Raw genomic sequence first — 129444 nt, forward strand, 5'->3', positions numbered from 1 at the left:
GCCAATAAAATATACACTTTCTAACTCTAAACTGTTAGAGAGTTTTTGTCCATCTCAGTTGGATATGGATATTAGATCGATATTCATATCTCGGTAAATCACTGTCCCAACCTCTGAGTGTTATCCTCCGAGTGGGAAGTCCAAGGAGAAATTCTCCTGTGCCAGAAGGAATCTCAATACAGTAAAATATGTAAGCATACTACAGTGAAGTATGTGAGGATATGCTTAACTGTAAGAATCAGCATTTTGCACATTAGCTCAGCTCCATGTATTGGAGCTGGGCTGGGAAAGGCTCTAGTTGTCTTTCTGAGGTTTTCTGGTGGCTATTTCCCAGGTAACAAGATGCAGGGCAAGAGGAAATGGCCTCAATTTGTACCTGGGAAGGTTTAGACTGGATATCAGGAAAAAATTCTTCCCTGAAAGAGTTGTCAAGTGCTGGAGCAGGCTGCCCAGGGAAGTGGTGGAGTCACCATCCCTGGAAATGTTCAAATGCATGTAGTTGTGGCACTTGGGTACGTGGTGTGCTTGGCAGTGCCAGGTTAATGGTTGGACTTGATGCCCTTTGAGGGCTTTTATAACCTTAACAATTCTGTGATTCTATTCTAGTTTCTGAAAGCTCCTGGGCCATGAGATGCAGCAGAGATGGGTATGTGTGTACAGTATGAACAGAGCTCTTCACAGTACACCAAGGCAGGTCCAAAGAGGTGGGGAGTACTCCAGGAGGTGGGACAACTTGTTTCAGGCTATTGTAAGTCACAGGCCTTTTCTAAGTCCAGAGGCAAATTATTTCACCCACCCAGCAAAGACAAGCATGGCTGTCAGCCTTGAGCAAACCATCATGTATCAATTACCAGGCTCTTCCTCTCATTCATTGTCTGTGTTTCTTCTTCCTCCTTGTGTTCACCACATTCTCACGGCTAGGGGCAGAACACCCACCTGAAATTGACTGGTTCTGCTGCCATTCTCAGCTTCTGGCTGCTTTCCAAAGCCTCAACACAGAGGAAGTTAGAGCAAACCCAGCCCATCTGTGCCTTGTGGCGCGCTGTCCTACATGCTTCTGCAATTCACAGCCCTCAGCCAGGGGTATGTGACACGTTGGACCTTACCTTTCATCTCAGTTGGCCTCAAGCAGCACAGTGGGTGCCTAAAGTGGCTCTGGCTTTGAGGTGGGGGGGCTTATTTGTGTTCCCTCTTCCTTGGTTTTGCAATGAGAAGATCAAAACAACCTGACATCTGGTAACACTTAGCTGCTGTGCCGGTTTATGTCATGCCTTTCTTCCCCAGTCTTTATTTTCTTTATTAATCACCTCTGAGCCAACATAGCTTACACATGCTCTGCTTACACACTGCATAGCCCACAAGAGAGCGCTCCTTTGCTAGTAGACTGCACGCTTTTCCATCTGGTCATACTGGAAAGCAACTCAGCTGGGGTAGTTTGATCCCTGGGCTCCCCTCTAATCCCCTGTTCACGCTCAAATCCCACCAAAACCAGCTCCCTGGGAATCAGACATGATGCATCAGCATCTGGTCTGTCAGAGAGGGTTTTTTTTCCAGGAAAGAGATTTCTGCAGGGTACAAGCCCTTGCAAGCAAAACAGGAGAGGATGACAAGGAGGGGATTTCTGTTATCCCAGTCACACATTTTTCTGTGTGAAAGTGCGATTTGCCAGTTCATCATCCAGACTAAACTGTCACTAGCAGGATTTTGATCCTTAGAGCAAGCAGAAAGCAGTGCTGGTAAAATATATTTCACTGTCCTTGGCCTTCCTTTTCATATTCCTGTCCAAAAGAGCCGTGGTTTTTCCACTAAGTCACTGAACATAGTTTGTTTCTCCAATTAAGCAATGAGCTGCTCTGGAGAGAAGAGTGTCAAGTCTCTCTCAGTAGTTAATTAAGTTTCCCTTGTGGTGAATGTCTGAGTATGACAAACAATTCAGAGGACTCCCTAAATGCCAAGCTTATAACCACTCCTGATTTTATGTTATTCTGAGGATTTTTCCCCACTTAGATGATGGCTGGGTCTCATCGAGCTGTGTGCGCAACAGTCCTGGTGCTAATCAGCAAGTCAGAGCTGCAGCCCCCCATCACCGCACCCTGCAGCTGCAAAGTGCTGCTATAAAAACACTTAATGAAGCATGATGCCTGAAAAACACCCAGCTCATTCCTCCAGGGAGCAGGAATGCCCTCAGCCATGATTAAAGTGATGCTTGGACCTGCTGGCTGGGGGGAAGATGATTTAGTCTGCCTAGTGTGCTGTGTCTCTCACACATGGCTCTGTGTTGGACAACAGTGGAGCCTGTGGTTGATCCACCATCCTGCTGCACTGGGAAAGGGCAAGAAGGTCTGTCTTCTTCCGAGCAGTGCAGCCAGGACATTGTGGATGGCAAGGTAAGCCTCTGCTATAAAACTGGGGAAGATGAGTGGCCCAGCACCCAGCAGTGGGTCTTTGGATAAGACCACCCTGGGCGTGGTCTCTTTGGATAAACAGCAATGGCCATTGGTTGAGAAGCCAGGTCCTCCAAAAATGCCCGGACATTGAGTTTGTCCCTTTTTTCCCAACATCCATTGAAGTTTCTTTTCCTTCCAGCACAGCCCTTTAGCTGTAAGAAATCCCCTCCTTACTGTGCCTGGTGGCAGATGTGTCCCCTGCCACAGCACTGGTGGGATTTGAACCCTCCAGCTGATGCCAGGATGTGTTTCCATGTCCACAGGGTAACTGAACTCGCAGGTAAGCAAGGGTTTTTGGAGCCAGCAGGGAGCTGGAAAGTGGCTTAGCTCTCACTAAAACATTGGAGTAGCTGGGTAGCCCTGTTCAGCTCCACTCCCAGGTATATAGTGATATATATGATGTCCTCTGGGTCTCACATATGCATGTGGTGCCAGACAGGCTTCAGGTAGAAATTACATGCTCTGCTGAGCCTTCACTGCCCTAGACCATCTTCTGTTCCACACCTGAGTGGTCTCACAAATTAGCCCTCTTTTGTTCCCTAATGCCTTCTGACCTCCCCACGGTGTCCCATCTGGTCCACCACTGACATTTCAAAAAAGCCAGCAGTCTCTCAAAGGCTGTGTCACACCTATCATCAGCACCATGCCCAGAGAAGCTGCAGATGCCCCATCCCTGGAAGTGTTCAAGGCCAGGTTGGATGCGGCTCTGAGCAACCTGGTTTAGTGGAAGGTGTCATTGCCAATGGGCAGAGGGGTTGGAACTAAATGATCTTTTACGTCCCTTCCAACCCAAAACACTCTATGATTCTACAAAGCACAGCCTTAAATGGGAAAACCAGAGAGGGATTGCTCAGCTGTGGGTGAGAGCAGATGGGACATGGCAAAGCCTCTAGGTCCCTGTGCATTGCCTGTGCTCAGCCTGCCATCCTGTCAGGGAGAGTAACCAGTTACCGTGCTCATATACCAAGACAAACACTAAAATCACAGGACCAGGGGTATAAATAAGAAGTTCCTTCTGCAAATTACAGCTGCAAGCAGCCTGTCTGTGTTTCAGAAGGATCATCTTCATATTTTACCAAAACAACTGTGGGGGGAAAAAAAAGAGGGGGGAAATGCTAATTGCTGAGTTTTTATGTCATGGGGTTCAACACTGAGGGAATTACTCTAATTTCTTATTCATACAGTGCTTCAACTTGTCCTTTCAAAGCTGAGGGCCCAGTATGTGCATGATAATTGGTGTTTGGATACTGCCCTAAGGTGAGGGACTGACATTGCTTAGCTGCCCAGAAAGAGGGGGTTTAAAAGGAAACTCCTACTGCATACTACCTTGAGTGGATGGAGTTTATGGAGGGATGTCACCACAAGTTAATCTCCTCGAGACAGTGGCTCCAGGTCCAAGTCTACACAGGCTTGTGGGTCCTGCTGTATCTGAGCAATCAAGGTGTAGTAGGAGGGATTGTTTTGGGTCAGCATTCAACTTTGAAATCTTCCAGAGATGTCCAAACATCCTCTAGCCAAGATTTTCTGTCTCTCAGAACTCTGCTTAGACTCCCTTGAACTCATAAAACACTTTCCACTGGCAATTCCCTCCTCCTGAGCAGGGAGACATTGGGATGGGGTGCTGGTGTCTGGCTCCCTCCCTGCCACAACCCAAGGTGGGGAAATGAATGCACCCCTTCAACTGGGTGTTAAAAGAGGGGAATTAAAACACCTCCAACCACGTCTGTAACTTGTAGACAGTATCTCCTCAACTCACATGGTTGTTGTGAAAAAAAAGACATGAAAATGATGAGATACTCCATTGCTATGGCAACAGGGGCCATTGAATTATGGGTGGATGTATTCAAGTCAAAATGGTAATGGAAATGTATTTGTGTCTCCTGCTCGCTGTTTATGCAGGTCTTTTTCCACTGGTGTTCCTGTTCTGTGCTATTCCAGGAACAGAACACAAAATGTTGTCTCCACTCCCTGGCCAGAGGGCATGGTCTCCCACAGGGCTTTTATGTGTCTTTATCAACATTCTGCGTTTCTGAGGTCTTGTAAAATACACACATCTCCCCCATGGTTTGTTTAGTGCTAGCCCCTGTTATCTCACTGTCTGGCAGAAAAGCAGATAAATAAAAGAAAGGGAACTAATTCCCGAGTGGACATCTGTGCTGATGCTGAAGGAGCTCCCAGTAAGGCATACAGAAAGAGTTGCGCTCTGCTCTAACTTTTGTAGTAGAGGAAAGGACTGTGTTAAAGGATCTGTTTTGCACAAAACTTGTCCAAACCTCTCCCCTGGAGCTGAACCCTTCAGCTGGGTGGACATCTTTATTTACAGCATCCATCTCATCACAAGGAAGCTTTGTTCCAGGGAAGAAGACACATTGTTCCAGGGAAACAAACCCTTGGCACCAAGCAGTGACTAAGCAAAGATGAGGTGTAGTAATGAAGGAGGATAAAGTTTATTGCTAACCAGATTTCGGCTCACATGGTCACAGTGTCAAAACCTGTGTATTTATACTCAATTATCACTTAGTTTAGTTCAGGGGCAAATGAGGACAGAGAACTGACTACATGATGAAGAAAACTAAACAGCAGCAGCCTAGAGCTCAACACTGTTGGCTTAGACTTCCATGCTGCATGAATGTGATGCATGAGGGCAAACACATCAGGCTGAGGCTTTTGGGTCTTTTTGGAGGCAAAGATTGTGGCTCAGCCTTATTAGAAACGTTGAGGTTTCCTTGGGAGCTTGAAGATGGCCCACTCTGGATGTAGGAAATAAGGGAAGAAGGAAGGAGCAGAGCTGGAAGAGGGGGAGAGGTAACTGTCCTGGCATTGCTGCCTTGGACACAGTCTGAGCAGTACTGTTTGGCCCCAGAGGTGAAGAATATTCCTTAGCAGAACAGATGAAACAACATAGTCCAAAGAGGTTGATGGAAAACCAGCAAGAAGATGGCACATCTTCCCAGAGGATTATAAAAAATTGGAAATTCAAATTCAGCAGAAAAGCCCCAACCCCACAAGAACTGGAAACTCACATTGCAAGAAGGCAGAAAGAAACAATGACATGCACGTATGTAGGAACCAGGCACTGATTATGTTTTTCAATTCACCCGTTTTCCTGTATGAGTGGATGGATTTCCATTTAACATTGGTTAAAGTGGGTCACATCTCTAAAGAGCAAAGGATAAATGCCTATTCCTGGCTCTCATTGCCCTATGCTGAGAGTTGTTTTGCAGACTTTCTAAACCTCTGCAGCAATTTGTTATGAAGCAAACACTTATGCTTAACTTTTAAGCAGCATAGATCTCCATATAAGTCTATAATATATGCAGAAGATCATTAAATTTTTATTGTGCAATTCTGGTGGGGAAAAAAAAACAAACTGAAAACAAAAAAACAAGCTAGCAAGCGAAATTTTGAATATAAATGGGGTATGTTTACCTAGTGTGATATTTTTACTAGAGAGGAAACAGAGGTGTTTTGGAGCTGTTTGCCCAAAAGAAATTTAAAATGGGCTTGTGTAAGAGGAAGAAGGAGAAATCTCAGAAACCTTTGTTGACACCCTTGAAGCATAACTTTCCAGATGCTTCTAATAACCCTCAAGGTACGTAATGAATACAGTTCTGCAATAACACCATTGGCAGTGTTAGAAAGTCTCATCAGTTTTGGTCTGATGCATTTTCCTATGGATACAAGGAGGAGGAGGCACAGCATGACAGCAGCAATGAATAACAGAGTTGGAAACAGACGGCAGCAATTGGAGCTCACGTGAAATATTGAGCAATGTGAAGGTTCGGCAGGACTGGATTTGGCTTTGTGGCTTGGCCCAATTTAAAAAAAGGGATTGTTTGCAAAGATTCAGTGTGGGATTAGATTTCCAAACTCTTCAGAGTCTGAGGGATGCTTGGATAGAAAACAAAGCTCTGGGTTATTTGCTAAATAATAATAACAGCAGCTTCTGGTTGCTATGTTTGATCCAAATATTTCCTTGGAAACAAAGCACAGTAGCAGCTTTTGCCAAATCAGATGAAGCTGGTTTGAAACCAAAATCCGAATGTAAGTAACAATAATCATTTGGAGGAGAAGAAAGTTACCAAAATCCCAGTTAGGTAATCTGCAGGGCATTTTTATTTACCTGGGCTGCTCTTACCACCACAAGTGGCACAGAGAAGGGGAAGATTATTTGCTGGAGATGAACAGACTTCTGACAAAGTTCCTGGTGTCAGGTTTAAAACAAACAGGAACTCCATGCATCTTTATCACTTGGTGCACAGAAATCTGCTTCTAGATGGCATAAAAAACTCCATGTGTCTGTGGTAGCTGCACACAAAGTGTACCCCATATTCAAACTCTAGCTCAGGAGGTCTTTAAACCATTACAAAAGCTGAGAGGGTCTGTTAGGAAATGTTCCCTTTTTCTTCATCCATTACACCTTATCCTACAGCTTCTTGACCTGTCAGAGAGAGCACAATTTTACCCAGAAAAAAACTTCTTGCATTTTATTCCAAGTTTTCAAATTTCTCTCATTCCCTGATATTATCATCCAAATCACTACTATAATATGAAGAAACTAAACATGTTTAGCTGTGATAAAAACTTATGAATGATGAATGCAATGTCCTAAGAGCTGTCATTCCAGACAATATGTGTCATTCTGTGTCACAGCAGTGAATGTCTGAAAATTCTGCCAAAATGAAACACTGTGGGAAGATATGACCCTGATGGGCAACTGCCAAGACCTGGGAGGATGACTCTGTGGTTAATAGATGTAGCAATAATTTTGTTAATTATTGGCTTCCTTTATGAGTCTGGCTCCACAATGTAGTTCATACTTTTGAAAAACGGTATTGTTCAAATGTACGAAAGAAATAGTGAGCAAGCCTTTCTTCAGCTGCAATTAAAAATGACATCTTGGTGTGATTGGCAGATGACTAGTCAGGCTAGGCTCTGCTTCACTCTTCTAGACTCTCACATCCCCAAGCAAACCCACACAATTCTCACTTTTGTCTCCTTAGATAGCCTGCCAATATAGTTTTATCCTATTTTGCACACCAAGGTGTCTTGTGCTCAATTAGAAACTGGCACAATCACTGATTGTTATTAATGATGGCCATATGTTTCTATCAGGAAACAAATTATATTCTCTGCAGCAGAATGAAGCTGCTCCTTCAACATTTCTCACTCTTCCAGCTCAAGGGCTTCCACAGATGTGTTTGCAGCTGCACAATCACCGCTTCCAAGGTACATGATGGAAATCTTGTGCCCAGGTGCAGTGTCTTTCATCTAATCACAGGACTGATGTTTTGGTGTTTCATTGAGCATCTCCTGGGCTAGGGAGAGGTCTGAGTCAGGACAGAAATGGTGAGTCCAGCTGCAATAATAAGTGCAAGGGGAAAGAATTTGCTACCAAGAGAGAAGGATTTGAACAGTCTTCTCAAGAAGGCTCCTAATACACGGAAATACGTGCAATCAAATTTTCCCATTTCAGCACATCACAGCATCATAAAGGGTTTGACACCCATCCCTTCACCACTGCTAGAGGCAAGATCTGACATGAAGCAGCACATATACTGTATCACTTGTGCTTTTCAAGGGCTCCCCACTGGTTCTTCCAGTTAATGTGGCACTTAAACAAAATGTTCCTGCAATTCAGTAGTAAAGGAGACACTTATTTTCTGGATTTCGCTAAGGAAGACGTAGAAGTACTTGGGACACTAGATAGTTCATAGCACAAGTGATTGTAATATGTAAACTCACATGCAACAACACCAAAATACATCCCTCTGTAACATACCTGCTTTCCAAGGAACGACTGCTCATCACATCATCTGTGCTACCTTGACACCTCTGTAGCAGCTTCCCTCTACAGTGATGCTCAGCAGCTTGTGATCTGGCAAGTTGCACAGTGATTCCTGGAACTGATGTGAGGCTGTCTAGGGACAATGCTATGAAACATCACCATCTGCCCAGTCTTCATTTTTTGGCCATGAGCCTTTTTGTCCTACCCCATGAAGGTAGAGGTCTCAGTGCAAACATTGTCCTATGCATTCAGGCCATAATACAACCCTTATTGAAAGCTTAATTTGTTCTGTGCTGAAGTGAGAATAAAATTTCAGGATTTGATGGCAATTGTTAGAGTGGATTGGAAACAAATTTTTGGAAAATGTTTTCTCAGCTTCTCATTATGTTATGCATTTTATAAAACAATTTTCTAGTGTTATTGCTTGGGAAGTTTAGATAGAAATAGGTCCCCTGTTACTGAGGATTTCATCTCCTCCTGTTCAGCATCAGATGTTATGTGTGGTTACTACAGCAGCGGCTCTGATGTTTACAGATGGAAGATGGCAGTGCTCAGCAGGACATAATAAAAAGCAATGGAAATGTTGTTCGCCCTAGTTTCATAGGGAAAGGAGCACTGTGCAATCATGCTACCTTTGTGATTGCCTCCCTGTAAGTGTCTTTGCCTGCCTAACCTTCAGTCCTCTTCTTTTTTCCCCAAGTATCTTTGAACGTGCTGTAAAATTTCAGTCACTTTTGACAGAAAGTTGGATGCCTCAGTGGTACTCCAGAGCTAAAGGTTTTCTGCTCATAGTCGATGGAAGAAACCTTTACTGGTTGTCCAGAGAGAAATTCTGTAGCACAACCTGAACCCTTACTAGGCATTAGAGAATCAAGCACAAGACACAGATTCACAGGAAGGCAGATTTTGGTAACAACACATGTTGGAGTGAGCCATCACTGTAATGAATATGGCTGAAGGAAAGAAATACTATGAGTTCTTGTCTCCACTGGGAAAACGCTATGTTCAAGTGAAATCACCTCAGGCAACATTAGCAGTTTGAAGAGACAATTCCCTATTTTGTTTGGAGTTTTTGTTCTCTTGTGTGTAAGGCATTACAGAGGAGACAAGAGTGGATCTGGAGGAGTTTTAACCTTTTGATTGGTTTTTTATTGGTATTGCGGTAGTTGTAACAAAATGCTGCAATTCTAAAAGAAGGTACAAACAGAGAGCTGATAAAGTAGTCTTTGGGCAAAAAGCAAGAGATAAATATCACATGGAAGGAGGACATAAGCAGTATGCTCTCAGCCCGGAAAACCAGCTGTACCCTCGGCTGCATCAGGAGCAGTACAGCCACAGCAGGTCAAGGGAGAGGATTCTCCCCCTCTGCTCTGGTGTAAACCCACCTGCAGTATAGCTCTGGGACCCCCAACATAAGAAGGTTGGGGACATGATGGAACGAGTCCCGAGGAGGCCATGAAGATGATCAGGGGCTTTGCTGTGGAGACGGGCTGAGAGAAGTTCAGCCTGGTGAAGGTAAGGCTCCAGGGAGACCTTATTGTGGCTTTCCAATAGCTGAAGGGGGATACAAGAGAGCTGGAGAGGGACTTTGGGCAAGGGCATAGAGTGACAGAACAAATGGGAATGGCTTCAAACTGACAGAGGGCAAGTTTAGATTAGATGTTAGGAAGAAATTCTTTACGATGAAGGTGATAAGACACTGGCGCAGGTTGTCCAGCCCCATCCCTGGAAGTGTTCAAGGTCAGGCTGGATGGGGTTTGGAGCAACCCAGTGTAGTGGAAGATGTCCCTGTCCATCGCAGGGGGGTTTGGAACAAGGTGGTCTCTAAGGTCCCTTGCAGCCCAACCCAGCCTCCCCTTCTCTGGTTTCCCTGGAGCTGCCCTGGCAAGCAGTAAGTGGGAAGGTTATTACTCCTGTGAAGTGACACTTGCTGAGAATTTGGTTTGACTTTTATAGAGCTAGTCAATGTCTACCTCCAAGGCAGAAGTAATTTCTTGTCTGCCAGTCCCAGTACATGACACAGAGACTAACTCCAGCCTTCAGGGGTTGGGGTGAGTTTTACTTGTGATAAGGCACTTGCTGGGCATGTGAGCCTCTAAAGGTGGATATTCCTATTGCATCTCTCTCTCTCGTGTCGTGTTGCTGCTCTCCTTACTCCATGCCTCAGGTCATGGATAGAAGAAATGGAGGTCACGTGGCAGAGGGGTGTCCATAGGGAGCATGCTTTCTAATAGCAATCTCTGAGCACCCATCCTGCACAGATCACCCCCTTGTCATAGCTTGTGTTGCTCTGTGACCTCACAGTCCAGTTCAACTCATCAGATAGCCCTTTATTTGTGTCCACAGCGTCTCTCATTTCTTAGGAATGTCCAAGAGATTTTTGTCAAATCCGTCCAAGAAGCTGTGAGGTCATAAAGAGCTGTGAGACATCAGAAATGGGCCATTCTAGCACTTGCATCTGCAATGCCAGCCTGAATCTTCCTTTATTAAGCCTGGCATAGCTCTGGCCCCAAATTTGTATGCCCACACAAGACATCCATTATTTAGTGTGTTGATATAGCCCTTCCCAACACAACCTCACAAGGCCTTCTGGAGGCCTTCAACAGATTCCTCCTCCAGGATAACTCAGCAATGACAAGTCCCAGCCAGGAAATAGGACCACATGTTTGAAAAGGAGGAGCTGTTCAAAAGTGCTTGATGCAATTTTAATGGGTAGCACAGGGCAAAACAACTCAAAGAAAATTCTTTCCACCCAAGAAACCTCATTCAATGTGATAGCGAAAACACAACATCAGCCTTTTAAAATTTCCTTTTCTGAGAGTTTGGAAAAGCTTGGATAAAACTTCTCTCATCTCCCAGGCAGTCTTCTAAGAGATCCTTCGAGGAAAATGTGTGGTGCTTCTGTCCTCTGCCTTCTAGCCTGTACTAGCCCTGGGCTATGATGGGGGAACTGCAGGAGGGAAGCAAAGGGACCAGGCACAAAAGTTGAAGCTGTGATTCTTTTTCTGTAGCTAGTTACACTATTCTCAGGGTGTAACTAGCCCCAGGCCATCTCCCACTTGTCAAAGCAGAGGAGCAGAGGTGCACTGTACTTCTTTGCCCATCCTTCATGCAAAGCAGATGCGGTTTTTTCAAACTCACCTCTCAGTAGAAAAAAAGTGTGTGAATGCAGGTCTTTTGAATCCAAGTTTTTTGCCCATTCCACTAACACATCCTTGCTTTAAGAGGCTTCAGGGACTCTGATCAGCAGAGCTTCTAGTTTTCTGAGGTTGTGAACATCCTGGGTTTAAGGGCTCTTGACCATCTCCTGGGACACAGAAGAGATGGCACACATCAACCCACAGAGGGGATTCTCCTGCTCCCTGCAGCCTCCCACACTCAACCTCAGAGGATTCTCAGGCCCACAGTTCTCTGCAGTGGAATATGAGAGCTTCTGGGTTGAGTTTCTCTCCACCCTTATCTTGCAGCACGTCTGGTCCTAAGCAGTCATCTTCAACCTTTGTACACTGCAGAACTCCTGCAGGCCCACCAGGATTCAAGCTCATTGAAACCAGCTCCCAGGATTTTCCCAGGCTCTCATCCATGTGTCTGACAGGTTCCTTTGACAGCCAGGTATAGGGATTTGTCCCCAGGTAGACAGTTTTAGTAGAGTGCTTTGAGGAAACTGGTTTGCCATCTGTCTGTGTCTACCTGTGGCAGCTTAATGGAGAGTAATGATCCTGCATGAACCCTCTAAATGAAAGCCATTAACTGAACTGATGAGAGAAATTGAATTATTGTCTCACCCAATACTTCCAATTTACCTGTCAGCTCATCTTTTCCAAGATGTGCTGAACATGAACATAGTCTCTGTCAGTCACCAATCTGCAGGCAGAGAGAGAGATACCGCCTTGGCTCCCCAGGAAAGTAAAAGTGTGCTAGCAAAGTCCTTGGTCTATTACTGACTGACTTTTATAACTCACTTTCTGTCCTTCTAACCTGACCTAGTTTGAGGTTGATTTTTTTCCCTGGTGGTTTGCACTGACAGCAGGTGTGTCTCCCCCAAACCAAGTCTGCTCCTACTGAGGCTGAGACCACACAGTGGGTGCAATTCCAATGGTCACAGACCTGCTGGGTGAATTCATGCTGTTTTATCAGAGGCGGCCTGACACTTTCAGAGGGACCAAATTTAGTGGCTGCACAAACATTAAACATGAAAACATCAAGACAAACATGAATACATGACCTCCAGGATTCACATGTGCAGTGGATCCTAAGTTCTCCCAACATTCAACATCATCTCAGTCCACTGGCAGGCAGCACAGCAGACTGGAAAGTGTTTGCCTGCAGAGTTTGCCTGCAAGTTTCCCAGTTCAAGGCAATATCTAATAAATTAGCATCCCTAAAACTGGGGTACTTGCAAATGAATTTGACATCCAGGGTACAGATGTGCCTTGTGAGCCCTTACTGCAAAATGCAGAGGACTTAAAGCAACTCAGCAATGTGTTAGAAGTCGTATAATTTTTTCTTATGCATCATGCATCCAGCTATGGGCAAAGTGGACATTTTTGTCCTTGGTGATGTTTGATGAAGTAGATTTAATCAGACAGGACATTGGTAGTGTCGTGTTAGCCCATCTATTATTCAGGTTTTGTTTCTGCTGGTCCCTAGATGGATTGGTGTGTCTCCCAGATGTTCTTCCCTGTTCGTGCGATGTCTTTTTGTTTTTGTGGTTGATAACCTTGTGCCTGGTGTGTGCAAATCTAATTATATTTTGGTCTAACAGAAGATGTCAGCTTGCATATACTTCCAAGAATGATGGATATCCTATCCCTGGAAATAGCAGAGCCACAAATGGGAATTATCCACGGCTGTGAAGTTAACATAATATATTTGCAAAACAGAATAGAAATAAAGTAAAGTAAAATAGAATAAAATAAATTAAATACCCAAAGCACAACATAGTTTTGTTCTTTGCTTCTGTAAAACTGCAGCAATAAATAGAAAATGGCAGCAAAGAAGGGGATAATAGTGCATAGATGCGGTGTGCAAGGAACATAAAGATAAAATCTCTGGTTTGGCTCCTACTGTTTCTTGCTCTGTGATCTTCAGAGTTCACTTTAACCATCTCTCTTCTGTGCTGGCACTTTCCTGCCTCTTCTTCATCATTCATTCTGAATTCATGCTGACCATCTCCTGTTCCTCCTAAAAATATGCAGATCCTCATCAGAAGAGACCACCAACCTTGAAATACCATCTTTTGCACTACTGCCTGTCTCCATCAGTTGTCTGTTTTCTTAGCCCAACAAAGACCCTCTCTTGGGGCTGCCTGTGTGTTTAAAGCATATACAAAGGTTTTTGCAAAACTGGGGGCTGAGGACACCAGGAGATGCAAGGAAGACACCTCAACACTATGGACACAATGATGCCTTGAACAAGCTCTGCCTGCTTTCCCAAAAAGTGTGCAGAGCTCCCTGAATACACAATTTTGAGTAGGTTTTATTTAGAATAACTGTGATATTTTTCTATTGTGTTCTCTCTTTCTATAGATTTTCTGATACTGTGGTGGCTGGAAAGGGTCTTGGTGCTCATGTTGGAAAATGCACTATATATAAAATGGGATATTGTTGACAAAACTTACAGAAGACTGAAGCTCATCAACAGTAGCAAACAGCTGGTGTTAGTCAAGATGCAAATTAGTTTTCCATGTTGGGAAGGAAGGCACAAATAATCATCCCAAAACTCAGCAATAAAGACCTACTTCTGTCATTTAGGATCCCATACAGCTCCAGGACATAAAGCCTCCTGAACTTATGGGAATGCCTTGCTGGAAACAACAGCTCAGCTATGGTCTCTTTGGAGTCAGGATTCCTCGCATTGATTGCCACAATTAGGATGAAGCTAAATCAGTAAAACTGAATGACTGGGGTCTATGGAGCGTGATGCTTTCCTCTGGTGGCTCAAGAGATCCTGTTCAATTTCCACTGGCCCTTTTAGTTCAGATGCCATTGGAAGGCAGTGGCAGACCCTAATAATAGACATCTGTGAGTAATGCATTTCACAGCTGTTGTACTATAATGGGTGGGGAGAAGTTCAGGCGGCAGCCAACATTTTCACGGAGTGCCGGATGCCGACTGCCGGGTCTCCACTTGGTGCAGAGCCTGTGGGTTGCAGCTGCTCAGGCTGAGAGGCAGGCAGCTCCTGGGGAAGCACATCCCACAGGGGAGGCCAGTGCTTATAAAAAGGCCAGCTGTACCTGGAACGAGATAGTGGTCCTCATTCCCAAGGGAGGTTCATCCGACTGGGCCACAACAAACACTGTCTCCAGAAGTGGCAGGAATGTTGAGAGAAGAAATTAAGCCTGAAGTGACAAGCCAGGAGACAGAGAGAAGAATATTGCAAAAAGAAAAGACACTGGGAGTTATCCCAGGGTAGTTCTTCTGTCACCATGGTCAGACCGTGAACTCCATGAGGCAGGATTGACAGCTGGCATCATATAGAGGGAGATACTCCCTCAGTATGAGTTCAGTGATGGTCCTAAGACACCTTGTGCCCTGTCTGCCCTCTGCAGCTCTCTTTTGTGTCAGGCTTTCACTTCCTTTGTCCTCACAGATGTCACAATTCAAACATATCTGGCTCTCTAGGGACTCTGGAAGCGGCAAATAGGTCTGTGGGGTTAGAAATATGTGCCAGCTAAAAGTAGTGCAATAACAACCTGCAAATAAACTGAAGGGCTGGAGTATAATGGCAGAGGGGCTGTCACCGTATGTGGGAGATGTTGCTTTCCCTGCTACTGGCAGTCCAGGAATGGCGGCTGTGAACCATCCATGGAAAGCATCCAAGTTGCCATGTGTTCAGACAGGGAAGAATTCGAGCTCAGCCCCCATTCCTCACCGCCCCTGCTATTTCTAGCTCCCTTTCATGTGTGTGCGTGTGTCTTAAATAGATACAATCTTTAAATAGTCATGACTTCAGATGGTAGTTTTCAAATAAATTCAAGTGATGGACTGTGATCTGACTGAGTGTCCTGGGCCAAGTTCTGTCTTCTCATCGTAGCCTTCATCCTAGGATCCAGCTGGATCAAAACCAAGACCCTCGGGATACAGTACCTGAATTACTTGATGCTGGGCTTTGTTTTGCATTGAGTGGCTGGTTACAAAGCTCTTCCAAATTTCTGCCCAGGCAGACAGCGCATCACCTGGGTGAAGCACAGCCCTGTTCCTCAGGGCACCTGGAATGCACTCAGATACAAAGTTCTGGACAGCACAGTGACTGCCTGGAGGCAATGGGCAAGGAACTGGACATAAAGCAGTGCAGAACTTGCCTACTGGCTTCAAACACAAGTGATGGATTATAGTTCTTGGTGTGTTTTACAGTTTGGATGAGGAATGTCCAGTCATCCAGCAGCTTTCACCTGGTTTTAACTGCCAGATACCATAAACCAAAAGTTCCTCTGGAGACACTTCTGCCCGCAAAAACCAATCTGTTTATAAGAGATCTGATCACATGTGTACACTTGAATTTAAACTGGGCTTGTTAAACAGACCAGGTCTGAGTCTGTTCTCAGTCAGTTTCTGCAGTTATAAAACAGGGACAAGAGACAACAAGGACCAATAGCTCCTTGTAAGCAAAACTACTTTTCTGCAAGACTTGATCTGTGAGTCACGGGACCTGTCCACTTCCCCTTGTGACCATCTTCCAACATTTTGGTCAGCCACTGAAAATACATTTGAAGCAAAAAGTCAGCTCATCCTCTCTGTTAGCTTTGCAAACTGGGTCATTGAGTGATACAGAAGCTGAATTAAAAGATGGTTGTGAGCTTTAAAAGCTGCAAAATGTTGCAGCTGTTAAAAACATCTGCAAGCTGGAAGGAGGAGGATCCAGTTTTCCTGGCAAGAGCATGATGCTGACTGGTCTCAATGCAAATGTTATTACGTGGAACGCCATCCAACATGATGATGTGCTCAGCTCCCCACGCATGAAGTGCACTGTGCATTGGCTGGTGCATCACCCTCCAATACAATCAGTCTTGACTATTTCTAGAAGTAGGATTTGGGCTAGAACAGTATCCATAAATTTTGCAGGAGTAGCTGCTTGGCTTGGTTTGGCTGTACCCCTGCAGGGCTGATTCAACAGTCTGGTGGCTCCAGACTTGGTTCAGAGCTGGGAGCTCACCGTAAGGCAAATGTCCCTGCTAGGGTGGGACAGGCACATATTTTTTACATGACAGCTATGTAAACACAGTCCTCTGGTAATTCATAAAGCAGGGATAATGCAAGAAGCCATGAAATTCTTGCCTTCTGGCAGAGATACTGGATAGCATCGTGCTGTATAATTTTATACAGCAAGTCACGCCTTGGCCCAGATTCCCTGTGGGGATAGTATTTAAGGATGGTTAGCAGCCAGGGAAGGGCACTGGGGTTCAGCACCTTTTCAGCATGAGGTCCATAAGAACAGACACATACCTGTCTAGCTGTACATTTGTTCCCCTCCACAGGCAGAGACCTGATTCGCCAGCACACGGGGGCGATATGTGCCTGAGGCTACGATCAGGTCATTCCTGTTACACTGGCAATGAAAAGCAGGTGAAGGCAAGTTCCATCAGTTCCGCCTGTTCCTCACACAACCACCATCTAGAAAGAGTAGAAGTTTCCTTCACTTCTGGTGAAAGAATGTCCTGGGTTTAACCACTGCTTCCTGAAAATGAGCATGATTCACTTTCAGCACTTTTCGCCGATCACCTCAAACCTTCCACGACACCTAAGTGCTTCATAGAGACAGATTTCAGTGCAAATCCAAAGATGAGACTTTAACCCCCAACCTGCTGATCTCGGGAGAACTTCATAGCTCCTCAGAGCTCACTTGCTCAGGAACAGGCCCAGTGCACATCAGACCTTTCCTGCCTGACATTTGCTTCCAGCCACAACACTCTCCAATAAGGCCTGACTCATGAGGCTGAAGGGGTTTGCAGCTCAGGAGTAGGACTAGGTGCCCTAAACACATAAAGGTGATTATGGGCTGCCTCCCGAGTCACACCCTCAGGTGACCATGTTCTGCCCATGCATCTTTGTGCGTTCCCATCAGACAATCTTCTCAACACAGACTACAGTTCTGAAGTCACCACAGGTGCACCCTCCTCATCACTAGATTATCAATGCCTCAAGGAGCATGCAGATGTGGTGCTTACGGACATGGGATAGTGGTGGACATGGCAGTGTCTGGTTAGTGGTTGGACTCAATGGTCTTCTGTTTTTTCCAACCTTGATGGTACTGTGATTCATCAGCTCTTGGGCAGCCCTGACCCAAAACCCGCACATACAGTGCTGTGCCATAGCATGAGAGAAAAAGATCAGGGACATGATCCAGCTGTAGAGCCCAAGTCCTGCTCTGATCTGGTCCTTCTTGTGTGCACTCTGCATGGGCAGTGACTTCATCCCTGTTTCCACACACCACATAGATACACCCAGAGGCACTAATTAAGGTCTAAGTAAGGAGAGGAGGGTAAAAGTTTTCTTTCTGGTATGCTTTCATCTCTTCAGTCTCTGATTTCTTTTCAGTCAAATTGGGAATAAATCATCCTTCCATCTTCCATTGGAGGACTGCAAAGGATTCATAAGGCAGCATGTGTAGGACGTGTCAAAGCTTTCAGCAGGAAATCTTCTCTCACCGATCCCATAGAGCTGCACCCCTGCTCTGCAGACACATGATGGGGAGCTGCTTTACTCTGCAGAAATGGAGGCATCAGGCCCACAGAATGAGATAGTGTTGGAACTCCTTGTCCTGAGCTAACTCAGACAGCTTTTCCTGGAGGAGAATACCAACTCCTCTCAGTTAAATAACTCCTGTTACTTTATGCTTCAGAGATTTGAAAGCCCCCACCACCACACTTCCTCCTCCTCAGGTCCTGTGTTTCTGGGGACCCCTCGGGTGTTTCATTAGGTTTCCTTTATTAAGGAATGTGGGACTTTGTAGTGAAGTGACAGCGGGCAGCCAGTTCATGTGGGACCCTTTGTCTCAGGTTTTGTAAGAGCTGCTATTGTGCAAGCACTTGACAGGCCCACCAACACAAATATAAAGACAATTTAATGACTTATTACTTTTAATTGGGGGTGTGGAGAAAGAAAATAAAGAAGAAAGTGCCTGGCTGAATTGGTGCCAGAGGGCTCAGGTGGGAATTTATTGTAGCAGCTCCCAAGATTGCCAATTGCCTGTAGCAATGTATTGTGCAGGAACACAGCCTCTACCACAGAGGTGATTAAAGGTCCAGAGATGGAGGCAGAAGAGTGGTTGAATGAGTTAGAGTGCGAACAACAACTCCAGGTGGGCTCAAATCCACACAAGAAGCTTTTAGGGGAATTCTGTAGGAAATCAGGACAGGTTATGGAGGGGAAGAGATTTCCATGCTCCCTCAGTGAATGCTTGGTCTGCAAAAAGTATTAAGCAGCTGTCTTTAAAACACAGGTCTGTTCCAACTGTACAAAGCCCAGCACAAAGCCACCACTGATCTTATTTTGGCAACACACAAGGAGCCAAAAGCTGTGAATTCAGCTCTTGACTTTGGTTATGCTCTGGCTGTAGTGGAAGTTTAAGGCTCAGGATGGGGAACATGGGATATAATTTGGAAAATCCATTTTGATACTCAGAATCCCCTCTTCCAGCCCTAAAAACTGTGGTGCTGTGGGTCACTGAGCACCATGGTGGCCTCTCAGAGGCAGAGCAGCAGGCAGAGGAGAATTGTCTTGTAACATGCAAAAAAAGCACAGCCTTACTTCAAGGCAGCTCTTGCAATGATGATTTTTGAGGGATAGGAAGCGGTAGTGTATGGACATTTCCCGGAAAACAAGCGTGTCTCTCCCCAGTGATTCTTGAAACAGAGGTGGTTGATAGGTGTGAAATTATATTTACTTGCCTAAAAGCAAATATGAAGTGCATTGGATGAGGCAATGAAAAATAAAATTATTTAATGCCTGCTTCCCCTCCCTTCATCCAAAAAAAAAAAAAAAAAACAAAAAAACAAAAACCAAAAAAACCCAAACCAAAAAAAGAGATGTTTCCTGTGACTTCACTTCATGCCTGGGAAGAGAAAAAACTTTAAAACAATCTTCCTGGGAGGTCCTGATGAAACAGGGCTGTCAGAGACAGTAGTCGGTTGCCTTTCTGATTTGAAATCCAGCTAATTAGCTCTGAAGCATGGTTCCTCAGATCTGAGCGGGGCATGAAGCTGCTGAGTTTGATATTTCCAGCCTGTCAGCCCATGCATTAAAATAGAAATTAGCTCCATGGGGTGAGGGAGCAGCAGGCTTAATAAGGTACCCTGGGGCAATTTGGCAGAGCTGGAAAAGGGACTGACCGCTTTGATGGCAAAGCCCTCCTCACAGGGCCTTCTGATGGGAGCCTGGGGTGCAGAGTGGTGTTAGTTCCTCCTCCTGAGGCCCCTACAGGGACTCACAAAGGCTGGGACCAAAGGCAACACCAAAAAGGAGAGGGAGCTGTGCTCTGAAGGAGCACAGCTGCAAAGCCAGGGCACTGTCTTGTAGCAGCAGCCCCTTCCTGGCATCCCAGGGCTTTGAGGTGCAAGAGTATGAGATGCCATGGCCTTCTGGGAAGGCAAAGTCATGCACAGATATTGTTCCTGTCTCTTGTGCCAGGTTTGGGGTAGCATCAACTCCATTTTTAGACCTTTCTCTGAAGGCACCTGGATGTGGTTACAGCCCTGGGGCAAACCCCTGGATCGAGCCACAGATTGTGTTAAAAAGTGCCTGAAACCAGGACAAAACCTGCATTAAGAAGTGTCAATACACTTAGCAGACTGTCTCCTGTAAGGCTGGCAGAACACAGCTAATTTTGAGTGAACTCTAGCATGACAAAGGCTCATGGGGACACGCCACCTCCAGGGGTGGGGCATTTACCCACAGAGAGAAAAATGAGGGGGGAAGTTTTTATAAGATACAAATGAGAACCAGACTAGAAATCAGGAACCTACATCCTATTTGAAGTTCAAATTTCTCCAGCATAGAGTTTATCACATCTGGTATAAAGAATTGCTTTTCATAAGGACTATTGCTTTGGCATCATGGAACCTCAGAGGTTGCTATTCAAGCTCAGATGGTGGCTTAGCAGTTGTCAAACACACCTTGTTCAGGTGGGGTCCCAGGACTAATGCAGAGGTTCTCCAGATGTTTCACCAGTAAAAGTGGTGTCACTGCAGCAACACATACCAGTTTTCTAACAGGGTCAGGAAGCTATTGCTGTCTTTAAGCACTCAGGTTTTGAAGCTGCAGCATCATGCAGTTCACTGAGGCCTCCAACCCCATCCTGGAATGCAGGAAAGCCCAGGGGAGTTCTATGGTGCTGTGTAGACATGCTGCCCGTATCCAACACAGCCATAGGAAAGCATTCCTGAGTTTGTGCAAACTGCAGTGCATTTCAAACCCAGAGAGAATGGCAACCCTCCTTGATTTCTTATGTATGAGATTTTTTACATGCTTGTTTTCTAATTTCAAATGCTCCCTAAATTTGGGCAAGGGATCGTGCTGTCGGGCACAGGAGAAATGTTCCCTTTGGGACAATGTCTCACGCTTGCAAACCATGCACTGGGTTTTTTACCTCTTAGCCCTAGAGGAAGAGATAAAATAGGGAAAAGGGAGAGGGTATTGAAAGTCTGTACAGCAGGGTCCATCAAGGAGTGATTTTCACTTCAATGCCTCACTGGCGAAATCTGAGCTCGAAGAAAGGTCTTAGCCAAAAGAAGCCGGAAGACAATATTACTCAGGTAATCTAACGTTATGCTTCAGAGAGCATGAGATGTTTACATGGGAGGGTGAGAAAGCCACTTTTCACACGGTTGAGGATATTCCACAGCTCACCGGCTGCATCCTGGGAAGAGTCTCATCTTCCCAATGAGCAGTTGCTATTTGAGAAGACAGGATTAACTGGAACAATGGTCTGACTGGACCACTGGACTGTAAGAATTGGCTTTGTCTGAGTGCCCATTCTCTTCCTTTGCCTTCCCCTTGAAAACACGCATCAAGACAGATCACAGCTCTGTGTCCCACCAAACGGAGAGGTGTGCTGCTGCTTGCATTAAAAGATAGGGCTCACACAGGCAGATGTCAGAAGTGATGGACCTTGCTTCAGCTGGGCGTTCACACTGCTGTGAAAAATCATGAGATTAGCACAGCTACTGAGCTAGGTAAGTGACAGAATCATTGAATGGTTTGGGTTGGAAGGGGCCTTAAAGATCATCTAGTTCCAGCCCCACTGTCATGGGCAGGGCTGATCCCTATCTCTAAAAGCAGTGAAGGGCACCCCTATGTTAGTACTGCAGGATGAACTCACCCTGCCATGATGGGCTTTTTATTAACAACAAACCCTACACTTCAGATTTCACAGTGCTTCTGGTGCAGTCATATTCCCTTGGTGAGCAATGCTCTTCATTTTTCTGCTTTGGCTTTTGCTGCAGGGCAAATCCTAAAATTTTCCCAGGAAAATCCTTGGATCCCTTGATTTCAGTAATGTACAACGAATTTGCATTTTCCTTTAAGCTGTGTTTCTCTGCCATAAATTCGACCTTAAAACCAATTTTCGGGGAGTCTTGCCCACCCCCGTTATCTGTTGTTTAGGATGTCTTGTCCAGCCCCCACCTTGCTCCTTCTAGAAGTGATAATCTGTGTATGCAGCACTGGTGTGGGATAAATATTGCCTGAAAGATTTCAAGGTTAAGAAAAATCTGTAGGGAGGGAACCTAACTTTTATTAAGACAACTGCTTTAGCTTGAATAAAACAGAGGAATTCCCAGGCACATCAAACATTTGACCTGATGGTGGATGCAAACCCAGCCACCAGCACCACATGGTAGTGACAGAGTCAAACACTGACCTACCCCAGGGCAGGCAAACGAGAAAGATCTGGAACAACACATGAAATTGTCAAGGATTTTAAGAGCCAGGTAGGCCAGAGACAGACAATCTCCAGTTCCCAAGTACTTTCAGTGTGATTTGGATGTCACTGCCTCCCCAGTACTCTCTATTCCCAATGCCACCCTGGTATAAATGAAGCCACTCACACAGCATGGAAGAAGCCCTGACCTCAGTCTCTTGTCTAGGGAGGTTGTTTTATAGAGTGTGTGCTACGCTGACACTACACTGGGAATAGATAAGGAAGAAGATGAAGGGTGGAATTGTCTACATCTCCTGGTACAAATTGAGACTGTACGCCCAATGTGCAAAAGAACATCTGGATTGTTTTCACATTGTCCAGAAAATGAAGGAACATGTGGAAAGAGGAGAAGGAAGGAAGAAGGGCTGGCAGACTCAGGACATCCTCCATGTCCCTCGATGAGCAGAAACTTATGCCTGATATGGTGGTCTGGCTGAGAACACGGGAATGGGAAGAATTATGACCTAGAGTACCTTTATAGGCCCATTTTTAATGTTTATCCAAAGCTAAGCAATAGACTAAAATACTGAGTTTTTGTGTGGCAAGGCTGTTGCATGTTCCTGATCCAGAAATGACACATCTGATCTGTTCTCCCAGTAAAGACTTGTGGAGCGTCAGTGACTTCCTTGGCTCTGTTATTCTTTACCTGTAATGTCTTGGGCTGACTTCACATAGTCATTTGGCTTAAACAGCTGAAAACTCCTCCTTCTATCACTCTGGTTTTGGATAACATAAGAACATCCAAGGTAGCTCCTAAACCTGGCACCCCCACAACCACTGGTCCCCAAGTAACCCTATCCAAGCAGGTAGCCTCCCACAACAGCCAAGTCTTGGGGGAATCTCTGCCTGCTCTTGCTCTCTGGAACTGTTCTGCCACATGCTTTTGCATGATGGGCACATCTTGGACACCAGACTCCATCCAGTAATGGATTAGCGGCAATTAAGCAGTGCTCATTGACCTCGTCCTAACTGGACCTCCCCTGAACTGAACGGGAGCCACACTGGATCTTGCCTCTTTCCGTTTCTGGGGCTAATTATTACCAGCTAAACAGCACTAGGCTTTCCCTTTTTCTCATTGCCATGCTTGTTAGCATTGTTTCTTCCAGCAGCTTTTCATCTCAATGGAGGCAATTGTGCCTGGCTGACATTTTAATTCTTTCCAGCTGCATCTGAACAAAATGACACAAATTAAGTGGAAGGGCTTGGGGAAGAAGGGGAAGGAAGCTCCCAGCCCCCACAGTCTGCACTACAGCAAGGGTTTTGTGCTGAATGCAGCATATGCTCAGAAGGTGCCACGGGGAAAGGCTTTGATTCCACACTCACAGTGTGGGCCAGTCCCAGGGATGCTCTGTTGCACCAGAACCTCTCTGGAGCTGTTCCCCTGAAAGTCTGGGTTAGGAAACTTCGAGGTGAAGGATTTGCCAGGTCTCCCAGCAGAACAGTGGCACACATTTGCCTTTGCTTACGGAAAGATACCTTGGTTTACAGACCCCTGCATTCAAGTAAGTGAGACCGAGTGAGCTCCTGACCACTCTGTGAAGGGTCTGAAGATGAACTGTGCTGGTTAAAGACAGATTTAGAACAGACTGGCAAGCTGCAGATCTCTTTAGCAAGGCATGGAAATCCCAGCCATGAATAAAGACCTCTCTGGGTAAGATACAGCATTAATACAGAATACAAAGTCTGCTTATATCTTATAATTAAGGAGAACCATTAAAACAAGTGTACTTAAAAATTGCTCTTGCAGGTCTTAGGTTGCTTTAGAGATACCCACATAGCTTGTTTCAGAATCTAAGCCCTTTAGCCTAAGTTAGGACAAAAAGAGATATCAAAAGCAGAATTAAATGCAAAAAGTCTCTAGCAGTTAGTATGAACCTCAGGGAACAGGATCAGACTAGTTCAGTAAAGCACAGGGCAACACAATCAGGCTGATGCTGGATTAAGCCAGCCCTGAAAACAGAAGAAGAAACTGAAGATGTTTGCTTGCCACATTTCTGTTATTGCAGCCTCATATTAGTGAGCAGGAACAGAAAAGCATTTGATCTTTTAGTGATTCCTCATTCTAGCACCAAGCTCACAGCCACAACTCAGCTCCCAGTTTCCAGGCACACAACAAGAAGCAGGAGCTGGTGCAGGATGTGTAAGGAACTGGAGATCGGGGGCTGGTGCGCCCGGGGTCCAAAGGACCACAGGGAAATCAGATTAAGGAGGTGAAGAAAGTAGGTGGAAGAGAAGTGACAGACACAAACAGTCCCCAGTGAGCTGATACCTGAAATCCCTGTGATTTCTCTGCCCTGCCTTCCAAATGAGTAGAACCACTGGGTCTGGAGAGCATATCCCAACATTTGATACCAGACCTAAGTGCCTACATGGGGAACTGAGTAGCTCAAGGTCACGTTACAGCCTGGGTCATCTCAGAGACATTCCTGAAAGGTGATTTTGATCTTAGCAGTGTCAAATCAGTTTCTGGAGGCACCTATTGCTCTCCATTAATCACAAAATCATAGAATCAGAATAATTTACATTGGAAAAGACCTCTAAGATCATCAAGTGTAATCATGCCAAGCCCACCACTAAACCATGTCCCTAAGCACCACATCTACACAACTTTTAAATACTTCCAGAAAGAGTCAAGCACCTCTGAGATCCCAAACCACATGCCTCAGGAATTTGAGCTGCTTTTGGTTGCAGAACAAATAACCCAGGGAGGACCATGGCAGTGAAGGAGAAGTGAAGACGTTTTCCAGAAAGTCTCACTGCTAAATTTTTCAGCTGCCTCACAGACTAATGTGAACAGCAGATTCCCACTTACAAAAAAACCCCACCTCTGTGCCTTTCTTCCTCAAAAGCCCTGGAGTGCAAGACCTATTTTCCCAGGTGATAAGAGCTCCTTTCAGGTGGTGGAGTTGGTGCCTCTAACGCCAAGAACAAAATGTGATCCTGGCAGCTTTTCAAAGCACCGATCCTAACACCTGAGGAAATGTCATTGGGATGTGCTCAACTGAGAAACAAGGAGCAAAAGCAGAGAAAAGCTTTGCTTCAGCTTTTGTCATGGCTTGCTTTTTCTTCAAAGATGTATTTGAACAGCTCTCAGCAGGAGCTATGGATGCTGCCAAGCTTTCAATCCATGCAGATCTAAAATATTTGTAATCAAAATGGAGCTCCAGGGCACTTGTTTATTTATTGCAGTGGTCTACATCTCTGCATGTCCCCATGACTCCAATTTTAAAAGGAAGAGGCACAGAAAGGAACAGAGGGTGACAGAGGTAATAAGAATTGCCTAATTTATAAAGGGCTGTTTGTGCATTTTTTTTACTTGCAGAAAGGATCTCTGTCCAGTAAGTCAAATTCCTTGAAGGATTTAAAGGAACATGATACTATACATGTTTTTTTTTTTCATTTAGAGGCCTTAAATTTCGTTCTGTGTTTTCTTGATACATTTTCTTTTGTGGCAACACCAGTTTAAACAATTGCCTCCCAGTCCTTGTCCCTTACCCCCTCCCAAGTGTTTGTTCCTGAAATATCGTGGTGTAATGCCACAAAGCTATGGCTAAGTAGGGTAAGATAAAAAGAATTAGGGAAGCAAATTATTATCCCCCAAAAATCTGTTTTGTCTCTGTTGCTTTGTTGGATCCATTCCCCAAGCCAGTGCTCACCAGAGCAGCTGTGCTGGCAGGGAAGAAGGGATGGCATGCAGCAGCCTGGCTACAGGATTGACAGGCAGCAGAGGGAGGGAGAGCAGAAAAGCCATCAAAGACAACATACCTTGAAGCTAAAGACTCAATTAGTGGCTTTTCATGCAGCCGTTCCATGAGAAAAAGACGGTAATCACAGGTTCTGCATCCTCCCCATCACCCAGCAATGCCAGCAGCATTCACAGCACCGATGCAGAGCCCTCCCCTACCTTAGGGACTCAGCAGAAGAGGAGGGAGAACCAGCATGGCTTGAGTTCTACACAAGAAGAAAGTTTGGAAAGACTCATCTTGAGACCTGTGCACCTTTAAGCCACACCTGGGCACTTCTAAACTGAAGATTTAAGGAATATTTTGCAATAATGAATATGGAAAGGGAAACAGGGTGAGCACTGTGAGCCTCTGGAAATTTTTCAAAGCTCCTAAAATCAGTGTATAAATAGCCTTGACTATTTAAAACATTTGGTAATGTGGAGATAAATGAATGGTAGGAGCTGCAGGAGAGAAGGGTCTCAGGCTGGTATCAAGTCCTGTGAAGGGCACCAAAGAAGCAGGGTATGGAAAAGAATGAAAAATAACAGCACACAGCAGGCACATGGGCAGTTCTGATTTAGGTCCTAAGATGAGTGAGGCAGTGGTAGAGCTATCTGAGGAGAGGAAGGACTTTCTTTCTGTCTGTCTTTCGGTGAAGAGCGGGAAAAGGCTGGAGGGGGAAGGGAGCACGGCTTGGCAGAATGCTAATGAGGCAGAGGTGATACTGCTTGATATAGAACTGAATGTGCTTAGGGGACCCTCCAGGGATGATTACCCAAAATTACTTTAAGAAAATGCCACTGAGACACTTCTGGCTCTGCACAGAGTACATAGCACAATAGATCTTCATATACGGAGATTGACACATGGATGATGGATGTCAACAGTGAAGGAATTCCCTTTAAGGGAAGGATGGTAATGAACTTTGGAAACAAGGATTGGGGCTGCATGTACAAGGGAATGTTGTGTAAGGGCTGGATTCAAAAGGAGATGGGTGTGCAACACTCATGGTTTTGTCTCCCTGCTGAGTGTGAGCTGGGAGTGGCTGACTGTCCCAAAGCCTGCCATGTGATGCAGAGTTTACAGTCACATCTTAGGAAATCCATGAAGTTCCATTTCTTATCCCAGTAATGAATGTGGATGGTCAGGGGTCTTGGACCTTAGCTTCAAGTTCAAGCCCTAAAGTTGCAAATAACTCAAAGGGAAGGGAAGTTTAGCATAACAAGGGAGAAACTGCTGTGGATCTGTTAGAGGAATGGTGTCCATCCATTCTTGAGCATGTGTTTTACAGCTAATACCTGCATCATTAAAACAAACACAGAGGGAAGGAAAATACATGATGTCCTTCCACGTGGCCAAAAGCCCATGCAGACAAGCTGGTTGTCTAGTGAGTACCCTAAGCTCTCTCTTATATTAGTCGTAGCTAGAGGTGCCAGCAAAGGGTTTGTGTCTGTGTTAGGAGGGAAGAAACCTCCTCCACTTTTACAACACCTTATCCACAGCTGCAAGTTGTTTTTGAGACTTTACTTCAGCTGCAGCACCACCCTTATTTCAAACCCAAATCATTTTGCTTCCAAGTCCAATTTGTTAAACTAAGCAACAGCAGAATCCACACACTTACTGGGAGGTCCTTTACAAAACACAAGCATTCATCCAAATAAGTAAGAACAAGCTAATGTCTTGTCCTACCACCTCAGAAAAATAAACTCATTGTTCCCACTAAACTTCAAGGAGTGTGCTTTGCTGTGATGCAATATCATGGGGAGAGAGAAAACAAAGACATATTGGGCAAAACCATACCGTATTTCCCTTCAGGATTTATGTTTTAACATCTTGTAAATCAAAAATGCCTTCATTGTTTTTAGCACGTTTTGGAAACAGAATTTTCCTTTGCCTTCTGTTTTCAACCCAAATTGATTTTGAAGCCAGGACTACAAAGAAGTGCTAATGCTGGGCTTTGTTTCAGAAAGGTGATTACATCTTTGCTCACGGATGCCATTTCCTGTTCGAGATTCCTGGCTGATTTGGTGGCAGCCCTGACATTCGTGGTGGGCGGACGTAAGGAAGACGCTGTTCCCATCGTAACAAGCTGTGATTACTGCCTATCATGACAGCCCTATTCAGTACACCTATTGTCAAGCCAGCTCATGTTCCTGCTCTGAATTGCCCTCTGAAGAGGTCTCTTTTCTTTTTCTCTCCGCTTGCCATCCTTGTGACCTAAGCATACAAACTGAAGTCCTGGAGAAGACAGCAGAAATGTTCCTGGAAAAGGTTTTGTGTCTGCCTGCAGGTCTTGGAGGCATTTGCTTGGTTAGTGCACCTGGAGATTTCTCCTTGTTTTTTGCAATCTCTGTCAGTTATTTGAACAGCTGTCAGGCTATGATTCATTTCCCCCAAGTCTACACACTTACCAAAAGCTGAGCATTTAGTCTATGTACTCTACAGGTAAGGGAAAGAGATGTTCAAAGGTTCATACACTTAATCCACTTGGAACCCATACACCAGGGGAATTTGAGTCAATCTGCATAGCTGCCTTTCCACATACTAGAAAAGTAGCCTCGGACACTTTGACTAGGGACTTCCAAAGACAATTTTCTATTCTGGTATTGTACATTTGCACAGATCTCTAGAAAGCTACTACACTACCTTTCTGTCTAATTCTCCTTTCCAATTATTCTGTGTACTAATGTAGGTAGGCTTTATTTTTAATGGTGAGCAAAAAACCCGAAAGAATTTCAGGCAACAGCAGGACTATTGGTTTAGAAATATGAAAAAGATTGTAGATTTCCATGGTTTAGAACAATGCTGCAGCTAAGCTTACATTTTTGTCAGCTTTCTGTTTTGTAGTTCATCATTTGGAAATTATTTGCCTTTAGAGACAGGGTGACCAGACTACAGTAAAATCACAGGATTATAGTTCAAATCACTTTAATTAAATTCATTTTAATTCAGTTAACTCTGAAGGCTGAAGCAGTTTATGTCAGTTGGGAAAGGGTCCTGGCTCAGATACCTCCTTTAGAAATCCATGACTAAATTATCTCAAAAGGAGGCTCATCAGAAGAAGCTCCTAAGAAATACGGCTGAGTTTGAATGCCCTGGACCAGTCTGCAAAGTGATACCTCCCCTCACTAGAATCTAAAGAAATTAATAACGGGGGTGCCAGGGGGGGCAGTGCAGTCACAGTCTACAGAGCTGTCAGCAGAACCTCCTGGCAGTGACTGCAAAGCCAAATTCCATTCTGACATCTTGGCACTTCCGCATGGAGTTCATCTCGGATGAAGCTGGGATTTCAGACTTCAAAGCACAACCATCCTATGCTTGAAGAAACTGTGAGCAGTTTAATGTGACCTTATAATTCATAAGCCATTCATATAGGGTCATCCATCTCTGGATGCCCAGCCTCAAGGGGATGGAAGCAGAATTCTCCATTAGTTTGGATTATTCTGGGAACTTGGAGTGGCTCCAACATTACTGGTCTAAAAACAATGAGACTCTGGTCAGATTCTCATAGTTTCTCAAGAGGAATAATTTGCTTTACCAAAGTGGTGAGAAAATGAGACCCATCTCCTTAAGAGATTCCTGGTCCGGTGTGACCCCTAAGTTCAGCACCACGTTCAGTGCAAGCTCAGCGCTGGGATCACAGTCCTGTCACCCTCCTCTTCAAGCAGAGCCAAAGCCCACCACACGCTCTACACAATGCAACAGGGGCAGCTACACCCTTTTGCTCAGCCCTGGACTTCCTCTCTGGATCCTACACCATGAAGTTCTTTAGCTGTCCGCTTCCTATTCAGTTCAGACACTTGTGTCCAACAGGAGGAGGAAGGTGATTTTCCCCCTCTACCACACTCTCATTAAGCCCCCACCTGGAGTACTGTGTCCAGCTCTGAGGTCCTCAGCACGGGAAGGACGTGGACCTGTTGGAGCAAGTCCAAAGGAGGCCACAAAGATGCTCAGAGGGCTGGAGTTGAGCTGAGAGGTAGGGTTGCTCAGACTGGAGAAGAGAAATCTCTAGGGAGACTTTCTTGTGGCCTTTCAGCACTTGAAGGGGGCCATTAAGAAAGACAGGGACAGTCTTTTGGGAAGAGACTGCTGTGATAACACAAGAGGGAATGGTTTTAAACTGAAGGAGTGTCAATTTAGATTGGATATTAGAAAGAAGGTGGGTTTTTTTATGAGGGCGGTGAGGCACTGGCACAGGTTGCCCAGAGAAGCCGTGGATGCCCTATCCCTGAAAATGTTACAGGCCAGGTTGCATGGGAATTTGGGCAACTCGATCCAGTTAAAGGTGTTCCTGCTCCTTCTAGACTAGGTACTCTCTAAAGGTCCCTTTGAAGCCAAGCTATTGATTCCATGATTCTGGACTGGATATTTCTCTGTTCCAGGAAATTGTCTGAGACCTCCCACCTTCATGGTACCCAGGACCAAACCAACAGCCTACAAAGCTGCAAAAACCCCCAAATACTTTACTTTTGGCTAAATGGTAAGCTTTTCCAGGCAGCCCTCAGTACAACACTTACCCTCTGTGGATACGCAGGCATGCCACACTGAGTAAGGACTCCTCATGCCCTTGAAAAAAGAAAAAACAAGGACCACACACATCTTCCATTGAGCTCTACAGCACTCAGGTATGAAAGGGACAGAGCAGGGGGCACTGGACTCTCTACGTGGCCAGTGCTGAATGGATGGAGCTGGCAAAGCTGGATTTCACCAGGGCGGATACTTGCTAGCAGCAGCTACTTTTATTTATCTAGTTCCTTGTAACTGCATGAATTAGAGACTCATGAATTAGATCATTAGCTTCACAATGAACCAGAATGCTGATTTATTTAATGAATGTAAATGGTCTTTCGTTAGCTAATTAAATTAGGGAAATGAGAACTGTTGGTAATAAAATGGATAGAAAAGAGTGAAAAAGGTTCTGTACCCCGGTGACAGCTGTAATATAGGTCTTTCCATGGCCAAGCCCCTCTGCAAAAGCTTCATACCAAGTTTCTGTCCTTGAGGGCAGCCTTTTACTACATCATCTGTGGCCAGACAGGGTTTATTGGAGGTCTGTAAAGGTCCTGAGCCAAGAGAGTTGATGCGCTGTGCTTCACTTTGTAGTTACACCTGCACCCAGACTAAGCTGAGTGGTCTCCTTGAGTTTGTATCAGTGTAAATACAAGCATTTGCATAATAAGTGCAATGAGCTATTTACAATAATTTTCACTTTTATCTACCATTAGTCAGTTTCTCGGTGGTTTGGAAATTCCCTGGGTTGAAAACTCTGCTGTTCCAAGCCACCTGTTTATGAAAACACTCTATGGTCCTTCTTCAGTCAAGTCTAGCATCCAGTAAGTCCAGTCCTGACCTTATAATTCATAAGCCAGAGACAAAAGAAATTACCTTCACGCAAAGGCTCATGCTGGTGGTTCCCAGCCATGCATTTCAGAGCTGTAAAAGACTGTGTACCATAGCAAGAAGGTATTCTGTGTCTGTGGTAGCAGTCCTCATCTGTTAGGACAACACTGTGGAGGAATTTGAGGCATAAAAGATACCATAACTTCTCACATAAAGAATACCTGGGAAAATTTCACCTTTGATCTGCTGAATTCCCAGTTAACTCCTTACGCCATAGACATTGCTCGTGTCAGGGACCTCTTCCCCCACCTAACAGAACTGCAGCAATGGGAGAGTCCTTCAGTTTGGCTCCTTGGGGCCAAATGCTGGGCAATAAATCTTACCCATTCCTTCAGGTGAGGCATAGGTATGTCTAAAATAATAGAGCTCATAGAGGAATGGCATGAATTTCCTGCCAAAGAACATAACTAAAAGCCAAAGTGCTTTTTGACAGGTTTATAATCCACCCATGTATTGTTATCCATGTAGGTCACACATTAGTCTAGCCATATCTTGCTCAAAACTCCTCTTAGTATGCAATTTAGATAATTTTAACAGCCTTTTTGTAGACTATTAGAAAGTAAAGCAATAACAGAAATGGCACAAACCACTGTCCATCCAGAACACCTACAAATAGATTGTTATTCTACGGAAATAAATCAAATATAAGACTTCAAGCATCAGGGAAACAACTTCCATCAATTAAACCATGTGAATGACTGAAGTCTTAAAATCAAATGCAGCCAGCATAAATAAATCATCACAAAAGGCCACTCCTTGGCCAGAGACTATGAGGAAGTCACCACATCTGTAACTGTTATTAATAGGAATAAGTCTGTAAAGATGTAGATACAGGCTTGAATTTTCAGGCCTATATATCTACATGGGAGGCAATAATTGGAAAGCAGAGATGATTAATATGCCTGATTAACTGCACTACCAGAAGACAGGCAATGCAATTACAGAGTCTTTCAGACATGCATGATCCTACACTCCATCACCAACCAAATAAAACAAACACAAACAGAATTAATCAAAAGAAATACGAACACTGAATTTAAGTAAACACATGCAAAATGTCAAAGACACCTTCATTCTGGATTGTTCTCACTATCGGCAAGAGAAGGATAAAATTAAAAAGGTGAAAGAGATAAATGATGCATTCCTACCAAAATTAAGGGAATTTCCCAGCACAGGCTCTTGCAGCTCCATTTGGTCTGCAGCCTGGAAGTGTGTAGGGAATACAAAGTGAATAAAGCCACTTTCAGGACAGGATGCAAAGTGCTTGTGAGTGTTGCCACTGGCCATGACTAATCAGGACTTCATCTCTTCCCAAAGTCAGCCTCTCAAAGACCTTTGGGCTGTGGCTGACCTCATTCCATAAGCCAAGACTGTAAGTTATTCCTGTTGAAAAGGGGTTGCTTCTCTTCGTTCTCCCATACCCCTCATCTCCCTTGCTCCTCACCAAGAGGGGAGAAGGACTTCTCTCAGCAGCCACCACACTCCCTCAGCTTTGTTTTTGTTGGTGAAGCAGATGTAACTACTCTCTCTCCACCTCTTCCCCATCCAAATGGACTTTCCCCAGATGGCTGCATGGCACTGCTATGAGTCATTCCTGTGTGACAGGCTGGGGGTCTTACATTATACCTGTGAATTGATCCAATCCAAGTTAAAAATAACCTTGCAAAAAAAAAAAAAAAAAAGAAAAAAAAGAATGAATGAAAAGAAAAACACTTTTTAAAAAGCTGTAGGAGGGTGTGAGGCAGCCCACAGAAAGGAAGAGAATCCACGGGAAGGGTGAGAGCTGTTGAAGCTGGGTTTGGTTCCACAGTAAATGCCTTTGAATCTACAGTTCAGCCAAGTTAATGAGAGTGATGGGTTACATGTGGAGTAGGGGCTTCCCATGCCCTCTGTACACCCAGCTCCCAACCCTGCATGATCTCTGGGGAGGCCACAACAAAACAGAGATCAAAGCCAAACCTCTTAGCTATGAGAAGAACATCTTCACAAGAAGACTTCACACCAGGAAGCCCTTCTTGGTGAGAAAAAGTAGCACAACAGATCGGTGACTTGATGGGAACTGCTGCCTCCCTCTTTGACAGAAGCTTGTGGTACCTTTTTCTGTCCCAGTGCACAGCCTTTTGCTCCTTATTAATCCACGTTAGCTTTCCTTCTCCTCTCTTCACTGGACCCTGACCATGCAAATAATACCCTTTCCAAGAATATTACAACATCTTTAAAATTTTTTTTTGACCTCTAGGGTTTATTTAGTTGACTGATGTACACATTCCATCCTGTGATCACGAGCAGTAGCAGCAGCTCTCAGCTGAATTCTGGTACTTCTTTTTTGTGTGTTATTTTTTCACAGCAGGAGCTGAGTGTCAGCTCACAAACCTAGCTTAAGAAGGGAAAGAAGAAGCAAGAAAGAGCTCCTCAAATGCTCCACTTTCTCTGAGAGCCTATTTGCAAAGGAATATTTCCACTGTCAGGACAATCTGATGGCTTTCCCAGAGCATGGGAAGTTCATGGGAGCAAGCAAGTGCAACATGTTGAATTTTTCACTTGGAAACCAGTTCAGCCCTACTGTGAAGCCCAAAAGCCACAGAAACAGACCCAGGAGAACCAAAGTGACCATCACAGTGATTTGATACAGCAAGGACAGAGATGATAGAATCATAGAATGATATGGGCCGGAAATGACCTTAGAGATCCTTTAGTTTCAACTCTCCTGCCATGGGCAGGGACAACTTCTGTTAGACCAGATTGCTTAAAGCCCCATCCAACCTGGTCTTGGACACTTCCAGGGACAGGGTAGCCACAGAGTGGTGCAGCATGCTCAAAGTGTAGGGTATTAAGAGTGGGAGGAAATCACAACACCTCATTTCCTCTCTCTTTGAGAGGCACAAATCCCAAAAGGCACCCCAGGAGGGACTCAGCCTGAAAGCCCTTGGGGGTCACTTAAATTTGCTTCCACATTTTCCTGTTCTCTAAGTTCTGAAATGAATCCCAAAATGCAGGTCTGGATTACAGTGCAATATAGTTTTCAAGATAAAACCATGGAATTTGGGGATTTGGAGCAATCGATACCTGTGAAAACCAACAGTTACTGCTAAATGTTATGGGTGGGATTCAAGACAAGCCATGCTTTCCCTTAATGTTGATTGATCTGTGTGTGTTTATGCAAAATAAAGGATCAGCAGGAAGGACTGCATGAGTTGCTGGTTGGAGTCAGCCCGTGGTGCTTAAGGTGAAAGGGACATGATCAGATCTGCCATTCCAGCCACCCAGTGGGGCTTTCAGACACTCTGATGTCAAAGCCCAAAAGAACAAGGGCACACCTCCACGTGGCCAGTTCCTCCCCAGATACCTACGATGTCCCTCAAGCTACCTGATGGTATCTAGGCTGGATGCAGGACATGGTGCTCTAGAGGTCTCCGTGGATTTGGTGTAGTGTGGTAGGTACATCTCCTTGGGCAACAGTGGGCCCAGTGCACCCAAAAATCTTTGGTCCTGTTTCCAGCATATCTGCCAGGATCCTGGAAAGCCTGACATGTCACCACTAGCCAAGCATTTCCTTTATCATCAACAACGTTCTCAACGACCTTTCCTACTGAGAGAAGGCCAAGAATCATAGAATAATTTAGGGTGGAAAAGACCTCTAAGATCACTGAGTCCAACTATCAACCTAACACTGTCAATCCCACCACTAAGCCATGTCCCAAAGCACACCATCTACCATGATTTTGAACACCTCCAGGGATGGTGATTCCACCACTTCCCTCTGCAAGAGGCTACAGCAACTCTGAGAACTTCTGGGAGATTAGGACACAACAGCCTGATTCAGTCAGCCCAGACTCCTAAGACAATATACGTCCTACAGCAGTATCCTTGGACAACTACGCTGCATCACAGGAGAGGAAGCCTTTTGCCAGTGTAGTTGGCATTCATGAAATTCCTTAAATGCTTTGAAATGCCTTAGATACTTGTATATTGCTCCCTGGCCTTGTTCAGCCACGCAGTAAACAGGAAGATGGGCTCCTGTTGATATCTGGGCTTGATCTGGAAGGATATTGCAGTAATAGTCATCCAGGGCACTGGTCCAAAATATTATGCTAAGCGAAACAAATTGGGACATTTCCCATCCTGCGACCATTCAGGCTGCATCAGCCCATTTCCCAGACCATAGTGTTTTTATCACATGCTGTGCAGGGACAGTTGTGCCAGCGTTGCTGATTTGGATTAACCCTTCCCTTCATACCCCTGTCCCTTTCCACAGACTGGATATAAAAACAACCCAAGTCAAAAAGCTCTGGGCCCTTGGAAAGACTGGGAAATTTTCTGAATATGGGAAATAGAGGTACCAAAAGGAGGTTAGCTGGGTTAAATATTGTTCATGAAGTGGTGGTATGAGTGAGACTGAGGAAAAGGAAGGGAAATAAGAGCCATTCACATGAAAGGAAAGTGCTCACTCCCAGCAGGAATACGTCAGGGAGCTCTCTGTTTAAAGGCATGAAGAGGCTGTGTAATTATAAGACCCTTGTTACTAAAAAAGAGACTTTGTTTTATTCAGTTTTTATTTTGTTATCAGTGTTGGTTAAAACCAACGAGGAGAGGTTTAGCATGAAAAATAAGGTTTTCTGCTGTTTTTTTCAAGACATTTCTGGAGCTGGGCCATGCTTTGTTGGGCTCAGTTTTCCCCATGAGTGCAGGCTTCTCTTTACAGGAATATGGCACTTCCTGAGCTCCCACCATTCCCACAGTGTTCTCACAGTCACGTTCTTCTTTCCGTGTTTTTGAATCTCTCACTCGGAGGGTAGCAATCAATGGCAGGGAGGGTCACACGTTTATAGGCTTGAGTCCAAGTTTCCAGCTAATGACTTGAACAGAGGTAGAGCAGCTAGGAGAGGTCCCTCAGAGAGTGAGGCTGGAAAAACAACAGAGTTTTGCTGGGAAATCAAAGGTGTGAGACTCAAGTTGAAATATGGTCTAGAGAACCCCAGTGAGCAGGCACTTAGCTGTGAAGCAAGGGAGCCAAAGGTGCTATGTTGCCCATCCAGCATCTCCATATGTGCTTGGCTACCATTTTTCCTTAAGGACATACCCTTGCAAGTTGTATTTGAGAAAGACATATGAGTGCACAAGCAAGGTCTGCTGATCTAATAGGAATGGATGCACCAACCTGAAGGTAGAGACAGAAATAACAAAGAAGTAGTTAACTGTTGGAACAGATGAACTTTTTCTGTTGGAAAGTTAAAGTTGATATTTATTCTGAAAATGTGCTTAGGCCAATTACGATTTACTGGGCTCAGTTCATAAGTAAGACAGGATATACTATTGCCTAATGAATTCCTCTGAGGTGAACAGCACTGGAACAGGCAGCCCAGGACAGTGGTGGAGTCACTACCCCTGGAGGCATTTAAAAGGCATTTAGATGTGACACTGGGGGACATAGTTTAGTGGTGGCCTTAACAGGGTTTGGTTAACTGTTGGACTCCATGATCTCAGAAGTATTTTCCAACATTAATGGTTCTGTGTTTCTATGAACATGTAGGAAACCAGGGTTTGCTTTCATTTCCCTGGTGTTTCACAATAAAGAACTAGGAAAGTGTCCGATCTCACTCATCCAAAGGATGGGAATGGATCTAGATGATCATGAATGAAGGTGGTCATGAGGATAAAAGGAGCACCACTGTCATATCTTTCTTGCAGATTACACAGGATCCAGGCTGATTTATTTGTTTGATTTTTTTTTTTTTTAAGAAAAAAAGGCAGTTAAATTGTCAATCCTTTAACATAAATTTCATCTGAGCATGCCAAGCAGCCATCAGGGTTAAAACCTACTACAGCTCCACGTTCTTCCCACTGTATTTGCAACAAGTAAGTCTCTCACATCCCAGGGATGTGGCTACTCTGAGCCAGCACAATTCACAGTCAGTCAGGGTTTGATTTTGCAAATCCTTCTCTAACCAAAGCTTTCACACACAATGAATCCTTTGACCTCACTGGGCTTGATGACGTGTGTCCCAGCAATTTTTGATGCCTCAGCCCTTGACCTGCCAAAAGCATGGGAAGGCAAATGCTGCCCTCAAGGGCATTTCTACATAGGAAGAGCAAGGGACCTTGAATGCTACAAGAAGGCCACAATTTTAACTCTGTGAATGAAGTCTCTGTCAACCATCAGCAAAGAGCACTCTGACACTTCAGGGCTTTGCTGTCGTCAGTGTAAAATTAACAACTCCGTCAGACAGATAGTGTATATTTGTCCCTTTTCATTTCTTTTTTTGCCTCCTCTGAGTCCTCACTAAGATTTCATTAAAGCAATGTTAGAGCACGGGTGTTAGTTTGCAAGGCTGAAATAAGGTATTTGCTGTAACCTTTGCTGCTGGGCTGAAAGACGCTGTGAGCAAATTTTAAGAGAGATGCTGTAGAGACTGTGGACTTATTATTTTCCCTCTGGAAGCTGTTCTTTGTTTGCATGAGGACTTCTGGAAAGTATGCGTCTTTAATGAGCAGATCCCTGGTAATAAATCAGGTTGGGATCTCCACATTTCACAGCCCCATGGACAGCCTGTCTGCTGTATGACTGATGCTTAAGAAACAGGAAAGCTGGGGGCTGCCCGTGGGTGCATTCCCACTGACTCCTAACTGGAAGCTGAGGAGATTTAAGACCTGAGGCCATGAATGCCTTGAGGCCATATTCAGGGCACACATTTTGGAAACTGAATATTCTTGACAGCCAGCAATGATTCAGACCAGACGATCTCTGTCTGCCAGCTGGGGTGAAGCTAATGCCAGGCATGAACACCTGAAAAGGCATTCACAGTGTATTTCCACAGGCTTGTATCCATCCCTGCTTGGAGCATCATGTTGGACTGGTACTTCCTGAGGTTCTTTCCTGTCCAAATTCTCCTATAATACTGAGAAAGGTGGGACCCTCAAGCTGAATTTCTCCCCTTCACACAGTCAGATTTAGGCACGTCCTGAAGACACCAGAAAGGGTGTCATCCAGTGTCAGCCTTACACTGTGAGGCAGCAAGCCTGTACAGGAGCTGATTGCTGCTGGTGGCTACAGAAAGGCATGAGATAACAAATCTTCACGGCCTCCAAGGGAGGTTGGGTCCTGTACTGCATAGCTGCATTGTACAGACATGAAGGCAAATCCCTTCTGTGCTCCTCAGGCTGCTGAGTCCACAGACGTGGGCTCCTGAAGGATCAGGACTTGTGTGGACATCATCTGATGTTTCATTTAGGTTACCTTTTTGATACATCTTGGCTTAAGTGTCTTCAAAAGAGGATGCAGTTATTTTGTAAAATGTTCCTTCTGATACATCTCATATTCCTACAAAAAACACAAGTGTTTTACAGCAAAAAGATACTCTGTAGGTCCACAAGTTCATTGCTGGAGGTTAAAGAGCTCTCTATATATTGACACCAAGAATTGCAAATGTGCTATTAAGTTTTGAATTTCAGTTTTGTCTGAATTTCCCCTTGGCTTTCCAAAGGAGCAGAACACAGGTGACACACTTTGGGTGAACTCTCCTGACAGGGCAGCTGATGGTTAAACAAATAGTATTTCCCAGAGTGGCCTTTGCAGAGGAAAACGTCCTTGTCCCACCACTTCATCAGCAGAGCTGCCTAGCAGGAAACACCCAGCATGCTCAGACCACTTGGAGCTTTGCAGCCTTAAGCAAAATGCTGTATTTACAACGACTTTATTGTCATCTGAATGCCTGCAATACAATTGTTTGATGCTCAGACATGTGATTGACCTGGCAATTTTTTACTCTGTAGTCAGTAGACAGTGATGGGTGGTTCTCAGCAAAGGGAACTGGCTGCTGTATGTGACAGGCAGCTGATAAAACTGACTTTTGCTATTAGTTCAGAGATAACTCCTTTTATTATCCAAAAACCTCTGCTTCTTGACCTCTTCTCAGGTGAGCAGTGGGTCATTGCTCAGTGAGACTATCACAAATTAACCTTTAATTTGCTCAGATCTCACCAAGGCATGAAGTGCCCAGATGTCACCAAGAGTCATGCAAATTGAATAGGAAACTCAGTGAGGGCATGTGTGCCCCATGCTGGGTCATCCAGCCTGGACACTGGCAGGGAATACTTGGACATCACAGAGTCACAGAATGTTAGAATGGTTTGGGTTGGAAGGGACCTTAAAGATCATACAGCTCTAATCCCCCTGCCACGGACAGGGTTGCCACTCACTAGATCAGGTTGACCAGGACCCTCTCCAACCTGACCTTGAACTCTTGGGGCAGCCACAACCTCGCTGGGAAACCCATGCCAGTGCCTCACCACCCTCACAGTAAAGAACTTCCTCTTAACATCTAATCTAAATCTCCCCTCTTTCAGTTTAAAACCATTCTCCTATCACTTTCTGGGCATATAAAAGTCACTCTCCATCTTTAATACAAGCCCCCCTTAGGTTGTGGCAGATTCTAGAATGTATCCCTTGAGCCTGCCCTTCTCCAGGCTGAATAACCCCAACCCCCTCAGCCTGTCTTCACAAGACATGAGTCCTTCATCCCAGCAAGCCCCAGTGTGCCACAGTGCATGTTTTAAAGCCTATCTCTTTGCTCTTTTCACCCAGAGCAGGACACTTTCATGACTTGTCATCTAAATCCCACTTGGCATCTTGACAATTGAGGTCACAAATGCAAGGGCTGAAAAGTGACAGAGGTTAACCTAGGTTGTCTTAACAGAATTCAAGGCAAGCAAACAACATGAAACACTAGATTAACTGAGTTGGAACAGGTTTGCAACATGAGCACTGCTTTATTACCCAGTTGATATAGCTGACAGAGCAAGATGTTGAGTGCACCAGCTTCTCTAAGGCTAAAGTGAGTGCAGCAAACTCTGAGAACAAGTGTTTTGCATTTAATCAGACTGCACAAGTTAGGCCACCTCCTACCTGTAGGCACCTGTAGGGTAGAGGTAAAATTAATGAAGGGGAAAATGTGTTTATTTCCAAGGGATAGAAAGGGTACATGGAGAGGAAAGCTGAGACTGTGCTTGCAAGCCAGTTTAAAAATGCCTGTTGGACCGGTAGAGTAACTGGTGTTGCATAAAGTAGCAGGATTGGACAAGATATATTTTCAGTGGAAATCTCAGGAGTAAATCTTGCTTACTCATTACTTTATTTCTGTCATAAAAAACTTGTTCTCCAGAGAGCCGAGGGTGTGATGCCAGCACTTTCTTATCATAGGGTTTTATAAACTAGTCAAAATATTCTGTATATCTCTGAACCTACATTTTTTTTTCCCTTCCTCATGACTACCCAGGTATTTGCATGACCTTTATTCTTCTCTTACATAAGTACTTTGCAAGCGTTTACAAACTCACTGATAGTAAAATTTTATCTTGGCAAAGTGAGCACAGCAGTGATTTCACATTCTGCTTTTATCAGCTGTCTTCAGTCTAGAAACTTCGCAGCCTGGGGTCAATCGTACATCTCATGAACTTCATAATCTACATGCAACAGGTCAGGAAAGTTCACAACCATTTTTATCAGTGTGGGTAAATGCAAAGTTCACTACTGGAAAAAAAAGCCAGCACTGAAATAGAGCAGATACAATAAAACAAGGCTCCTGAAACAGGTTCCTTCACGACTGTTTGGCTACACAGGCAGATGGAAAGGGTAGGAAACATTTTCATGCCAGCTCTTCTGATTTTCCCCTGTGTCTAATGAGCCTGTAGGATTCATTGCCACAGGAATCATTCAAGGGTAGCTACAACATGGGGAAGACTAGCAGGGTTCAAAGTAGGATTAGGCATTTTAAGGGGAATGAGAAATGACAGAACTACAAGAGTATTTTAATAGGGCAAAATGAAAAGATACCAGAATGGTTTCAAACTGAAAGATGAGAGATTTAGATTACATATTAGGAACAAATTCTTTACTATGAGGGTGGTGAGACACCAAACCATTGTCCAAACGCACTTCAGTTTTGGACGTGGTCTGCAAGATTGCAGAAAGAAATTGTATGAAAGTGTGAGTTCAGAGATGTGCAGAAAAAAAAATGAGATGACCAAAATTTCACAGGCACCATAGGTGTTAATACACTTCGGGCACCAATAGCAGCCCCTGAGCTGCAGGATCTGTTCTCTGGGGAGACTGTTCTGGAGTTACACTCCAACTGAGGTCTTCAGAATAGCCGAAAGAGTGAGGAGGACCTTTACTTGTATCTATTGATTCATGCAGACTGTAGCCTCCAAGATGTGAAGGTCCTGACCTGTCACTGCTACCTTGAAGGTGTTCACGACGTATCCTTAACCCCGATAATGGTATTTAAGAGGAAACCCTGGAGAGGATCTGCACTATCTGTGGTGATCTCCATGACCGCAGCAGACCACATGTCTTCTTTGGGAGATGGGGCTGAATTCCCAGCCCTGCCACAAGTCACGTCTTGCCCGTGGGCATCTCATTTGCCACCAAGGCCTCCAGACATTTTCCATGCTACATACTTGCAGATGCAGGCTGTCTTATTAGACCAAGTGATGTGTGAATTCCCAGTGCACCTGCAAAGATGTGTAATTACCCCTGAGTAATTTTTCCTGAGGGCATTCAGGGAAGGAAAGCATCATCCCACCTAAAGTTTCCCTGCTTTCGGCAAAATCCCACATATTTCAAAGGGAGGAAAAAGAAACCAAAAGGAGAGATTAATATTTGCTTAATGAATCTGTAGAAGTAGATTTCTTTCTGGGAAACTTATTAAAAGTTCCTTCCTCATGGATATGTGGCTGGTGAGTAGGTACTTTGTCAAGTCCAAAAGGAAAAAAAGACCAGATCGGAAGTCTAATCACATTAAAACCATATGTGCAGCATATGTCAGCAGTTACAGAGAGCTTTAGAAAAAACAACTACAAAACCTCAGCTTCAGACTTCAAAGGGGTCTTAAAAGAGCCAAAATGTTGATCACTAAATTTCTGCCCATTAGGGAAAAGTTATGGGGATTTGTGTGTGTGTGTGTGTGTGTGTCTGCCATTGTGAATGGTTTTGCTACAGAAAACTAACTCGAGGTTCCTACCATAACAAAAAATAATTCTACCAGAGCTGGCTTCCTCCGCAGGACCATACAGATCTCAGCACACACTGAGTCAGTTTTTTCACAAGCCAGGGCTCTGTTTTAAAGCCCATCCCTGCCTCTGAAAAATGGCTTTATTCAAGACCAGCACCATGGTCTTGTTTCTTGCCTCCCCTGGTTTCAATACGACACACACATTGTTTGCTCTTAGGAGGGCAAACGGTCTTTCCAAAAGCTGTTGAGACCAAAGACTCATTGTGGGTTGGAGGAGTTAACACAGGCACTTTCCCTTTTCATTTACAATCATCTCTTAAAACACTTCAGCATGTAGGTTGGTGGCAAGATGCCCTTCATGGCCTTGGTCCTCTTCCTTATTGCTATGAAATACCTTTATTGAGGGAAGGCATCAGTTCCCAGCACAAACTGAAGTTGTTGTACTGGGTCCTGCAGAAACAGGGGTGAAATCCCTTAGCCAAATACTTGGAGACCTTAAAGCAAGGTGGGGGCAAACACTCCTTAGCTCACGGCTTAGCAGTCAGCACATGCCAGCTGTGTCTGCACTCCAAGCAGTCCTTGGTGGTAAGGGACAGGGTGAAATCCTCCATGGAAGCCTGTGCATTGCTAAAGCAGACTTGCCACTTGTGAGGCTCCAAGCAGGAGAAGGTGCAGGGGGAGATCCCAGCTCCCCCATCAGCTACAAGCTTTCCTAGGGAGAAGAAAAACCCCCTTCCCAACAGGGCTCGGGGATAGCATAAACATGAGAGACTTGGGAAGGTGCCAACACAGGGGTGTTAACAGCCCAGCAAGATGCTGCTCATTGGAGAAACTGGTTCTACCAGGATGGTGCAATCCCCTGAGTTCACACACAGAACCCTTTTTCCTCCTACCTGCTCCCACCATGAGGCTCCACTGACCAGTTGCATATGTCTGTGAACTGGAAAATAGCAGTTAGAAACTTCTTGAAAAAGGGCTGGTGGAGAAATCAATGCAAGTACATAGAGCTTCTAGGAAGCAGGCTGCCTTGTGCATGTGTGGGTATGTGGGTTCTACATTATGGAGCTGTGGCAAAGGACATGTTTGGGAGGTCACACCAGAGCAGACAGGATGGACAGGCAACAGAAACTTGCCTCTCAAGCAGTCCCACTGAGGTACTTGGCTGACCCCCTATCCTGACCCTGCTGCTGCTCTGTTGAGTAGAAGACTGATGCAATTCAAGATGGAGTTCCTTAGTCCTCTGTAGTGGCAAAGAGGTGCAAGGAAAGGCCATCTTCTCTCTCAGGGGACAGGGGCTGGCTGTCCTTTCTCATGTTCTCCAGCAAGCCCCATGCACCATTCTCTCCTCATTCGATGGCTGTCAAATACAAATCCTCCCTGATGTCCCAGATAACTTCCCTCATGCACACTTACCTTTTGAATTCCTACACAGGAGACACTACAGGAGAACCCCATTTGATCCTAGCCTGCAGCTTTGCTCCTCTCTAACATTGAGTTCCAGCACACTGACCTAAAATATCATGAACTTCTTCAGCCCAAAATAAGGACTTAGTGATTCAGGATTTTCTCTGCTGCTGTTTTCAAGGCTCTTGGGAAAACCTTCAAGTTGAGAAACTATATAGAAATGTCCCTGACATCTACTAGCTCACCAAAAATATTTGTAAATTCAAGCTGGTGGGAGAGCTGAAGTGCCAACTCATTCAGTAAACTACATGACATTTTGTTTAAAGATCCAGCTTCTTGATCATCTGCAAACATTTACCTTACCCTTAGAAAATGATGGATAGATCAACCATTGAAAATCGGTGAAAAAAAGTTTAAAGAAAAGTTTTGAGGCCCCCTATGACAAGAAAGACATTGAGGGGCTGGAGTGTGTCCAGAGAAGGGCAACGGAGCTGGGGAAGGGTCTGGAGCACTGGGCTGATGAGGAGCAGCTGAGGGAGCTGGGGGTGTTTAGCCTGGAGAAAAGGAGGCTCAGGGGGACCTTATCACTCTCTACAACTGCCTGAAAGGAGGGCATAGCCAGGTGGGGGTTGGTCTTTTTTTCCAAGTGACAAGTAATAGGACAAGAGGAAGCAGCCTCAAGTTGCACCAGGGGAGGTTTAGATTGGCTGCTAGGAAAAAATTCTTCCCCAAAAGGGTTGCCAAGCACCAGAGCAGTTGATGGAATCACCATGCCTGGAGGTGTAGATGTGGCATTTGGGGACACGGTGTAGTGGTGAGCTTGGCAGTGCTGGGTTAGTGGTTGGACTTGATGATCTTAGAGAGGTTTTCCAATCTGATCGATGACATGATTCTATGGTTCAAGTTCTTGGTGAAGTTTAAAAAAATAATATTGTCTTTTCACATTCCTGTTTTTGTAAGGAAAAGCTGTTTTGTGGTAACCTGATTCATGAGCTCAATGCACTTGGGAGCTGAACACACTTCAGTTTTGGACGTGGTCTGCAAGATTGCAGAAAGAAATTCGAACCGGTCCAAGGAAAATGAGTTAAAGACAATCATTTTGACTCACATGAATTCTAGAAAGTAATTTTGCTTGTTTGACTTAGAGAAATAAGAGCAGATAACGCCATACAATCACTTCATGTATGTGACTGTAAGCAGAGGGAGAAGGGCTGTGCAGGTTTAGCTGTGGTGGATCGAGCGAGGAAGGGCAGATTAAATTTAGCTGGCTATTAGCAACAATTTCCTGAGAGTGAAGACAATTAGGCAGTGGAACTGTTTTGCCTAGTGAGGTAATGACTGCACAAACACTAGATGGATGCAAGCCAAGATTAGATAAGTATAGTGGAAAATGTAGTACAAGGTCTCTCCTGATGAGCCCAGAGGGTCTGCCTTTGCTGGCCGCACGCCCGGCCAAGCAGTTGCAGCAAACTTTACCTGAAGTGTTCTTGATACAACAAGGGCTTTACTGGGACAGGGACTGCAGGACCAGAGCTGGCTGTCTCATCAGGGCAGAGAGCAAGAGAGCACTGCGTCAACCTCACCTGCCACAAAAGCCCACAAAATGTCTGAGGAAGTTAAGAAAAGAAAGTTGAAGCAAAAAAACCCATCTAAATAGTAACTTCTGTGTGGGAGTATGAGCCTTTGTTATACTTTGTAAAGCCCCTTTTTGTTTCATATGGGGCTTGGATGTTTCTGCACTTGTTGGTTCATGTTGGCTTTTTCCCTTTTCACTGACACATGTGGAATGTTTGCTGAGTATGGAGCCAGGACAGCTTCCAAAGAAAGGAGGCATATCTTTGTAAGAGTCACAGGGCTGAGAGCAGAACACTTAAAATTCTGGACTGCCTTAGTATCTCACAGAAGGAGGAAATGGCTGAGTCCTCTCCAAAATATTATTTGCTCAGCTATGACAATATACGGTAACTCCTTCCCCTGTAATTAGGGTGAGGAGATGGGAGAAAGACCCTGTCCCACTGACAGACCAGGCTTCATCTCAGCAGAAAACCCCACACGAGGTCCTGTAACATGGTTGAATTCTGGAATCAAAAGGCAACATGGGGAAAGGAGTAAGCAAGTGATTTGGGGCTGAAAGTAGAAGCACATAGTGATGCTCTTGGTACCCATGGAATCCATCTGAGCACCATACAGGGTAATCTAACCCTGGGACTAAGCTCATTCTCAGATGTCCCTGAGAAGTCCCAGGAGGGCAACAGGGACTCCTCACCTTCAACAGCTACTCTCTCACGGGATCATTCCTGGACCATACCCTGATATAATCCAGTTAGAGGTTACCCCAGCTCAAAAACTGGCTCTGTAAGACAGAGGAGAGCATGAAGGTATAGTACACCCACTCATCCACCCCAAAAGATGGAAGCAGAGCAATGCTCAATCTCAGCACAGGGTTTTATCTGCCAGCTATTTACTTACTGCAATAAGTAGTCAGGTATTTCACACTGGAAATTAGGCCACTGAATCAAAATGCTGTGTTGTCCAGAGATGTTTTATAACAGCATATTTGCCCACTATATTGGTAATAAACTCCTGTATTTATTTACCTGCCTCATTAAATAGGTGTGACCCTTTTTAGAGAGGGGACAGAGGCAACTATTGCCCGCCACCATCACCACTATCACTTTTCTGTTTAGGGAAATTCTTCCTGAGTGGAAAAAGGCAGAGCTGAGCAAACAGGATAAAGGATGCTGAGTGGTCTGGGAGTCAGGGAACCTAGCACCAGCCTGCCTTCATTTCCTGTACAGCACCAACCCAAGATTTGCACATGGATATTTTTCAACCATGGGCCAGAGCTGCAACTGGGCAACCTTCGGGTTAGCTTAGAATCTTAGAATCATTTAGAAAGGAACAGACCTCCAAGAAAATCAAGTTCAACCATTAACCAGCACTGCCAAGCCCACCACTAAACCATGTCCCCACCCATCACATCTACATGCATTTGAACATTTTCAGGGATGGTGACTCCACCACTTCTCTGGGCAGCCTGTTCCAATGCCTCACAACTATCTTGGGGAGGAAATTCTTCCTAAACCCAATCTAAGCCTCCCCAGTGCAACTTAAGGCCATTTCTTCTGGTCCAGTAGCTTGTTACCTGGGAGCAGAGACCAACCCCCACCTGGCAACAACCTCTCTTCAGGGAGGTGAAGCTTGCAGAAATCTAATCTCCCCCACCTCAGCAGTGCTGGTTACAGCAGCCACAGAATGTTGACCGTGTCTGATTCCAGAGGATGCTCTCTCTCACAGTCCTGACACTCCTTTACCTTCTACCTTCAAGCTCAGAAAAAGACGAAGAACTCCTGCCATCACCTATGGTGCAATCACACCAAGTTCCTGGGATGTCGAATGGCTCCTCCAAGCAGGATAGAGCACTGTTTAGAGCAGTTTGCACCAAGCATCTAATGTGTAGTGTGTTGCCCCCAGAATGCAATCCAGCTTCATCTCTGCTGTCTCTTCTGCTCCTAACTAAGGCCTGTTCAGACATTTCAGTGATATTTTTACCATGATCACAAATTCCTTTCCTAGCTAGCAGCCCCTTTTGACCTTCTTCATGTAAAGCAGATGCTTCCCACTTGAGTGCATTAATTCCAGATGTTTTAGTGGTTGGAGTCATTCATTTTGCCTGTACTGTCTTTCTGTTGATGTGCATCTCTTGAAACCAGTGATTTTACTCCTCTTTAAACTCCTCAAACAAGTAAGGTTTATGTGACTCCTGTGAAGCTAAATCAGGTTGAACACCTCAGTGTAAAGTGCCAGTATAACTGGAGCTCAGCTCACAACCTTTCAAAACCCACATTGAACCTCATTTTCATGCCCTGGTACCTCCCTCGTGCCCATGACCATGCCATCCCCAGTCTGGGGTACCCAGGAGAGGGCCGCATGAAAAGTAGAAGGTCCAAGAGACCTCCCCAGTCACCCCATTTGCAAGCATCCTTCACTTCCCCTGCTCCCCGTCTCACCACACAACCCATCATCCTACAAGGAAGAAAGGGACCTGCAGGACCTCAGATTGTTCTTTAATCATTACCTCACTAACTTGTGTTTTATTTCATTCATATGACACCCATAATTTAAGTCTAGACCTAATGAACTCCTCTGGAACACGGTGATGCCACGGCCAGGAACTGTGGAGGAAAAAAATGGGAAGCAAAGTTCGTGCATGCTTGAAACAGTTGCAAAATGTCCTGAAACTGCTTACATAAGAAAGTAAGAAGTGCCTGTTCATTGTGGTCATCGTTCGTCACCACTGTCTCAGCTCTTGCCAATTTACAACCCAGGGAGGCCAGATCAGGCAGGCTCAGGCAGTTCATGATGTGAACTTTACCTAAGCAAATACAGGCTAGGATGAATCATTAACAGGAAGCTGTAATATTGAACTGTCCTTTAAAGGGTGGCAAGGGGCAGAGAGAACAATGAGAGAATATCAGTCTTGTGAAAAAGCAGCATTTTTCTGACCTTCACTCTAAGCCTGGACTCCACCTGTTCTGCTCTTCTCCGATCCAAGCAGAAGCTTTCCTCCCAAGGATATAAATTGAGGAGAGACAGAAGCGGTGTTTTTTTGAGAAGAGCTTTGTAGGACATCCAGTGTGGTCAGCACATAGCCAGGTTTCCCCTGTGCAAAGAGGCACAAAAAAGGGGTGTAAAGATTCTCAAAACTGAATTAGGCACCCAAGTTCTCATTTACCAGCTGCTGGTGGGGCTGAATGCCTTCTTCATTCCTCTAGAGAGCTTTTTCCCTGAGCTGAAGTTCCTGTTAAGATACAGCCAGGACGTGCATCCTGAAGTCAGCTCTGAAGAGCTATTGGCATGAGAGAAATGCTCTCTGATTGAGCCAAAACCACCAAGCTGAATATTTTCCTATCGTGTGCATTGTGTCTTTGTGGTTAATTCAGAGCCATGGTTGTCTCCCCAGCAGAAGGAGCAGTGTTTATTTACCTATTCAGAACAGCCTGGGCACCCCGATGAGGGGCTTGCTATGGTTTGGAGAGCCCCAAAGTTTCCACAGGTGTTCGTGCCAGGAGACAGCTGTAGTTGAAGGAGGCACCTACCCACCCAGCAGAGCAGTTTATCTCTCTTGGCTCTAAACAGTGCTCAGATGGATGGGACTTTGAGCATCCTGGTCTATTGGAACATGTCCCTGCCCATGGCAGGGGTTTCAGAACTGAATGATCTTGAAGGTGCCTTCCAGCTCAGGCCATTCTATGATTCTATGATTCTATAATTCTATGACTCTATGACTCTATGACTCTATGATTTTATGACACAAGAGCTCACACTCTGACCTACCGTCACTCAAATCATCCAAAGGTGAGCATGTTTCCCATTTTTGGCTTCAAGGTCTGTGTCCTAGGGCCTGAGAACAGGCAGGCTTAGACTTGGTGTCATCTGCAAACTTACTGATGATGGACTCACTCCCCTGATCTAGATCGTCAATGAAGATATTAAGCAGGACTGGCCTCAGCATTGATCCCTGGGGGGCACCAGCAGTGACAGGCCACCAGCTGGATTCAGCACCGTTCACCACCACTCTCTGGGCCCAGCCATCCAGCTGGTTTTAACCCAGTGCACATGTCCAAGCTGTGGGCTGCCAGCTTTTCCAGGAGTATGCTGTGGGGGATGGTGTGAAAGGCTTTGCTGACGTCCACGTGGACAACATCCACAGCCTTTCCTGCATCCCCCAGGTGGGTCACCTGGTCATAAAAGGAGATCAAGTTGGTCAAGCAGTCTGCCCCTCCCAAACCCATGCTGGCTGGGTCTGATGTCTCAGCTGTCCTGTAGGTGCCCTGAGATGACACTCAAGATGAACCGGGCACCGAGGTCAGGCTGACAGGCCTGTAGTTACCCGGATCCTCCTTCCAGCCCTTCTTGTGGATGGGCGTCACATTGGCCAGCTTCCAGTCATCTGGGACCTCCCCAGTGAGCCAGGACTGATGGCAAATGATGGAGAGCAGCTTCACAAGCTCATCTGCCACCTCCCTCATCACCCTAGGATGGATCCCATCTGGTTCCATAGATTCGTGAGCATCCAAATGGCTCAGCAGGTCTCTGACTGTTTCTTCCTGGGTAACAGGGGGGCTATTCTGCTCGCTGACACCATCTCCCAGCCCAGGAGGACAATTGTCCTGAGGACAACCTGTCTTTCTGTTGAAAATTGAGGCAAAGAAGGTGTTAGGTACCTCTGCCTTTTCCTCATCTTTAGTTACTAAATTCCCTCCCACATCTAATAGAGAATGGAGGTTGTCCTTGCCCTTCCTTTTGCCATTTATGTATTTATAAAAATATTTTTTATTGTCCTTTATAGAAGTGAACAGACTGAGTTCTAACTGGGCTTTTGCCTATCTGATTTTTTTCCTACAAGGCCTAGCTACTCCCTTAAGCTTTCCTGAGATACCTGACCATCCTTCCAAAGGTGATACAAGCTCTTTTTTTCCTTAGTTCCTTCAAAAGCTCCTTGACCATCCAGGCTGGTCGTTTTCCTCATTGGTTTCTCTTTCAGCGTATAGGGACAGTCTGTTCCTCTGCCTTCAAGATTTCTGTTTTGAAGCACATCCATCCTTCCTGGACTAATTTGTTTTTAAGGGTGGCTTCCCAAGGAACTTTCCAAATAAGTCTCTTGAATAGGTCAAAGTCTGCCCTCTGGAAGTCCAGTGTGGAAGTTTAAGTGATGCCTCTCCTTGCTTCAACAAATATTGAAATATCTATGATTTCATGACTTGATGGTGAAAAGTAAAAAGCAAGCAAAATACAGGAGGCAAGTGAGAACTCTATACTTTCTTTGCAATGTTTTACCAAAGAGGCATATTTAACCTATTGATCTCCTTATTTCAGACAGAGACTATGGGCTGGTAACCCTACACCTCCTCTAGCATTTGGTGGTGTATGTTTTCAGCTTGGGTACTTGAGTCTGTTTCACCACTCAAACAAGGCAGCTTTCCTTTTGGAATGGAAAGGACCAGCGATGGCTCTTCTCAGATTTAAGAACCTAAGATTTGCAAATATTTTCTGTAAAGAAAAGCAAGACCCCGGTGTAAGAATTTTCCAGTGTTTGTCTTAACACTTCTACACATGTGGAGATGTATAGATTAGTGAAGGGGTTTGATCTTGTTTTAGTCAGAGTCTGGGTGATGCAGTCAGAAGAAATAAAATCACAACTGCTAGTGCTCTCTCTCTTTTCCTCCCTCCCTGCCTTCAACCATCTACCTCTGTACATATCTATCATTTGTGCTGTTCTTGTAGTAACTGAATCCTTTCCCATAAATTCAGTGGCAATGGAGATGCTCCCAGTGAGTGTCCTAGAGGCAATGGAAGGATTGATAGGGTTAAAATACTTCCTTTGGTCAGGTTCAGAGCTTGGATTTCAAGGTTTAATTTTGCTCATTTCTTGATAGGTTTTTTTTCTCAAATCAGCCTACAGAGTACATTCAGGTTTTACAGATAATATGTATCAATTCTTAGATTAATATGGCTTCCAGGAGGATTTTATCTAAGATCCTAAAGCAAACTCCTTGCTGCTGGTCAGATGAAACTGTCTGGTGGGAAGTCCCCCACTCTTGTGTTTGAGGATGTCCAACTCCTCTCTGTGATCCTGTTCCCTGGGGAATATCCACTGCTCTTCCTATTTCCTTCTGGTCTGAATTTCTCAAATTTCAATTTGGTGAACTAAACCCCTTAACAAGAGAAGCAGCTTACTGGGATTGGTATCAGCTTACCGAGAGGTGCTGGGGTAAAAGACACACATTTTTTGAGTATTGAAAACAACAAGGACTGGTGTATAAGAGGGGTCACAGCAGGGTCTAGTAAGGAAAGATGAACATCCGTTTGTTTTTCTTTCTCTCACCAAGAAATAGCACTTCAAGAAATCAGTGAGGGGTGATGTGACCAAAATGTGTGTGCAGAGAGTTGCACAAAACTTGGAAACAGAGCCAAGGACACTCTGAGATGCCCAAGTCTGGTGAAGGTGGGCTCTGGCCGGGCTCTGCCAGTAACCAGTGCTTGGCTCTGGAGCTTGGTTTTAGAGTGGGATCCAGTTCTCACTTAGGGCTGCAAGGATGGATGGAAACCAACAGAGAAGCCTTCCAAAAGCTGCCCCCCTATTCCAGCTAATCTCTCCTCTATTGCTGTCCTTTTGGCACTGCAGCTCTTTGCATTTCAGATCTTTCTAAATATGAGCAAAGTGAGGAGAAGGCAGAGGAGAACAATGATGGGAATGGTGTCAGTATTGGGATGCAGTAGGGAGGGAGGAATGCTGATGAGCTAAAGCTCTTGTCCCTTCTAGCACACAGTGTCTTAAGAGATACTTTACATAACTGGTAGTTCTGGGCTTGACAGGAGCGTCCGGATTGAATCAGATATAACCCCTGTCCATCTGGGCTTTTCTTCATGCATGTCGCCAAAATACCAATACACACATCTGACTTGCCTCCAGGGTGCCAGGGCTTTGGTATGGATATGCTTTGTTCCTGATTTTTCTTCTGGGGCATGCTGAAGGAAGGTCAGTAAGAACATGACGCACAGGAGGGGGGTAAGTCGAGAAGAGAGCAGTGAGTGTCAGAGGAGATGCAAGGAACTCTTTGCAAACGGCAGAATTTTGTGGTTGCAAAAGCAAAACATCTTTGTTTGCATTTGCCTTGAAAACAAAATATGTGTGACTGTCATTTAATCTTGATTTGGTGTCTAGTGGCGGCTCTGGCTCTGTGAAAAGCTGGGATCAGTGTTACCGCTCCTGGTATGCGAAGATGAGCTTGTGGTCGAGGGCCAGGCCAAGGAATTTGGCTCCTCTGCCAGGCCCTGGAGGAGACTGGCTGCCACAGCACAGCAGCGAGCATCCCTGTGCCTCAAAATGCTTAACCATCCAGGGGCATCTGGCTCCAAGGAGAGTGAGGAGAGGGAAGGGACAGCTTGCCCCTGCCAGTTTGGAAAATGTTGAGTAGTGGATTAAAAAAAGCGTTTTCCTGGTGAGTTGGACCCTTTAATGATGAGGATTCACAGCACCTTTGGATCAAAATCTTAACCAGCGTATATTCTGAGACTTTGGGCATCTTTAAATTTAAGAGAAGACTCTCTGCTTGCTTTATGAAAGTCAGAGCCTAAGCTCAGTCAAACACATCAGATACCTAATTCTCTTTGGCTCACACACCATTTCCTAGACCCCAACCAGGCTTTCCTGGACACATCCCAGTGCTCCAAAGCTGAAGGGATCTTCTGATAGATACTGTATTGGACTTTATGTAGGTATTGATGTGTCATCTTTTCTCACATCTGTGCTTGCAGAGGTCTTGAGACCCTTGGGAATAAAAAGGATTTGGGGATCAGGTGATCACATACATTTCATATATCAGTTTCCTAAGCAGGCAATGGACTTAAGCCCACATTTAAGAGAATTCTAGGCTTAAATGCATTCTGAAGGCATCCTAGCTTGTTGGTTTTATGCAGTTCTGCTATAACAGCACCTGCTGGGATATTTTTCTCTGCATTAGTCAGGTCAAAACTTAGGAGATCCCCTTATCTGTGGAGTAATACAGGACGGTATTTTTGTTTTGGTTTCTGTTTCAGTTCCAAGTCCTTACAAGCCGTTACATGAGGGCTGCAAGCTGCAGGCTGCCTTCCTTCCTCTCTTGCTAAAGGCACCACTGTTATTTCAGGTAAAGCTTTCCTTCCATACTCTCTTGCTTTATTCCATGTCAGCAGCTGGGTTAATTTTGAAGGGTTTGATCTGCAGAGGGGTGAAAGCACACAGCCACACAGCCAGGGAGATTTCTGAGCGTGGCAAGACAAAGCGATCTCTTCTTTCTGTATGCCTTCCTTGGATTTATTGTCTGCATCAGCCAGGCTCCTGGTTCCAGCTGCAAGTTTTTATTATTCTGAGAATAATCGTTTGGCTAACAGAGACCTCTCCCTGCAGACAGAGGGAAGGAATAACCCAAATTAATACTGCAGGTGGAAGTTTGCTTGAAACTGCTCACAAGACCAAAGAGAATGCAAAGGGGTTTTAACAGAAGCATCTACCTTTTTTCCCCTGGTTGGCCTTTCTCTCTCTCTCCCCTCCCTCCACCACCTTGAAAAAAAAGGAAATGTAAGTGCAGAACTACACAACTGGAGTAAAAGCAGCATAAAGACAGACCATCAGGTTTCCTAAAATGCAGATTCAAACCCAGTGGCTTATAGCATATTTGGGTCAGATCCTTTGGAAGAAATGGAGAAGACACACGAAGGAGGCACCTACAGCATCCACTTACCCATCCACTCATGGGTTGTTGTGTGTCCTGAAATGGCTGATTGGCTCCTCACTTACTGAGCTGAAGCATCAGAAAAGGGGGCCTGAAAATGGCCCTTTTTCCCCAATTTCTCACCCATCAGATGGGAGTCATCACCAATACAGCAGTGGGCACAGGAGATAGGAAAGGCACCAGTTACTCTGGCGGTCAAGCAATATGGGAAATGAGAACTGTCCTGCATATGGAACACTACTTGGTCTTGTTTTTGTTTCTCTAAATACTTGGTTTTACTGACCAGATAATTCCCTTCTCTGTGCGAGGTTAGCATTAATCCAGAGCAGCAGTGCTTCCCTCCACAGTGCACAGCCAGGCTTCTGCCATTGTCCTGGGGAGCAGAATACATGTCCAGAAGGGACAATGCCTGTCAGCCGCAGCAGCAGGCTGCTCTGCTGGCAAAACCATCCAAAACTTCACTTTTCCAGGAACAGACTATGGTGTTGAGGTTCCCAGTGCTCAGTCCTGGTTATTGTTGCTAATATGAAATCTACACTTAACCCACAGGCCCCAGCTGCTCTCCACAAGGCATCCAGATGTATTCCTAAGCTCCATACACTTCACTTTTTCAAAGTCGCAACTGCATGACTCAGTGCTGCGCAGCAGTTTTCATTTCCAAAGTTTTTTGCAAACATGAGCTGAGTAAGCCTTGCCAGACCCCATTCTTTGCCAATTGGATTGAAGGGGCCTCTGAGGAGAATGGCTGCAGCTCAGCCCAGAGGTGCAATTTCATTTTCAATTGTATAAGCATTTGGGGGGAGGTTGAGAGATGAAGACAGTTGTTGTTCAGTTGCTGCTGAGATTTTATACTTATTTAATTGCCATGTCTACTTATTCAGGAATGCAACAGGATCCTAGGTGCTGGTAACAAGCTCCCCTCAGAGCATGGGACCTCTGGGCCTTGGGGAAGACAATAAAGGTGCTATTTAATGTCTCTTCAGTGTTAAAATCTGTGACTACAAGAAAGATGATACCCTGTTTCTAAAACTGTACTCCCTCATTCCACCTCTACCCCTAAGGCTGGAGGGAATTATAGCAGAGGCTGCAGTTTGCACAGATCAAAAATCTTGGCTGCAATAAATTTTTAAAAAAATCATGTTCTGGTCTCTCAGTCTCTTTGTGCCATAGGCTTCTACTCTCATATTACACCACCTGGAGCCCCTCTTCATGCTGCACTGGTGGTGGCACCACATAGACAGAGGGGTGATGTACTGGGAACAGCATAACATGGGGAGACCTCCTCCATTACATGCCTTCACAGTTATTTCATTGAATCACAGAACTGTTTGGGTTGGAAGTGACCTTAAAGATTATCCAGTTCCCAACTGGAAGACCTTCCACTAGACCAGAGCTTCGTCCAAGCTGGCCTTAAATGCTTCCAGAGATGGGGCATCCACAGCTTCTCTGAGAAACCGGTGCCAGTGCCTCACCACTCTCACAGGGAAGAATTTTTTTCTGATATCTAATCTAAACCTGCACTCCATGAGGTTAGAGGTCCCCCTTATCAAAAGTCTCTCTCCAGCTCTCTTGTAGTGCCTTTAGGTACCGGAAGGGCCTCTAAGGTCTCCCCACAGCCATCTCTTCTCCAGGCTAAACAACTCCAACTTTCTCAGGCTGACTCCCTGGGGGAGATGCTCCAGCTCTCTGAACATCTTCATGGCATCTGCTGGACTTGCACCAGCAGGTCCATGTCCTTCTTATATTGGCGGACCTACAGCTGGATACATTACTCCAGAGAAGAGTAGAGGGGGAAAATCATCTCCCTCAACCTGATGGCCACACTTCTTTTGATGCTGCCCAGGATACAGTTAATTTTAGTATTCTAACTATTAGTGAAATCCCAAGCTGGAATATGCTGAATTTGCATAAAGCTTGTCCACATGGTTTGATACAAAAATTCTAGAAAATTAAAAATTTGGACCAGTCCTAGGGGCTCTGAGATGGAGAGAGGAGAGTTAAATGCTCAAATCCCAGAGAAAGAAATTCTTGGGCTTCAGACCAATTGCTTTGCATCTCTGCAAAAAGCTGGAATTTTCCAAGCATTGAAATTTGTATTTCAACATCTGTTTTACTAGGAAACATGGACCCAGATGACCACAAGCCTCTTTGAAACTCTCTCTTTATGGTGCTAAGCTTTATCCCTTTTTTTTTTTGAAGGAGAAAGGAGGAGAAAAATGTCACTGAAGTCACTTCCCGTGGTACTCACCATCACAGACATCACACATCAGCATCAAGTAGTGCTTTGAATATGGCAGTCCAAATGGTCAGGAGGATGCCATCAGGACCTTCAGCTCTCTCCTGCATCTGTTGGGATGGCTCAGTTTTAGCATCTGTGGACTGCAGCTCAGGAAAATAGAAGTGTCTGTTTAAAACACTGACACAAGATGTAAATCCATCTAGAAGAAAAACATGGTTTTGTCAGAGAAGACTTGGCCTGGGGAAGAGCTAGTCTAAGCAAACCATGGCTTGGTCTGTACCATCTTTCAGTGCAAGCCAAGAAAAGCATCTGCGTCTTGGCTTTGCAGGACGAGGCTCAGAAGCACAAGCCACTCAAAGTTATAAGCAGAAAAGAACAATCAAGAAAATCACCAAAAGAGGAAGTAATATGTTGGCATCTCCCAGGTCTGACCATGGTTTTACTGATCGTTATGTCCTGCAGAGTAGCTTTGGCAATTTGATAAATGTAATTGATTTTCATAAATGGAGACTCCAAGCAACATATTTTTGAGAACTGTCTATCAGTTTCTCTCATAACTAAGTGTATTTCTATTTAGGTATTGACTGTTCCTGTTAGAGGCTGTGAGTCAAGAGTGGAAGTGCCTGAGAAAAATGCTCTGCTGTAGTCAGTCCATGATCGTGAACTTCATAATGAGCGAAGTTTTGTTGCTTTAATGATGCAGCAGGTAGTTCCTTCAGGTAGTTCCTTTCAGGTAGTTCCTTTCAGCTCTGGGATCTCTGAACCATTGAAACTTTGGCTGTGGTAGTTTAAGAAAAAAATACCAGCTGCAGATGGTTTTGTCCTTCATTGTCCTACTTCGGCCCTGATTAGTCCTAGGGCAGGAATATTTTAGCTGTTAAGGAGGGAAGGTGATTTGTAATCAATGTGTACATTGGCATTAACAGTTCACAAAAGAGAACTAACTCTAATCGCAGAAAGATCACAGCTGATCTACATTTGCATCACTCGCTTTTGATGTATTTCTCCTGAGAAACACCAGCTGTACATTGATTTTTCTACGCTGAATGTGATAAAAGATGGACAACGATGCTCTGCTTGTCACATTTCAACTCTTTCCTCCATACAGTGTTTTCAGGTGTGCTTCCATTGCTCAGAAATGCCATCAGGGATCTCTGGTCTTTGTGGTTTGCTGTGCACATTGAACCCTAGAGTCTGGGATCTGAAGGTGTATCTGTCTGGGGGGATACCAGTTGGGGGTAGTAGGAAATTCCCAGTGAAACTCTTTGGGAATTCATAGAATCATAGAACAGTTTGAGTTGGAAGGGACCTTGAAGACCATCTAGTTCCAACCCCCCTACCATGGGCAGGGACACCTTTCACTAGCACAGGTTGCTCAAGTCCAGCCTGGACTTGAACATTTCCAGGGATGTGGGAAGTGCCCTGGACTTATTCATTTGCACCTCACAAAAGGAGTACCGAAGACCACCATTCTGGCCACATCTCATACGGTTTTGCAGTGGTTTAAATTTAAAACTAGGAGAAATGCAATGGTGATTTGGGTTTGGCTGGTTCTGGGAGAATTCTACAATAAGCTACTCAGAAATTTTATTGAGTGTCCATTGTTAATCAAAACCCTTGATGTCTTGGGATGGTAACAGAAGAAGGTTAATTTAAGCTGATGACATCATTCTTTGAGACAGCTGAGCTCCCTGTTGCTCCTTGGTGAGGCACATAAATGTTTCTGTGGGCACGTGAGGATGCACCACAACCTGACAAGATTTGGTCCACACAGTTGATAGGGTTACAAAGGGATTCAGTTGCCTCTAAAACCCAGCACCTTTGTTTGGTTAGCTGGATCTGGACTGCCTTGATGGTTTTGCTTAGAGGCTGAGCTAGTGCAAATGAAAACAACAATAGAGCCTTTTGAGGTGGTATCGGGTGTCTGACACATCCCTATGGCGCCAGGTGACATGATACAAGACCTGTTCACTCCTGCCCTGAGAGAGTGGCAGCTGTAGGACAGCAGGAAAGCCCAGCCAGCACCTCACATAGCACTGGATGGTTGTACTTGGACAGCAACTGCATTTCTGTTCCCTCCTTCGGGAGCTCAGATACACATCTCACATGCAAACACCTAATGCAGACACCTAAATGTAGGTACCTTAATTTCAAACTCAGTCCAATCATTTTATAGCCTTTTTGTTCAGTGTGTTTTCTACCTCAGGATATTCTAATAAACATTTTGCCACATATCTTAAAAATTAGAGAAAGACAGGTTGCTCCTGTGCTGGGATACAGACGCTTGGCATCTCCATATTTAGGTGATGGATGGCAGTGACCCAAAAATGTCACATCAAATATTACTAAATAAAATGTAAAAAATTTGTTTAAGCAAAAAAAACCCAACAAACAAAACAAAACAAATCAAATCAAAACAGCTGTATCTTCTACTAAAGAAATGCACTTCAACATATATGAGCAGTCTATGTAGGTAGAGGAAAAGTCAGATTTTTAAGTCAAAACAATCTAAACTTTATTTGTTGAGGGCAAGATATGAAGGTGGCACTGATACCCATGCCAACAAGTCCTGCAAAGGATCTTGAGGCTTTCACATATACCAGAGAGGCATAACTAGGTATTATATCAATAAGTTGTTGCAGGAAGAGTTTTGCAATTCAATCTGACTGATGACCCAAACACATGGAAACAGTCATGGAAGTTGGAGAATGGCTGAAGACACCACATGGCTTTTGAGATGGGCACCTGGACCTCCCTCTCACCCCAGACCAGTGAGCACCCCAGCTAAGCTACACATCCACAGCTGCCAAACCAGACACCCTGGAAACACAGGTAATTTGGATCTCATACTTATTTCTGGGGTTTTTTGCTTGTTTGTATGCTTGTTTGTTTTACTTAGATGAGTAATATTACCTCTGTGTGCAAAAAAAAGTAAGGATTTCTGTGAACAACAGGAAACTCATGCCTGAGAGGATCATCACATCAATATTTACTGCAGCCTGCAGCCTGCAGTGATCTCTGCCTGCCTGTGATTTGCTGTTATGCACCAAAACAAGTTGCAGGGAAGGGAAAATATAAATTTTATCAATATGGTGTCTGAAACGAGACCTCAGCTTATCAAGAAGTTGTGAAGGTGAAAGGTGGAAACATAGAGGAGGAAAACAGAAATAAGCAGAAGAACATGCTGGGCCATATGGGAGGAGTTGGACTGGTGAGAAGTTGAAGCAGTTGATGTGGGGTGCATAGTCTGATCACTGGTGGCATTTGGGTCCCTCATGGATTTGCACAGGGTCACAAGCTGGTTACACACTAAAACAGATGGACCACATGATTATCTGGAAAAGACACAACAGAGTCACTGCTGGATGTGAAAGTCTATAGCTATGCTGAAGGGCAGCAGCGATCATGAATTACTTATTGAGAAGATGACGAATGCATTAAAGCCCAAGGGAAAGATGGGTGACACTGGAGTTAAATTTGATCCTGCAAAGTTAAAAGGCACGGCTTTGAGAGAGACAGAGGAGGTAATGCTTGGAGAGCATTTCAGGCCATTAGTGTGGAATGATAAAGAAACCTCAGTAGAGACCAGATGGGAAATATTTAAGGAAGCAATAGAGAACACAGTAGGGACCTTATTGGGAGGCCTAAGCAAACAAGGAGGAGCTGGACAAACATCAAAACAAAAGCATTAGAAGGAAAATGCAAACAGAGCCAAGGATTATGGGAGAGTGGAAACAAAAACACAAAACAAAGCAGAGGAAAATTTCCAAAGGCAAGTAAACCTCTTTAGGGTATAGAGAAGCACCAGGAAAACAAGGTGTGAAATTGAGATGGAAGAAGATTGTGCTCAATGGGAATAACACTGTGCCTGTGCTAAGAGCACGAAGAGGAGTCCTGGTGGCCTGGGAGCAAATGTAAGAGAGAAGGGGGAGCCATGGAAAGAGCAATTGGCTGAACACTCTCATCACCATCCCTGCAGGGATTTAAAAGGTGTGTAGATGTGGCTTTTAGGGACATGGTTTAGTGGTGGGCTTGGCAGTGTCGGGTTAAGTTGGCCTCAATCACCTTAGAGATCTTTTCCAACTGAAGGATTCTATGATCTACCTGGATACAATCGCTCCAGACCAAGATCAAGAGTTTGGCTTGTAAGAAAAAATAAGCCATCAGTTCTGAGATGATGAAACAGAAAGGCCTCTGCAGTAGCCCTTCCATCTTTTAGCCACATATGCAGCCACAGAACTGTTAAAGATCACCCCACAACTAAGGAAAAGAGGAAGGTTCAAAACTAATGCACGTTACTGCCACCAGCAAAACTACAAAGACATACATTAAAAGGCAGTGGGGAAAATCCCAATGGAAGTAATTGATGAATGGTTAAAGCAAATTGCATAGGAAGCAAGTGGTGAAAAATGCTGAAGTGTGGGAAGGGATTAGATTAAATATCCGTGCTCTGACTATGAGTACAAAAAGAGTAAGGATGGTGATTAAAGGTGCTTTTGAGGATCTGTATTTTGAGAGACGCACCATGGAAAGTAAGAAAATTAGACATTTTCCAGCTAAAAACATTGTAACTACAGTTGCTCTGCAGAGCAGTAAGGAGGAAATTAAGTAATGGCCTCAAGTCAGAAGGCTGCTAATGTTTCCTCATCTTCCCATATTGTGCAGTAACAATCCAAACTGAGATGAATCTCATGGACACAGGTCTTATCATTAAGATCCTCATCTTATGCAAATGACACCAAGCAATTACACAAACTTGCAATAATCATGCAGGAGTAAAGACAGCAATTGGAGAGACAAAAATGCAGGAGAAGAACTAAAAGATTAATTTGTATTTCTCAGGCAGCACATGCATACCTGAGGTCTTCCTCCAGAAGAGGTTTTTAAAGACATATTCCTTTGGTAATGCTCCTGTGTAGAAAATCACAGCCTCAGAGACTAAGGCATCTTCATGGAGATGCATCAGTCTGAGATACCCACAGCATTGCCCTGGGCAACTGGGTCACCTGCCCTCAGAGGAGTGAGTATCAAACAGAAGGAACCATGGATGTCTTTGGGCAAAAGCAGATGCAGAGCAGAGCCATTTTAAGATTAATAAAGAAGAAAAGGGAGAGGACTCAGGTCAAGAGAAGAAAAGGACCAAGGAGAAAATTGCAACAGCTTTAAGAAACCCTAGTCTCAGCTAACCACTCTTTCATCCAAATAATCCCTAAAAACATTAATAATTTAGACAATAGAGTCCAGTAGCCTCACCAAAACACTCAGTGGGAAAATGTTATAGGCAGATCCAGCAGAAAATCATTGCATTATTCAGGGGAAAAGATAATCTGTCAAGAGACCCAGCTTTGTTGGCAATACAGCCTCATCACAGCTGGCACAGACAAATGTGGTTTTATTTTAGCAGGAATAATAATCACAAGCCCCACCAGCGCAGCAAAGTGGCACTTCAGGTGTTTTTACGTCATTTACAGTGCTGCTTCCTGGAAATGTGCCTCCCAGTAAAACAGAGCTGCCTTATATTCCTCGGCTTTTATCTTGGGATAACTCAGACACTTCCACTACTCCCAGAAGGGAAATGTAGCTTTTCTCTCCCGTGGAGTCCACTCTCTGCTCTGCAGCTCCCTGGCACTCTCTGAGTCATCAGTATGCTTCAGAGGAAACCAGGGGGCTCAGGGTTTGGAATTTGGGATTTGAGATTTGGGTGGAAAGTGATCTCCTGGGGAGCTTTGCTGCAGGCAGGAGGGCAGAGAAAGAGTAAAAGGAAGTGAAGGACAGAGATGAAACTGACCAAATAGGTAGGGTTTTGCCCACAGATATTAAATACAATAATCCTCAAAAAATCAGCAAGACTTCTGGGCCATTATATGGCCTATGCCTTGCTAGCTTAATCCCACAATTTGAGACAGAAAACATCACATTTCCAGCTATAAAACACTTCTGCCCCATCATACCCAGCTGTGTGTAACTATGTCTTGTGCTACAGAGGCAGCTTTCAGCTTTCCATTCCCAGTGTTTACATCCCCATACATTTAGGCAGAGCAACTGTATCTTCATTCAGCTTCTGTTTGGCAAGAAAAGTCAAGCAAGACTCACACCTTTGACCTACATGTTTACTTCTTGATGGGGAATGGATGAATAAAAGGAAGGCAACACACCGAGCTCAGTGCTCAGGAGGGAAAACAAGAGGATCATTGTTTGCTGCACTGTGAAACCAGCTTCTCATTGCTGGACTTCCTCAGGTCACCCTTGCCAAGGTTGGTGTTAAGTCAGGATGATGTCAGGAGCTTCAGCAAGTCCCTTTCCCTCTCTGCATCCTCTTCCCATCCAAAGATGTGTGCGCCTGTTCCTGCTCTTCACGGAAGACACCATCCCTTATTAATCCATCTATCATTTCAATGGAGACTTCTGCTGCTCTTATCTCTTGCAGCAGAAATAAAGTCTACTTGTTGATGAGGGACCGCAATGCTGGGGTCAGGCTCTGGTAGCAGCTAATGCCACCCCACACATCCTTCTGTGAGGAAGACCAGCTTCTGGCTTTACCATTAAATCTTGGGCTTTCTCTGGAGCTCGCTCTTCGTAACACCAGAAAAACCATAGAATTGTTTGGGTTGAAAGGCACCTTTAAGATCATCTCATTCCAACCCCCTCTGCCAGGTGGGGACACCTTCCACTACACCAGGTTGCTCTAATCCCCCTGCACCTTGGACTCAAACGCTTTCAGGCGATGGGACATCCACATCTTCTCTGGGCAGCCTGTGTCAGTGCCTCACCATCCCCACAGTAACGAATTCCTTACACAACCAATATCCAGTCTAAAGCCATCCTTGTTCAGTTTAAGGATGACGTAAATCTTCTAAGCATTGCTGACAGCTCTCTGCTTGTTTCATTATGACCCCATCCTTGGGTTCACAAGGGTTCTGGTATTGTTGAGCATACATTTTGGAACATGAACAAATAGCCAATGGATCAATGTTCACTGGGACAAACTTGCTGAGATGAAATATTGGCTTCATTTGTTAAACTTTAATGATTGACCTGCCTGGCAAAGCCTAGAATGCAATAACTCCCATTTCTCTGGGAAAATTAGCTATTGGGTAATTACACTTTAGGCTCAATGAACGTTGTTTCTTTAAAAGCATTTCCTTGCCACACAGTTAAAAGTACCTGTAATTAAACCTCAGAGGAACACATCACAGATTTAAGGTCTGAGGTTTGAATGACAGCTTCCCACAGCAGCTTCTTCCCACATGGAGATGCCGGCTCATGAAGTCAGCATATGTACGTCCTTTGGGGAACTGGGCAATGAGAGGAGGCTGCAGCATAAACAGACTATCTATTAAAGCAGGAAAAGATGCATATGTCATCTTGTCTGAGATACATACTGTGCTCGGTTACCATGGCAATGGACATTACAGGTAGCTTCAAGGGAGGGGAAGAGTGATTAGCGGACAGATAAGGGGGAAGACTGTGCTGTGCCCTCTCTAGCCAGAGTATTTTCATTAAGATTACAAGAAGCAGGATCTAGATATTAGACAGTAGGTGTTTGCATTCTTGTCCTAATCTAACTTTAAAAGTATCAGTGACAAGGGCGTCCCTTGCTTCCCTCAGCAGGCAATTCCACCAGATGAAAGATTTTCACAGTATCTGGCCTCCTGTTGTCTTTATTTCCCACTCTATAGGGATTAATCTTCTCAATTGACAAGCTGAAGCGTGCCAAATCAATATTTTCTTTTGAAATTTGGCTGTTCAAAGGCTAACTTCATTGAGTAATGATTTTGTGCTTTGGGCTAAAAACTTGCTTCGAAGGCTTCAGTGCACAGGTGAATTTTTCCTTTCAAAGTAAAAGAGAAAAATTTCATAATCATTTTAGCTGAGACTAGAGAAAAGTAGAAGAATAGAAAAAATGTTGCCTTTTATTGGGACTGGGGTTATTTTGGTCATTTAGCCTGGTTTGTGAACAAAATGATGCCTATGTGGTCTTTTGCCTAGCATTTAAACATCAACATTTTTAAGCATGTTGGCCATTATCATCCCACTTTCAGAAAATGGTCTTTGCCACTCTCTGAGGGTAGGAAGCTCCTACAAGTTTCATTAATATCATCAACCAGGGAAAAGGAGAATTCAAGGCAAATTAAAGGAGAATTAAATGCAAATTAATCTATCTTAATGGGTCCCTTAATGGAAAGGCAATTTCTTATTCATCCTGCAAGGCAGCAGCCAACGAATCAGCCAGGAAATACCTACTGGTCCACCAGCCAGTACTCAGGGCCCTACCAGCACAGCTGTAGGTTGCCCTTTCCTGACCAAAACTGTAGGGAACAGGGGAGAACTGCAGGATGCAAATGTTCATGGGACTAGGAAATCAGGTTGCATTGCTTATGGAGTGACAAAAGTATGTCAACAGCTTTCTCCAACAACAGCATTTAAAAAATAAAATAATCTAAATCTTGTCTATTGTTTCCTTTTTCCCCACAATTCATGTTGCTGCAGGGCTTGTTTCAGCAACCGACTTGTACCCCCACATTTAACAAGGGCCACAGGTGTTTAGTGAAACACATGATCCTCTGTAGATGTGAAGTCAATGGAGATTTAACAAATTCAAAATATTATGTGAGTTTTAGAGCTTTCTGGGATGAAATCTGGATGTTGGAGTCTTGGAGCAAAGAACTCCAAAGGTCTCTTCCACCCTAAATTTTTCTTCAAATTTGGATCTTAAGATCTGTCTCTGTAGTCTGTATGCATGGTACACAGCTCTTGCCTTAATCCCCCTTGGTTCTCACCTTGCCAATGTACGTTAGCCTTATTTTCCAGACCAGAATGCTAGAGAATTTTCAAGTTTCTGGTTTTTTTGGATAAAGGACCTCAACTCATGCTGCAATAACATTTTTGGGGATGAGATGTCCAAAGCATCTTGCAGCATCAAGTAGGGTGCACATTCCCTGAATGCACCACTCAGACTCTTTTGGTATGGATTGATGGATTAAATATGGGCCAGACAGTCTGGCTTTGACTTCAGAGATTTCCACCTTCTCAAAGGGATTCTGCTTCTATCCATTTGATATGGGAAATAGAGACAAAGAAACCTCTAAGTATTTAGGAACTAAAGATAAGGAACTAAGTGAAAATCCCAACACGGTGTTAGAAAGATGCAAACACCCTTTCAATTTACAGTTACAGGTTGATTTCTTGATACCAAATTGAAACAGTTCCAAAAAACTGGGAAGAAAACCAAATATTTTTCTTTCCTTCCTTCTTTGTGTGACCTTAGGAACTTTCACGACTTCAGGTAGCATTCGACATAGCTGAGGAGGTGACCTTTCACCAACAGAATGAATTTAATCTACCAATACCATTGCAAAAACAGGTCTTGAAAGCATAAAAGGGTTTTTCCATTTGTTGGCCCCAGAGCTTAACCATGGATCATAGCAGAAAAATCTCAGGATACATTGATTTGAACCAAGCAAACCAAAATATTTATTAATTGAAGAGCTAAATATTGACTTCATGTCAAAGTAAAGTAAATATCTGCAATAAGAGTCTCAACATTTATAAAAAAGAAACAAAAATTCCAGTGAGCAGCTTGCTAGGAAACAACCACCCACTTCCAGGAGCAGCTAATACAAGCAGATGGACAAAAGCCCACACTTCCCTTGGGTGGGCTATTTAGGCTCCACAATACCTGCAAAGAAGATGCTTGGCCCCAGTGTGGGAATAAAACTATTGTAAGTGCCCAAGCCTCCTCCACTGTCCATGGAGAGACAAATCTAGTACAAGGGCATGTAGTGACAGGACAAGAGGGAATGGTTTTAAACTGAGAGTTGGTTTAGAATAGAAATTCTTTACTATGGTGAGGAACTGGCACAGGCTGCCCAGAGAAGATGTGACTGCCCCATGCCTAAAAGTGTTCGAGGAGAGGGCTGGCCTGCCTTTCTGATGTTGCATTTTAATAAAAATGCATAAAAGAAGGTCTCCTCAGCTCAAGGGAGCTGAAATCCATAGACCCCACTAGCCAAAACAGTGTCAAATCCACCAGGCTATGGAGCAGTTGGGGTGAGGGGACAGCAGGGACAGAGGATAAACAGTGAGGCAGAGGGTCTCTTCTGTATCTCTTGGTCAAGCTGAGTCACCAGACACTAAGGGGAGCAAAATTCATGTGGCCACGCAGGACGAATGGGTAAGAGGAACCTTGACCCTTGCCTCCACCAAGAGGAGCTGGCTTCTGCCTCTTTTCCCAAATATGCGTATTTTTCCTACTGGCTCTCAGTCGATCCAGATATAACCAACATTGTGAGCAAAGAGGTGACAGTTTTCCACACCAGTCCATTGGTCAATACAGACCAAGCAATTACTGGTGAGGGGGCTCACATCCACAGGACATGTCCAGTGACAAAGGGGGAGGATGGACCTACAGAAAACCCTGTAATTTTGACCAAGGCTGTACACACTAGAGTGTAATGTGTATCCAAGATTGCCACACTCCTCTGAATGAAGTAAAAACCACAGCTGCAAGTGTTTGTTTAAGTCTTGCTTGTTACAGGAGTTAAAAAAAATATCTTTACTTCTAATTCTGAGTTACTACAGGACTCCCACAAGGATGGGAAACAACAGAGCAGACAGGTGGACCTGCCTGATTCATATTTTCCCACTGGGAACTGGTGACAGTTGCTTGCTGCTATTGACAACATTTTGTGTAAACTTCTTGCAATAACTGAACTCTTCCACAAGGAAGCCTGCTGGCTGCTGCTGTGGGTTCTTCCTTCTGAGAAATCACACCAAATGCAATCCAGCTTGGACAGCTTCCTAAGCCATCTCTTCCACCTCAACCACAAAGGAGAGAGAGCATGAGCAATCCCTTGCACAGCCGCAAGGGAAGGCTCCCTCCCTCGCAGGAGTACTCTCATGCTGGGGAGAAGATCAGAGTTGGGCAATGCAAGGCACTGATCTGGCTTTGTGGCTTTTCCCAACAGTTTGGTGCATGACAACCCTCCTTTCCTGGGATTGCATAATTGGAGGAAGGGAAATGAGATCTCAGGGAGGGACTCAGAGATCATGGGGCAAAACTCCAACATTAGCTCTTCTTACTAATCCAGTTTATGTCATCCTCATTCTCACTTCTTTTCCCTGACATGTCTATTAGGATTCATTCAGGAGAAAGTCAGAGTGACTCAGATATCTTTTTTTTTTTGGCATAAGAATTGTCTGTATTCTAACAAGTCCAACCAGTCATGATGTTATCAGATGTTGAGAAACACAGAACTGAGCTGGTGTCTTCTGGGAACAGAAGATCCAAGGAAGGCTCAGCATGGTACTGGAAGAACTTAACTAGGAGAAGACATCCTACAGTTCCCAGACCTGCCAGGTCTCTGCACCAGCAGTACAGGAGGGCTATTTGGAGAGAGAAAATTCAAGTTCCATTTCCATCTTTCACCCTTCCCTGGTATCCCAGGCAGTGAACTGTTTGAGACAGACAGGGAAATTTGTGCACACACAGCATGGCTGGTTTTGCCTGTGAAGGTTCAGTCCATGGGTGTACCCAATTCTGGGGAAACCCTGCTTTACAAAAGTATACTGTCTTGTGGCAAAGAAATAGAAATAGTGATGGTGGGAAATATGACTTTAAGACCTTAAATGTCCTCTAAAAATGGTGTTATCATGATAGTTAACTCTTTGGTCTGCTGAAGGGTGCTGGAGGGCCACAAAGATGCTCGGAGGGCTGGAGCACCTCTGCTCTGGAGACAGGCTGAGGGAGGTGGGCTTGCTTAACATGGAGAAGACTCCGAGGAGACCTTAGAGCACCTTCCAGTGCCTAAAGGGGCTACAAGAGAGTTGGAGAGGGACTTTTGACAAGGACTTGTAGTAACAGGACAAGGGGGAATGGCTTCAAACTGTCTGACATGGGGGGATGTTTAGACTAGAATTTAGGAAGAAATTATTGTGAGGATGCTGAGACACCGGTACAGTTGTTGTTTGAAGTAGCTAAGAATCAGATGGATGCATAACTAATTTTGTATTAGCACCACATCACGGCTAATCCCTATCCCCAGATCACCCAGAATTGCCAGCTCTCTCCTTGTCATGACTTTGGTCAACTACATCAAACTGGGCAACTTTTTAATATATATATGTACATGCATATGTGTAATATATCTATATATGTAATATAGAGATATTATATATTAGCTGGATCTTAGCCTAAGGATTTAATTTTCAGTTTCTTCACCTTTGAACCAGCATTTTGCTTTACTAAGGCCAACACTGACATGGCAAAGGCCTAACATGAGGCATGGAAAAAATGAACAAAATGGAAAATTAAACAAAACTTTCCTTAACAAGTTCCCTGCTCAGAGCTATAAAAACCGAACAGTGTAAAGACCCTGCTGAATGGATCCTTACAAGAGACTGTTCATGTCTGGAGATACCACCGTGACATTTACATGGAAAATCACAACCCAGTTCAGGGGGTTTTCCCATGGTTTTCCCCAAAAAGCATTTGGCTGAGTTCTGAGCACACATTTCCTCTCTCTGGCTCCCTAGGGCTGCTCCTTGGCAGAGCTCTCACAGTGTGATGGTGATTCCCAAAAAGCAGCTCCTGAGACAGGGGCAGAGTGATATCCCGGATAAGCCACGCTTGGAAATGCAGAGGGTGGAGAGGAATAACTGACATCTTCCTGATGCCCCCAGTATTTCCTTCCCAGAGCCTTAGCCCCTCTGACCAGAGCTGTATTTGTTGGGCAGGGAGGTCACCCAGCATATCTTCATGCAGTGATGTGCTTGGAGAAAGCATCTGAGCAGAACAAAAAAACCCTTTTTCATCACTTTTTCAACAGAAAGAGATGCTAAATACAAATCTCAGCACCAGGCTTGCTTGAAGGTTGTGGTCTAAGCAAACCCTGATCATCGGTTGGAGCAAATTGGGTATTTCAATGCTACTAAAAGTAAACAACAGGAAGCCTGGTTGTCCCTTCTTAACCCAAACTTTTTAAGAAACAACCAACCACACATCTTGGGACCTGGCACAGGCCAGTAATGCACAAGGAGTGCAATATGCTGAGTATGAGAAGCTGCAGCCAGACACAGGATATGTCCTCTGTGATTTGTGGACCCTTGCAGAACGTTTTGCCTTTTTCAGTGTCACGGCACCGTGACATGAGGCACTTGAAACCCTACAATAAGCTCAGTTGGTTTGAGCTTGGTGCTAAAAATGCCAAGGTTGTGGTTTCAATCCCTGCATGGGCAATTCACCTAAAAGCTGGACTTGATGATCCTTGTGAGTCCCCTCCAGCTCAGAATATTCTGTGTATCTGTGACTTCTGATTCTCTTTCCAGTACCACCGTCATGACTCAAGCCACCACTGGGCTGCTACATCTAACAGCCAAGGAATTCTGATACAAGGCTGCTCTTTCACAGCTCCAGGCACTGCCTATCCTCCAGTGATGGGTTGAGACTCTCTGTTCCCCTAACTGTGGATTAGTATCTGGTTTTGTTTGGCTTTTTTTTTTTCTTTATTCTATTTCAGGGGTTGCGCCATACAGTTTGTAAGCCCCAGTCTCCTGCCTGCTGGCATTGCTCAAACCTTGGTGCTGCCTCGTCCTACCTGTGCCCTGGGATGCTGGAGCTGACCTTGGCTCTAAACACCTGGAAAACTGAATGACGGCAGTGTTCAGGAATAGAGCTCACGCCTGCAAATGCAGCCTTGCAGAGGTCAGGGCTGGAAATGAGGTTGTGCTGCAAGGGTAACTCCGGGGTGATCCCCAAGAGACCAAAGGAACGACAAGGAATTTTATCCAGGGGGGATGCAAAGCAGCAGGAAGGGGGGCTGTGTGTGTGCGCAAAGCCGGCTCGACACCACCCCCGGCCCTTTCCCCTGTTAAGGGGGGTCTGCCAGCTCAGGAGTGGCACAGTCTAGCACAAGTCCTGCCTCCTGCCTCCTTCCTCCTCCTCCTTCTCCTCCTCCTCCTCCTCCTCCTCCCAGATGTTCCCTTGTGTGCAGCCATCTGTTGAGCTCCCTCCTCCCTCCTCCTGCGGGGAAGCGGTAGCCAGCTTGCCCGGCCAGCTGCACGCCTCGGACGAGGAGGAACGAGGAGAGAAGAAGGGGACAGCCAGCCCAAGCCCCGCCGCTGCCGGCTCCCGGCGGCGCCCGCTCCCGCCGTGGGAACCGGCGCTGCGCGGCCACCCCGCCGTGGGAACCGGCCCGGCGCTGGGAACCGACCCCGGCCCCGGTGAGTCCCTCCCTCTGCCCCCACGCCCTCCCTGCCCCCCGCATCCCCTCCCTGACACCCACCCCTTCCTTGCGCCCTCCATCCCCTCTCTGGCCCCTGCATGCCCTTTCTGCACCCCCCCTCAAAACTTCCCCGAGTGTGCAGAAGCGTGGGGCTCATTTTTGGGGAGGGGGGAAGCTGTACCGCAATGGGCTGAGCCCTCCCTGCCGCCTCCCAGGGGATGTGCAGGGCCAGCCCCGGGGGTGCCTGCTGGGGAGCCCTCCCCAATCTCAGAGTGCGGAAACTTTTTTTGGTGTGATGAGTTTTTCCTCGCGTGGGGGCTCAGCGGCCGGGGGCCGGGGGCGCAGGGTAGGGGGAAGGACAGAGGTCTCGGGTGGAGGTAAACTACTTTTTCCCCACCTCTGTTTTTTCAAGAGAGGTAACTTCAAGATTAGGCGGGTGCGTAAGAGCCCCCAGCCCGGCTACCCTCCCGGGATGAAGCGTCTCCAGCTGGAATCCTTTCTCCTTCCCCCGGTGGAATGGTGGTTTGTAGAGTGCTCGAGATTGCCACGGCTGCAGAGTAATCCGAGCAGCAGCTGGAGGCTCCGCACCGCCTCCCGTGCCCGGCTTCGGGGCTTTGATTTCACACAGGGCTCCCTGTCTCCCCTCCTCTCCCTCCTCCTCCTCCTCTCCGGGCCCTCCCCCCCACTCTCAGGAGCGAAGAGAAGCTTTTTGGTGGGTTTCTGGGGCTGGGAGGCTCGCAGGATTTTGCAGCTTACTCAAGGTAAGGGGAGAAAGGAGAAGGGGAGGGAAGGGAAGGAAAGCTTAGAGGGGACGGCTGGGTGGGGTGAAGAAACTGGAAGATGCAAGGGGGGGGTCCTTTCCTCCGGGTTCCATTGATAAAGGCATGGCAAAAGCTCCCTGCCTGGGAATTTCCCATCTCTAAGTGGATTAAACTGAAGGGGAAGGTGTGCTTGGGAAGGGGAGAGAGGAAGCAGAGCAAGATTTATTCATTCTCTCACTGGGGAAAAAAAAAAAAAAAAAAAAGAAAGAAAGAAAGAATGAAAGAAGCTGCTGGGTGTGACTTCTGAAGCAGGAGGTCAGAAAGCCCGGGGTTCCCCTGATAGTGCACACACCCTTGTAAACTTTTAAGCAGCTCCCAGGAAACTTGTTATTAATGCTGCAGTCGTTAAAAGGCGCAGCCCACGGCAGATTTATTAGCTCAGTAAACCACAACACGTGCCAAGCTCTCTGGAAACAAAAGGGTCTGTCAACTTTACTCCTCTCGCTCGGGATTTGGGAAGGCTGGGAGGAGAGCGGTGGGGATGGAGCTGGTGGTGCGGATGGAGCTGGTGGTTTGTGTCGTGGGGAAGTGGCATCGCCTCCGTTAAGCGACGCTGCCCAGCACGGTTTGTGAATTCGATTCCGTGGCAGCGAAGACCTTGGAGCACGGCTGTAAGGAAAGCACAGCGAACCCTGCTGAGCTCACCGTGCTCGTCGCGGCAGTGGGACGAGCAGCCCCCGGTCTCCCGAATGGAAAGCTCTCCCCGTGTGCCTGCCATGATAAATCAGCTGCCGTTCTCCTGAATAACAGCATTCACTGAAGTTACAGTAGGAAACTTGTCTGGGTGGACACTGTGCCACTGCTCTGCGGAGGGCAGCCGGTGCCGATCGCTGGCGTTGCGCGGAAATATCGCATTGATTGCCGCTCCAAAGCTCGGCTGGCAGCATCGGGCTATTGCAGCGGCGAGGAGCCGGGCGAGCACCGGGAGAAGAGGCGCCGGAGAAAGGCAGGGTTGGACCACCTCGCCGATCTCTCCGGGAATAAGAAGCACGCTGGATGTGTTAGATGCTGAAAGGACCGGAGGAAGCTGGCACGTCCCTGGGAGGATTTGCAGGCTAAACTTGGCTGGGGGCTCGCTGTCGGCAGCCAGGCGCTCACGGGCAAAGCGGGTCAGTGTGTGCCATCGCCCTGGTGCGGGGCTGGCTCTTGTCCCATCGTGACCCCAGGGAGCCAGTCCCAGTGTCTGTCCTGGAGAGGACGTGGGAGGTGCCTGCTCTCCTGCGGGTTATAAATGGCCCGACGAGGAGCTGCCACTTCCCTCCTCCAGAGGCGGTGGGTGCGCGGGGTGAGCGATGCTTGACACCGGGGTAGGCAGGAGGCTGGGTGGCAGCGCTCAGGCGGATTTTCCCTTGCGGCATCCTGGAGCAGGGCAGACGTTGCTGGTTTGTGAATGAATTCGAGCAGCTGCTGTCAGAGGCAGTAGGGAGCAATAACAAAATGCCTGAAGGGAACGAGGATGTGGCAGACATCCCAGGGGACATTAATTTCTGATGACAAGCTGGACTGGCAGGAAAGGTTGCGGGGCTGGGGTGAGGGTCTTCTGCACCCCTGTTCTTTACAACTAAGTGCAAGGAATAAACCAGCATTGAATGGGTGAGAGGAAATTGGGAGAAAAGAGAAAAAACATGCAGAAGTTTTTAGGGGTTTTGTGGATTTTTTTTTTTTTTAATATAGGCAAAAGCATCCTGTGCTCCCCCAGCCACACAGTGAGCAGCAGTACGTGCCACCCCTGTGCAAGACAGAGCTGGGAATAAAAGGTGAGCCACCGTCTTCCGGAGGTTTAGAGTTTTCCCTCCATCCCTAACTGCTTTTTTTTTTTTTTTTTTTTATCCTGTTTCAATCTCTCCTCCTCCTCCTTCTCCTCTCTTGTTAGCTGGTTGGTGGGGAGAAGCAGAGGCTGGAGGGTGGGATGAGGCAAGGCATCCTTGTCCAGCAGCCCCCCTGACCCCTGGCACCCCCGGGCTCTGCACTGTAGCCGCAGCGCTGGCTGCCTTGGCTATCAAAAGAAACTTCCGAACACTGAGATGTTGAGGGCTGGGAAGAGATAAAGGCTGGCTTGAGCAAGCTGCTTCTTGTCCTAAAACTTGGCACCTGGACCTATTGAGGCAAATGTATGAATGGCTCAGCCATTCATTACAAAGAAATCTTGAGATTTTAATTTTTATTGCAATTTTTATATGTTTTTGGTTTTTTTGGGTTTTTTGTTTTTTTCCTGGGAGTTTCCATCTTATTCATGGTGTGCAGCAGGGGAGAAGGAAATATGTGCTCTGGGAATCACCCCAGCCTCCCTGTCTGCTTGCGGACACTGCAAGAGATTAAACCATCCTGGCTGCCTTAGCATGGGACATTCCTGAGTTGTATTAACCAGGCTGGAAATCTGTCAGAGCAGCAGCAAACTGGAAAAAAGCATTTTATCTTTACCATAGCTGACAGAGGGCCATGTGCTGTGCGTAATATCTGAGTGCCAGTGTCTGTGGGGTTTCTTTTCCTTCCCCTTTCTCCCTTCCTGATTCTTTTTTGCAGTCTGTGTCTCTGTGATGGTGACTCCTCTCCTTTCCCCTGATTCCTGCCAGCAGATCAAACCCAGGGGTGGGGAGAGAAATCACAGAATGGGTTGGGTTGGACCTTAAAGATCATCCAGTTTCAACACCCCGGCCATGGGCAGGGACACTTTCCACCAGACCAGTTTATTCAAAGCCCTGTCCAACCTGGTCTTGAACACTTTCAGGGATGGGGACTATTTTTTCAAGGAATTTTTTTTTTTTTACTTCAAATAAGATAATCTTCCTCAGGAAAAATTGAGACTCAAACTCCTATTGTGACAGATGGGTCAAACCAGACATGATTCCTCCACCCCATCAGGTCTGATGTGACACATGTGCATGGGACTTGTGTCACTTGTCTCCAAGTGGGGCAGGACATGTCCCTGACCCCAAAATTGCCTGTTTTCCTCCCATCCTTGAGAATGAGATTTCTATAGCAGTCAGCATGGTGAGGCGAAACTTCACATAGCAGGATGGAGTAGATCCTCCCTCCAAAGCACTTTAATCCCATGGCAAAAGTTCAGTTTACATACAAGGTACAGCCCCTCTGTCTATCCGGGACCAAAGCATTGCAACCTCTTGCAAGAAATCTCCAACTCAAAGAATTATAGGATAACTGAACCTGGCCAGTTTCATCCATCCTGTCCCCTCTCCCCTGGCCTGGCTGCCCATTTAGCAGAGGGCAAAGCAGGGTTGCTGTCCCTAGAGCGTCCAGGAAGGCAGGAGCTGGACATGGTGCCCAAGGACAGTGGTGACATTTGGCTGGACCAGTTATGGCAGTGGCAGAAGTGGGGACTTCTGTGTGGGGTGAGACCAGGCCACCTTGGCTTGTCCTCCCTTCCCAGTTAAACTGGTGGGACTTAAACCTGGGGATGGCAGCCCTACCCCCACACAGGAGTGAACACCTCTCGGACCTAGTGCTAGTCATCCTTAAAGTGTCAGGAGAGAAACTGAGGCACACAAATGGGGACTCATAGTACATCAGTGGTGAGAAATTGGTCCTGCTGGGGAAATGCTCTCCCAACCCACTTCAGATGATCTTTCTCCAAAATCCTGCACCAGCCAAGAGGGACTGGAGGATTCTGGGCCAAGGAGGGAGGAAAAGAGTTGAGGAGATATCACACATTGTGGGGGCAATGAAGCATCATCTCCAGTGGGAATCATGGTGGGGATGACACACTAATGGCAAACCCTTTATCAGCTCTACCTACACCCCTTCCCCCTCCCCAAATCGCCCCTTCCCAAACCTTGTAGAGACCCAAGGTTGTAGTAAATGTCTCATGTGCTTCACTGGGGTTGGGGGCAGCTCCTGGAGCCCCAGCTGATGCTCTACCGAGCAGTTTCACTGGCATTCATTGTTTGCAGCATCACGATGCAAGAATTTATTGGAAGGGGGGGGTGAAGAAAGGCCATGAGGGGAATGAGATGGGAGCCTCCAGCTGTGCTGTTTGCAACAATAATGGCCAGGATTGTATTTATTATCTCCTCAGCGGAGGGTCTGCAGCTGCACACTGAGAGCCACAGACGGCAAAGGGGCCTAGAGATTATTGTGCATGGAAAAAAAACCCAACCACAAAAATAAATAAAAAGCCCACAAAGAATCCCTGGGCCAGCTGGAGCAGTGCCAAGGGGCACCCAGCTTAACTCCCAGTCTCCTCTCTTTGCCCTTCCTTACTGAAGTCAGCAGCCCCGCAGGGCTGATAGGAGAAGGGAGATTGGCAGCTGCTGCCTTTCAGAGAGATAAAGCTGCATGGGGTCCTCTTAAAATCCTTCTGCCAGGGCTGGAGGTGTTTCCCAGCCAGGTTGAATTTCTTTTCCCTCTGCTTTCTCATGATATTTCCAGTGCTAGCTGAACCATGACCAAGGCATGCCACTGGAGGCAGCACTTGGACCTGATCTGCAGCCACCTCTGTTGTAATGGATTTAATTATCTTACAGGTATTTTCCAAGCTTAATGATTCTATGATTCAAGGAGAAAGAGGTGGAAAGCCATTAGAGATACAGGATGATGGGGCTGTGATGAGTTGTTTGCCCTTAGTGGGATGTGTCTCACCAGGAAGAGCAGAGGCATCACCCTGGGATGTATCATCTCCTCCATCCTCTCTTTTGCTTCCTTCTCCCTGCCTAGCTCATCTTCTCCAGGGGAACCCATCAATGTCTATTCAAGCAGCATGGTCTCTCTGCAGATCAGGCCAGCCCTCTGGGGAGATTGGAAGCAATCCAGGTCAGGGATGTGCGGTACATCCATAGGCATCACACCTTTCCCTCATTGACCAGAGAGCTGTTGGTGGGTCCTTGCAACCTGCACTTCCTTGGCATGGAACATGGTACATGCCATCCCAGGGACATGCAAGGCATGTGGCATATCCCAGCTGGGCACAGTGACATGGCTCATTAGCTCTTTTAACAGCTAAAACCAAGAAGTATCTGTCGTGGGTAGGAGGTTTCCTCTCCCCATGCTGCACCTCTTAACGTTCCTCTCTAGCATATGGTGCTCATCCTTGAGTGCATTCCTCTGGAATTATATCATGTCTCCAGGAGCTGGAGTGCAGCAAGAAAGTATCATCGTGGCAGGAGCCAGCACAGGAACCGTCTAGGGTTGGCTGTCAGGTGAGCGTCTCCAAGGGCTGAGGCTCTAGGAGAGGGTTGCTGGGATCATTTTTGCTTTCAGTAATTGACTAGTTGAGAAAGAAGGAGATTTAATCCTCCCAAGGTTAATGCTGTGATTTAGGTAAAGCCTGGGTACTTGCAGGCTCCCTTCGTGCCTCACAGTGTGTTCTTGGGCACTGGAGGTGATGGGGCAGGTAGCGTCACCCGGTCTTTCTATAGCAAAATGCATTAGGACTGGCATAAAACTCTGTGTAAACCTCTCCTTTGGCTATGAAGCACTGTGTGAAGGGCTGGTCTGTTCCCGAGTTTGTGCCAAAATAACAGAGACCTCCCATTCTGGGACATGTCGCTATGATAAAAATTCTGTCCAGGCTGAGTTTGAGATGGTTAAGAAAATATTTGTGTTCCTGGCCGAGATGAGGTCTCTGTTATACTCAGCGAGTGCCAGGATACTGAGGTCTCCTGCTCCTGGAAATGCTCACAGTTAACAAGCAGAGCTCAGAGGACGAGTAATAGGAGTTGTTAGGGGTAAAAGAATTCAGGGTGGTCATGCCAGAAGTGATTCTAAAGCAGGAGAAAGTCCTGAGCTCTTATAACCCTTGCAGGCACCTGTTTGACTGATTCCGTGCATCCAGGGCTGCTGGGAACCAGGTGTGGCTGCCAAAGCTCCCAGTTTGAGCAGTCCTGCAGCTGGAATAGCCAGGAGGCAATGGTGGGGCTGGGATGCTCAGATCCTGCCTGCTCCCAGAAAATACTGTGAATCCCTCCTGGTGCTACACCACTCCAACACCTGCCTTCCCTGCCCCCAGCCACTCAGGAGGCCTGGCAAACAATTTCCTTTCGGGAATGCCCCCTCTGGGCACAAGCACAGCTTGACTTGAGGCTGGAGAGCAAAATTGCTTTCAAAAGCCACAGGACACTAATTCCTCCACCTGGAAATAAACTGCTATTAAGCTGACAGATTTCTGGGCTGAGCAGAGAAGAGGGAATTTTCTGCAAATCCCGATGCCACGGTGATTTAATTCCTAATTTTCCTGTGCTGGACGTGGCACCAACGTTTTCCCACTTGAGGCAAAATTCCCTGGAGTTGGGCTGCTCTTCCCTCAGAAAATGCATCTTTTCAAGGCATGAAGCTCTTGATGTGGCAGAAATTGTATTTCAGCCATGGATGTAAATGAGCTGCAAGTTACTGTATGGGCTGGCAGACCTGCCTGCACATGTTTTCCTTTTCTCAGATCCCAAAATACACCACCCTGCACCTTGATTTCCTTCTCCAGGGGGAATGAGGGATGCCAGAGGGGGAAGATTGCACAAGTGAAATAAACTACTAGCTGTTTAAGCACTAGGATGATAAATTATCTGTGGCCTCTTGCAAGCAGATGGGAATTGTGACATTAACAGTTGTAACGAAATTTATTTTAATAAGTCTATCCATTTCTTTATTAAATAAAGGATTTTTTTTTTTTTTTTTTTTTTTACATTTTACATTAAAAAAATAGAGCAGAGACTTTCAGCCGAGCAAGCATTTCAGTCCCTTCTCCCAAGAAACAAGCAATAGGACAAGAGGAAACAGCCTCAAGCTGCACTAGGGGATATTTATATTGCAAATTAGGGAAAATTTCTTCACCGAAAGGGTTGTCAAGCATTGGAACAGGCTGCCCAGGGAAGTGATTGAGTCACCATCCCTGGAGATATTTAAAAGATGCGCAGCTGTGGCACTTGGGGACATGGTTTAGTGGTGGGTTTGGCAGTGCTGGGCTAACAGCTGGATTCAATGATCTTAGCGGTCTTTCCCAACCTAAATGATTCCATGTTTGAAAACAGACCCATAGTGTGGAGCTGTAGGGTTTGGAGGTGCTGGGTTCCCTCCAGATCAATCCCACATGTCTTCTCTGTGGCCCGCGTGGTGGGTTGAGGGGCTGCTTGGCTTTGCCTTTGGGGTTGTGAAATGCTTTTGATGCTTAATTTATCTTTGCCCTTGCTAATCTTATCTATCCCATCCCCTGTAACATCTACAAAAATCTCCCTAAAGGAGAGTTTTGTGGAAAGTCATTGAAGTTTTGGCTCAGCAATTTATGTCCACAGAGGAGAAAAGCCCATGGAGATAACCAAGGTCTGGGAAAAAAGTGGGATGGTGTCTTGTTTTTTCGTTCTTTGCCCCTTCTGGCTGTCTACGACCATTATTCCATGGGGTTTGATGAGATTTAAGTCTTGCAAAGACACACTTGATGCAGAGCAATGGGGCTCTTGTCCAGATCAGGAAGTAGCATCTTGTCTCTGTTTATCCAGTTTCTCCGCTGCTCACTGGTTTCCACTTGAACATTGAGCTGTTGACTTTAACTCTTTGAGTGTGACTGCCCAGCCAATTCCTTATCCACTGAGTCATCCACCCATCAAATCTATGTTTCTCCATAGAGACTACTATGTTGTGTGGATCAGTGTCAAATGCTTTGCACATGTCCAGGTAGATAATGTAAGTTGTTCTTCCCTCATCCACCAACATTGTAACTGTGTCATAGAAAGCCATGGGATTTGTCCAGCAGGATGTGCCCTTAGTGAAGTCATGTTGGCTGTCACCAATCACCTCATTATTTTCCATGTGCCTTAGCAAAGTTTCCATGAGGATCTGCTCCATGATCTTGCCAGGCAAAATAATTAAAACATAAAGGAATTCATAGCAAAACCTTTTCTTTTTTTCTTTGGCATTCCTTGCATTTCATTCTGATTTTTCTCAGGGAGCAGGAACATGGCGCAAAGCATTCAGGCACCTGCAGGATGCCTTTTCGCTCCTGCTCAAGCACTTGGTGTCTCTTTACATTGAGCCATAAGGGCTAAAGTCACCACCCCAGTGGCTGAGCTTCCCCTCATCCTAATGCTTGCATGCACTGGTGAGGGAAATAGGGTTGCAAATCCCTGTCTTCATATCCTATTGGAAAATTTGGGTTAGCTCTGCTGTTCTAAGCAGCTTTGCAGTTCCCACTGATAAAACCACCAGTGTGAAGTGAAGGGTGATAACTTATCCCCTAAAAGTGACCTGTGCAATGTCTCCTGATGGAGGCCTCCACAAAATCAAGTGCAATTTGGAAGAGCCAAGGGACTGATTCTCATCCTGCTGTCACTGACACCTGGAGTAACTCCACTGAACTCTCTCAAACCCATCTAACAAATGCAGGATCACACATAAAAACCAGATGCTTCTTGGATTCCCATTAGCTCTCCTCTCCGCAAACCCAGGAAGTCTCAAACTCTGAGTATAAAACCAGGACTGTTTGCAAAGTGCCTCCCAAACCAGCAAACAACAAAAAGCAACAAGCAGGTCAGAAAACATTGTTCCAATTTACATCAAAATTTTTTCTGTGGGGTTTAATAATATTTATTGGGAGCTCTTTGTGGCATTTGTGTGGGGAGCCCTTCTGCAGGAAGAGGCAGTCTGAAGCAGGCGAAGCAAAAGCCTGAATGACCTTTACTTTCAATAGATTCACATGAGAATAACCAACAACAAAAAAAGAGTAACCTTGTCAGCAGCAGCCTCTTTATTATGGGAGGGGTGTGTGTCTGCAGTAAGGATTTAATGGTCTCTGGCTGTAGGCTGGTTTGAGCTAGTTTTGCTGCCTGCTCAAATTGGCATATGGGATCTGGAGACCCGACCGCGATTGCATCTGTGGCGTCATTTGGGCTCAGCCCGGGAGAGTCCACACTGGAAAAGTGTAGCTGCTGCTAGTGCTGCACTTTAGTCAGTAATTATTCTAATTTTACAGAATAATTAATGGGTGGAGAAGGTGGGGAAAGGTCTCTTATGCAATTTTGTTGTCGAGAAGCAACTCTGGAGCATTCTGGTGCTCTGGAGCTGCTGTCCCAGCTGCCACTTAGCCTCCAAGATATTTAAAGAGAGAGAGAGTCAATTCTCTCTCTCTTTTTTGTTTTTTTCCCCCTTCAGTCTGGAGGATTTATGGCCTTTATCATAACCTATGCACTTGTTTCACTTTCCAATAACGTTCCTTTTCCCCTGACCCCAATTAGTGCTGGCAGCCAAGTGGGCCTTGTGAGCTTTGCTGTAAAGACTTTGTTTATTTCTTCACTTGGCTGATACAAGAGACAGAAGACAATCCCAAAATTTTCCTCCTGAAATACTGTTGCTAATCCAACTCTTCTGTCCTTTGCTAGAACAACAACTCTTATTTGGGATAGGTGGACTTCAGCCCTTCCTTTTTGCCTTTTTTATTTGAAATTTGCTCTATTTTCTGCTAATCCAGAATTAGTATTGGCAAGAAACTTGGAAATTACCAGCATCTGTCCACCATGCTTTACAGATTCATGTCAAATCCAAACTGGTCTAGTTGTGGGCTGCTGTGAAAAAGGCAGACTCTGTTTTCCCCACTCCTGTGTGAGAGCTGGTAACCCTGTGGCCGGTCACCTGAGTTGGTTGGAAAACTGACCCACCAAAGGGGAAAGAGGAAGATTAGAGGGGGTTTTGTTGGATGAGTGAGCTGGTTCATCCAAGTGCACCTAGTTATTGGGTGGGGTTAGGGTTTGGAAGATGAAGCCAAGAATGGGGTGGGAAGCCGTAACCAGGGAGACTGGGCATCCTACTCTCTCATGGACAAGGGAGAGAGGGACATCTCCAGGGATGTGTCTGGTCTTAGGTTGGTTTCATCCCCTTCATGAGCAATTTCTTTCTCTTCACCCCACCATAGAGACACCCTGGTGGTTTGGGGTTTTTTTTGCACTTCCTACCCATGTACCTCAAGCTTCTTTGGGTGAATTTGCGCCTTTAGCCCCAACCCCAGCTGCATTTCAGCCTATGCTTCGTTCAGAGGCGTGTTCAGGGAGGCTGAGGGAATGAAAAGAGAAGAATGGGGCAGCTGTTTCCTGACTCCATCAAACAGCAAACTTTAAAACACCTCCCCTTGTGTTATTTCTTTAATTAGTCATTGATTTTTTGCTATGGGGAATTCCAGATTGGTGGTTGCCAGGGCAACTGGAGGTAGCCTAGGTAGCATCCTCTTAATATCAGCATTCCTGAAGAGGGGGACCAGTCCCCAAGCAATGGGCTTTCATCCATGGGGGCATGTGTCAGCTGATCTCCCTAATGAGAAAAGTCTTTAAGGGAGAGGAGTGCAGGGAGAAGTGTGAATTTGCAACGACACTGTAACAAAGCTTTCCTCTCTCCCATCTCGCTCCCTGACCACCAGCTGAGACCTGGAATTCCTCTGCAGTCTGGTTTTAATATTGGGGGTTTTTTGGCTGGGAAATCTCAGTGCGAGTCTTCTGTGTGTGTCTTGCCACACAGCTATGCAGTGGATGAGCATAGCAGGGAGAAGGCATACGGGCATCTGCAGGCTCAAGGAGAGATGTGGGATCAGGGGAGAAGGCTGGCACTCTGCTAGGAGCTTGGTCCAACACTGGCTCCATTAACCACCACGGGGTCTCCTTAGGCTTGTCTCAGAATATTTGCCTGGCAGAAAGGATGAGCAGGATATAAAGACCAGAGCCCTGCAGTCACTACAGGCACCTGAAATGTGGGGGATGATATTGCACCCCCAGCAGCTCCTATTGCAATCAGCAGGTATAACAACCCCCTAGAGCTGCCAGACAGCCAGATCTTATACTGGGATCTCTCCACACCTCAAGAGCCATAGAAATGAAGAGGACATGGCTGAACCAGCCCCAGGGTTGGCTGCTTTCTCCCGGTGACTTTCCCCTCACTATCTTAGGTGATGGTGCCGGTGGTTTCTTGAGTGTTTTCCTAAATGAATCTCCCCAGTGCTGCAAGACGATGACTCCTCTTCCTTTTACAAGGGGATACCTTGGCTTCCTGCCTTTATCAACAAAGCAGCTCGTGGGCAGCAATCCAAAGGCATTTTGGTGCAGTTTCAAATACACACTGTACACAGAACTGTAAATGCCTGCGGTGTGTTTCTTTTCCCATTTCAAAGAGAGCTATCGATTGCTCCACACAATGATAAAACATGCCTGTACCTGACTAAGCTCTTTGCTGATTATCTGGCAATGCAAGAGTCTCTTTCTTGGACTGGAAGGTGACCAGTAATTTTATTTCTCCCATCTTTTGTCAGAACTATTAACCAAGTGGCATGTTAGCCTATGATGCTCCGTGCTGCTCCATAAGGGAGTTTTTAACTGGTACTAATGGATGGTATCCCATCTGCAAAGCAATTGCAGACCCAGTAAGGGACAATCTGTGGCAGTGCTGTGAGGAGGGGAGAGGCAATAGATGCTGTGCAAATACTTCAGCTGAGCTTTGTGTACTGCACTTCAGCTGTGTAATGTTTTGTCTTTGCTGCTGGCTGGAGTGATGGATGTTGCAGTGGGAGTCACTGTATCTGCCCACTTCTGGCAATCATTTTTGAGACTGATCAGGAAGGGAATTCCCATGTCAAAAGGGCACAGCTCACACAAAAGTGAGCAGCTGCATATCAAAGCCCAGCAATGGTTTTAATTCTCCTCTCAATTCATAGAATCATAGAATAGCTGGGGGTGGAATAGACCTTTTAGAGGATATCCAGTCCAACTCCTCACAATAATGAGAAACATCTTCAACTAGATCAGGTTGCTCAGACCCCCATCCAACCTGCACTTGAATGCTTCCAGGGATGGGGCATCTACCACCTCTCTGTGGAAACATGTGCCAGTGTTTTACCACCCTCATCACAAAAAACTTCTTCCTTACGTCTAGTCTAAATCACCCCTATTTTAGTTTAAAACCATTATCCCTAGTCCTATCACTACAGGCCCTATTAAAAGTCTGTTCCCAGTTATATTAGGGATTTGGATTTTTTTCTTACTTTTGTTCAGATGACCCAGAAGGAGCCCATGAAGGTTTTAGCAGTGCTCAGAAAGTAAAATTTCATGCTGGTGTGCCTTTGGACTTCCTGGTGTATGATCCAGCTCCCACCAGAGCTGAAACAGTTCTATGAGGAACTGAGCTGCATACTTGAGGGAGAAGTTGGGAGGGGATTTCCATGTTGAGACATCAAGTGGGAATAGCCACGGGGTGGAATTTGGGAGAAGAAATACCAGTAGACTGGGCTGACACCACTGTGGGTACTTCTCTGTACGTGAGACATTTCACATTTGAGGTTTTGCAGTTTTAGTTTACAAGGAGCTCCCCACTGTTTTAACTGCCCCTGGTAATAAAATAATTCAGTGCAATCCAAAAGCAGCTTCATGAAAAAAAATAATAAGAGTAGTATTTATTTTAGGAGGGACTGCATAAGGCAGCAAGCTATATCTGTCTGCACAGAACCAGGGGGGATCAGCCTTGATGTCGTCAGGAAAGGGATATCTGGGAATGTGTCTGCAGAGAAGAGCCCTTCCCGCTGTGTCCCCTCTGCACATATATGTGTTTTCTCAGGAAACAGTTGAGATGGGCTGAGAGTAGGGCTCATCTTACCAATTTTCTGTTGTTTCTATAGAATAATGGACCCTGGAGGATTATGAGTTGGCCTTTAGCAATGGTTTAGTTGCAGGCAATTTGGCCAGAGTCCCAATCTCTGCTGTCTATTTGCAGGAGATCTGGAAGACACTGCCATACAACTCACATCAGTGATCAGGACAGTATTTTTGCAACATTTTTCCCCCTTTGCGCTTGTTTTGCTCATTGGAAGTAGTCCCCAGTCAGTGTCCTGGGAATGAGAGCAGGGCCAAGAAGACCATGCTGAGAAGGGACAGAAACTGATGACAAGGGGTGGGTGAGGGGAGATGAAGTGCGAATTTCTAGGAAATGGTCTTGGGAAGGTACAAGGGCTGTGAGGAAGGAGTCTCAGCCAGATCAAAGGGTGCGTGGGAAAGGTGATACCGCAAGGAAGTTAATGAAGTGCTTTTGAACAGTGGTGGGAAAGGTAAGAGCAGAGACCAGGGAGGCTGAGGTGGGGATGGGAGCGTTCATTTAAAGGGGATTTCTTTTACTCTTTTCTTGTTAAATGAGCAGCTGGCACGTGAATGTCTGTTTATGGCCAGCAGTGTAGCCAAGGACCAGTGCTGATGGATCTGACCAGTGCTGATGGATCTGTTTGTCAAGTTTGGTGAGATTTTCTGTTTCCAGCCTTCTGGAGACCTTGTTTGTAAGGCATGAGGAGTCATCACCCATGACTGCAATAGGAACCAGTGAGGACAGTCCTTGCTGCCTCTGTTGACCTGCAGGATGCTGACATGCTCCTATTTACCCTCTCCAGAGACACAGAGATAAAGCTTCTTTTGGCTGTCTCTTGAAACCATGCAGCTGCCGTTGCCCACTGTTGTGTGGACGAGATGTCAAGGATGTGATCTGAAGAGGTTCAGCAAAGCTGGGGGGTGCAGATCAGCTCTCTGCTTCTCTTGTGCGAGATGATGGAGGGACAGAAATGTCTTGGAGGGAGAAGGGTCAAGACCAAAGCAGTGGAGAGAACTCCTTGCTTGCTGGCATTGTTAATCAGAGAGAATACTTAATGTAATTAGCAGAGGCTCCCCAAAGACTGTAATGAAGCAAATTATCTCTCTCTACTGTGCAGAGGGCTGGGCCCACCACAGCAAAGGCTGGGTTAGACTGAACAAGCCTTGGTTCCTCTGCTCTGCTAGGAGCTGCCACCATCACCTGATACAAATCCATGATCTTAACTACCTAAAAACTTCTAAATTTGCATCTGAAGTCCAGGCAAGGGAGATATGATGTCAATTTGGGCAATAAGGAGCTGGCCTTTTTAGCTCTTCATCCTGGGTGTTGTTTTGAGGATGCTGTTGCCTGTAGGAAATTTGAATGGAGCTTTGGTTTCTCCTCTCCCAGTAAGGTCTTTAGACACCAAAGGCTCCCACAGCCTAAATGATTTCTCCAAACTGTCAGTGCAGGGTCCTGAAGTCAGTGCTCCCAAATCTCACAGGGATGCCCTGACATGAAGGACCTCTGTGTGCTGAAGTTTGCCAGGTTGTAAAATGACTCAGCGTTTGAGCTGTCATTTAGCTTCTTCCATGGTCCGCTCAAAATCATACATGCTTGATAGATCATGCTTTAAGGTAGCCTACTGTTCTTACAGCTCATTTCCAGTTTTGTCTCCACTTGATTACATCTGTAAAGACTGCTGACCCAATTTATTTTCTCCATTAAGTTCCCACTGGGTTCATAACATGAGAGACAAAGTCTTTGGGATATCCATGCTATTTAAGGGTATGCTTAATCTCTCCCTCTGTAAAGAGAAAGGACAAGACTACATGAGTCAAACAGTAAAATATCTTTCATAAAGTAATTTCTACAGCAATTAAATCTGTTTTTCTATTGCCTTGTTTTCCAGGAGAACAATGCATTTCCTGGCCTGGTTCAATTTGCTGCTTCTCCTTCCTTGTTTTGGTACCACCAAAACCTGCTTCCCTGGCTGCCACTGCGAAGTGGAAACCTTTGGTCTCTTTGACAGCTTCAGCTTGACCAAGGTGGACTGCAGTGGAATAGGCTCACACATTGTTCCTGTCCCAATCCCTCTGGATACCTCCTACTTGGATCTATCATCAAACAAACTGGAAACAATAAATGAATCGATGCTTACTGGCCCTGGATACACCACCCTGGTGAGTCTCGACCTGAGCTACAACAAAATTGCCAAGATTTCCTCCACAACATTTTCCAGGCTTCGGTACCTGGAGTCCTTGGACCTGAGTCACAACTCTCTGGAAGTCCTTCCAGAGGACTGTTTCTCCAGTTCTCCTCTAGGTGACATAGATTTGAGCAATAACAAACTTTTGGATATAGCTGTGGACATTTTTAGTTCAAAAGGTCAAGGCAAATCCCTGAATGTGGATCTATCCAATAATATGCTCAGCACAATTACAAGGCACCATGAAAAGAGCATCCCTAACATCCAGAACTTAAATCTTTCCGGAAACAGGCTAACATCTGTACCAAACCTTCAAGGCCTTCCTCTCCGATATTTAAACCTTGATGGAAACCCTCTGGTTAAGGTTGAGAAAGGAGACTTTGCAGGGCTGAAAGACTTGATTCATTTATCCCTCAGTGGCCTGCGTGGCTTTAGAGAGTTATCTCCTCATAGCTTCAAGGAACTCCAAGCCCTCCAGGTTCTGGATTTATCCAACAATCCCAACTTGAAGTCACTGACTGCTGAAGTTATCTCTGGTCTGAACTCCCTACAAGAGCTCAACCTCTCTGGGACAGGCGTGTCATCCTTGCCAAAGACTTTGCTGAAATACCTGCCTTCCATCAAAAGCATCACCTTAGGGAAGGACATACAGTGTCTTAAGACCATCAAAGAAGGACAGTACCACCGACAAATTGGGCTGACCAAAAAAGAAGTCCTCAGTTGCCATGACAGCCATGGGTCCGTAGCAGCAGCGCCTTATGTTTTGTGATGAAAGCTGGGGAGAAGAAGGGGTGGAGCAGGGAGGGTGGAGGGGCCACGAGACTTGTACAGGTGTCGGACTGAGATGGCTTGCAGTGTGCCTTTTGTAAAACTGTCAATAATTTATATATTTGTATTTGCCAATAGTTGATTGTTTGTGGATTTTATAAACTCTCAAATCTCAGCCCGCATTATCTGCTGGCTCCAGATTTTACCCGGTGCATTGAGGTCCTCACTCATCCTGTTGGCCCAAGAGCAGCAATGCTGGACAATGTGGGGACAAGTTGCTCTGCAGGTCCCAGGGCAGAACAGTTAGTCTGGAGCAAACCCTTCATGCCTCAGATATGTTTGTAGGAGCAAAGCTACATCTCTGCAGAGCACACACCAAAATGTACCAGCTCTGTAGCTGCTTGCTTACAAACCCACGCATCATCCTTCTTTTAATTATTATTTCCCAAAATGTGCCTTCTGGATGTTGCCTTCATTAGCAGCACCCTGTTCTCTGTCATGCACTTTCAGTCTTGAGGAAACATTTCCAGACAAACCTGAATACAGGGTGCACCTAATGTGCTGGGTTTTACATGTTATTTGCATAGGTGTGCAACAAACACTGAGGAAGTCGAGAAATTTTCCCACCAATTTCTCCTTGTTTTCCCACCTTGATCCTTTTCATGTCGAATTAACTTAGGCCCAGTTTTGGCAACCTCCTGTCTTTTTAACCTCAGTGAGCCATTGGTCAGAGATGATGTGCAGCAGAGGAAGGGAAGCAGAGGGATCTGCTAACAACCACGTCTCATCCAGGAACTAGCCCTTGATGAAGGAGGTTGCAAAGGGAAGAGATCATGTAGCCTAGCTCAGAAAAAAAAAAGGAAAATAATCCCTCCTCCCTTCCTGGGGAAGCTTGGAAGGAAACTTTGACAGGGATTCTTTCTTGATGACCTTATCAAACCAAGACCCAGACCTAGAGGATATGAGAGTAAGTTGTTTCCAGGCTGACACTCCCCATCTGAACACATCTGCAGCTCATCTGGGCATATGTGAGGCAACTTCCAGTGCCAAAACACTCTTGAGAATGTGCCGGGGAAGAATTAACACTGATGCCTGTGGCCCCAGAGCACTTTGCTTATCAGAGAAAAGATCTTTGGGTTTTTTTCCAGAGTTGTGGCTTTTCTTTCACTCACACAGGTCCTGTGTTGCCAAGTGAATCTGATAAACTGAAATCTGATAAAAATCCTGGTCCCCAAAGGTTTACTCAGTTTTTTTTTTTTTCCTCCACTGCTGAAATGCCTGCAAAGGGGAACCTCTCTGGACCCTCTTTTTCTCCAGTGTAGGAGGAAGTGGGAGAAGACAGCACAGCATGGCTCAATGCCATATGTGAAGCCTTCAATTTGCTTATAGGAGCAATGCAGGTGTCTGCTGAGGTCTGGTCCACATCTGGCACTCTCTGTCCGGGGGGATGGGATGTTATGGATGGGGGTCCTGCTCGAGCTGATCTGCGGTTTGGTCTCTAAACCCAGCCCTGTATCAGGGCCACCTTCAATGTTTGGTTGAGGGAGATCCATGTAAAGGTGTTGCAGATATAAACTTATCTCACAACTGTCCTTGGGAGTGTTGGGGGAAGCTCAGATTTTGCCCTCATACCCCCAAAAATCTTTGAAAGTGGAAACCCTGTTGCCCAAACCCACTGACTCCATAAAAGTCAGAGTCAACACTTAACTTCCATCTATCTCCATTTCAATCATTTGTTTGGGGACCTTAGGGTGGGATTTTTACCCCTTCCTTCAGTTTCGGGGCTTTTTCCCCTCTACTGAGCCTTTGCAATGCTTGGCCAGCCTTCAAAATCACAGGAAACATGTTGATTTTCTTAAAAAGGCAATGGGGCTGCCTGTGGGCAGAGATCTGGAGGGGAACAGGAACAAACTGCACTGCAAGGCAGGGACAGTTTCTGAGGAAGGATGTGGGGGTTTTACTGGTTCTTGCCTTTTTAAGTGAATTATTTTCTGCTGGCAGAAAATGTATTTTTAAAAAAGAAATTGTTTAATTTTTTAAGTCTGTACATAGATGAAACATTAGGGTTATCACCTACTGTCAAAGTTACTGTCTTTGCAGCACTGTGGTAAATTTAAAACCCAATGTGACAATCCAGTTGAAGACTGCAAGATTTCCTTGTGTAATCTCATGCTAGCTGCTAGCTAAACTAGTCTTAGCAAAAGCTGGCAAATACTGTCGCTGTGTTTGTTTTCCTAAAGAACCTCTGCAGCATTGTAAGGCTTTGTGGTTACTCACAACATAATAAAGTGATTTGGAGGAGAATAAACCCAGATCCCCCAGATTTATTGCTTTAGTGCTGAGCAGGTGGCAGCTGTCACTGGGTCTGAAGTGCGACATAGCTTCTCTCCTTGCTCCGCTGATCTCCATCGCCCTCATGGGTGTTGCATCTCCAAACTAGGGGCAGGATTTGTCCCATGGTGCTTGGCTCACTGTGCTCTTCAGTGATGGAAAGGCTTGAGAGCTTCACTGGTTGACTTGAAGGAAATTAGGAACACATGGCAGTGAAGCAGCACAGAGTATGTAGTGCAAATTCCCTGCTCCAGGACCTGCTCAAAGCTCGTGGAGACCTCTTCATGGATTTGACCAATCTGGGAGACAGTCTGCTAATGTTGGAAGGCTGGATTTGCATCGGGGTGGGGGGAATGATGTGGAGAGAGACCACAAAACTATGGAAATGTTCAAGAACATGTAGATGTGGTGCTTAGGGATACAGTTTAATGGTGGACTTGGCAGTGCTGGATTAGTGGTGGAACTTGATGATCTTAAAGGTCTTTTCCATCCCTAAGGATTCTATGATTCTGTGGAGGTGGAAGGGAGCAAAGGGGCGCAGAAGCGATGCCGCAGCACAGAAAGCTGAACAGTGACAGACCACAGAGCTTCTGGCAGTGAGATACACATAATCCAGTCTCAGCACACTCCTTTGCAGAGCTGGGGCCGCTGCACAGAGGGCTGAGACCATGCAGAGCCATTGCACCTAAAGAATAAACAGAAACCTCTCCGGAGGGGTCTTCCTGCTCTTAAATAACATATTTGATTCTAAATGCTTCTTGGTGCTGTGTGTAAAGGTGGTGCAATTAGAGAACCGCTGAGGAAACTGCCTCTGGGAAGCTGCAGTGTTCCTGTTCCTCCCAAGCCTGAAGGAACAACTGCATCTTCCATCCAGGCAGGCAGACTTGCAGGCTGCCCAGAAGGAACTGTTGGTTCTTTATCTGTTTCCCTGAACTGCCCTGTCCTTCAGGATGGCGCACAAGGTAGTCAGACAATAGCCTGGGGTGTGAGATCACCAGAGAAGGCCAAATCTTGCTCACACGACTATTATGGACTGTAAGGGAAAAGCCACCACCAGCCGTTATAGATGACTGCTCCTCTGGTATCCACCACATGGCTGTGACCATGAAGCTACACCACCACACTCCTTTGGGATGGAATCACTTCTGCCCTGGGGTGTGGGCTCAGTCAAAGCGGTGGAGAATGTCCTCCTCTCCTGGGGAAGGACACTGTCCTGGGACCCATGGGTCTGAAGCTGTATGCTCCCACTTCCTTGTGAATGCCCCACATATGTGATGCTCCAGCACTCTGTTAGACCTTGTCCCTGCCAGTACTCCTTTGCCCCTTTGCCTTAACATCTTATTTTGCTACTGATTTTTATTCATTATTTAATTAATGACTTATTTCAATTATTGTTAATTAAAATATTGCTTCGATTATTATTTCTTATTTAAACAGCCTTTCCAAAGTCCTCTGAATGGGAAGAAACAGGCAAGCCTCTACCAGCAACAGGAGCCCCCACATCCATCCCACGTGTGTTCCCTCTGCACCAGTGGGGCACGAACACCTGAAACAGCACTGATGTCCCCACAGAGGAGGAAGGGCACATGGGGGCTTCAGGCTTGGATAAGTTGAGGAGGCCCTCATTCAAGCTTTCAGTCAGCTTGATAACACAGTGTAATGGACGCCTGGTGTCAGGCATCAACAGTCACCCATGCCAGGAAAGCCAGCCAGGTTGGTTAGCTGCAAGCTTTGGCTGTCTCCACAAACACCTCAGCTCTGCAGCCAGATATGTTTGCCCTGGCAAGCAAGATGGGCGTTTTAATTAGAGGCTCAACATTTTTAGAAGCAGGAAAACCTCAGCAGAGGCTCAGCAATAAGGCTAGGCTGGGTTAGGGAGGAGGAAGAAGTGACTGAGCTGGCGTTTGCTTGTGGTGTTCTGTCTGCTGGAGAGTTATCAGCATCTTGCCCCTCCTTTCCAGTGCATGAGGAAAGAGAGTGAGGGTCACTTCCCCCTATCTGCCTTGTGCCCAGGGCAGCACAGGACAGCAATTCTTCTCTTTATTAGAAAATAAGCACCTCTCAGTACCCAAAAACTCTCATTTTCTTCTCATCAGTCTGCTGGAGCCGTTTCTCCTGGCTGTCAGCTGTCAGCCCACAGAAGTCCCTTGCTGACTGATTATGTGACTGACTTCGTAACAGCAGTAAGTGCTGTCCCTTTTAAAAATAGCTGTTCCTCTGTACATTTTCCATTTTGCAGAAGGTTTTTATTTCCAGCACGTTTGTTTCACACAACCCTGGCTTGGTCAGGCGGGAAAGCACGGATGCACTCTTGCCATGCCAGAAAATAATGCTGCATGGCTGGGCATAATCCTTCTGCCTACCCTGGGATCTGCCTCCTAGGAAAGTTTTGGGGCAACAATACACTCTGATCCATGCATGTTTATAGAGTATTATTCCTGCTTCATCACCCCGCGATTTCTTCTTCCTTCCCTTTTTGAGTGGACAAGCAGACCTGGGAACCTGATTAAAAGATGGAAAATTGGAGCTGAAACTAGGCCATCAGATAAATCCTTTCCTGTAATAAGCAGGGAGGTAGAGTACCAGCCCTTAACCACAGCCTTTGTCTCCCAGCATTTGTATGCCTGTGTGCACCCATCCTCAGCGCCAAAACAAACCCACCCCCCCTCCTGCCCCATCCCCACCCCTGCACTCACCGCCTTTCATTAATGGGATTAAAATAAAAGTGGTTCATGCTGCCACAGAGAAACACCCTGGAGAAAGCAGCAGCCCGCAGTGCCAGGCGCTGTGCATCCCTCCGAAAAGCCCTGCCAGATGCAAAGAGGTTTGGGCAGGGGAATGCGCTGCCACCCTGCCCAGCTCCACCCATTCCAGTGGTCCAGCCTCCACTCTGGGTGCACTGCAGAAGGGTTAATCAGCCTGAAAAAAATCCTGGTAACTTTCCCACCACTGTGGAGATGTCCTTTAACCCCCGCTGCTGCCTGTCTGGACCTCTGCGCCGCATGCTCCCCTCCCTCCTCTTCCTCGTTAGCAGTGGAAGTGTCACAGCACTCGCTGATAATTGACTGGGCCCGTGCTGGGAATTTGAACCTACATTTCAAAGAGATTGTTAACGTCCTTTTCCAGCTCTTTGAACTGTTTTGCTTTATTGTAGGTTAAAGGAAACACACAGCTTCTTCCTCCCAGAGCCTCTTTTGATGGGAGTGTGGCCCATCAGAGCTGGTGGGTTTTTACCAGCAATGATGTTTGTAGCATGGTGCTGCTAAGTGGCATGTGATGATGCATTTTGGGGCAATCAAGCTGCCCCATGAATTCAGAGGGGATTAAACACAAAGAAATGGTCCAAAGTTGGCCAAGGGACTGGCAGAAGTACGTGACATCACTGTCCTGACATGACATGGGGGGGTTTCAGCCAATGGAGAACATATGAAGGGCCACAGGTTATGGGTTTCTCACCCAGAAACTGGGTTCAAGCCCCTCTACCATGCTGGACTTTCTGGGTGGGCTTGAATACACGAATGACAATTTTTATGAAGTGTGTTTGAATGGGTGGTTTAAGTCACCCTGTGACCGCAGGGCAGTAGAAAGAGGTTGTCCTGACTTTCCTCTACATTACATGAAAGCCAGAACTTGTGTTGCCCTACAAAGTATCAAAGAAAGACCAGAGACCACCAGTTTTCAGACAGATCAGTGAGCTAAACCATCCCATCAGGCCATGCAGCCACTAAAAAAAATGCACAGCTGGACGAGGATGGTTGCCTGCAAAATGAGCACTCCAAGTCCCTCTTCCCAATAGTATCTGGACTCTAAGAGTGATGGCTGCATCCATCTTAGGTTCAAAACCAGTGTTCTGAAGGCTCCCAAGTACCTCCGAGCATCTTGCCTACTTACAGCCTACAGCTTGGCCCTGGCTGGTCTGCTGTGAAGATAAATGTGTGTAGGACTGTGACGTGTTGGACTATTAGGTTAGACAATGTCCTGAAACACAAGCTCTGTCTCACCAGACCTGTCACCTGCATTCGTAGCTCTCCACTGACCATGGGGGTCATCCTTAGGCCTGTGGTAATTCTCTGACCTGTTAATCTGCTGTGTCTGTCAAAGGTAAGAAACTCCTGAAGAGGCTGTAGCTCTTCATGTGAGATTCACTGAGGGAAACAGCTTCTGGTTTGGTCCTTACCTGCAGTCGCCTTTGCAGGAACACAGGGGGCAAGGTTTTCCCCTGTCTTGCTCCTAATCCTAATCACTAGTGTAAAAATCCTTCATTTTCCCCAGAAGTATTCATTCACAGAAATTTTCTCATTTAAATTTTTAATGAAGTGATTGTTTGCCTTCAAAAATCCCACACACAACAGCTGCCTGCTTGTCAGAGTGCCATCTGGGACCTGCATCCCAGAGACTGCAGAGGTGAAAATCCTCTTGAATAAACAGGAAAGGGGGAGGGCATGGAACATACACCTATGATATCCCATGAGAAATGCCTGGATAACCCATGGTGGCAATCATGTCACAATGCTATTTTTACCACTGTTTGTTAAATGTCCTGTGGCAGCATCCTCAGCCTCCCAAGGCAAACACTACTCTATGTCTAAATTGGAAAGGATCCTGCCTCAGGGATCCTGCAAACGATATCCAAAAATGGATACTCTCACAGAAAATATGAGATGATTAAGACAGTGTTTCAGTTAGTTTCCCCAAAACTCATCACAGCGTCGTACTTTTCCCTTGGTCATTTTAGGAACTCACTGTGACTCCATCAGGTCCCTATCTACTTGCCATAAGACTGCCCTAATGGTGTGTCAAGCCTTTTGAGAAGTCCAGTGGGCTTCTGCCTTTGGAATTTATTTCCCAGCTGGGTTTGAATTCCCCAGTGAGACATCTTTTCAGCCATTCCCCATAAGAATATTCTTGTCTCTACTTTTGCTCCTCAGCTACTCAGAAAGTAGAAATATACATTCACACGCAAGCAGGCCAGTCTCTGATCCACAGAAAAAGTGAAGACACTTGGTGATGCCACGGACAGAGGTGCTGTTCTGGGAAAGAACACTACGAGGCTCACAATGGGTTTGGGGTTCACTGTTTTGTGGGAAAAGTAGTGGTTTTCTGAGGCAACTCTGCAAATACGATTTTCTGAGTTTCAGCACCCCAGAAAAGCACTGGTAGAGTCATAAAATCATAGAGTGATTAGAGTTGGAAGGGGCCTTAAAGATCAACTAATCCCAACTCCCCTGCCATGGGCAGGGACACCTTCCATTAGACCAGGGTACTCAGAGCCCCATCCAGCCTGGTCTTGATCATTTCCAGGGATGGGATGTCCACAACTTCTCAGGGCATCCTGTGCCAGTGCCTCACACCCTCACAGCTTCCCTCTTCTGAAGCTAAAAGTCAGAGCTAAGAAAAATGCATTTTTCCAGTATCTCAAAGCAGAATGGAAGCCCCACATCTGGCAGGGATCCTAGTGTCATCAAGGGAATACTGAAATCACTGTAACAGCCCCAGCAGCATAATGGGAGTGAGGTGGCAATTCCTTTCTTTTCTCTCTGCAAGCCACAGCAGAGGAGAGAGTCCCCAGGACAATCCTCATGTCAGGCATGGCCCCATTTCAGTACCACAGATCCCTGTATTACCTGCTGCAGAAGAGAAGTTAGTAGCCCAGTCTGAAGCATCAGTTTTACATGGCGGAGCAGCTATGCAGTTTCCAGCAGAGCTCTGGAGCCAGCCAAGCACCATTAGCCTAGTTTTTCAGCCAAGCAAGGAAGTCCTGGCTCCTGGCAGGCTTATTAGCTTTGGCACCGAGCTCCTCTGACACCCAGCCAAGGCATTCTGGCTGCAGCTGGACCTGCCTGGCTTCTGTCCCACAAGCTTGGGTCTCTCCTCATCACACCTCCCTACACTCTTGGTTCAGCTTGAGAAGCACAAGACTGTGTGCCTGACCACCTGAGCCATGGGGATGGCTAGAGACTTGGGATTAGAGAGGCTGTTCAGACTCCAAACCTCTCGTATATCCAAAGATCCCTAAGGTTCAAACACTTCCTAGCAAAATACTTGGTTTTTCAGGAGCAGAGATTTTCCTTCCATCTTACAAAGGTGGTACTGAGCATAAGCAGGGATGAACAATTTGTTATATTTGCTGTTATCACTTATCTTCCCTCCTTCAAACTCTCAAGATATGTTTGAAAGCCTAAATAAAAGCTGCATGGCTCTTCCCAGGGATTGAACTAATCTCAGAAGCAGTCAGAAGAAAGGACAAAATCCCTGAAGCTGACAGGTTCTAGAGATCCACTATATACTAGATCTTCCCTGATGATTGTGAAACTACACTCGGTATCAAATCATAGAACGGTAGAATGGTTTGGAAGGGACTTCAGAGACCATCCAGTTCCAACCCCCCTGCCATGGGCAGGAACACCTTCCACTAGACCAGGTTGCTCACAGCCCCGTTCAGCCTGGCCTTGAACATTTCCAGGGATGAGGCATACACAGTTTCTCCAGGCAACCTGTGCTACTGCCTCAGCACTTTTATAACAAACAAATGTTTCCTTATGTCTAATCTAAATCCACACCCCAACCTCTAATCTGAATGTTCCCTAGCCTCAGCCTAAGCAGGTGACTCCTCATCTTTACCCCCGCAGATGTGGTAGCGAAGTCACAAAATTAATGACTGACAGGGAACGATGCTGAGTATCAGCTATGTGGGAATTGCTGAGCCCCTGCTGAAGGCTGGTTCCCTCATTAACCACCTTAGGCACAGCCTGGGATGCAGCAGATAGCGTTTTTATCAGCTTTGCAGAAATTAACTGGGGGATCTGCTCTTCTCCCAGGTGCCTGCTACATGCTGCAGGTAAAACAGGGAGCAGACAGCATGCACAGAAAACAAAGGGTATGCTCTGTTCCAAGGAGATAAGAACAGAAATTGCCCCATGACGGTGACCTTGGTCACAAATTGCCCCATCATCAGGTAAATAGTGCTGGCAAGAGACAGAGCTTCCTCTAGCCCTAGTCAGCATCTCCCTGTATTGGGACAGGCAGAAGTGAGATTCAGGAGGGAATGGGGCTCTGGTTAGGGTGGCAGCCTTTGGATTGATCCCCTTCACAACCATGGCAGTAAAAGTGGTGCTGCCAACACACCAAACTGCTAAGAGGGATGTCAGGGTGACACAGGTTGTCACTGCCTGTTCAGAAGTTGCATGTATTCGAGGGGAAAAAGAAATTATTAGATACCACTTCTTTTCATAAATAGTGAGACTTCTTCTGTCCTTGAGATGACTTTGTTAGGAAACCATGACACTGCACCTCCTCGTGGTGGTGGGTGCCACTTTTCTGCCAGGAGGAGGGTGCAATGTTAGCATCATCAGGAATGCAAGTCATTGCAAAATACAAAGCATGGAAAGTCTCCAGGCATTCCCGAAGCCAAAGCCTGGAGATCTCATATGAGTGTTTGCACATCACTTGGTCAGGCAGTGCCTGTCAATTTCCTGTAATATCTATATTAATAGGAGTCAGCCAGACCTCCAGAGAAGTAGCATAGCCACCAAATTCATCCATGCAAAGATATGGCACTGCACCAGAGAAGAACACATCTACCAGAGCTAAAGGCAATGGCACTCGGAAATGAAGGGGATCACCCACATTCTTTCCACCCCAAAGATAGGCAAAAGCACTTTCCTTCTGATCTACTTTGTCCAAGGAGGACTGATTTTTCTGGGGACAGGGAATGAGTTGCAATTAAGATTCAGCCTTTGCCTTAAGTTAACTTCTTTCTGGCATGATTTAGGTGAGCATGCGTTTCAAACCAAGTTAGATGTTCAGCTCATTCGGTAGATCCTTGACGGGCCAAGGCAGTCTGGCTCAGGCTCTGAAATCTCCAGGCCTGAGGTTCACAGGCATCTTTTTAAACATTTCATACATACAGAGGGACTGTAAATTCAGGATTAGGCTGACCACAGGATGCACTCAGCAGGATCACAGCCAGTCACTTGGAAATCCCTGACAGAGCTCTCTGGTCCCTGTTTGGAAGAAGGCAGCATGGCAAGGTGGATGGAGCTGAGAGCTAACCATCTGCAGCAAGGGGGAATCGTCTGCTGTAATGGCATCTGTCAGATCAATAGGCCTGGACAACTCACTGCCAGGAGCCATCAAGAGATGACCTGAAGAGTCATCTACATGGAATCTAACAAGTCTTGGGGAACCGCAGGGAAAAGGAATGGGCTGGCACAGGGCTTAGATCATGGCAATATTGGCAGAGTAGAAGGGAACAAACAGAAGGGTGAGCACCATCCGTTCTTAGCAAAACAACAGAGCAGTTAATTTGGGATTTCATCAGTGAGCTTGCAATCTGGACATATGTCTATAAACAGTCGGGTGGCAGAGCAGGAAACCTTCATCAGCATTCATCACACTTCAGCCCCTGAGCTTCTGCTGATAAAGGCAGCTGTGGCAGTGTCATACCTTGCTGTTCCTCCAAGGTATTCTGCTTTTTTCTTCTAAACTACATTTGATGAGATTACCAGAACATGCATTAAATGGTGTCAGAACTGGCCCCTTGACAGATCTCGAAACATGTCTGTAATGGGATGGGGTTGTAAACCTTTTCCTTACAGAGAAGGCAAAAAGTGGACAGCCATGGAGAAGCAGACAGGAGCAAGTCCAGGCATGGAGGATTAAAGGGTTCAAAGCCCAGATGCAGGCTCAGGAAGATGGACTGGGAAGGAGGCACTGGAAGGAGGTGCAGAAAGATTTTAAGGGGACTGAGAAGCAGATGGGGTTTGCAGGAGCAGTTCAAAGGTCTCTGGGTTGGGAAGTGTACTGGGCTGATATATAGGTACATCCACGGAAGGAGAGAGAGTCAATGGGGTGTCAGTCTGGGAGACAAATACCCTGACAGAAGCTATTTCACCCCTAAAGGGTGAGAGGCTGCCTTGAACTGCAGTGAGCTGGGGATGGGTGAGTGCCAGCCAAGCTGATGTGTCAGAAGAGGCTGACAAAGATCTTGGAGTATCCAAAACAAAGAAAGGTCTCACAGAAAGGACTCCTTGTTGCCTTAGTAGACAGCAGGCAAGGGCTGCTGGGACGTGATGGGTCAGTTCTGCTGGCCACACACCAGGGGCTGGGGAACTCACAGAGGGCCAGAGATTAGCTGCACACATGTCAACATAAAGGTTTAGGAACATAACCTTATTCATCAAAGAGAAGGCTGAAAGGGATCACTGCATATGAGTATTTACTTAGGGAAAAGCTGTCTGATAGTGAGGCAGAGAAGGGGAGGTTCTTCAGCCAGGCTGATAATGGGAACAAGACATGATAGGTGGAAGATAGAAGTAGATTAATTCAGTCTTTGAAGTGGACACCAACTCACTGCTATGAAGGTAATTAAATATTGGAAAAGCTTATCAGGGAGGCTGCCAAGTCACCAGGGCTTCGGATGTTGAAATAAAGATTAGATATCTACAAAAGGAGATGCTCTAATCCAATTTCTGGGAAAAGTCTATTTTTCTGTATACATAAGGTCAGATAAGATGATCCTTGTGGTGCCTTTTGACAGTGCAGTCTGTGAATTCAGGAAGCATAAATTCCCCTGTGTAAGGAACCATCTTCATCTGGTACATGACGTGTTAGGCAAATCAAGGGGAAATACATAACACAGGCTGAGATCCCAGCTCATAAAGCCAAGAGCATACAGCCAACACTGGGAAGAGAGCTCAGAAATTCCTGGCTCTTTTCCTATTAGCCTACTGGAAGACAGATAAGCCTCCACATTTCTTCAAACCTCACATGAATTACAGAACTACTTAGAAGGGGTTGGTTTTCCCTGGTATATATATTGCAACAGCAACAAAGAGATGCAGTCTGACTGTGCTGAATTGATAAAAGCTGGAAAGGGCCCTCTACCCCAACAAAATCTGAAATCTTGCTGAGGATATGAGCAAGAAACGACTCACCTGCTACTTGGCAGGGACAGCATGCAAATGTAGTCCTCCAACAACTCAGTGGCAAAATGTGCCAGAGGGAGAAACTCTTGAAAGTGTGTGTGTTTGTTCCGTCTAACTTTGAAGGGAGTCAGGAGTGGTTGGCACACAGGGTGACATTAACACGTGAGACCATGAAAGCCAGGTGAGATGAACTCCAAAGAGCCAGAGGAGGCCCAGACTGAAGCAGTCACAGCAGACAGATATTTTTCTAAGGCAAAGGGCTCTCTCTGACTATTTCTCAGCAGTGAAAATGGATTTTCCACATAATCCATCTAGAGTAATCTACAACTTCATCTAACAAGAAAAGAAAATTTAAGAGAGGCTGAAACTGCCTGTAAACACAGGTTGCTGTGTGGTCTTCTACACTGTCTGACTGGAGAGGATGCTAAAAAATCCCAATTCATCAGTGTCACAGATGAGGTGTGGTAGCCAGAAGTCCAGACTGGTGATTTTCCTTTTTTTTGTTTCTTTTAATTATATATCTCTGAGAGGAAAATTTTAAAAAGGAGGGGAAGGTAAAGTTAAGACATGCTAAACAATGCAAAATAATGTCAAAATTTTCATTATGGACAGAAAGTGAATACCAAGCATTAAGCCACAATGAAGTTACTTTCAGTGGTTTCTATTATTTGGTAGATTTTTTTAAGCATCTCCCTGAAACCCCCTTGGAAGACCCCTCTTGCTTCAAACAGAAGGGAATTTTTTTTTATCATTTTGATATCAGTCAGTGAAGCACAAAATCCAATTTCAGTTCAGGTCTCTCAGACAGCCCTGGGCACTGGTGATGCAGAGGCCTCTGTGCAAGCAGGAGCAGAGAGCGGATGGAGCCATCCTAGTGAACACACACACTCTTACACACTGCAGGAGTGGGTTTGCAAAGTCAAATCATGCAGGGTTTCAACCTTTCCCTCCTCTTCTGCTGTCTCAGGTCCCTGTTCCCAACAGGAAGAGGATTCTTTTTAGCCTCTTCTGCATGATTCCACACAGATCTTTCTCCCATGGGCTGAACTGACTGCAAGGTGACCCTTCTGCCAGTGGGGCCTCATCCAGCTGCCATGGATGGAACTCTGCAGTGACAGGACAAAAGGGATCCTGCAATTGTCAGGGGCTGACCCTTACCGATCGACAGGGGTGGGCCTAGTGGGAGTGAAGGACAAATAAGAACATGTATTGGCCCGATCAAAAGACCCCTCTGCCCACCCAGGAAATGCCCAAGAGGGTAAGTGCTGCTCCCCAGAGTGATTTCCTTGACTCCGGACACAGCCCTGGATTCTCAAGAGGCTTCTAAGCTGGGGCTGGTTTCTAACAGGCCCCAGTGGATTTAACTTCATGAAGCTGACCAGTTTCCCATGGAATTTATGTGACTTTGTCACACTGCCATGGTTCTTCAGCAAGGAATTACTCATTGCATGAAGAACAACCTGTGTGTGAGAGAGAGAAGTAATGAGGAGACAGGAGAGAGAAAGAGAGAGAAAGAGAGAGAAAGAGAGAGAAAGAGAGAGAAAGAGAGAGAAAGAGAGAGAAAGAGAGAGAAAGAGAGAGAAAGAGAGAGAAAGAGAGAGAAAGAGAGAGAAAGAGAGAGAAAGAGAGAGAAAGAGAGAGAAAGAGAGAGAAAGAGAGAGAAAGAGAGAGAAAGAAAAGACTAAAGCAGCGGCCCTGTCACTCCCTCTCTGTCCAGGGCTTTCTGCCACAGCAGAGATGGAATTACAGTGCTGGAGGAAACTCAATGAAATAATGATTACCCTTTGGATTTAATTAGCACAGAGCTGAGGCGGTGTTGAACAAGCATGTCTGTACATCAAAACATTCCTTGTGGCGCCGGGGAGCTCAGACCCAAACCGCTCATGCCTGCCAGGCTCAAACCAGGAATGGAGGGCAGAGACCTGGCTGTTTGTTCCCTGCCCATGATGCCAAGCCAGTCCAGGGCACATGCCTCGCCAAGGACATGGGGTCAGGGATGGCCCTTTCAGCCATCAGATGGGTCTGTGGCTGGAGGGCCAATCTGATCCTCCAGGAGCACTTTGTCATGCTGTGCGCTGCACAAACTTACTGAGGGTGCCATCCCCCCTCCCAAAAGACTGGGTGGTGCTGAAGGGAAGACCATCTCATCATGGAGCTTCATGTCCCCTATCCTTCAAGGTACATCTCCCACAGAGAGATAAATTCCACCCCCCATGCAAAAAAGCTGCCTGTTATTGACACGTCACAGGGAATTAGGATGAAGAATGGAAGCATTTCCATGCCTGAGACATGGGAGAACCATCCCTGAGACATCCAGCCTTCTCCAGCAGCCAGGTGGGGACAGGACAAAGGGAGTGGGAGGACTGGGAGAAAGCCTCAGACATGGAGCAGGGCTGTAATGGAGGCTCAGGAGGCAACTACAAACTCACCTCCTGTCCAAGCGTCCCTCTATGATTTGATTCCAAGAAAAACACTTCTAGGAAAGCTGATTTCCCTCTTCTTTTGGCCACAGGCTTTGTTTCGGGTGCAGGACAAAAACCTCAAGTGAATGGTGCTCAGGGAGGCTGGGAAACCCAGCAGGACCAGGAAGTTCACAAAAGCTGTTATCCCCAGGTGCTTGATATCCCATGTTTTCCATGCCAGTATCTTCCTTTTCCCACTGGGGAAACTAAGGCAGAAAGCACAGAGCTGGGATCATCATGCACCCATAAGACTTCCCACTACACCAAACAGCAGCAGGAATAAGATCCTGCCTGTCCATTCACAATGGACACCTTGCAAGACCAACCCTGCAATTATAGGGGCCAGTAACAGAAAGATGTTGGAGGTGAGTAAATTAAGGCAGAATTGATTCACTTACAGACAGAAAACAGGCACTCAGAAGGAATGGCAGGTCTTGGGTTTCTCTGCAAGGTTGCTGAGACCAAGAAGGGAAACACAGCTCTTTTAATTTTAATTAACTCTTAACTGCAGCTCAGCAGTGACATGTGAGCAGCACTTGACCACTTCTATCCTGATTTTCTGTCCAGTCCCTGCATCATAGAATCACAGAATCATAGAATGGTTTGGCTTGGAATGGACCTTAAAGATCATCTGGTTCCAACACCTCTGTCATGCGCAAGGACACTTTCCACTAGACCAGGTCACTCAGGGCCTCATTCAGCCTGGCCTTGAACACTTCCAGGGATGGGGTTTCCATAGCTTCTCTGGGCACCTTCCCCTTCCTTTTTATTACAGCTACATTTACCCTGCATGTGTTTGACTTTAATCATGCAGGTATTTGTGATGATTTGGGCAGCAGTGTGCAAGCACCATCCCCTAAATCTGAAAGTTCCCTGCTCATTCTTCCATCACCTGAACATATTTGTTAACAGCTTGGCAAGGTAATCACAGTATAAATTATGCTGCTTAGCTACATGTGCAGCCCTTGAGATCCTCACACCATGATCACAACGCCAGACAAAATCCACAGGATGCTGACGCTACTTCTTCATCCCTCTTACCGCAAGGATTTTCCTGGGATACACAGAAAAGGAATTAGGTGGTTCCCACAGCTGGTTACAGGGGCTTACAGTAACAAGATGCACACTCTATTAGGTCTAAATGAGTAACATTGTTGGCTACAGGGTCTGCTGAGTGCTGGCAGCTGATCTCAGATGGTGTGTAGCTGTGGTCTTAGGAAAGACCATTTAAAAAAGTGTGAAAAAAAATTACAGCTAATTGCATTGTCACAACACTAGCACTGTAGTTTCCAAACACATAAAACTAAAGGCTATTGTCACTTCTGGCAGCATCCAGCATCATCAGACAGGGCTGAAATTTCCAAATTTTCCCATTTAATGGGTCTCTATGGAGTGTTTTTCATAGCCTGCCCAAGCATGACTCTTCTGCTGGCTTGAAATAGCCAGGGGCCAAGAGTGATTTCTTGGGGTTTTTTTCCAGGGAAGATATGCAGCCTTACCAGAGGGAAGACAGCCACACTCAGGTCCAGGGAGATTAAATGAGCCAAAATTACTGACTTTTTGGTGGGTGGGAAACTAACAGATTAAGGAACTCACTCCATTGTCCTCTCACCTGCATGTCTGAGAGTTGAGCCAGTCTGTATTAAGCCCTTCTCTATACAGATGATTTTTGCTCTGTCCCATGGTCTGTAAGCAGAGGACTTGGATCTGGAGCTGTTTCTCTTCTTTCAGCCAAGAGAAGGATTTTATTCCTTTAAAACAAACAGCTGACTGCCTTATTTTTCAGCTTGCCATGCTCCCCACTTTTATAATAAATAGGATTCCACCCTGGACAAGGGGGGATCTCAATATGCCACTCCTAGTCAGAAATGTGTTCAGGAGAAAAGAGGAGGGATTAACTTCCTCATAAATCATTTGCAATGAAACGGGTGGGGAGGCTAATGATTTTAAATGGGTACTTTGGCAATTCCTTTAATGAGAAGGAGGAGATAATTACATTGACCTTGAAGATCACATTATTCTCCTTGAGCCAGAGGAAAGAAGATATGAAGGATTGCCTCAGTTCTTGCTAAGCACGGGTTGAAGTTACTGAAGACTGACATGGTCAATAGCTAAATAGGTATTTAATCATAGCTAATATCTAAATGAGGCATTTGCTGTGTTGTCTGATTCATTTGTTACCTCCTAAGTGAAACATGGAGTCATAGAATATGATGAGTTAGAAGGGACCCACAAGGATCATCAAGTCCAACTCCTGGCCCTGCACAGGACACCCCCAGAATCACACCATGTGCCTGAGAGCATTGTCCAAACACTTCTTGAACTCTGGCAGGAAAGTACTTGTTCTTGTGCCTAGTTTTCTTTGTCTTTTAATTTTGGATCGGTTAAGGCCCTTGGGTTTGATTACCATTCCTTCTTGTGGAGGCAAATGCAGTGGATTGGAGGTAGGGATCTGAGTTGTCTTTGCACCCAGAATTCTGTCCAGGAGCCTGGGCCTTGGTGAGATCTGCACAATGCAGAGCCACAGGAGTTATGCCCTCAAACTAAGATGGTCCCAGAAAGCAGCCTTCTGTATTTTCCCAATGGAGCAAACTAGAGAAGTCCTCAAGGTTCACCTCTGAGCCTGATGCAATGCCTCATGTAATCCCAAAGCTGAGTTATGCTGAGCAGAAATCTGATTTAGAGCCACTCTTAGTTATTTGAGAAGACATCCTGCTATGACTGTTGAGGGTCTCTATATCATGAGAGAGGTGAACATGTTGGACCAAAAAACAGAGACAGCTCAGGAGCTGGGACAAGAGGCAGGGGCAGAAGGCAAGGATTTGTTTTATCCTATGTAGGTATCCCCATTCAAGCTGGCAGCCCACACTCAAGGGAGGGGACTGCTCTGTATGAATTAGTTCATCCAGGGTTGAAGATCTGAAGTGGGGGGATCATACCAGAGAAGTACTTCTTTCCCTCCTCTGACTATTAAGGAAAGCCATGGTGTCCAGCTCCATGATGATCCAGAGAGAAGAATTAAGTCCCACCATGGGGCTCTTCAGAGAAACAATTTCTTTCAGCTCTGCCCCCAAACTGAAAATTTCAGAGCAAGTGCAGCAAGAAATTACTCCCGTTGTCCTGATTCCACATAGTTTCCAGACTTTTTGCTGTTCTACCTGGTTTCTTTGTGGGACAAAGCCACAGGCAAAGATGGAAATGGGAATAAGGCTATGAAAAAAGCCAATCTGTTTTCTGCCTAATTTCTGTCTTTGCCAACAGCTACTACAGGTGGCAGACCAGAGAAAGAGCAATTTAGACCTGAAGGGAAACTGCAGAATCTCACTGTATGATTGACTCTTTCAGAGATTGATGCTTTGGGCAGGTGCTGTCAGACATGTGTCTTAAAGGTTAGGACTGAAATTCTCCTCCAGAAGAGCTGATTTGCAACTTGTCACACTGAGTTCTGCTCTTTCCCCTATCACCTGGAAAAGGAGACACACATCAGCATCATCTGTCACCTCTGCTCATTGAAATAGCATCCAAATTAGTTGGAATAGTTGGGCGGCAGTAAGGTCACACAGTAAAAGGCTGAGGCTCTGATGGAAGCAGTATCTGCTACAAGAAGGTACAGCAGGGTCATGCACAAGCTTGAATGCCAGATACACTTGAGCTATAAGAAAGTCTGCTGTTAAACTTATGTGAAGAAAAGTAGATGCTTGCCCTTCTCCCATTTATTTTCTCCCAGGTTGCCCCATTCATGCCCGAAACTTTCTAGAGAAGAATCCAGTTCGGTCTGTGGCCTGGGGTGACGTTATGAAGCCGCTTTATTCCTTAACCATCTGCTCAATGCCCAAGGCCGCTGTTTCTTTGAGATGGACCCAGGGGGAGGGGCCACGGGACCGAGTGCGGGGCAGTTGAACGGCTCAGCCCAGCGGCTCGGGGGCTCTGGGGCTGGGCAGGGCTCAGGAGGGAGTGCGCCGGGAGTGCTGTGCTGCTCTTCGGGTTTCTTTTGTGTTCTGGCTAGCTGGCAAAAGGTTCTGTTGGTTTTTCTTGCTCTTTTTTCCTTTCTCTCCCCCCCTTGCCTCACTGCCTCCCTTCCCTCCTCGCCAGTCTGGGGAGCCCACGGGGTGGCCCTGGCTGGTTCGAGCCCGTGTGTCTGTTCCCTCTCCGGGAATTTGTTGTATTTTGAGGTTTTTTTGGGTTTTTTTCCCTGTTCTACCCTGTTTTGTTTGGTGTTAATAAACAGTTTGCTTTTTTCCACTTTCACTTGCTGTGACCCACTTGTCTTATTGGTGGAGGAAAAGGAGAGGCCCTTTTCCCTTCAGAGGAGACGCTCATTCCAGAGTGTTTCCTCCTGAAATTTTGTCTCCAAAACTGAGACCGTCTGGTACAGACAGATGCTATGATGGTCCACCCAACATTTGATCTTTGTCTAAATTTGCCTGCTGACCCCTCATATCTCCATCCAAACAGGTTAATTCCTTGCTTGGCAACATCCCAGTGGGAACCACTGCTTGGTCTAAATAAAGCCCAAAGGAAGTTGTTTAAGAACTGGAAAGGGAAGGTTGAACAAAACTAAGCCATTTGAAGTTTGTGAAGGAGATTGTGGGCTTGATGGGATAAGGAGCTGCTGTTCTGCAGTGTAGGTGGAGGAGAGGACTTGGCTCCGTGGGAATGTGAGCTTGCCACTTTTCCCTTTTCTTTTTCATTCACACCAACCAAGCTCAGAGATCTTGCTGTGGGAAGATTCCTGCTGCCAGATGGCAAAATATTGGACACTGAAGACCCAATAAGACTGTGCTAATGTCTTTGTCCAAAATATGATCTTTGAGAGGTCTACAGAAGAAAGAGGGGGCAGGAAAAGTGTGATTAGCTAAAGCATAGGAGCCTGAAGCAGCGAAAACTTATGTAAGCATACAACCATCTCGTTCATACTGTACAGCTTCCTTCCTTTTGGGTTGAACTGGGAATACTCTAAAGAATGGCTTTGCTAAACCTGGCCACAGTCCAAGGTAATTTAATTGACTGTTAACACAAGTGCAACAGATAACAGAAGGCATTTTTTGGTCTCCCGTGAAGGTCCTATGGCTCTCCTTCGCACCCATCTTCACCTATTTACTGCTGCATCTGGGTGGTCACACCAGCCTGCACCACCACCCCACCACCTCCCCCCCCCCGAGGTCTCTTGCAGCAGAGCTTGGAACAAGGGAAATTTCCCCATAAACCTCCTTTTTTGCAAGTGTTTCTGTGATCAGATTTTGTCCTAACAGAGAAAGAGCCCAAACACGTGATGGAGACGAACTGGGGGGGGGTGGGCTGTGAGCAACAGAACAGAGCAAGGCTCAAGAGTTGTAAGAGAGGAGCAGAAATAAAGTGTGCAAAGGTGTGATTTGTATATGGTATGTGGGAAAGGTGTGTGTGGGAGAGAAGAGTAAGAGCAAACACTGTGGGAGGGAACAGCACAGAAGCATGTGTTTGAAGGAAAGAAATCCCCAAACCCCATTCTAATTTGTTTCGTAGAAACTTCTCCCCACACTTGTTAGAAGGGAGCTGCCCTCCAGCACACGATGGCAACCAGCCACTTACATTGAATTTGTTGAGCAAGCCACCAAACAGCTCCCCCAGGGAGGACAATCATTGTGGATCTAATTAAAGCTCGTCATGCAGCTCTGCTCTGCTGACCAGCCTCTGTGTGAATGAGATGACCTCCACTAATTTTATCTGACAATTATCATTGCATCAGGGTCAAATCCCTACATGGGATTTGACACCTGCCAAGAGATGGACAAAACAGCCAGAGCTCTGAAGGTGCAGGAGGGAAGAGGGACCTGGAAGCCCCAGTTATGCACTGGATGGGTCTGGCTGTCTCCTGTCCCAATGGGTTGAGGACACTGCCTGATGCCACACTGGTGAGACAGCAGGTGACACACTGGTGAGCAGAGCAGGCAGTAATGGCTGGAAAACTGGGTCCCCTCTACACAAAAGTATCATCAGCCCTCTTCTAGGAATATGGGACCAGCTCACACTGTCATTCACCTCCACCAGAGCAGTCTTTCAGAGAGTAGGTGGTTATTATTAAATGATAAATCTACTTAGATGTGGAACAAAAATCTAAAGGTATTACCTACACTTTGCTAATAATCAGTGGGCAGATGTTTCTGTCTCCCTAACAAGCTTGGGAAAGAATTTTGAGACAGATGTCTCCTCTCCATCCATGCTCCAGGGCCTCAAGGAGTATAGCTGTGTTCCTGTACCTATTCCCTGCACAGAGTTGTGTCAGGGCTCAGTGCAGTGCTAACCATGTCCTGGTGACAGCTTGGAGCATCAGGAAAATCGCAAAGGCTGGCCTAGGAAGAGCTGTCCAGCATGACAGACAGATAAACAGACAGTGTGCTACAGCCCCTGCATCTCTGCTTGTGCTCCCTGATGTTCAGCAGGTGCGGGAGTTGAATATCACTGCTCTCAACTGCCTGTTGGGAATGGTTCCTGCCCCATGTTATCCCTTGAAACCTGCTCAGGAATTGAGCAGAGATGTCAGCCAAACCACAGCCCAGTCTGGCAACACAGCAACAGATAATTGAAAGGTGCGCCAGTCCCCAGAGAAAGCCCTGGCACTAGTTAATTGATTAACATGGAAAAATGGGAGCAGATTTTTGATCAAATTATCCTTCATAAGATCCCTGAAGGAATGAGGCTTGAGAGAATGTGAGAGGAATCTCATTAAGCAATATCATTCATTTGTAGCATTTAAATAATTCCTCTGAAGACACACCCCTTAGGAACATCAAAGAACTGGGAAATTGCGGTGCGTCTTCAGGTGATAAACATGGCCCTGAGTGACCTCTGGGAATTTGATAGCTGCATAGTGCATCTAAGGTTGAATCAGTGTGATTGACTTAAAACTGCTGTAAAGTCACAGGTAAATAACAGGGAACACACACACAAAAAACCACACACATTGCTCTGTATGGCAGCCAGACCAGAACTGTAAACCTCTAAGAGCACCTGACAACACGAGATCTCAGCTTGTTATTCTCTTGTTAGAATCAAATTCCCTTTTTAATATAAAAGCTTTTAAAATTATTTTCTTGTAGTCACAATATGAAGCCCCTGTGACCCTCTCAGGATCATCCTGCACACCAGAATGCACAACTCTCTCCAATCAAAAAGAAAATATGAGTTGCCAAAATCCAACATTCTCATTAGCATGACCAGTTAATCAGCTCTTACATACCTAATTAACCAAGTGTCTGTTGTACAGCAAACATCCCACCTGCTCTGATTCCTCTCTGTTTGCAAGGTCCTGTTTGTGGAGGGGCTGGACACAAGGGCCATGAGCTGCTCTCCTGGCTCACAGGCTCCATCTCCAAGCCATCCTGCCAGGTGGGCACTCAGGTGATTTATGTGATATCCTCAGCCTGGGGATTTACAGCACAGCCTTAAATATGAGAAACTGCAGCAGAAGCTTGATTAAATTTGCTTGTTCCTTCTCTGCTCTCATAGCTGATGGAAACAGTTTGATGCTATGGCATATGGGGTCATTACAGGTATCTAGTCTTGGAATCCAGAATCTGTGGAGAAAATGTGGGGGGTTTTCCTTTTGTTTTGAGCAGACACTCAGAGAAATTTGGTATTGGTTGCATCTGATGAAGCAGCAACTGCTCTCATCAAGACATAAGTATCAAACTGTGGGGTCCCTCCCATCAAGGATGTGAGTGGGTGATTCCTTGAGCTCATTTAAGATGGTACAGGAAGATGAGAGCTTTGAGAATCTCTTGGGAAATATATGAAGACCAGAATTACATGAATAAGACCTTGAAAAAATATGAAAACCACAAGGTGGGAAGCAGTGTTCAGTTGCTCAGCTCAGTCAGAGTCACTTGATTACAGCAACAGTTTTCCGACTCTTGATTGTCTACCTGAGAGTGAAATAATGAAATATTCTAGAGTCAACCAATCTGAGATGATCCTTATGCAGCCATACAAATCCAGGTATTTGTGAGGCAGAGAACAATGATTAGTGGGTGCTTTGATGCTTCTGAAAGGCATTTTAAGAAGACATGAAAAACCTGTTACTGTTTTCCTGAGAGGCTAGCTTCCAAGAAGATAGACTTAAAGCTCATTCCTTGGTGCTAACCAAGACAGAAGACACCCAAGATGAGTGTTTGATGTGAAAACAAGTAAGCAATAATCAAAGGAAAGGATCTGTGAGGGAGGCAGAGGGTTGTTTTGTCTCTTTCAGGCTGCCAACTAGGAATTGGTCTCAGGCAGGAGATTCGGGGTCGCTACACTTTTGGTGTAAAGACTGACTCTGTTCAATACCACCTTTTCTAGTAGCACCACTGGATTTCTGCTTGTCTCCCTGAATCTCCACATCGGAGGAATCTGGTTCTTCTTCCTTGGGTTACTTTTTTCCCTGGCACCTCTGCATTACTTATTGCACTAATTGTCTCCTGTGTCAGACAATTTGATTCTAACACTGATGATCTGCTGCATCACCTCAAGATAACTTTACCAAAAACAATGGGCTAGATTCTTTGTTTAATGAGAGCAAGAGTCCCAGTTAAACCTATAGCTTTAGCTTTTACCTTACTAGTAAACCAACCAACTTACCACATCTGTGGATCCAGCCATATGATGCTACACCAGACACCAATCCACAGTACATCAATGGAAAATAAAGGCCACTTAAGACTGTTAGGTTTTATTACAGAAAACAAATGTTCCTCTGAGTTGGAATTACAACTAAGATATTCATATTCTGATCTGATTCCTCCAGCTCAATGTACTATCTCTGAAAGATAGAAAGATATTAATTCTATGTGCAAAGAATGTCTGGCAAACTGCCAGGGTTTTTTGGTTTGATTTTTTTTTTTTCCTTTAATTACTGGAAAGTAAGATGGGGAGCTGGCTCCCTACCTAAGAATTGAAGCTAAAAGCATTTCATGATGAGAAATAAGCAAACATCTTTCCCCTTATCTCTCACAGTTCCTTTAAGTTTGTTTTGATTTATTTTTTGTTCTTAAAACCAAACCCTGTGTAGTTAATAAGCAGAGTGATAAAAAGAAAGCAATGCTCCATATCCAAACTGATGTATTTCTGCTCTGAGCACAATTTTACCAGCATGTCTCTTAAGGTCTCACTCAACTTCTCTCTCTGTTTTGTTTTTCCATTGGTGGTTGCACATCAAATAAAAAGGAGAAAAAAGAAAATCAGGCTGAAAGGTGGGATATAAGATGTGAAGATGTAGAGAATAAAAGGTATATGGCACTGTCCCTATGGACAGGCTGAGGGAGAGGCAGCAGTGGTCTGCAATTGGCATTGGTTTGACAGTGTAAGAATTTCACAGTCACTGCACTCACCTCCTATCACAGTTGTGTTTAAGGTCTCAACCTGCCATGACTCTGCCCTTGGGGTGAAGAGGCATTTTATATTGTTACTGACGCTATTGACTAAGCCCTGCACATTTCAACTTTGAGTTCCTCTGTCTTATCAGTGCCTGCATGAGTTATACTTCCCCTAGGAGCAGAAAAAGTGTCCAGGTGTAAAGGGATGAGCTCCTACATGGTGTGATGAGGTCACCCCAATTTGCTGCTTTATCTGTCTACCATGAAGGTTCCCACAGAGTAGTTATTGGTCTCAGAGCACATGAGCTAGGACCCTCTGCATGAGGACTTAGACTCCTTCTTTGCTTTAGCTTTCAACACCCAAATAAACAAGCAGCCACAGATGTCACGTACCTAATGCCTGAAGACACGAGCACAAGGTCACATTACACTGTCTTGAGATACTTCTTGTCAGCAGCCTGCAGATAATGAGGGGTAATCTAGTTTAGGCTCATCCTCTGCACTCGTGAGCTAAACTCAGACCAATAATAGTGCTTTTGCCTGGCGATGAGTTTACATCCAAGAAATTGCTGCGGCTCAGCTGATTTGTTGTAATCTGCTCATGCAACAAGCACCAACAATTTCCAAGGCTGCTGTAACAGCTTGCTCCAAGGACAGCAGCTACAGCTTGGCAGCAAAACCATTTAGCTTTAAAGCAAAGGCTCCTCGAAGAGCACCGCTGCCTTTAAGGCTGGAAGCAATAGGCTCTTGACCTCTATTTGGTTCAACAGCTATCGCTGAGAAGAAATAGGACTCTAGCGCAGCACAACAGCTTGGAGATGTTGCATTCCAGAGAGTCCCTTTGCAGCAGGGATGCTTACAAAGCAGGGCAGGGGGTAACTGGTGGAAATGTCACCCCTAGTTTAATTCAGACCATAAAAACCAGCAGATTCCTGGTTGCATTTTTGGGAGTGGGCATTCCTACTCAAGTGAATTAATGAGACTCACCTTGTTCTCGTGCATATTTGATATTTCACTGTCCTAGGGCATTTAGAGGAGCTGGGTTGAGTGCCTGGTTTTTCGTAATCCATGATATTTTCTTTATCTTTCTTTGCCTTAGATTTCACCAAGGCTTTCCACGTGTTCAGTCTATTAAACCCACCAAAGGGAGACATTTGAAAATGCTGTTGTGCCTTGCAGAGTTCAGTCACAATGGATTTCACAGGCCACGCTGCTCCTACAAAAAAGGAACAGGATTTGGTCATGCGAGACCTTGCTGAAATACATCAGTTTAATTAGGGATTATTTTGCAAGGGTGGAAAATATTTATCCTGCATACAAAGTGGAAATGACCAAAAGTTGCCTCATTAATGTTGATTCACTGCAGCCAGCACAGAGACTGGAGCTCCCTGATGAATGGCACTCCCTTCATGCCAACATACTCCACATCCATAATGGCTGAACAAGGCTCATTTTATGGGAGCACTGGTGTGGACAGGAGGCAGGACCATGGGCACACAACCTGCACATGGACCAACACCTGTGCAGCCCCAGAGGCTGGAGCTTGGGGCATCCCTGAGGGGATGGCGCTTCCTCCTCACAGCCCCCAAGCCCATCCTGGATTCTGCTCCAGGGATCAGGCAAGAATGGCAAATTAAGGGAAGGGAAAAATTTGGGATTAAAATTGGGAATTGTCTGCAGTGGGGTCTTGGCTGCACTTTCATTACCAGTGGTCTCAGATATCACTTTTCCCTAGACCAGGAGTTTCTGATCATGCTGTGAGTCTTGGCACCTTTCATCATCAGACACAGGTGACACAGGAGGACACAACCCCGCCCTACACATGCTTCTCCCAAATGGACAAATCAGTGTGTCCTGGGTATACACCTGCAATGACAGGGAGAACCAACACCATGGAGTCTGAATCACGATGAGGATAAGGTTTGCCATCATAAAGTGACTTTAACGCATATGTCAGGACAGCCTGGAAGAGGACAGGTGTGACAGAGGTGTTTGACCTGTACCAGACAAATTCCTTCATGGAGCTACAGACTTGTGTACAACAGCTGAGATAGCTAAGCCTGTTGCTTCTACTCTCTGCTGGCCCTTTGTGGAGGTCTCATGGACTCACAAACATCAGTAGACCACATGATTAAACTGTTCTTGTATACCACACAAGGGTGTGACCTTCAGAGTGAACCAAAGCACTGCCCAACACCTCTGGGGTTTATTGTTGTGCTAAATTGATTTTTGTCTACATTCCTAAACACTTGGAGAAAATCCTTTTGCTGATTTGGCGGGTGAGGCTTGGTGAAGTTTTAGTGGGGCTGTGTCTCAATCCTTTAAAACTGGCATAGGCAATCCAAGTCAGTGAGGGGTTGTCTCATTTCGTGTTAGAGCCACGATACATTATCTGGCTTATCCCAAGGCAGGGACCTCACATGAGTTGGGAAATTACTTTAGCAGTGGCCATTTATTTTCTGTGACTAAAAATGGGAGCTGGAGGTGGCTCAATCAAATGGAGTGGAGATGTTTGCATTTAGATGTGTGAAGGAAAATTAAGTTCATCCCACCCGGTGATGGATGTGGCTTGCATGTAGCTACACAAGGATGCAGGAAAAGGAGACTTTTGTATTGCATGTATACATCATAGAAAAAGATGGAGATCGTGTTAAGAAAGCAGAGGAACAAGCAGGAAAGAAGAAAGGAGCAAAGATCATGTTCTTGGTGATCCAATGAGACAACAGATCATTATTTGAGCCATTTGCCACTCAAATCATTGCATCTGAAATTGTCTTACTAACAACCAGGGTGTCTTTAAGACTCTTGATCAGTGGTTGCTCCTTTAGTCTATGAAATAGTGTCACCTTCTGCTGCAGCACAGCATGAGAAATGTCTCTACTGGAAACTGGTTTACTGGTACCAGTTTTCCTCCCTTCTTTCTCCTGAATTTAATTCAGCAAGAGACATCCCAAATAAAGACCTGCACAAGCCTTGAGGACAACTGAAATAAGCAGTGAGCTGTACTCTCCTTTCAGTACCAAAGTTCATCATACTCAGAAAAAGCCAAAATGGAGGGCCATTTTTTCCCAGGGACTGAGTGCAGTCTGAAAGACTGGATCTTTCAAAACCCCAAGGGTCAGTAAATGCCAGTCCATTCTGACAAAGAAATCTTTAGTAGTAAAATAAAATCTTCCCTGAGCAAAATTTTCCCTCTCCAAGGAGAGAACCACTCATTTTCAGTCTAGTGGTACTTTTTTTTTTTTTCATTTTGGGTTATATGTAATGTCAAAGAAGAATAAAAATAAGGAGGGCTTGGTGGCTGCACTTACAGCGAGACATTTCTGATCAGCTCTCTGTCTGATGACCTCTTCAGATGCATATGCCCTTTTGGAAGAAGCTTTTTCACTTACTCCAAGGAATGAATCAGAACAGAAACTCCACTTTAAATCACGTTCTTTCTAACTTCCTTCCTCTGGAGAGAAGGAAACCAAATTCTCTGTGTAGGCAGTGATTTATATACACAGAGACATCCAAAGCAGCAAACAATAACCCAAGCATCTCTAGTTTTCAGGCTCCACATATCACAGTCGTGTTCAAAGATATCCATTAAAAAAGAACAATTTTCCATCGGAATGCTTAGAAAAGAGCTCTCTTTCTGACCTGTTGGGAACCACGTGGTGCTGGCAGGCCAGCAAGGCCCTTTTCATCTCAAACATCTACGTTTCCATCTCTTTGCACATGTAATTTTGCACCTCATTGCTCCTAATTGAGTGGTTTTGAAAACCCACCCCATAGAGCTGTAATTCTCTGCCATGGCCACTGTGTCAGGGAAAATAAGTTCTCAGACACTTCTGTCTATAAATAATTCTGCTGCTGTGAGGTTATCCAAGGGAGTGTTGAAAACTATCTCATTACTAGCATATTTCTCCCTTTTCTATCAAACTGCTTGTTTTTTCCCCCAGATTCTTCCCAAAAGCAAAGGTGTAGGATTTCAGGGCTTCCTAAATGCAATTTCCAGCATGTTCTTTCTCCCACGATAGACACCACAGCTGTTGTGGGAGCTGTCATCTCCAGAATGGGACTCAGGAATGAGACTCAACCTAAAATCCCTCACAACAGTTTTCTGGAGTGAAAGGATGTCAGGTCTAAGTCTAGTCACAAAGCCAAACTCCAGCTCTGGTAATTATATCCTGCTAACCCAAAGTCCCTCTTACAGTTTCAGCAGGACATGAGTCTTCTTGCTAATACTCTGCTGTGGTTTATCTCACAGACAGATACATTTTGGTGGGGAAGGCAATTTCTGTAGATCTGGCCATCAAAACCAGTTGTGAATTTTGGAGCAAACACCCTAATGCCGGCTTTTCTCAGATGAGCATCAACAGCCTGGTTTCTAGCAAGGAAGAGTTGTTACTGAAAAAGGAGCTTGGAGCAACAAATAATGCAGGTATTCATAGTAATTACTGAAGAGAACTCAGAAGCTGAAAGTGGGTAGATTTAGATTGGATATTAGGAAGAAATTCTTTACTGTCAGGGTGCTGAGGCACTGGCACAGGTTGCCCTGAGAAGTCTGTGGATGCTCCATCCCTGGGAGTGTTCAAGGTCAGGTTGGATGGGACTCTGAAGTCTAGTTGGCAGGATGGTGTTGCAACTAGATCAGGGGAGTTGAAACTAGATGATATTTAAGGTCCCTTCTAGACCAAACTACTCTATGAATCTATGATTCTAAGCTTCAAGGTCACAATACTTGCTGTCTGACCCAAGCAACCATGCCCCAGGTGCTGCAGGCAAGCCTTCACCTCTTGCTGTCACTTCCCCACAAACCATCACCATGAAGCAAATAGTAGTGCAGCACAGATTTAAAGGTTCTGCATTGCTTTTGTGCCAAGTCATCAAGTACTTGCACGCTCTGGTTTCTACCACCTTTATGTTTAGTCCATAATTAAACAAGCAAGGGACATAAATAGCTGACAGCTTAAAAGCACCATCTTACACTCTTTTCCTTGCTTTGTAAACACAGACCTTACTTCTCACATAAACTACGGAGCACAGCTATAACTCACTCTCCCCAGCACTGCTGGTTTTTGCCTGAGTCCAGGGTATACTGTAATCAGCTGAAATGCTTTTATTTTTTTGCCTTGAAACTTGTCTTTTTAACAGAAAGTGGCTTCGTCCATCCTGAGGATTTTTGGGTACATCTCTGAGCTGGAACAGAGTCTCATCAAAGCACTGTGCTCAAGTCAAGGCAGTACTTGATTTCTATTCCAACATGATGTGAGCCACAGTTCTTTATGAGTAAGTTGCAAGAAAGAACTAGTTGACCTTCTCCAGAACAGATCAGCTCTGATAAAAGAAGTTAGTATATTTGTCTTAGCCTGGAAAGCCCCTCTGCCAAGGAAAAATTCTGCTGATAAAAAAGGCCCTGGAGGACGGATGGGTGGAGCTGGAAGATGTCAAAGTGAACATCTAACTTTGAAACTTCCTCTTGAGCATTTGGCTCTACAGAACCTTCAAGGTGCAGTGCCGGGAGTGGGAAAGCCCTGACCAGCTACGTGCTTGTGCCAAGGTGTCCCTGCCCTGGGCTATGGGGCAGAAAAGCTAAATTTGGGGGTCTTAGAGCACCATCTGCTGGCACATTCCCCGAGAAGGAGCTGGGGTGGGATCAGAGATTTCACCATGGCCAGGTCTGGGAGCAGAAAAAGGCTGCTGAAAAAACCCCAAGGTCTCCTTTGAGCCTCCATGGGGAGATGGAACAAGAGAAAACAGACAAAACCCACTCTTTTTTCTGCAATCAGAACAAGCACTGAGATGGGGTGGGTGTCATCTACCCAGGAGAGCAAGGGACAGACAAGGAGACGATGGCTCCAGCCACACTGCAGAGACAACAAACCAGGATTGCTTGCATAAGCCCCCTATTCCAGCAAGGATTTTGGATTGTTTTAATACATCATCTTTGTTGTTCACTTGCTGGACATCATTGGGAGGAGGGTGGGCTGCTTCCACCCCACTTGAGAACCAAAAGGCTGTTGGTAGGCAAATATTCTAGGTCTGGGTCGAAATCCTTGCTAGAAGGGGAATAAATTGAACCTCTGACTTTCCAAAGTGTTTCTGATCTCCAGGTCAGTGGATAAAAAGTGGAAAGACAGCAACCACCTCCCTGCCTATTTCACTTTGACAGAGGACCCAAGCACTGTGTACCATGTGAGGCAGTCCTCAGCATGGCATAGGCATCCCAGAGATCAGAGGGGTTTTCCCTGTGCCAGGGGCTGCCTTCTGCCTGGTTTGGAATTCCCCATTTTGTACCAGCTGCTTGTCCTCCCACTGCACAGGGACCTGGGTTTCCCCACTTGGGCAAAGGAACCTAACATCTGACCCCTTTTGTGTGTCCCTTAGCATCTGTGTTGGCTTTCTCCTCCCAAGATTTTACTGTTTCAGGATTTAAATATCTAAATTAGGTGTCAGTACATGCTGTGTTGGCCTTTAGGTGCTTCAAAGAAGTTCATTCTCCATAGGGCATTCTCAGTCATTACCTCAACCATCTTTTCTCTCCTTTGTTACCTTTCCATGCATCTTTCACTTGTATCCTATTTTTAAAATCACAGCCCCACAGGCCATAGTGGCTTTCAACTGCAGCTTGGCTCTTCAGGCCTGAAATAGTGTACTTTGGGGCAGATCAGATAGGAGAAATCTGTACAGGGGATTCTAGGCTGCTGGATCCCATCTTGTTCCCAATTGTGGATCTCACCTGTTCCACCACACCTCCAGGACAGAGGTCCAGCACCATCTTCCTGGTGAGCTGTATGATCAAAATTTGGCTCTCCGTAAAATCATAGAATCATGGAATATCCTGAGTTGAAAAGAAACCACAAGGATCATCAAGTCTGACTCTTGGCCCTATACAGGACAACTCCAAGATCACAGCATGTGCCTGAGAGCATTATCCAAGCGCTTCTCGAACTCTTGGTCCCCACTTCCCTGGGGAGCCTGATCCAGTGCCCAGCCACCCTCTGGATAAAGAACATTTTCCCAATATCCAGCCTAAACCTCATCTGACACAACTTCATGCCGCTCCCTCTGGTCCCATCTTTGGTCACCAGAGAGAAGAGCACTGTGGAATTAGAAAGGATATCTTTGTCCATAGGGACCAGCATTCTCTTTTCACAAGCCACACAACCTGTAACATCCTCCATAAATCCTTTCCTTGCACCTATAATTTAGATGGGGATACAATGTGGGAGCATTTCCTGTATTCATGCAGAAAATAGGCAGTGTTTTGCTGGAAGGAGATAAACCATCTGCATATAATAGCAGAGCAGAAGTGACTGGGATGACAGTCAGAGATATGTAAGTGGCATATTGATTTTTACATGCTGCAGATAGCAAAAGGCAGTTGTCTCTTGATACACTTGGATTAACAAAGCACAGCTTTTGGCACTGGAAGTGTTGCTGCCACAAAGCAGAAGATGGGACCATAGTCTCTCGGCCTTAGACACAAAGCAGGCTGAACAAGTGAAATGCCTGCAGTCCCATGGAAAGCTGGCTGTGAGGCATTCATCAAATATGAGTCACCAAATCACCCTCAACTGAGCCTTTCACTGTTTTCAGTTATCTCTGTGCTACCATGAATCTAATACTGTGGGAAGGTGAGGAAGCGGTGCTGGAATTGGGGTGAGTCCTAGCTCTTGGGATTGTTCAATACAGGGGATTCAATACAGGGGATTCTTAGTCTGAAGTTTTAAGCAGATTTCTAACTGCCTTAACTTGGAAAAAAAAATAAAAAAGAAAATCAAGAACCTGATATATGTCTTACAGGGAAAAGAAAAAGGAAGAAAAGTCCCAAATACTTTATTGGCCCTAAACCAGAAAGGGATAATGAACAGCAAGAGGAATGCAAGGTGGAAACCACAGCCTCACCAGGGAATCACAAAAAATGGCCGAGATTGGAAGGGATGTTTGGAGTCCAACCTTGCTGATGAAGCAGCAAGAAAAGAAAGCTCTAGAAATGCAGAAGACATCACAGGATGTGGAAGATGCCCTGAGATACAGAAGATGCCAGGATTCAAAACCTGATGTCTAAGACGAACCAGCCCTACTCTAACCTATGCATGCTGCAGGATCCTCCTGAAATATGGATAAGACACTTGGACTTCCAGCATTGAAACAAAAGCCCCATACAATAGGAACCTATTTTCCCAGGTACCAAGCAATAGGACATGAGTAAATGGCCTCAAGTTGTGCCAGGAGAGGTTTAGATTGGATACCAGGAAAAATTTCTTCAGTGAAAGGGTTGTCACGCATTAGAACAGGCTGCCCTGGGATGTGGTGGAGTCAGCACCCCTGGAAGGATTTAAAAGAGTTGCAGATGTGGCACTTGGACACATTATTTAGTGCTGGATTAACAGTTGGACTTCATGATCTTAGAAGTCTTTTCCAACCTTAATGATTCAAGGGAAATAAAGATCCCCTGTGGCAATTCCTTGTTAGCAACAGCACAGTGCAGCAAAAGGAGGAAATTGCAGGGTATTGCTCTTAGTTTTAGACACCCACGTGGCACAGAACAGAAGCTTGTCCTAACTACATTTTCAAGAACTTTTACGTAGGAACTAGTGCCCCTACTAAGAAGCATAATGACACAGGTGAGAAAATGGAATTGGCAGTGCTGGATTAGCAGTTGGAATCAGTGATCTCAAAGGTCTTTTACAACCTAAATGTTTCTATGATTCTGTGATTTGAGTTCTCTTTTCAGACAGCAAGCACAGCTCAGAAACTGCTTCAGCCTTGGAGCCAGACCTGTTGAGCACCACTCAGCACTGCTAAATGAATGCAATCATAAGACAGGTATGAAATAGAGGGTGGCCAGGTTGGGGGCTGAGGCACAATACTACCTGCTTGGTTTGGGCAGTGCTGTCCCACCTTTGAAAAAGAAGTAGGTCTGTTCATGTGGGGCTATGAGCAACCTGGTCTAATGAAAGGTGTTCCTGTCCATGGCTGTGGGGTTGGAATTAGATGATCTTTAAGGTCACTTCCAATTCAAACCATTCAGCCATTCTATGATTTAGGAGCACTTAATCTTTTTTAAGGGGCCATTACAAACTGCAAGATAATCTATTTTCTTATCTTCCCAGAACCCCTAGAGAATGAATCTTGCATCCTAAATTGCTGAAACAGAAGGTTTCCCGCCTGCTGGCAGCAATCCCCTTCCTCCCTCCCTCTCTCTCATGACCAGTCTCTATGGGATAATAAGTAAGTCCCACTAAGAAAATCCACAGACTCTGCTTCCTTGAGTCCTGCTCAGTCATGTAGATGAGCTCTAAGTCCCAACCACCTCCTCCTGCTCACTTGAGGGCAAACTATACTGTCCACGAGCTGAGGCAAAAGTTAAAACCAGGTTTTATACCATGGTTTCGCCTTTCCCTTGCCTCCCTGTACCCAAGGTTCCTCTCTGCACTTTCAAATTAGGAGGTATGTCAGGCTTGTGGAACCAAGCCCAAACTTTCCTGAGAAAACACACTGGAGTCAAAGCCATGTTTTGAAAATAAATAGCAAAGCTGGCAAGCAAGGGTGATGGAAGACGGAACTGGCATTGTTAGAAGCTGGTAGGAGTAAACTAAGAGGGGCTCTGCATGGCAGTTTCACACAGGACTCAGCCTCCTGCCAGCAATAGCTGGGGAATATTGCTCAATGACCAAAAGAATGAGCACTGAGTCTTGGGAAGGGAAGAAATTAGAAGTGTCTGTCTAGGCCACTCCAATAACATGAGGAATAATAATAGAGTGGGAGAAATAGGTGTGGAGTGAGGGTTAAAAAAAAAATACAAGGAGAAACTGGGCAACAGAAAAGCACATCAGGGTTATAAAAAGAGACAGAGAAGGGAATTTTATTCATGAGCTTTCCAAACACATTTGCCATTATCGCAGGCATGAGAATATTATTCTGCTGCTGTCAGGGGGCATGTGATGGGGCTCCAGCCGTCAGAAAATCACTGCCAGCTGTCAGAGGGCCAAGCCATTAAGGGCCATGGGCCAATACCAATCACACTGTCAAGAAATACACTTGCTTGTCAAGGGATTAGCAGTCTGGCCTCCAAAGCCTTCAGAGAGCGTTGGCTTCAAAACTGGCGACGGTCATGTGAATAGCGCAGTCTCTGACAACGGAAGCAGAGGGTAGAAATGCTCCTTTTAAGTACAGGAGTAAGGAGTACAAGGAGGAAGGTGTTCAGCTGTTTCTGATTGGCTATGGTACATAAGGAGCTCTGAGTAGTAGAGAGCATCTTTGATTTGACAGCATTTAAAAAAACCAATTAAATTCATCTAGAAGTACTGCATAGGCTTTGATCAAATGGGCTGATGCACGACAGTGACCTCTGAGTGCATTGCAGCTTTCCTAGGGAAGACTGGCATGAGAGAGCAGCAAATCTGTGCTGGATTCCCACTGAATTTTATTCCTCTTTCATTCAAGCATCAGCAGTACTCTAACCTATGACAGTTGCACCTCTTCATGAATAGGGCACATGGTTTGGGTAGCAAAACTGATGCAGACAATTCAGTCCCCAGCCTTGTTCAGCAATGGTCCCAGAAAAAAGCCAGTCCTAGGACTAGCAGGGCTTATTCTGTGGGTGCTTTCCTTATTTTACAGGTGATGAGCCTAGACTTGGCTTTTGAAGTCTAGCCTACAGAGAAGTGACTGTATCCATTTCCCTGAGACACTCACACTCGAGGTTCTACCAGAAAGCTACAAAGCTATATTAATACAGATCACAGAAATCACACAGTGTTCATGGAGGATGTTCTATGGTTTGGGTTAAGCCTATTGGATCAAGTTTAAACCATACATAAGCACTGTCTAACTTTTAGGTCACACCTACTGTGGAATTTGAATTCAACCACTGAGCGATTCAGACTGTCCACAGCTGCCATGCTCAGCAGTCAGTGCAAGGAGAATTTGCCCGAGACAGGAATTCAGTATTATATTATATTGACTTACCATTGCAGTCATAATGCTTTAACAAAGGCAGAAGTCAGTATATGATTTGTGCCCATGATGTAACTTCATATGTTATAAGCAGGTAATTCACATCACAATTAAATAATTATGTCATACTTCTGGATGAAACTTTTCAGAAAAGTGTGTCATCAGGGACCTACTCTCACCTGAAGTTTTGATGTGATACACCTATGAATTTTGGGGTGTCATAGAATCAAAAAATCATTTAGCTTGGAAAAGACCTCCAAGATCATCGAGTCCAACCTTTGGCCAAACATCACCATATCAACTAAACCATAGCACTATGTGCCACATCCTGTGATTTCTTGAACACTTCCAGGGATGGAACCACATTCCCTGGGAAGCCCATTCCAATGCTTGAGAACCCTTTCAGTGAAGAAATTCTTCCTGACGTCCAAAATGAACCTCCCCCAGCAGAGCTTAAGGCTATGCCCTCTCGTCCTGTCACTTGTTGCCTGGGAGGAGCTGACCCCCACCTGGCTACAACCTCTTTCAGGCAGCTGTAGAGAGCATAAGGTGTTCCCTGAACCTCCTTTTCTCTGGACACCCCCAGATCCCTCAGCCACTCCTCATATGACTCACTCTCTAGACCAAAGGTTCATTGCCCTTCTCTGGACACATTCCAGCATCTCAATGTCTTTCTTGTCCTGAGGGTTTCAGGACTGAACACAGGATTCGAGGTGCACACAAGTTCATGGGGGCAATCACTGCGCTGGTGCTGCCGCGCTATTTCTGATATAGTCCAAGATGCCATTGGCCTTCTTGGCCACCTGGGCACACGCTGGCTCATGTTCGGCCACCTGGTTGTCAAAAAGTGCCTGCAGGTCCTTTTCCACTGGGCAGTTTTCCAGCCACTCTGCTCCCAGCCTGTAGCGCTGCCTGGGGTTGTTGTGATCCAAAGGCAAGACCCAGCACTTGGCCTTGACCCATTGATTCAGCCTGTCCTGATCCCTCTGCAGAGCTGTCCTGCCCTCCAGCAGATCAACACTCCCACCCAACTTGGTGTCATCTGTGAACTCACTGAGGGTGCCCTCGATCCCCTCATCCAGTACATCGATAAAGATATTAAACAGGACTCACCCCAACCCTTCCTCCTGGGTTACTGGGGGTCTCTTCTGCTCCCTGTCCCTATCTACCAGGCCAGAGGGCTAAAGATAACTTTGCCTTACTGTTAAAGACCAAGGCAAAGAAGGTTTAAGGACCTCAGCCTTATCCTCATTCTTGGTGACAATGTCCCTCCCTGCATCCAATAAAGAATGGACATTTTCCTTGGCCCTTCTTTTGTTGTCAATGTATTTATAAAAACACTTTTTATTATCTTTCAAAGCAGTGGCCAGATTGAATTCTAGCTGAGCTTTCGCTTTTCTAGTTTTTTTCTGCATGATGTGATGGCATTCTTGTACTCTTCCTGAGTTGCCTGCCCCTTCTTCCAAAGGTCATAAACTCTATTTTTTTCCCAGAGTTCCAGTGAAAGCTTACTGTTCAGTCAGGCTGGTCTTCCTCCCCAGTTTAGATTGGATATCAGGAAAAATTCCTTCACCAAAAGGATTGTCAAGCTTTGGAACAGGCTACCCAGGGAAGTGATGGAGTCACCATCCCTGGAAGGATTTAAAAGACGTATAGGTGTGTCACTTAGGGACACGGTTTACTGGTGGGCTTGGCAGTGCTGGGCGTCATGAAAATGCACCACCACACTGGGTTAGTAGTTGGGCTTGATGATCTTAACAGGTCTTTTCCTACCTAAACCTGTCTGTGATTCTATGATTCACTTCTGTGACATCAGCTCCACTTCTTGGCAGTTGATGCCACAATAAAGTAGGGTCCCTGGTAGAAAAGCTCTAGAAAATGTCTTTCTTTCCCTGTCTAGTAATGAGCTGTCCTACTGAGGCAGCTCATCAACAATTTACTGTGGAAATGAAGGGACACAAGTCACCCCAGAAGAAAGTGTTTCCTTTTATTCCCCTTTTAGTTCATAGGTCTGAAATATCCAAGCTATGCTAATAAATTTGAATTGTCTGAGCAGCCTCTTTTATTAATGACTTGTTAAAGAAAAGACTTTGGCTGAGGTGTAAGTTGATTAGCTCACAGGTAATTAACTGATATCCAGAAAAGTAACAAAGGATTTTGTCAAGTAAATAATGACTTGATTTTTCCTTTCCTCCTCCTTCCTGCAGTAAATGAGAGAAATGTAACATTACATGAGCAGAATGTGCTTCATTTCCAGGCTAAATAGAAAAATTTGCATATGGTTGGGGTAAATATGCCATTTTCCCAGAGATCAAGGAAAAAAATAGCAGCTGCCTTCCCCACTGTTGGTGCAGTGCAACTGAAGATATTTGAACTGATTTTTTTTTTTAACATTTGACATTTTAATATATGTGCATCTGTTTACCACTGAGACTCTTTGCTTGTTCCTAGTGGTTTTCTCCTTTTGTTCCAGAGATTTTTCAAGAGCAGCAATATAAGGAAATTGCTTTTGCTGTCCATGAGACCAAGTGACAAGCAGTGCACAGTTGGATGGACAGGGTTTATAGAGTATGATAAATCACCTTCCGTATTCAGACACTAATTGATTCATTACACAAAATACAGTTGATGAATGGTTTTTGGATGCTTTCTTCCTCAAACTGAAAGTTATAAGATAAGGGGAAACACTGGCAATAGCTAATTATTCCAAATCCATTCCTACCGCAGTTTTAGGATAAAAAGTTTCAGCCTTTCTCCCTCACAGAGCAGATTAGCCTGTCTTCAAGCCAGTTTCTTGCTTCTTGACAATATTTTTCCTTCAAAATTTGCCTTAAGTAACCCTTGTATCATTGGGACTTCCATTCCTGCAGTAGGTGGTCACTGAGCTGTCCTTGACCAATCCCCAACTGATCACAAAAGAGCTGGGCAGGGATGTTTTACAGGGGCATGCAGTGATAGGACAAAGGGAGATTGTTTTAAACTGGAAGAGGGTAGGCTTAAATCGATATTAAGAAGAAATTCTTTAATGTGAGGGTGGTGAGGTACTGGAACAGGTTCCCCAGAGAAGCTGTGGATGCCCCATCCCTGGAAGTGTTAAGGCCAGGCTGGATGGGGCTTTGAGCAACCTGGTCTAGTGGAAGGTGACCCTGTCTCCCGTGGCAGGGGTGTTGGAAGGAAATGATCTTTAAGGCCCTTCCAGCTGTAACCATTCTATTCAGAAGTGGAATCACCATCTCTGGAAGTGTTCAAAAAACCTATGGATGTGGCACTGGGGGACATTGTTTAGTGGTGAACGTGGTGGTGGTAGATTAACAGTTGGACTCAGTGATCTTAGAGGCTTTTTCCAACCTTAATGATTGCACAATTCTATGATTCTAAGTGAGACTGCTTTCCATAAATGCCTCAATTTCAGCCATCAGAGATCAAAGCAAGTCCAAGAGCCAATTAGGTGTGCACCTTCTATAGATGCTGTGAGTACAGAAAACCTAACAGGAGCTTCACTGACCTCAAACTAAAGTGCAGTTCTTATTCAGAAGAGAGTAAGTACTTGGGATTCATCATCTCACCCAACCTCATCCAGCCAAAAAAGCCAGACATCTAAGCTTAATTCAGTTCATAAAATCATAGACATTTAGTGGTCTTGGAGACAAAGCACCTGAGCACCACATGGGATACTACTGTGGATATAGGGAAGTTCCAGTGATCCCAGGACATCCTGCCTGGCCTTCAGCTGTTGCTCTGAAAGAATCTTCAATGACACAAGATGCCAGCATTTAAGAAAGTCAACTGAGCCTGTAAAGCAGGATTCAAACTGGAATTAACACACTTAAAAATTGTTACAAACTTTGTGTGAGTCTCTTCATATTGAGGTCTGTGTATGTAAATTAGCAGGCAGAAAAAGACAGCTTGCTATGCTTTTCCTAAAGAGAAAGCTGTTTACAAGTGTAAACAATGAACTGTTATGGCATTTGCTTTTGCTATTTTAAAGCACTAGAAGAATTCCAAAGCACAAAGGCAAACCGATTCCCAGACTCCTTTGAAAGTCAATGAGATTGAGGCACATGCCTTTTGTGCTTTTGAAAAGTCTCCTTCCCTTGACAGATTTTCATTTGATGTTTCAGCTTAAACCAGTGTACATTTACCATAGACATTTTGCAGCTGGTAAGGGCTCTGATTCACATATAAGGGTGAATTAAGCTCTGATAACTGGAGAAGAGCTCTCCTTCCACAATTCTCCCTGTGTCAACTGCTTCTCCCTTGGGAATGAATGAACAGCAGGTTTATCTCCCCCTTTACCAATTTCAACCCTGAAAATTAGTTCAAAGTGACATGAATTTTACTTCACACTAGTAGAATAGGTTGAAAGCTGCAGGTGCTTGGAGAGACCTACACAGGCTGTGCACTTGCAGAGCAATAACCACCAGGTGCAGAAAAGCTTCAGCTTAATCCACTGCTACATGAAAGCAAACATCCTGATATTGGTAAAATGGGGCCTGCTGTGGATGGTATCACCTGCCTCAGCTTTTGGTTTTAAAGGGTTTGGGATACATCTTGATAGACCTAAGCAGACAGGCTTTAGCTGTAAAAAGGGTGGAGAGAAAAAACACTTCCCTAAAATCTGCTTTGAGGATTGGGTGTAGGACTGAATCATCCTTTGCATGAGGGAATGTTCTGTCCCTGGCAAGTCGCACCTCCTTCCCTAAATATCTGCACTCAGGAGCCCCTGTTTTCATCAATCCTTTATAACACCATTCAGGTGGTTGTATTCATATCTGAGCCCATCAGTGCTGGGTGCTCACAGCATCCACAGAGCTGCAATCCATGATGCTGTCATTCACCACCGCAATCAGTTGCCAAAATGCAACAATAGCCTTGAGAATATGACTAAGAACAGCCATATTACACTGGGGAAATGATGAATATTTATATGGCTCTAGGACATGAGTCCCCTTGATGATAATTTACAAATGTCTGTCTCCATTAACTCCAGCACAGGCATTTTTGCTTTACCCAGCAATGAGCAGGCAATCAGATCTGCTGAAGTCCATTAAAGTTTCTTGGATCAGATCCTTCTTCATGTCAGGAAACAACTTCTCTTTTTCACTCATTCAGGTGCCAATAATTTACTGTGATATTACTCCAGGTGTAATTATCATCATCTCGGCACCAGTGCTCATAAAGAGCCCTCAAACTTCAGGGCACATTACAAAGAGTCTGATTCAACCTCTTATAATCCTACTTTTAGCATCTTACTCATGCTATCTGCATATAAATCAATGAGATAAATTACATGTTACGCAGAACTGGGCTTGCAGAACCTAGAGGTGTTGATGGCCTTTTTCTGTAACTAGTATAGGCCAGGCAATTCAGAAAGCTGCCAATAATGACATTTGGAGCTGCAGTATTTAGAAACTGACATTATCATGGAAAGTAAGGCTTTAGAGCTGAGAGTCATGACTCAGGATTCCACACCTGAGATGGTGTAAATGCTATGACCCGATAAAAAGAAAGGCCTTAAAACAGGGGCAAGTTCATAAAATTCTCAGAGGGCAGGAGCACCTCTGCTATGGACACAGGCTGAGAGAGTTGGGATTTTTCAGCCTGGAGAAGGCTCCAGGGAGCCTTCGTTGCTCCTTCCAGTACCTAAAGGGGCTCCAAGAGAGCTGGAGAGGTACTTTTGACAAGGGCATGGAGTGGTAGGACAAGGGGAAATGGTTTTGAACTGGCAGAAGGCAGATTTAGATTAGATACTAGGAACAGTATTATTATAGTAATATAATAATATTATTATATTTCTATAATAATTACAATTACTACTATATAATTATTACTATTATTATTATATAGTACTATTATTACTCTATGATTAAAATTATTATAATAATATATTATACTATTAAAATATAGATTATTTTATATGAGGATTGTGAGGCACTGGAACAGGTTGTCCAGTTAAGCTGAGGATGTCCCATCCCTGGAATTGTTTGAGGCTTTGAGCAACTTGGTCTAGTAGAAGGTGTCCCTGCCTATGGCAAGGGGGAGGTGGAACTAGAAAATCTTTAAGATCCCTTCCAACCCAAGCCATTCTGGGATAATTACCTGTAAAATTTGAACAGGCAATTCGTAGAACAAAATTCAGCTTATTTTTGTGACTGATATCTTTATTTTAACATTATGAGAACCGAGCAGTGAAAACATCTTCAAGATTTTATATCAGCTTTATCTTCCCCTTTGCACACATACACTGATGAGATGGAGTAAGTACAGTCTTCCCCAACATATGTCTCCATAACGAGTTCTAAACAATCTGCTTATTAGGTCTCATTTTACACAGAAATAAAACAACCAGCAGCACCAGCCATGATAAAGTGTTTGCACAGAGCACAGAGAGATAAAAATGTTCCTCTGGTGTCATTCCCTGAATTTACCTGATCACAAAGAGCTCAACATGTGCCATTTTTGAACAGCAGTCCTTTCCCATTCCTAAGCAAAATACTAGTGGATCCACACACTAAAGTGACAGGACATATCCCTCTAGTGGTGTAAACTGACATGATGCAATTACCCACTGATCAGTTAAGCCATGAGGTTTCAGGGCAACATTAAACTGTATGGAAAGAGGATCCTTTGCCACAGGCAACCTGAGGCCACAGGAAACTACTCCATGGGCATGGCAAGAGCATTTTTAGTAATACTGAAAATAAGCATTTCAGGGGCTCTATGTTTGGTTTTCATTATTTCAGAAACAAGACATTCCCTCCATAAGTTGTGCAGATCAGACAAAGAAAATCCAACACCTGGGCAGAGGTAGGTTTGATCCTTTAATCAGATAGACCACATTTAGAAGGAAAGAACTTCAGGATGTCACCTTATATCCTGTGCAGTAATGGACAGAACAAGGCATAGCTCAAGGTTACAGAGGAAAAGTACTGATTTTAATATGTATTTTTGTAACAGGTGAAGCAGTCAAGGTTGGTTTTGTGGAAGACAAGTTGAAGTCTACAAAACATTTTCAGGGGAAAAAAAGTATGCATTATAATAGTTTGGGGCTGCCTCTTCAATATTATCCTTCTGAGTGCAGTGACTGAAAGGTTTGTCAGAGTTCAACAGCAGAGAACCAAGCCACAGAGTAAGTCAGAAGTAAATGCATATTGTGATGGACAATACTCCAGAAACGTGCCAAATAAATAAAAATTCCCTAGTTATTGAAATTAAGGCCTAGCTATACATTTTTCTTGTATTTCTGTGGAAATCAGAATGGATGACAATCTACATTATTGGTATCAACCACATACAATTTTCATTAATTTATCTTGCCCAGTTTTAAAGCCAGTTTCATGTCTGACTTTTTTTTCTAGTGTGGTGGCAAATCTTCTCATGGCCAGCATGCACATGATGAGAAAAGAAACAAGCATCAATACTTTAAATTATTTCTTTAAAGCCAACTGTAATTCAGTATTACAAAAATTGTCTACATTTTTCCACATTGTTGCCATTTTTGCTCCTGGTGAGCAAATATTTAATATTTAACTATTAGTGAATATTTAAAATATTTCATAGTTCTCTCTTTAGTTTCTGAACAACCACAATTTCAAATTTTAATTATTTTTCTATCAAGAACTTCTAATCTTAAAATGGTTCCTAATTAGAACAAAAGTTAGATCAGAGCCCTACTTCCTTATTATATAAACTGAACCT

General features: G+C 45.3%; 1 protein-coding gene and 1 long non-coding RNA gene across 5 annotated transcripts; both read left to right on the forward strand.

The window, feature by feature from the left end:
• The first annotated feature begins 21242 nt into the window (after positions 1 to 21242).
• Positions 21243 to 66001, forward strand: LOC104690281. Its single transcript, XR_005603254.1, has 4 exons — positions 21243 to 21406; positions 27844 to 28187; positions 53294 to 53382; positions 56167 to 66001. It is a non-coding gene; the product is annotated as an uncharacterized LOC104690281 (long non-coding RNA).
• Positions 66002 to 70173: 4172 nt separating this feature from the next.
• TSKU (tsukushi, small leucine rich proteoglycan) lies at positions 70174 to 89056 on the forward strand. Of its 4 annotated transcripts, none has more exons than XM_039561695.1 (3): positions 70174 to 70426; positions 72924 to 73006; positions 85684 to 89056. In XM_039561695.1, the coding sequence occupies exon 3, from the start codon at positions 85691 to 85693 to the stop codon at positions 86747 to 86749; it is 1059 nt and encodes a 352-aa protein (XP_039417629.1). In that variant the 5' UTR covers positions 70174 to 70426; positions 72924 to 73006; positions 85684 to 85690; the 3' UTR covers positions 86750 to 89056. The 4 variants fall into 4 exon arrangements, with proteins under 4 accessions (XP_039417629.1, XP_039417634.1, XP_039417638.1 ...); XM_039561700.1 differs by lacking the exon at positions 70174 to 70426 and adding an exon at positions 70877 to 71189; XM_039561704.1 differs by lacking the exon at positions 70174 to 70426 and adding an exon at positions 71472 to 72358.
• Positions 89057 to 129444: the final 40388 nt, after the last annotated feature.

This window comes from Corvus cornix, chromosome 1 (genome assembly GCF_000738735.6).
Source record: "Corvus cornix cornix isolate S_Up_H32 chromosome 1, ASM73873v5, whole genome shotgun sequence".
Classification (NCBI taxonomy): Eukaryota; Metazoa; Chordata; class Aves; order Passeriformes; family Corvidae; genus Corvus; species Corvus cornix.

Excerpts from the sequence above, each read along its gene's own strand:
- TSKU (XM_039561695.1), top strand. The coding sequence starts at position 85,691 with ATGCATTTCCTGGCCTGGTTCAATTTGCTGCTTCTCCTTCCTTGTTTT.